This window comes from Eschrichtius robustus, chromosome 14, assembly GCF_028021215.1.
Source record: "Eschrichtius robustus isolate mEscRob2 chromosome 14, mEscRob2.pri, whole genome shotgun sequence".
Classification (NCBI taxonomy): domain Eukaryota; kingdom Metazoa; phylum Chordata; class Mammalia; order Artiodactyla; family Eschrichtiidae; genus Eschrichtius; species Eschrichtius robustus.
The window spans coordinates 71730531-71874709 of NC_090837.1; the positions used below are offsets into that span (position 1 = coordinate 71730531).

Here is a 144179-nt window from a genome sequence, read left to right on the forward strand (position 1 = left end):
AGCATCATGACTCACTTGTCATCCAAGCAGTGGTCCCTAAGATAGGAATGTCACACTCTGCAGGCAGCAACATCTCTGACCCAGTTGTCAGGGGTGGCTTCATGCATGGAAATGATCAGAATAAAAACTGACTTTAATTAAGCATGTGCAGTGTGCTAAAGTGCTGTTCTAAGGGTTTGGCAAGAGTTAAATCATTTCATCCTAACAACGACAAGATGATGTAGTGATACCATTATCCCCATTTTGCATATGAGAAAACTGAGGCAAATTGCCCAAGGTCTCATAAGAGACTAAGATCACATAGCTGACATAGTCACTGAGTCAGTATTTGAACCTCAGCAATCAGGCTCCAGAGCCTAAGCTGTGAAACTACCCGCCACCCTCCCCACCCCACCTCCCCCCACCCCAGCCCCCACCCCCCCCCACCCCAGCCCCCACCCCCCCCACCTCTCCCCCCACCCCACCCCACCCACCCCCGCCCAAACACAGACCTAATTACCAATGTCAGACACAGGTCTTAACTCTCCCCTTCTCACCCTGTTGGAGGTATACTTTTTGAAATAAACACTTCACACTCTCTCCTTACCCTTTTGTTGTGTAAATACCCCCGAATGTGGCAATGAATTAAGTCACTAATACCCTAAACCAAGGCTTCGCAAATTGTAATGAGCATACAAATTCCTTAGCAATCCTGCTGAAATGCAGGTTATCATTCAGCAGGTTTGTGGAGGAGCTGAGAGTCCACATTTCTGACGGGCTCACAGGTGCTTCTGCTGGGCCACGGAGGCACTTTGAGCAGCAAGGCTGCAGGCTATTCACCTGGTTGCTTCCCTCCACCAACAGAGACTTCCTCGCGAAGGCACACGCACAGGAAGCAGCTGGCAGGGCCAAAGCCATTTCTCTAACCTCAGGGCCGTGACCCAAACTAGCCCTCCTGCCACCCGTCAGTAGAGCCAACAGATTCCCAAGCTTCAAGTCTCAGGCACTGGGAGAACTGGGGAAGGTGCAGAGTCTTTGGGGCCGTGAGAAGCCCTTTGACTGAAATCTTTGCAGCAGCTGGCAGCAGCCAGCCACCACAGGAACAGAGTGCAGTATCTCTACATCCCTGGCAGGGGCGGTGATGAGTGTGCTGTAATCACTGAGGTCGGGAACAGTCAGCACCAATACCTCTCCCGCATCTCGAAGGGAAGGCTGCTGGCCAAGAGACACTGGCCCAGTGTGGCAGCTTCCACCTTCTTGACGGCGAGTTTGGGCAGAAGTTTAACCTTTCTGGTTCCATTATTTGACATGTAAAACGAGAGGATCACACTAGAGAATCTTTCAATCTCTTCTCTCCTTCCTATCCCAATCTATGAGTCTCTAAATGCCTGTACAGTAAATAAAAATTCAGCCAATTGTCTGCATGTCTAAATATTCTGACGTCTTGTTGCCAATGCCACACATCAGGATATCAGATGGAACCAGTTTCCTTTCCATCTGGAGGCTGAGTGCCATAAACACAGCTCTCCCATGAACCTGGGCATCCCATCCCCGTCCACATCTTGGGAAGCAGATGCAGGAGGTTGATTACCACAGCCAAGCCTGCTGCCAGAGACTGGAAGGTGGAGCCTAGTCCCCAGGGCTCTGCTTCACAGCCCAAACACACCAACCGTATTGTGCCTACCAGTTCTGAAGGCTTCACTCAGCCAAGAGAAACAGGCATTTTAGATCAGGAAGGGGCAGCACTTGACCCCTGACCTCCTCCATCTGGCTCTCTCTGACAAGGAGCCTAGTGAGGGGCAGGGGGCCCAGTGGATGTCTGGTCCACCAGAGCTGGGCTTGGATCCTCGCTCCCCCAGATCTCAAGCTCTGTGATCTCTAACGTCACTGTGAGTGTCATTCCTTATAAGACTAGGTGCAGAGTAGGTAGGCAATAAGGCGAAGCTATCCTTTCCTTCACGTGACTGTTGGTAATAAATCAGACACTCCCCAGATCTGTTCTTCAAACTGACAGAGTCCGAGGGTACCCCTGGAACCAGCATCATCAAACAACCAACGATCCAGGGTTCTAAACCAGCACTGTCTAATAGAAACATAACAGGAGCCATTGATGTGTGTTGCATACGTAATTTAAAAATTTTTACTAAAAACGGTTTAAAAATTTTAAGTGTATTACACTTTTTTAAAGTAACAGTTTTAATTAATTTTAATAATATATTTAATTGAGCCTAATATATCTAAACTAGTATCATCTCAACATGTAATTGACATTAAAACCTATTAATGAAAATTACCACATTCTTCTTTTGTACTAAGTCTTTGAAATTTGGTGTGTATTCTACATTTACGGCACATCTCAATTTGGACTAGCCGTATTTCAAGTGCTCAGTGGCCACATGTGGGCAGTGGTGACTTACCAGCGTGGATACAGAAGAACCGGGGGGCGCCATGTCAGGGGTAGCATTTAGCCTTCCCATCATCTCTGACACCACCCCCCAGCCATTCCAAATAATAATCCTATTAATAACAATAAAACCCTAAGACTAATGTTCTTAGACACAATGACTAGGCATTTCCTCAATCTTAGGTAAAAGGATTTTTAGAAAAGTTTGCTATTTTTATTTATCTCTAGGATTCCAGCTAAGGAAAAACTCTGGGCTTGCTCTTCACATGCAACTGGAAGGTATTAACACCTCACTCTCCCAGCCAGACTATTGCCCCTAAGCTCCTTCAATAAAAAATGTTTGAAACTATGACTGACCAGTGGAGAAGGCAAAAAAAGCACCTGCGGGAGTTCCTCACTGAAGTGTTCAGTGCTGTTTACTTTTTTAAAATGTTATTTAAATGAGGACCTCGAACACCAGAGCAGAGGGCACTGGTAGGATAGACTGCATGGCTGCAGGGTTTACAACAGTCAGGGCACTGGGGGCCGAGGGAAGGGTTCGTGAATACGAATGGCACAGATTATTTGCTACTAAACTACAGATTTGAGAAGCACCACAGTATAGATTCCAGCACAGGATACCAGGCTAGACGACTCAAGGATGCAGAGTATTAGGGGTCTTGCTATAGCGATGAGGGATTGAAGTATAAGACATATCACAGAATATTGGGCATTAGATACGAGACTCAAGGGAGCCAGGGCCTAGGGTGAAGGGAAAGCAGAGTTTGAACAACCCATGGCCTCCTCCAATCAGTTAGTGGCAGCCTCCAGCCTCGCCTCTCCCTCCCAGCCCTCCTCTCTCCCTCCCACACCCTCTGCAGCATTGCAGGCAGCGTCCTTGTTCAAGCTGCCTGACTCAGTCCTTGGGAGCCAGCATCAGACTGAGCCTGCTGCCCCCAGCAGATGCATTAAGGAGGTGTTTGCCACCCCAACAATCGTGAAGACAGTGCAGAAATGGGATCGTGGGGCCCGTGTTGCTCATGCTTCATGGAGGCCCTCCTGTTGAGCCGTGTAGATTACATCCAAGAAAAAGAAATCCACCCATCATCATGGACGGGGGGGTGGGGGGAAGTGGGGGGAGAGGCATGGGGGGAAGGAGGCCTCCCCCAGCTCACAAGGACCCTCTCCCTGCCAGCCCTCCTTTAAACTCCACCTATGCACCCAGTTGCCCTCTCCTGTCTCTCCATGGTAGCATGAGGCTAAATTAATTAATGTGGGTAAACCATGTGGAAATGTTTGGCTTGCCAAGCGCTCTCAGTGAGTTTGAAATACTATTGGAAGCAGTGGAAATTGGCACAGCTATCTGGAACAAAACTGATCTCGCCCCCAGGACTCCTGAGATTGAGTTTGGTTAATTGAGGCATATGCAGATAGAGCAGGATCTTCGTTAGAAACTTGTTGGATATATTTCAAACCCTTATTGGGGAGCAGGGAGATATTATTAAAATATTAAAAGAGATGGAAAGACAGCGAGGATGGGGATTCTCCTGTGATGTGATAGACCCACAGGGAATTGCCCAGGAGTTGACAAGAGAATGGGGGTACTTCTAAAGTGAGGTGCATTGGGCTGGGTTGATTTGGGTCTCTGAGAGCCAAGAATCAGTCCTGCCATTGCAGGGACGTGTACTTCGGCACACACACACACACACACACACACACACAAGGTGGGTAGGTACGTGCTTCCCTTCCCCAAACAGAGTCACCTTTGCTACTGGCTCCTCCATGGGGCTCCTGATAAAGGAGGCAGGGGAAGAGGCACCCTGGCCTGGGGAGTGACATGGCTGCAGGGAACCAAGAGGCCTTCCTCAGGTGAGGTGTGGGTTTGGTTCCCTCATAGCTGTTGTATTAGTCAGGGTCAACCAGAAGAACAGAACCAGTAGGAGATTAGGTAGATAGAGAGAGAGAGAGAGAGAGAGAGAGAGAGAGAGAGAGAGAGAGAGAGAGAGAGAGAGAGAGAGAGATAGATAGATGATAGATAGATAGATAGATAGACAGATAGACAGACAGACAGACTTATTTAAGGAACTGGCTTATGGCTTATGGGATTGTGGGGGCTGGCTTGGCGAGTCTAAAATCTATAGGGGACTCTCAGCTGCCTGCCCTCCTCACCAGTCAGCCCACCTCCTCTACTGTCAGACCCTCGACTTCCTCCTGAAGTCTCCCCTCCTCAAGTAGCTCCTAGTGCCCCTGTCCCCTGAGAATGGTCTTTGAGCTGTCTGCCAACCAATCCCATCCAAACCTCAAACAGGTCTCCAAGGTGGTTGCCTGCATGCCTCCTTCTTCATCACTTCTTACTTACATCACTTCTCAAGTGAGTTCCTGAACAGCCTCCTGGCTGCTCTCCCTGCCTCCAAGTCCATGTTACCCAGTGTATTTCTAAGCTATGCACAGGGCCAACCCGTTCTGTGCTAGGTCCCCTGCAGCTCCTGGTGAACCTGCACTCCTCCCCTGCCCACCCTTTGCTTCAAGCGTCCTGTGCTTTCGCGGTTTCTGGACGATCACACTCCATGCTCAACCCTGACGAGGGCCATGCTCTCCTCTGACCGTCGCCCAGGTCTTTGCCTCACCACCTCTTCCTCCCCATTGACGACTAGCTCAGAGCACAACGTTCCCTGGTGTGGGAAGCCCCTCTTCTGGGCTCCCTCATCACCCCTGCTTCCCTCTACCAGCGCTCATCACTCTGTGGCATAACTACCTGTCCGCCGCCTGCCCCTCCACAAACCAATGAGCATCGTACCTCTGCCCCCACCCCCCACCCAGCGCAGGTCCCAGCGTCCACCTGGCTCACAATGTGTGTTTCATCAATGTTGGCTGAATTAATGAACAAGATGTTTGCCAGTAAAATTACCCCAGTGCCCCTCTGTTTCATCGCCAGCTCTTCCAGCAGTGCTCCTCACTTTCTTCCTCTTCCCGTAGCTCCATCTGAAATTTATTGGGGTGGGGAAATGATATTTTTCTTCTCCCTCTCCCTTGCCCGTCAATTTGAGAACTGTTTTGAGCAATAATAGTGTCATGATAATGTATGGTGTAAAAAAGTTATGACTTGAAACCGTGGGGCCAGCTTCAGGAACTGAAAAAGCACAGAATGGCTGCCGCCAAGAGAGCGAGGTGGGCGGGGCGGGCACGGAGGCTGGACGCTGGTCTGAGGGGTGTGCTGTTCCCTCGAAGGCTGCCGGGAGCCTCAGCAGGATTCTCGCAGGGGAGGCACAGGCTCTAGTTATGTTTTAGAAATACTCTCCATTGGCAACATGTGGTTGGGGCAGGGAGACCAGCTACCCAACATTTGAAAAGGGTGAGGGATGGAACTAGGCAGGGGCCCCCATGAGACAAGGAAGAATCAGCAAGATTTGCGGTTCCAAATCTGGGATGAAAATAGAAAACCTGACCGTACAGGCAGGTGTTCAGACATTTTCAGAGTAAACTACTTTACAGTCCCAATCTTTTCTCCATTCATTCAACAAATATTATTTGAAATGTGATTTCTTGTAAGCCTAGAGATACAACAAGTAAGACACGTCCCTCCCTGGGCGGGGAGGGGGGAGGTGCTTTATCCCGATGGGAGGGACAAACAGTAAACAAACGGGGGATGTTAGAGCAGCAGGTGATAGTGAGTGTGTGGGGGAAAGTCCAGCTGGGGCTGCGATAGCAGAGAGGGAGCTGGAGGACGAATTTCTGAGGAGCCGTGACTAACCAGGGAGGGTATTCTAAGCAGGGGGAATGGCGCGTGCAAAGGTCCTGGAGTAGGAGCAGGTTCCACATGTTCGAGGCAGGCGAGGAGGTGACAGGAAGGAGGTGACGTCAAAAAAGTAGCCAGAGTCCAGGCCCTGGAGACCCAGTGGGCAGCAGAAGGACTCTGACCTGTGTCTGAGTGAGTTGGGCAGTTACCAAGGGCTCTTGAGTAGAAGCAGGGTCCCAGCTACATACTCAAAGGACCACTCAGGCTGCTCAGGCTGGACTGACGGAGAAAGTGGAGAGACTGGTCCTGGTCCAGAGGCTGCTCACATAACACCAGAGAGACATGACGGTGCCTTAGGCTCAGCCACCTAGCAATGAGCTGATGAGAAAAGCTGATTCCACATGTGATTTATAGGAGAAGCTAATAGGAATAGCTGGTGCACCTGGGTGTGGAGTGTGAGAGAAAGAAGGGCCTGAGCCTCTCTGGGCACCTTAGTCTGTTCAGGCCATATAACAAAATTGCATAGACTGGGTGGTCTGTAAACAACAAGCATCTATTTCTCACAGTTCTGGGGGTTAGAAGTCAAAGATGAAGGGATCAGCAGATTCGGGGTCTGGTGAGAGCTGGCTTCCTGGCTCCTAGATGGTCTTTGCACTGTGTCCTCACATGGAGGAAGGGACTAGGGAACCCTCTGGGGCCTCTCTTATAAGGGCACTAATCCCATCCATGAGGGCTTCACTCTCATGGCCTAGTCACCTCCCAAAGTCCCCATCTCCCAATTCCATCACATTGGGGGTTAGGTTTCAACACAGGAATTTGGGGGCAACTCAAAGATTCAGTCTACTGCCATGAGTGACAGTTGCTCTTACTGAGATGGGGGAGCCTAGAAAGCTGATCAGGTTTGAGGAGGTGCAGGCCAATCAACACACACCCAACCAGAGGTATGAAACACATCTTACATTTTACTACATGAAACTTTCTATAAATGGGCACCCACACTTTGACATAGCAGCTGTGACTAATACATACCCTGGAGACCCTCAAGTGCCTTCTGACCAGAACTGAGTTAGCAGGGGTTTGCTGCTCACTGTGTATTTGCTCGTGCAGCTTATCTCTATCGCTCTTTACCCATCATAACGTGTTACTCAGAGCCCCTCTTCCCAGTTTGAAATGATCTTTCTGCAGAGAGATAGACAAAAAGACATTTGAGACAAAAGAGTTTACTTATAAAGAGTGGTATGCGGAGGGGGCAGAACCTCATCACCATGGGGTGGGGCTGATTCAGGAGGCTGGGTCCCCCCACCCCCAAATTTCTCCCACGGCTATCTTGGTTGGTCTGTATCAGCAGGGCCACATTATGACTTGTGGGGGCCCTAGGCACTTGGCTTTCATAGGTCCCTTCTTCCATAAAAAAATATTAAAAATTATATTTTATGACTGCATTGGTAATGAGATAAATATAATGCAGGCTGGATTATGTACATTTTTTTCTTATGATTTTAAAAGAAATTAAAGCAGTTTTGTGGACCCTTAAAAGTACTGTGGGCTGTGCCTGCATGTGCGCAGAGGGGAAGTCGCCCTGTGTACTGGGCGGGTAGGAGGGTGGGTCTGGAAGAGCACTGGACATCAGGAGAGCCGGGCCCTCATCCTGACTTCTGAGCAATAAGCTGTAAGAGCTCTGATCAGTCCCTCCACCTCTCAAGGCCTCTGCCTCCCCAACTTTCCTAGGAGGGGTGGAACTTGACCATCTCTCAGCTGCCTACTAAGCAGTAACCTTCCAAGATTCTAACTAAAATGTGTAGACCACGAGCTTCATTTTTAACTTTCTGCTCCCAAAGGAAGGCTCTTACCCGCAACTACAATATTAAACTTGTTTTCCTTTTCTGGATCTCCTTCTCTCATCAAATCATGTGCTGGTGTGTGCAGCCACTGATTTCCAAAAAACAGCCATAAAACCATAATGAGTGTGGAGATACCAACATGAAAATGACAGAGAGAAAGCCATAAACATTCAAATAAATATATGAATATAAACAAGTCTATAAACCAAACCCTGGAGGTATTTTAAACACATAATGTAGTATTTGTATCTCTTACTTTGCGCAGCAGAACTTTCAAAGGAAATTCATTTAATTCTATTGCTCACACCCCTAACCCCTATCCAGGAGTAATCGTTAATAACCAGCGCAATTACCACCTCCCTCCTGATCAAGAGTTCATTTCAGAAGCTCGATCCTGAATTCATTATCATGCTGGAAATGAGCTGAATGGCAGTGGATGTGACCACATGATGAGCCCCTAGCTCTCCTTCCAACTGGGTTCAGTGAGATGCCTGCCACAGCCCTGGTCCCGACCTGCCCTGTCTGTTGCAAACGTAGTTACCTGTCAATACCTGGCCCGATTTAAAGAAGTGTGTCTGGAGTTAGGAAGAGAGCAGACAATTCTCTCTCTCATTGTGAGCTTGATGGGTGGAGGGACACCCCCCAGGGAGCATGACTGCAGCCCTCCTGCTGCAAAGGAGCAGAACCTGAGCTGGTCCGCACCTCCAGCCGGAAGTGGACAAGAGTGCGCTGAGCGCGCCTCCGCTGGGCGCTGGGCCCTGTCCCCAGCACTTTCAGGTGCCTGCTCATCTAACCCTCACCACAGCCCCGAGGCAGATTCAGGGCCAGATACAGAGCCTGTGGGGCTTCGTGCAAAATGAAAATATGGGGCCCTTGTTCAAAAAGCAGGAGAAATCTACGGTTAAACGTACTGAAATATAAAATTTTTTTATTCTTCCTTGGGTAATTTTCTCGCTCTCTCGCTCTCTCACTCTCTTGCTCCCTCTGCCTCTCTCAACTTGGGCTGTCATGGTGTCTTCATCTGCTACTTAATGTTGCACTGGCCAGGTGAGTGCGGACCCTCCCAGATACCAGGAGCCCCACCCTGCATCTCAGTGCAAAGACAGAAGGCCCACTGGCTGCCAGGTTCCCGTCCCCCAGCCCTCAGACAGACACACCTGCTCCAGCGTGGAGGAGTTGAGCCAGGTGTCTCCCCCTGTAAGGCTTCCACCCCAGCCCTTTGTGAACGGTGACCCCTCCCCCCGACAGGGAATGGCAACCTCTGTGCCTGGATTCACTTGGTACCAGGAATGGCCAAGATTCCTCAGGGTGCACCGCCCCACACCTGTGCCCAGGTGCCTGAACGCAACTTGTGCACAGAGGGCAGCAACCGTCCCCAGACTCGGGGCAAAGAGGGAGAGGCTAGGCAGGGCCCTGGGCACCTAGAGACGGGGGAGCAGGCGGGAGAGATCAGGGGAGGCAGCAGGAGGCAGGACTGAGTGTGAGTCGAGGATCCAAGCCTCCCCCACTCGTGACCCATTGTCCTATCAGACTGCACTCAAGGCAAATTTAAGATTTTGAATAATTGAAGGTATTTGAGCTATGAAGAATTTCAAGATGGCAATTATAGAGAATCAAACCCCAAGCCCAGGCCCTCTTAAGCTCAAAACCATATACAATTGCATTGGTCATGTGCCCATGAAGCCGACTCTGGGCAGAATAATACCACTGTCCTCATTGTGCCCAAGGGAGAACTCAGGCCCTTTAATCTGCCCAAAGTCATGATACTTTGGCAGGGGTGGGGGACACTGAGACTCAAACTCAGTCATCTGGCTCCAGAGCCTCATTCTTCACCATTTTCCTATGCTGTCCCTTTTTCCATCAAATCTGGCTGCCCCTGTGCAGTACAATACTACATGATCTTGCATAACAGGCAAAAGAGAGTGCACGCCCCAATCTGCACCGTCTTATTCAGTCAGCTACCCACTGGCTGTGTGACAATGGGCAGTTCCTTAGCCTCTATTAGCCCAACCTGCCACATGGGGGCGCTGTGGAAAAAACATGGAGTCCTAAAGGTCCATTTATATAGAAGCACCAGTGTCACCTAAAATATAGAAGTGGGAGAACCTGGCCAGAACCATTTCCTCCTTTCCCAGGCTTTTCCCCACCCCTTGCCAGGCAACTGACCCCAACCTTGAATGTCCAGAGAGGAGAGCATACACGCTTTGTAAATGTAACTGCTCTGTGGCCCCTCAGTGAGAAAGGGACAAGGTTAGGCCAATTCACCACTCAGGCCACTTAGGGCGGTAATATTTTCTGAGTCTGGGTACAAATGCTTTGATTTCATCGTCTAATTCCAGTGGGGATTTTTTCTCTATCTATTTAGTCCAATGGGCTAGCTCTCTCCATTAGTGATCCAGAAGGATGCCCCCAGCCCAGCTGACATCTGTACCACAGAGCAGATGTTTGCTGAATGAATGCCTTTGGAGGAAAAGTCTGCATGATGTTTTTCCTCAGATGCATTGATCAGACTGACCCATTAGTAAGCGCTGACTTGAGGAACACCAAATCTGTAGTATTGATACCAACCAGGGTTCTTGGCCTTCCCCAATCAATAGAAATTGACTAGAGGCCAGACAAGAAATTCAGGCAAGGCTTTATTGGGGCCCCTGCTGCAGCAGGGGGGAGCAAGAACAAGTAAGAGTTTCCCTTGCTCTCTCGCTCCCCAAGGGGCACCGAGCTTGTTCCTTGTATGGGGTAAGGGTAGGGGTGTGTCCAGAGGTCAGTCCAGAGGGGTGGCTTAGGTAGTTTGACCACCCCTTTGTGGTGTTGAGTGCAGGGGGCATGCACAGTATCCTGCTTTTGCTCCTGACCCCCAGCTTTTGCTCCCGGCTCTTCAGAAGTGGCAGTTGGTTTTTTTTTCCTTTGGTCTTTTTGTATCTTTTGGTCCAGAATTTACCGCAACTGCATATGCACAAAGTTATTTTGAGTCCCATATAGTTTCTTTATGTTTTGTTGCTCGAGGAGAGGTGTGTCCAGGTGCAAACACTGCAGCAAATGTTCCCGGGTCCCAGCCTGTCTCAGTATGATGAGACAAAGCCTTGGTGACCCTCAACCTCTGAGTCTTCTCTGCTGAACTAGAGGGACATGGGCTTTCTCAGACAAGGTCAGGAGCATTTCCTTTGGTCTCATCAAAGAAGCTGCTACTTTGGCAGCACTGTCTGAGAGATCTGAACGGTCAGAGCCTTTGGCATCGGCCACTGCGCTAACTCACTCTAGGTGAGGGTGTACATGGCCATACACGATACCCAAGGGTCTCCATCATTCTGGGATTCAGGGCCTGTTCCAGGAGTGCCAGTTCACTGCCAGATCAAGCCAAACGCATCCAGAAATTTGCCAGAACTTCAATTCTAAACTTCAGCCAAGAACGTTAATTCATGAACTACCCAAAAGCTGCCACATGAGCCATATGATGGTCAGGGGTTGTTGGGAACAAGAAACGAGGTAGCATGTGTAAAGTGCTCAGCACAGACCTGGTACACAGTACTTACTGAAATGCCAGTCTCCAATAGGAATGTAATCTCTCTCGGAGAGCGTTAGTGAGCAGACAGATTTGCCCCTCCTTCCTGGGGGGTATTAAAGGCTATTTATCTTAGAGAGGGACAGTATGAGGGCGTTAGACACTCTGATGAAGGAAGTAGGAGGGTGAAAAAAGTCATTTGAGGCAGGCTGAGGAGCGCGGATCACGAAAACTGAAAACTCATTTTACTGGTAAGCAACGCTTTTCCATGGTCTGGCTCTGGACACCCCAAGGACAGAGTTAGTGTGAGGTCTCTGGTGAAACATAGAAAACATCTACCCTCAGGTTCACTTCCAATGCTGCTACCCTCCCCAGAGACTTAAAACATGTAACTGTAACGGGGCACATAAGTTGGTCTTTCCTGGAGAAACTCAGGTCCTTACAGAGGTCAGAAGACACAAAAAAATCACTCAGGTCTTTCAAAGAATTCTCCTCTCAGCTTTTTGTTTCTTGAAGCCAAACAGCTTGTACTTCCTCCTTCTAAAACACAGACACTTGAGTGCTTTCTCCAGAGCAAAAATTGGTTGACACTCCCCGCTGATGAATTCAAACATTTTGACTGAACTCATTCAAATTCCTGTCAGTTTAGTCAATTGATGTCATATCAGATATCTGTCAGCATAACCAGCCAAGTCAATTATATACCTGGTCTTTTTAGTTAGTTAAACTTATGTCTAAAAACAAAAATAAAAAAATCAAGATAAAAATAACCTATCCATTTACTTAGAAACTGACTAATAACTTCTATCAAAAAAGTACATTTTTGTCAAACTACTTTGATTTTTTTCACTGAATCTACTAAATCAATCAGTTGTATGTGGCGGTGCATTATCGAACAGATGGGTCAGCTTGCTGAACAAGCAGGGAGGTGAACGTCAGAAATGAAATCTTCAAAACGTGCCATCAGGACGGCCACAATATCACGCTCAATCATCCACAATAACAGGGAGAAATGGGATCCTGCAAGAGGTTCGACAGGTAACCCCTAATCACAACAATTTTGTGCATTCAAGAGCATTTTTCTATTCTCCCAAGAAATTCCCCTTCCTGTCTCTTGTTTGTCCGTAGTTGATAAGAAAATGGTGTGATTGCCCAGAATCTGACTGTGCCTGGATTGCCCTTCAACAAACAAGCCAATGCAAGTTCACTGAACACTGGAAGTGGACTGTATTTATTGGGGCCCCTTGAAGGTTGTATTACACTGAATTAATTCTGAAAGATGTGATTCCTACCCAAGTCCAGAGGATTATGATAAATTCAGTGTTTGATACAGTCAATTTTAGACCTGAACTAAAGGGTTAAAATCAGGTTCTTTTTTTGTTACAAACGAAACCATTAAAGCTGGCTTTTGGTACTGTGCTTCTCTGACTTCACTCTCCTCCCACTCCCCAGCAGCTCCCGACCTCCTCCTACAACCCCTCCCAGGATGCTCAGAGCCCTAGTACTCTCCCAGAGCTCTCCCCGCAGGGGGAACCATTTAATAGACCAAGACACACTGAGGGATCTTGGACTCGCTGTGCTCTTTCCAGGGCTGCCTGTTTTTCGACAGAAGATACCTGAAGCGATCTGGGTTTAGCTCAGAAGAGTAAATCACTAATGACATACAGTCGTCCCTCCGTATATGCGGGGGATTGGCTCTTGGACCCCAGCGGATACCAAAATCTGCAGATGCTCAAGTCCCTTATATAAAATGGCATAGTACAGTCTGCCCTCTGTATCTGTGGACGCAGATCCCATGGTACGGAGAGCCAACAGTAATTTCAGATGCCAGGTAACTGGGCAGAGTCCAAGTGTCAGCAAACATGGTGTTAACAAAACCAGGTATAGTGAAGAGCCATCTTGCTTAGGGAATCAGAACATATCCACTCTCAAAAATATTCATACAGAATTAAGCGACCCACTTTTGTCTGATTCAAATTTTCCACTGGTCAGATTTTTCTCCTGGTCACAGACATTTCTACAATGAGAATAAGCTGATTATTTATTGTTAGTCACTCGCCACCTATAACTCACTTTTCCAATTTTCCTGTGTTGCCTATACAGTGCCACTTTGTCAATCCCTGCATTTTATTGTCTGTGTTCTGATGGCTGGGGTAAACAAATTACTTCAAGAATGGCTGTGGTGCAAAAAGGGCATTGCTTGCTGGGCTCTAAATGATGGACGGGTGTGTGATCCAGTTGGTCCTAATGTCAGCAAGCAATTCACCATCACAAGGGTGCAGGTTGCCATAACCCATCCTAGCAGGGACATAATTTTGTATTGTATATAGTAATTACCTTTTTTAATTCAAGTAAGTATGGGACAATATCCAGATCAAATGATTTTGCAGATGAAATATTCCAAATTTTCAAGTCTACTCCTTTAAAATACACTGTGAATACACTACACAGTAACAACTCCACTTTATAAATGCAATAAAAGCATCAATAACCAAGAAGTTCACATTCTTGCGTTAGGCCAGAGTTCATTAATTGGATCTAGGGCAGGTTCTTACAACACCTAGACCCTAGTCTATGAGCAGCTCAGTGGTCTCCAAATTTCTTTACTGCGCAATTCTACCATAAAAATATTTTTGAGCAGGCACCCCAAAATGTTTGTTTAATTATAATTTATACTCATGTACTTACAGCAGCCAATATGTCAAGGCACAATACACACTTAGGTGAGGGTCATCTTTAATGACAGTGAATGTAAATCCTTTTTAAAGTCGACTTCATTATTTTTATCTTTTTTTGGCCTAATTCTCATCTTGGCTAATTAGGTTGTCATTGCCTTTACTTCCTAATATGACTGATAATGAGTTTATAATCAGAACTGAGGAAGCAATAGCCCCACCACTTTTTTTTGTGATTTATTTGGGCTTATATTAGTCAATCTTTCTTTATAATCTGAAGTTTCTTTTTTAAATTATTTTATTTTTGGCTGCGTTGGGTCTTCGTTGCTGCGCGTGGGCTTTCTCTAGTTGCAGCAAGCAGGGGCTACTCAGTTGCGGTGCATGGGCTTCTCATTACAGTGGCTTCTCTTGTTGCGGAGCACGGGCTCTAGGCATGTGGGCTTCAGTAGCTGTGGCACACGGGCTCAGTAGTTGTGGCTCACAGGCTGTAGAGCGCAGGCTCAGTAGTTGTGGCGCACGGGCTTAGTTGCTCCGCAGCATGTGGGATCTTCACGGACCAGGGCTCGAACCTGCGTGCCCTACATTGGCAGGCGGATTCTTAACCCCTGTGCCACCAGGGAAGTCTTGAAGTTTCTTTACAGGAGTCTTATTAATTGACTGTCCATTTTGTGTAAATCCTTTTGCACCATGGGAGTTCCACTCTTTACCAGGATGATAATAATAAAATTAAGAATAATAATATAATATTAATAACAAATAAAAAGCACATATCCAGGAAGTCTGACTCCAGAGCCTGCATAGGTGACCTTGCAGTGCTGACCTTCACACATGGTACCCAATGTCCACATGTGACATGTGATGACTTGAAAAATGATCTGAGCCAAGACTCCTTATCTTAAGTTCACCTTAATTTTTAGATAAAAATATACATAGAAGTTCTAGTATTTTCTACTCACACCCCAGTGGACTGTCTCATGTACCCCTCAGGATGAACGTCCCACTTTGGGAACCACTGGCTCTAGTTCACCTTAAAATACAGCCTCTTCTGGAGAGAAGGGTGGAGATGCCTACTGAGACCAAATCAGACTTAATGTCCTGCCCAGGAGTTTTTGACAACCTAGGGGCACTGGGAAGCATTAAAGAGTCTTAAAGAAGAGGTGATATGACCTGATTTGCATTCTTACAAGATTATTCTGGATGCATCTAGAAGAATGGATTGTGGATCATGCACAGATATCAGGACTTGTAACAGGAGAAATGATAATGGTCTGAGTTAAGGTTGCAGCCTTTTAAATGGAGCAAAGTGGGCAGATTCATGAAATAGTTAAGATCTAGTTATTAATTAAACCTGCCCAAGGTTAAACAGCCGGTAGGCAGCAGAGCTAAATTTAGATCCCAGGTCTCCTCACTCCCAATACAGTGATTTTTCTTCTGATTTACCATGTCAGAGAACACCTGGTCCCTCTGTTTTATCCTCCCCCAGGGAGACAGGTGATCAGGAGCTGAGCTTGGACAGCAGCTTGCAGTTTCCAGCGGGGCGATGGAGGAAGGTAAAAGGAAAGGAAAAGCACTGCCTTCTCCAGATGTATTTATCTTTGCAGGATCCATGCGGGGCTCCATGAGAGTCTGTTTCCTGGGTATTGAATCCCATATTGAAATAACACACTTCCAGTGACAACAAACAGAAACTCCAAGAAACTGTTCATTCAAGTCTAGGCTTTAATGAAAAACATAACCCATCCTGCTGAAGGGTGGAAGGTGATAGAGAGGTACCAACTTGGGAGAAGGAGAAACAGGCTCTTTTACTCACTCTCACCATGGTGCCCTCATCTCTCCTCTTGGCTGTTTGAAATCCTTATTCCTTTATGCTAAAAATTTACCTCTTCCCCAAATTCCTTTCTTATTACCCCTTCTCAACTGTCCCCTGCTCTAATCTCTGAACACTGGATTTTTTCTCTGACATCTATCAGTCAGGGTTCAGTACAGGAAACAGAAAACCTTGCAGGTATTGTAAGCAGAAAGGGATTTAACACAGGTACTTAGGGGCTTACAAAATTTGGGGCAGAGTTGTAGGAGGGAGCTCTCTAGGTTGGGCCAGAAATTACTCCCGGACACTACAGAACTGATTTACCATAGGAGCTACTACCTCTGAGGCCACCACTGAAACTTGAGTTCAAGAACCACCACTGAATTCCAGGAATCAGGAAACCAGAATCACAAAGTCACTACAGCTACTGCCTCTCAAACCCCACAAAGCTGGCGGCTGAGCACTGAGTGGCAGAAAACATCATATGTCCATGACCTGACTTTCATCAGAAAACAACTAAAGTCTTCTGATTCACTTACACCTTCTAAATATTTCCTAAATGCCTCTAATTGACAAAACCTGATTTTCTTCTAAAGCTTAGCTTCAAGGGATGCTGAAAATTTTGACATTTAACTTTCCAGCCTCTTGGGTATAGTAAGGTACCCTAGAAGGAGGATTAGGCAATCCAAGCTACAGGTTCCACCATGGGAATTTTCCAAATAATACATCCTACGTCATTTTTACATGTCTAACCATCCTTCAGTCCCCAGAGGACGGAAATCATGTATTTCACATTCTTCAAGGCTACAGCCTTGCAAATGAGAGGCCCTTGCTAAGGACAGCCAAATAATTAAATGATGGAGTGCTTTAACTGTGTCAGTACTTTCTCAGTTTGCTTTCTGATTCTGTTCCTGCATTTAAGTGTTGTCTCTGCCTCCTTGAAGGTAATACTGGTGAGTACTTCTCAGGCATGTCCCCACAGAATGTGCCACAGGGCCGGGTATATACATTCCTCAAACACTGGGCTGATTATGTTTCACAGCCAATATTCACAGCCAAAAATATTCACAGTCAATATTTTTTTCCCAAAAGATATTTCTGCCCCATGATACTCAATCAATAGGAAACAACTTTCCTGCAAAAGTGTGAGGCAAACAGATCTTTTTATAGGTCCTGTCATCACATTTTGGCAGCAGACTACCTCCAAGTTGGTAAGCAAGTGCCCTCCACACTATTCTACAGGGTTGCTGTAAGGATTAAATAGGATAACATAGGGTAACAATACCTACCACACTGTAGGTGTTCAATAAATACTGGTTCCTTCCTTCTCCCCAAGAACCTTCATTTTTTCTATGAAATAATGCCTTTCAAGATTCCTGCTAAGAGACTGGCTAAAATCAGATCCTTGAAGATATATTGATGGCTAATGTATTCATTATCGATTGATGTGTAACAAATTGCCCAAAACTTAGCAGCTTAAAACAACAGTAAATATTTATTATCCTCAGAATGTCTTTGGCCAGGAATCCAGGAACAGCACAGCTGGGTCATTCTGGGTCATTCTGGGTCTATAATAAGACAGCAGTCAAGATGGCGACAGGGCTGCTGTCATCTGAAGGCTTGCCCAGGGCTGGAGGATCCACTCCGAAGGTGGCTCACTCACACAGCTGGTGAGCTGATGCTGGTTGTTGAGGAACTCCTAAGGCTGCTTGAGTGTCATCATGACGTGGCAGCAGTTTCCCCCAGAGCAAGTGAGCCAAGAGTGCAAGGCTGTCTTTTATAACCCAGCCTCAGAAGTCACAGACCATTATTTCTACAATGTCCCACTGGTTACACAGGTCAGTGCTGTGACTACCAGGAGGCAAGGAGCAATGAGGCCCACCTAATAATAGCCTAATATATTAGTTCTTTTTTCTCTGGATAGATAAATAGAGTTAGAGATAGAAGACAACTTTGAATTACAATTAAGGAATAAAATAAAGCAGTATAAACCTTGACAAAGCAAAAATAATAATGGTAATAAAATTAATAAAAATTGATAAAAGTATGGAAAACCAATTTCCTCATTTTTCTTAGTAAAGAGGTAATCAACACTACCTAAAAATGAAACATGGAATTTTTAAAAAGATACTGAATTCTTGATTTTTTTCCAAATAGTTTTTCTGTTTTCTTAGTCTTAAAGGGTTATAAAAATCAAAAATATTTCCTGTGATAAACACTTATCTGAAGTTAAGCAGTTTCTTTAGTTTCACTTTAATTCATTTTTCCTTTGTTAAGGTCAAATAAAATTAAATATAATACTTTTAACTTTAAAAAATATCTTGTAAAGCATGATCCTATTTCTAGAAAATTAGTTTTGTGTGTCCATTTCTCTTGTGAATATAAGCAAAGAGTTGTTTGGAAGGATAGATCCCCAATGTTTATGATGGTCTTTTCTGCATCTGGACAATGGAATACGTTTTTGCTCTCTTTCTGTACTCTTCAGTAGTTTACGCTTTCACAATGAATGTATATGATTTTATGAACATGATAAGTATAAACATGATTAAATTTTAATTTAATTACAATTAAATTAATTTTAATTTAATTCTTAAAAGAATATGATTATTGGGTGGGTTATATTGTCATATCATTTTTAATGTGTATTCCCAAAAATGTTTATATCTTAGAACCCCAGAAGCCCTTGAAGATGTTATTGATGGGTCATCAGTTTTTAGAAGGGTTTTCCTGACTCTTGTCTTAGTGAGTTAGAGTACAGAAATAATGCAGCCTAAGACAGTGGGTTCAGATCCCCAATGAGCCATTTGTCTTCTCCCAAATCTGTGATCCCCATCTGTACCCCTAATCAAAGCTAGACCCCTTGTAGAGGCAAATCACTGATCAAGGGGGTCTGTGAATCCTAGAATCCTGATTAAACCTCACTTCTTAGTTCACAGTTGGTTGCATGAGCTTTGTGCGTGAAGGAATTAGGAACATCACCAAAAAATGAATACAATCATTATATCGAAGGAAAGGCCCTAGGAGAAAAGGGCCTAGAAAATCTGGAAAACAAGAGAAACAGGTTACAAGATCCCTTAACACCCAATTCAAAGATCTCTTAAAAGCTGATGTTACGGAAATGATGATATTAAAAATATTACTACCAGCAGGCAAGTTTTTGGTTTCCATGACTTTTTCCACCCTTGGTCTATGATGGTTTCTCACCGAGCATTTTGAGTGGGACAATCCCTTGTCATATAGGCCTGTCCTACATATTGCAGGATCTTTAGCCTCCCCAGTCTTCCTCCCAAACATCCTAGTTATGTCCCTCAGTCCCTCAGGTCACCAAAAGGTGCTCCCTTGTTTTCACTTCCATAACCCACCCTCCCGCCATGGGAACCAGACAATCCCATCCCTGGGCACTTACAGGTTACCTTCTGGTTTCCATTAGGACAAGAAGGGCTCTTTCTTGCTCACTGTTGAATCTCCAGTGACTGGCCCATAGTAGGTGCTCAACAAATACTCTTGAATGAAAGAATAACATCCAATATAAGACCTGCTATGAAGAAATTTTTGGAAGATTAACATTTCTAAATATTTACATCAGCCAATCCCCTCTTTTAAAAATCCCTGGCAGTTGGAGTCTTTAGAATTTGTGGACAACCCCAGAACATGTGGGTGGATAGAGGTAGAAACTGACACTGGTTGACACCCACCACATGCCAGGCAGTGAGCTAGGCCCTCTGCATGTGGCCTTGCGAGGTAGTTACCAACATCCTGCTTCACAGTGAGGAGGGATCTGTGTCTGAGGTGGCACCGTGGTGAGTGGCAGAGCTGGAATTTGGCTGGACTCCAGAGTCCGTGTGTTTTTTGTTCCATCCCAGTGGGATTTGCTCATCAACACTCACCCTCCTTTCAGATGCTCAAGAGAAAACACATCTTCAGAGATTTCACAACAAGCTCAATTTACTTTCCAGTGATGTCCAGACAAATTCCATCTCTTCAGATTTTTGGCTGTTTAAATATAGCCAACTTAGCTCTCCCATTACCTCAGTCAAGCCTCAGGGAGTCAGAAGACAAGCAGCTCAGCAAATGCCTTCAGCCACTTCCAAATGCACACATTCCTTGACACCCAACTGATGCAGCCCCAAGTGGCTTCTTTGGGCATCTGAAGAAAGCTTGTTTTGTCAATCTGATTAGTCACATGGGAGGAGTGAGGGCGGGATGGAGCTGGAATTGTTAAACTCCTGTTTTCCTTTTTAGATAGCTGCCCCAGGGGCTATTTCTGAGTCCAGATGATATGCCAGGGTGACGAAAAAGAAGCTCCCCAATTCCTCTTCTCTATCCTTCACAGGATTCGTGGAAGAGGGGAGGAGGGGGAAGCCAAGCCAAGGGGTGTGGCAGCTTGAAGGCCGTTGCCCCATCAGAGCAGAGACAACTGGCTCAGGGGCTGCTGTCTGCCTGCCCCACCCCGTCCATCTCCTCCTCAGCCTGGTGTTACCCCCTTTCCTTTATTACCAGCACATCAGCGTCTACAGCGTCTACTGAGCTGTGACTTCATTTTCTCTTTTTTCCTCTCCTCAGTCCATCTTTTCTCCTTCTTCTTCTTCTTCTCCTCCTCCTCCTCCTCCTCCTCTTCTTCTCTTTCGTCTTCTTTCTTGTGTCTAGAATTCTCCAATCCTTCCACTTTTTCCTTCATTTCTGCCAATCCCAACTGTATTTCTCTTCTCACTACCTCCACAAAATGTCCCTTTCCACATCAGGTGGGTCTCTCTCTGTCCTCTCCTCTCTGAGAGTGCACACTAATCTCTTGATCGCTGAGGGTTTTCTCTGGTGCCCTCCTGCTGTGTTCATCCCCACTGAAGCTTCTGGCAAGGCTGCATGAGGCCGTCACAACTGAAGCCCCCTAACTTCCACTCACCCCAATGTGGGTCCAAGCTTCTGTTCTCTTCGGGGATGGGCAAATCAACAACCCGTCTGTGTCTCCTCTTTACTTTCTTGTATGGGCTTACAAGGCAAGGTGAGCATTGGCTTTCGATATTCCAACAACTGAATGAGCCTCCATTTCCATAGGCAGTACATGTTTATTTCTGAACTTGTGCAGCCCTTATAACTAGCTTCCTTGCGAGTAGGCCATTGCATATGACCCTGAGCAGGTTGCATGGGAAGCAGGGACTTAGCTTCTACAGGCCAAGGCACACACTGGAAAAGACTGGAGTGTTTGCTACATCCTTTCATCTGGAGATAGAGGATGTAATGACATTTAACTAAAGTCATAAATCTTTTGTTTTGATTTTGTTTTGCTGTTCTTAAATCTGTCTGGTTTTGCTTGTTTACTGAATGCTCTGACCACTAAGCAAAAGTTCTGAATTGAATGAAGATCTTTTCCAGGCCCTCTCCTACCACGCCCACAGCCCACCTCTGCCACCAGGTGAGACCCCTACATCTGTGCCACTCAGACCTGAAGGAGCAGACCTGGGGCTCTTGTTCAAATGCAGATTCTGCTTCTGCAGGTGGGGCTGAGCTCCTGAGTTTAGAACTGGAGCTGATGCTCATCACTCATCTTGAGCAGGTGGGAGCAGACTGTGTGCAAAACAAGAACAGACTTAGAGACCTAGGTCAGCACTTCCCCATCTGTGCTCCACGTCAGCATCCCTGGGGAGCTTTTAACCATCCCAGGCTGCAGCCCAGACTACTTAAGTCGGAATCTCTGGGTAAGGAGCCCAGGCAGCAGCATTTTTAAAGCTCCCTAGAAAGAGACGATGACCATGTGCTGTCAAGGTTTAGGACCTTTGCTCTCAGGGTTTAAAGGAAGAAACATTCACATCCGGCTGAAGGGAAAGGGGAGGTGCTTTGAAAACAATTCATCCCTACTCAGTTCCCACCAAACCAGATGAAAACAGTGGCTTGGGTTCATCATGTGCAGAAAATGGCTTATGTGACGCCAGTTTTGAAAACTGGGAGACTGGGGGAAAGCCAGCTCCTAAGCATGTTACAGCACACTGAGAAGCGCTGTCTAAAGCCACAGAGGATGGGGCAGGCGGGATGCTGCACTGGGAGAATCCAGTCCAGTCGCTCCTTCGGCTGGTGCTTAAGAATGACCTGAGATTGAACACCGGCCCATTAACTGCCTCCCCTCCCCCTCCCATGAGTACCCCTCACCCCATTCTAAACACCTCCACTCTGTCCACAGAGGCCTTCCATATTCACCTGACTCCATTTTAGCTGAATAAGAGGCTCCAAGGACAGTGCCTGATGGGATCTGTCCCAGTTTCTGCACCCTCCCAGGGACAGCCTGACTCCCCTCTCTAATCAGTGTCGCTTTCAGAAAGCAAACATCTGTACCAGGAAAAAAATTATCAAAGTTTGGTTGAAAAGAAAGGGCGTAGCTCAAGGGCCTTACGGACATGCCAAACAAAGCCTTTTGGAGAGGTCAAGTACAGAACTCTCTCCCTGCCACGGTGGCAGATGGGGCTACACACCATCCCGGTTACACACGCAAAGTCCCAGCTCACACTGTGGTCTAGTTCATGGAAGGAGGCACGTGTTTGTACACACTGCATCCAAAGACCAAAAACATAAACTATATACAGCCAGGCCCCTGGTATCTGCATGGGAGGAGAGAGTCACCCTCAGGGAAGAGTCCAGGACCCGTAGCAAGGGTGTCAGTGATGCGGAAAGAGCCCAGGTCCGAGCATTAGGAGGCAGGGTCAGCCCCAGCTCCTGTGTCAACCCCTATGTGACTTCAGGCAGCTAGCCTCACTTCCCTGGCCCTGTGAAGTGAGACGAATACACCATCCTACCTCACTCCACACATCATGGGATCGTTTGAGGAGACAAATGCAGTTATAGTAAGGAAAGTGCTTTGTAAAGTATGAAATACTATGCGCATGAAGGTTTAAAGCAGTGCAAAATTTGTAGTGTTCATAGTGTGTGCGCCTGTATGTGTGTGTGCAAGAGACATGTGTGTGTGAGTGTGTGTATGATTGTGTGCATGTCAGGGGGGACATGTACATGAGTGAATGTGTGGATGAGTGTCTGTGTGTGTGTGTGTGTGTGTGTGTGTGTGACTCTTGCACTGTAAAACAGATCCCAACCACCACATGGGTCAAAGGCAAGGTCAGAGCACCTCCGGGTGGTCGGGAAGTTACCGTAGTGATGACAGGGCCAAGCTGTGGGCAGGATCAGGGTGGATAATGGAGAACAACACACATGACACAGAATCAAGACTGAGGAGGCCATGGGGCCAGAGGAGACCTCCTGCCCAGGCCAGAGGCACATGCTCAGGCACAGGGGGCCCAGCCCTCAGGCAGAGCCGCAGGGGAGCGAGGACAGTTGCCACCTTCAGTGCTGCTTAACTTTTTCCCCAACTAGCCCCAACTTATGGAGGCACTTGACACATCATCCCCAGGTGGTCTGGGGACATGCCCGAAACAGCCAGCTACAGACTCGAAATGTCTGTCCAGAAATGTTTATTTTAAAAATTAAAATGTTTGCACGCTACTCTTTTATTAGCCATGTTTGCTTAAATATACAACAATTTCCCACCAAAAATGATTAGCATCTGGAGCAGTGTGCATATCCCGTCCAGAGGTAATGAGACACTCAGACCTGGAGCACCTGGGAAGATTTTTGAGCCATGGCATGACCAAGTAGTGTTTTAAGATAATATATCCATCACCAGTGGGGAGGTGGAAAGGGATGTGAGCTGGCCTGGACAGGGGAGGGCCTGGCCCAGAGGGAGAGAATAGACTGATGTAGACAAAGGCCCTCGAAGGGAACTCTGACGGCCTGGTAATTGCTGCAGTTGGGATGGTGAGGCAGGGGCTCAGTACATAGCACATGGAAGGGTCATCCCACTTGAAAAGTGTCAGCTGAGAAGGATGTGGTACGTGCCTCTGAATGTCCTTCCAAACACAAGCTAGTATCTAAGGCAGAGATCAAAGGTCTGGTCTCTTACCTCCGCCTTACATAGACTCCTGAGACTTTCAGCTGAGGGCCCTGGTTAAATTCCCAGCTACAGGTCCCAGCCCTGGCCCTGAAGCAGAGGCCAGAAAGATACAGCCCCCGGCACGCTGGCCACCAGCCGTCTAATCCCAGACAGTCTGCTGATGGCCCAGAGGAGTTTTGCTGCCTCCTGACTCCCGTCCCACCCGCCCGACCTTCTGGCCCCAGTGAGTCAGGCTCCTCTGAGCCCAAATCAAACTCATTGGGCTGGAGCTGCCAAGAAAAGCTCTGAGCCACTCCTAACAAGAGGCAGCACTTGGCCAACCTCTTATACAACTGACCCTGAGAAAGGCACCTCTCACCTAGGCCCAGTGGCATGCCAGGCCCCTTCCTCTCTTCCCCAGCCTATCTGTCTATTGACCAGGCCTCTCCCTGGCCTCCCTGGGGATGATCCACCAGCCCATGGGCCTCTTCTGTCCCCATTCCAGCATCCACTGAGCCCTGCACAGCTGATTTCCCCCTTTCAGCAGCTGTCCCCCAAGCTCAGGGATCAGCAGAACCCCTGGCCTAGGGACCCAGCCTGACTCAGCAAGGTCCTTCAGAGCGAAGTCCCTGCCTTTGATCCTGCTGTCACTGTGATCGGTAGCAAGACGGCAGAGAGTCTGGGGGCCTTGTCTGCTGAGCCAAATCAAAGGAAGCTCAAGGGGTCTTCCCTAGAGAAAGGAAGGTTTGGACTCAATCTCTGAAGTGCTCTTATGTGGCGCAAGGAGTGCGAACATCCTGTGCCAGCATGATAGACAGAACCAGAGCCCGCGATGGGTAGAACTCAGGGGTTTGATGTCAGCTCCACAGACCCAAGGGTTTCCAGTAATCAGAGCTGTTCACAGTGAGAACAGACTGCCTCATGGGGTTGTGGGACCCCAGCCAACAGTCAGAGGCACTAAAAAATGGACCTTCAAAGTTTGAGAGAGGCAAAGGATATCCCTTTCCGTCCTACGGTTGTAGAAATTTATGGAAACTCTCCCTTTCCATAATTGTATCAATTGTAAAGTCTTGGGCAAAATTAATCAATTCAATAAATATTTTGGAAAACCTACTAATCACTTTTCCTTCTCCAGAACACTGCAACCTCAGTAACTCAGTTGTGTGGAAGATGACATAAATGAGGCCATTTTAGATTCACCCCCCATGACAAGGTCACCGGCAGACTTAAACCCAACAAGCCACAGGGAGAGGGAGCTTCAACTGTGCACTGATTCACACCAGAAACTCAAGAAACCCCTCAAAAAAAAAAAAAAAAAAAAAAAGAAACCCCTCAATCACAGGCCCTTTCCTCTCATAACTGCAAGAATATGCCAGGGAGGGTGCAGCTTCTCTCCACTGGGCAGAGGCATGTTTTTACATTGCTACTGGAAGCAGTCTTTTAGAGAAAAGAGTTAGAAGAAGAATTTCAAAATTAGTACAGTAGAGTGGAAGCCACGCTTTCTGATGTTGGGAGGTGAACTGGGGTCCAAGTATATGGACTGAGAACTCACAGTCTGGCTTCTAACACCCAGCTTCGCCTTTGTTGCTGGCTGACTCTGGCTCCAGCAGGCCCACAACTGGGATTTCCTGGCACAAAACAGGTGTGTATTTTTTCAGGCATTTCCTTGGCTAGAGTGTTCGCCTCCCTCTTGCCTGCTCAGCCAAGTCCTAACATGAAAGCCTGGGCTGCTCTCCCTGAGGCTGGGAGGTTGGGGAACTGCCCTGTGCTTCGACAGCAGCCCCTGCGTCCCCCCAACCCTGCCCCACTTTCCTTCCACACTGACAGTCTGCTGCCTCTCTCCCTGCCTCTCTACCGCCCAAGCGGCAGCTCCGTGCCCCCTGGGGTAGCCTAAGGGCACACAGTAGGTATTCAACAGGGAGCTTCTTCAAAGAGGAGGGAGGGCCCAGTCTGTCCGGGGAGCCCCTTGCAGAACATTGAGGCCTGGCTTTTTGGAGAGATAGGAGGCTGATCCAAACAGCCATTTCTGTCCACATTTCTGAGGGAGAAGAGGAGGTGCGGGCAGCCAAGGAGAGCGTTCTCACGCCAAGCAGATAATTATGTGTTCTTGGAAGCAGGTTTAATGGACTGGCTCAGAACTGAGCTGGGAATGGGCTCTGAGGCCTGCCGCCTTCTGACGGGACGTGGCTCGGGCAGCGATTTCACCGTCCAGTTTTAACAAGTGGCCAACGCCTTATGGAAACTTTTGAAAGGCGTTCTGTTTCAGACCAGCCAGCTTGCACTTCATCTGGTTGCTTTATCCATCTTTCCCTTCAATTTGGGAGCACACGAAAGGAGGAAAATAAAAATCACTGAGCACCTACTGTGTGCCAAGAACCAAGTCAGCAGTTTCACTGTCCTAAGAACCCGTTAAAGAGGGAGAGACAGAGGCCCATGCAACACCTCCTGGCAGAGAAAAGAGTGAAACTGGGCATCTCAGCTTCCACAGCCTTTGCTCTTTCCAAACAGTGACCTCCTCTTTACAAGGCCATTTTTGCTGCACGTCTCGCCCCTACCCCAAAGCCAAAATTCCCCCATTTGAGCAGGATAAACATTCCCATGGCAAAGGAACGCTGTGTTCCCCAGAGGAGATGCAATCACGTTGTTCCTGCCGAGGTTATGTGGGCTTATGAAATAGGACACTGGGCTGAGGGCCTGGCCCCGGGCTGGAGGGCTGCCCGCCTCCCCCGCCTCCCCCAGCTGTGCCCTGCAAGGCAGTTGGAGTAATAGAAGGAGCCCAGGGTGGGAAACTGGGTCTAATCTTGACTCTGCAGCAAACTGCTGGTTTCCCTGGGTCTCTGCTCCTTGTAGCCATCCCAAGGCAGCAAGTTTGCTTCAGAAAGTTCAGAGAGTTACATCCACGTGAGAAACAACTCTTGTTTTGCTTTCCTGGGCCTTGATTTCTCCATCGGTAATTGGGAATATTATCTGCATACAGGAGGGACTCAAAGGAAGAGAAGATGGAGCCTTTTTGGAGACACTCTGGAGAGTACTTCCATTGTGCAAGCATTCATTCTTTCCATAATTATTAAACAAATATTGAGGGTTTATTATGTGTCAGGCTTTCTGCTGAGCAATGCAAATACAGAAATCAACAAGGTAACAGGCCCTGTTCTTAAAGGGCTCATAATATATACACACATTTTTCATCAAAAAAATATATAAATGTTTGAAGTCCCATAGTTAGAAAACAATTCCTACTCCTGTATTCCTGAGCCACATCACTATGATTTTTATCATATTTCCTTGATTATATAATATACATCTTTCTCATATTTTAACATTTCTTAAATCAGGGTGCAACCTGCAATTTTAATTGGCAGCATTTTCTTCTTTCTTGGTTATACACAAAACAATGATATATCTTACAGTTGATAACATCTTAGATTCAATGAAATATATTTGGGGAAAAAACTTATTTTTCAACTGGATTTTTAATGTAATTCACAGCCGCTAAATTTAATACACGATTTTTCCAGAACATTTCTAGTTCATTCAGATATGTAGTGTCATGCAGATCGTGTGTCTAGATATCTCACTGCCCCTCACGTTTTCAACTAGGTGACTTGGAAGGAATCATACCAACAGGCCGGGATGCTGTATCACCTCTTGGCCACCAGAGGGAGAGAGTGTATTGGGAAGGAACAGATTCTCAGGCTTGCGGGCTTTCCCTCTCCTAAACCTTTCCAGGGTGCCCCCTCCAGGGCAGTCTGAAACTCACTGAAACGCCACCTGCAAGGTCAGAATAGAGGAAAGGCCCTCTTTCAGACCCATGGCAGAACGAGAAAGAGGAGTTTGTTGGATCTGAATGATGTTTGCTGACCCACGCTAAAAATCAGCCATGGTTTAAATGAGCTCTTCCTGGGAATGACGACAGGTGCTAGACACAGCAGAGTTTTGCCTCAAAGTGCAGAGCTGGTGGGCAGCCCCACACCTTCTTAAACCATTCAACACCTGAGACCCACGGTGATTTGTAAAGTTCCCCCACTCTAGCAGTTACCTGTAGCTTTCCACCCTTCCTTCCCCCTTTTCTTCCTTCCCTCCTTCTCCTTCACTTAACTACTTATTTATCGAATACCTACTATGTGCCAGGCTCTATGCTAGGAGCTGGGATACAACAGTATAAGGAAAAATACTGGGTCCCATGAGAACATGTGACAGGAGACCATCAGGGAAGGCATCACTGATAGGTGATAATTGACACAAAGGGAAAAGTAGGAGTCACCCAGGTAAATAGTGAGGGAGAAGCCTCCCAGGCAGATGGACCAGCATTTGCAGAGACCCTGAGGTAGAAAGTGCTAGAAGGAGGCCAGTGTGGATCCCAGAGATGAGGGGCAGGAGAAGCACAGGGCAGGCTAAAGCATAGACGAACTCGGTGATGCAGAGCCTTGAGCACCATGTTAAAGATGTGGCTTTCCCTCTGTAGCCATTGAAGGGATTTAATCAGGAAACAGGCATGAGTAGACTTGAGTGTTAATATGACAACTCTGACTGCCTGTGGAGCACGGCTTGGAGGAGAAATCTGAGAAGAGGTAGAGGTGATCATTTGAGAGTTATTGGAGAAGTGACAAGAAGTAATGACAACTAAGTGGTGATACTGTACATCAAGGTGTATTTTAGAGATACAACTACTGGATTTGGAGAGTGGAAGAGAAGGAAGCATGAAGTTTGACTCCTGAGTTGTCTGAAGGAGCAGCTTGGAAGGGGGAGGGGACTTTTCCTGGGATGGGCCCCTTTGAGGGAGGAGGACAGGACTTGGGAAGGTAACATTATGGGTTGTCTCAGTGTATTAAGTTTAAGCTGCTTCTGGAACATCTACATGCAAGTATGAAGTAAAGAATTAAATCTATGAATCTAGTGCTCAAAACTGGACTAGAAATGTTAGATTTGGGAGTTACAGGTATGTAGATGGAAGGTTAACCCATGGCAGCACGGATCAGTGAGGAAAACTCTAGCTCATACTGAGATGAGACTGTGTGCAGATCCAAAACCACCTCCCAAATAAGCAATAAAGTCAAAGTCAAGGAGGACGTAATTGAGCTGGAGGAGGCCGAAGAAGAATGGCTGAGACAGGAAGAGGTGAAGTACAGAACTACCAGGGGGCAGCAGGACTAAACTGGAAACTAAGGATGCTGGGCACAGGTTGTTTTAAAACCAAGTCCTGGCATAAGTCCTGGCCCAGTGGTGAAAGGAAAAGGAGCCCCACATGGAGGGACCGGTGCACATAGCCTCCAAGAGATCATACCAGAGCTGCTTACTGCTCCTGGGGAAGGGAAGGGGGGAGGAGCTGGAAAGGGCACTGAGGGCAGAGGGGAGAGAGGGAGCACTGCAGGCCAACTGTCAGCAATATAAGCTGCACAGCAACTAAGAAAACAAATTTCTCTTAGACCCCCATTTGGTTGGAAGACCCAGATCCACATGTATGTATCAAGGGGAAAATATATGTACAACTAATTACCACAATAAGAGAGTACAATGGATGATATGAAAGGTAGAGAAAAAATATTTTAGTGATCAGAAAAAAAAAAAGAGATCTAGTCTAACTGGGTGGTCAAGGAAATCTGCACAGAAGAAATGGACTTTCTTCTGGACTTGGAAGAATGGGGGGATTTTGAAAGGTACAGGTCACGTGGGTTGAGGAATGGCTTCAGACCCCTCTGGTAGCCCTAGAGACTGGAGGAGTAGGTCCCTTGTGTCAGGACAGACCTCAGTCCTACTGGGACCTCCATCCAGCCTTGGTCAAGTCCCTGAGGCCCCATCCTGACTCACCTGTTCTTTCCCTTTCCTTTCACCAGTCGCATGATCCATGAGTGGCCACCGCATGGAAGAGATGTCTGACACTCACACTCACAGCAGTCCTCTCCTGGCAGAGCCTCCTTCCAGCAGACACAAACTCTATGAGTCAGAGTTTACCAGCCCTAGCTGGCCCTCAAGCCCCCAGGATACACACCCGGCCCTGCCCCTCCTGGAAATGCCTGAAGAAAAGGTGAGGAACGTCCCACCCAGGGTGTTTCCCAGGTGGGTGGTGGGAGGAAGAGTGTAGAAAGATGCTGCTCTCCCAGCACATGTGACCTAATGCCCATGGAGGTGAGGAGATTCTGCCCCCCATACGTGCTCACACCCACAATCAGCCCTACTTGGCCTTAGATGGAAAATGTGGCTCTGTGTGTGACATGATTTTAAGGACAAGTAGAGAATGCACACACACACATACCATTCTTCCAACCAGTCCCCAAAATCTTTCCCCTTACACCTGCTCCCTTGAATTACTCTACTATCTCCAAAAGGAAGCCCTCATTCAAACACAGGCCTTTAGCACTCCTTGGACCCAGCAGCACCGAGGCAGCCTGGCTAGCTACAGATTCAGTGGAAGAGGACCCAAGACTGCTTAGGTTTTTTAATGAGATGTAATTCAGGTACCGTAAAATTCACGCCTTTAAAGTATACTTACACTGTTTTTTAGCATATTTACAAAGCTGTGCAAACATCATCATTATCTAATTCCAGAATATTTTTATCACCTCAAAAAGAAAATCCATACTCATTAGCAGTCAGTCTTCATTCCATCCTCCCCCCAACCCCTGGCAACCACCAATCTACTTTCGGTCCCTATGGATTTGCCTATTCTGTACCTTTCATATAAATGGAATCATATAATATGTGGCCTTTTATGGTTGGTTTCATTCATTTAGCGTAATGTTTTTGGGTTCTTTCAGTAGATCATTCCTTTTTATGGCCAAATAATATTTCATTGTACGAATATACTGTATTTTATTTATCCATCAGCTGATGGACATTTGGGTTGTTTCTGCTTTGAGGCTGTATAAGTAGTAATCCTACTATAAGCATCTGTGTAGAAGTTTTTGTGTGGACACGTTTCTATTTTTCTTGGGTATATACCTAGAAGTGGTATTTCTCGGTCATATGGTAAATCTATGTTTAACATTTTAACGAACTGCCAAACTGTTTTCCAAAGTGGCTGCATTAGTGTATATTCTCACCAGCAATGTGCACATCGTGCCACTACACCTCCTCACCAAAATGTGTTGTTGTCTTTTTTGTTACAGCCTAGGTGAATGTGAAGTGGCATCTCATTGTGATTTTGATTAGCATTTCCCTAATGGCAAATGATGTCAAACATCCTTTCATGTGCTTACTGGCCACTTGTATATCTTCTTTGGAAAAATGTCTTTTCAAACCTTTTGCCCATTTTTTAAATTGGGTTATTGGTCTTTTTATTGTGGAGTTGTAATCATTCTTTTTATATTCTGGATATTAGACCCTTTCCAGATATATAATTTGCAAATAATTTCTCCCACTCTGTAGGTTTTCTTTTCACTTTCTTGATAGTGTCCTTAGAAGCAGAGTTTTTAATTCTGATTAAGTCCAATTTATCTATTTTTTCTTTGATTGCTTATGCTTTTGGTGTCATATGCAAGAAACCATTTTCTTATCCAAGGTCACAAAGATTTACTCCAATGTTTTAATCTAAGGGTTTTATAGTTTTAGCTCTTACATGTAAGTCTTTTATCCATTTTGAGTTCCTTTCTGTATATGATATTAAGTAGGGGTCCAATTTTAATATTTTACCAAGTGGATATCCACTTGTCCCAGAATCATTTGTTAAAAAGATTATCCTTCCTCCACTGAATTGTCTTGATATTCCTATCACCAATCAATTGACCATAAATGTATGGGTTTGTTTCTGGACTCTCATTTCTATTGAACTGATTTATATGTTTATCCTTATGGCAATACCGCACCACCTTGATCACTGTAGCTTTGTAGTAAGTTTTGAAATCAGAAAGTATGAGTTCTCCAACTTTGTTCTTCTTTTTCAAGATTGTTGTATCTATTCTGAGATCCTTAAATTTCCATATGAATTTTAGGATCCAACTTTCAATTTCTGAAAAAAAATAAAGATAAAAAGGCAACTGGCATTTTGATAGGGATTGTGTTAAATCTATACATCAATTTGGAGAGTATTGTCATCTTAACAATATTAAGTCTTCCAGTCCTTGGACATAGGTTATCTTTCCTTTTATTGAGTCTTTAATTTCTTTCAATGATGTTTTGTAGTTTTTAAGTGTACAGTCTTGCACCTCTTTTGTTAAATTCATTCCAAAATATTTGATTCTTTTTCATGCTGCATAAATAGAATTGTTTTCTTAATCTTATTTTTCAATTGTTCATTGCCAATGTATAGAAATAAATTTGTTTTTGTATATTGATTGTCTATCCTGCAAACTTGCTGAACTCATTCATTATCTCTAATAGTTTTTTTGTAGATTCCTTAAGGATTTTATGTATAAAAGCTTGTTTCATCTTCAAATAGAGATAGTTTAAATTCTTTCTTTCCAATATGGTTCCCTTTTGTCTGTTTTTTTCTTACCTAATTCCTCTGGCTAGAACTTCCAGTACAGTGTTGAATAGTAGTGACAAGAGCACACATCTTTCTCTTGTTCCTGATCTTAGAGGGAAAGCATCCAGTCTTTCACCATTAAGTTTGATATTAGCTGTGGGTTTTTATTATTAGGTTGAGGAACTTCCTTTCTATTCCTAGTCTGTTGATTGTTTTTTATCAGGAAAGGTTGCTTAATTTTTCAAATGGTTTTTCTGTGTTTATCAAGATAATCATGTGAGTTTTTTCTTTATTCTATTAAACAATCTGTTGATAGTTTTTATAGGTTGAAACAGCCTCAAATTCTTAGAATTCTCTTTTGGTCATAATCTTTTTTATATCCTGCTTGGATTTGTTTTGCTAGTATTTTGTTAAGGATTTTTGCATCTATATTCATAAAGCATATTGGCCTATAGTTTTCTTTCTTGTGATTACTTTGTCTGGTTTTGATATCAGGATAATAGTAGCCTCATAGAATGTGTTAAGAAGTGTTCCCTTCTCTTCTACTCTTTAGAAGATATTGGTATTAATTCTTTAAACATTTGGTGCAATTCACAAGTGAAGCCACCGGGACTTGGGGTTTTGTGAGAAATTTTGGTTTGGTTTGGTTTGGTTTTTAACTAATTCAGTTGCTTTAATTTGTTATGAGTCAATTCAGATTTTCTATTTCTTCCTGAGTCAGTTTTGGTAGTTTGTGGCTTTCTAGGAATTTATACAGTTCATCTAGGTTATCTAATTTGTTAGCATACAATTATTAATTTCTTTATAATCCACTTCCTTATAATCCTTTCTTTTTCTTTAAGGTTGGTAGTAATGTACCCTCTTTCATTTCTGATTCTGGTTATTTCAATCTGCTCTTTGTTTTCTTTGTCAAACTAGTTAAAAGTTTGTCAATTTTGATCTTTCCAAAGAACCAACTTTTCCTTCCTTCTATTTGTTTTGGGTTTAATTCGCTGTTATTTTTCTAGTTTCTTAAAGTGAAAGGTTAGGTTGTTGAGATATTTCTTCTTTTTTAACATAGGTATTTATAATTACAAATTTCACTCTACTCACTGATTTAGCTGCATCCCATAAGTTTTGGTGTGTTGTGGTTTTGTTTTCATTCATCTCAATGAATGCAATATTTTCCAATTTCTCTTCTGATTTCCTCTCTGATCCATGTATTATTTAGGAGTGTGTTGTTTAATTACCACATATTTTCCAAATATCCTTCTATGTTTGATTTCTAATTTCACTCCATTGTGACCACAGAACATATTGTGAATGATTTCAATCCCTTTACTGATATTTTTATCAGTAAAAATGTTTTACTTATTTTATGGCCTAGCATGGTCTATATTGGAGAAGGTTCCATGTGCACTACACAAGGTATATTCTGCTATTGTTGGGTGAAGTGTTCTATAGATATGTATTAGGTCTAGTTAGTTTATAGTGTTGTTCAAGTTTTCTATTTCCTTGATCTTCTGTCTAATTATTCTATCCATTTTTTCAAGTGGAGTATAGAAGTCTCCAATTATTATTATTGAGTTGACTTTTCCTCCCTTCAATTCTGCCAACTTCTGCTTCATGTATTTTGGGGCTTTGTTAGACATGTAAGTGTTTATAATTCTTATATCTTCTTCATAGATTGATCCTTTTATCATTAAAATTGTCTTTCTTACTCTCTAGTAACAATTTTTGTCTCAGCAAAAGGTCTATTTTGCTGATCTTAGTATAGTCACTCCAGCCTTTTTTTTTTTTTTTGGTAACGGTTTGCACAATATATCTTTTTCCATACTTACAATCTATTTACATATTTGAATATAAATTGTGTCTCTTGTAGACAAGATATAGTTGTATAACTTTTTAAATTCCGTTCTGCCAATTTCTGTCTTTTAATTGAAGTGTGAATCCATTTATATTTAATTTAGTTACTGATAAGGTAGGATTTATGCCTGCCGTTTTGCAATTTGTTTTCTATGTCTTTTTTCTGTTTCTCTATTATTTCACTACGCCATCTTTTGTCTTAAACAGATATTTTCTAGTGTATCATTTTAATTCTTCTGTCATTGTTTTCTATATGTTTCTAGTTATTTTCTGAGTAGTTGCCCTGGGTATTACAATTAAACATCTTAATTTATAACAATCTAGCTTGGATTAAAACCAACTTAATTACAATATTATCCAAAAGCTGTGTTCCTATGTAGCTCTATCCCCACCTCCTTTGTGCTGTTACTGTCATACAAATTACATCTTTATACATTGTATGCCCACCAACACAGACTTACAATTGTTTTATGAAGTTGTCTTTACATCAGAAGGGGAAAAAGAGAATTACCAAAAATACATTTATACCGTCTATTATATTTACCTATGTAGTTACCTTTACCAATGCTCTTTATTTCTTCTTGAGATACTAGTGTCCTTCTTAGTGTCCTTTCATATCAGCCTGAAGGACTCATTTTAATATTTCTCATAGGCAGGTCTACTAGCAATAAATTCTCTCAGTTTTCATTTCCCTCAGAATGTGTTAATTTCTCCTTCATTTTTAAAAAACTGTTTTGCTGAATATAGAATTCTTGATTGACAGTCTTTCTTTCAGCACTTTCAATATGTCATTCCACTGCCTTCTGACCTCCATGGTTTCTGAAATTGGATGTTAATTCTATTGAGGATTTCTTGTATGTAATGACTTGATTCACTCTTGCTGCTTTCAAGAGTCTATACAAAATTACTCTTGTCTTTGACTTTTAATAGTTTATGATATGTCTAGGTGAAGATCTCTTTGAGTTTATCCTACTGGAAGTTTGTTGAACTACTTGGATGTGTCTATTACTGATTTTCATCAAATTTGGGAAGTTTTCAAATATTCCTGCCCCTTTCTCTTTCCTTCCCTTCTGGAATGCCCATTATGCATATGGTGGTACACTTGATGGGTCCCACAGGTCTCTGAGGCTATGTTCATTTTTCATCTTTCTGTTTTCTTTCTGTTCCTCAGATTGGATAATCTCAATTGACTTGCCTTTAGGTTTTCTGATTCTTTCTTCTGAGTGCTCCAAGCTGCTGTTGAGCTCCTCTAGCAAATTTTTCATTTCCATTTTTATACCTTTCAACTTCAGGATTTCTATTTGTTTCTTTTTTATAATTTCCTGTTTATTGATAATCTCTATTTAGTGAGATTGTTCTCATATTTCTCATACTCTCCTTTAGTTTTTAAACATGGTTTTCTTTTGTTCCCTGATGATATTTTAAGGTGATTTTAAATCTTTGTTTCATAAGTCTGGCCTTCCTCAGGGACAGTTCCTATTGATTGCTTTATTTCCCTTGTCTCATACTTTCTTGTTTCTTTGCATGTCTCATAATTGTTTGTTAAAAAACTGGATGTCTTAAATAATGTGACAACTCTGGAAATCAGATTCTTCCCTCTCCCCAGGGTTTGTCGTTGCTGGCTTGTTTGTTTAATGGCTTTTCTGGACTAGTTCTGGAAAGTCTTTATTCTTTTGTCATTTGTAGCCACTGAAATCTCTGTTCAGTCAGCTTAAAGTTTAGCTAATTATTGGACAGAGATTTCCTTAAATGTCTGGGATCAGTAAGCTTCTCAGTCTTTGCCAAGGAGAGCTGTCTGTGTGTTGGGGCATCTTCAACACTCACCTAGGCAGTTTTCAACTCCACCTAGCCTTTAATTTCTGCTTGCATAGAGATTCAAACTCAGCCAGAGGTGAGAGCTTAGGGCATTCTCAGGTCTTTCTTGAGCATACACACTATCCTGGGCGTGTGCAAGCCCTACACATGCATGAGGTGTTCTAGATTCACAGCAATATGCCCAAGCCTTTTAAAGCTCCCTTTGGACATCTCATTCCCCAGTTTTTCCTTTTAAGCTTTCTGATTAGCTTCTTGTTTTCCTCAACTGTTATCCACCGCCTCCGGCACATTTTTTTCCAGTGTTCTCATTGCCTTAATGGAGGAGAGAATTTGAGGTCCTCACTTCACCATTTCTACTGACATCTTCAGGACATTTAAGTTTTGATGCAGTGATGAGGTTAGAGAAATCTGTAGACCATCAGTATACAATAGTAACATAATATGAGCCACACATGTAAGTTTAAATTTATATTAACTACATTTTAAAAAGTAAAAAGAAAAAGAAGCAGGTGAAATTTATTTTTATTTTATTTTTTATTGAAGTATAGTTGATTTACAATGTTGTGTTAGTTTCAGATATACAGCACAGTGATTCTGTTATATATATAGCTATATATATATATTATTGTTCAGTTTTATATATATATATATATGTTCTTTTTCAGATTCTTTTCCATTATAGGTTATTACAAAATATTGAGTATAGTTCTCTGTGCTATATAGTAGGTCCTTGTTGGTTATCTATTTTATATATAGTAATGTATATATGTTAATCCAAACTAACCATCCCTCCCCCCACTTCCCCCTTGGTAACCATAAGTCTTTTTTGTAAGTCTGTGAGTCTATTTCTGTTTTGTATATAAGTTCCTTTGCATTATTTTTTCTTTAGATTCCACATATGAGCAATATCATATATTTGTCTTCCTCTGACTGACTTACCTCATCTAGTATGATAATGTCAAGGTCCATCCATGTTGCTGCAAATGACATTATTTCATTCTTTCTTATGGCTGAGTAATATTCCATTGTATAAATATACCACATCTTCTTTGTCTATTCATCTGTTGATGGACACTTAGGTTGCTTCCATGTCTTGTCTATTGTAAATTGTGCTGCAATGAACATTGGGGTGCATGTATCTTTTTGAATTATGTTTTTCCCCGTATATATGCCTAGGATTGGGATTGAAGGATCATATGGTAGTTCTGTTTTTAGTTTTTTCAGGAACCTCCATACTATTCTCCACAGTGGCTGCACCAATTTACATTCCCACCAACAGTGTAGGACGGCTCCCTTTTCTTGACACCCTCTCCAGCATTTATTATTTGTAGACTTTTTGATGATGGCCATTCTGACTGGTGTGAGGTGATATCTCATTGTAGTTTTCATTTGCATTTCTCTTATAATTAGTGATGTTGAGCATCTTTTATGTGCCTTTTGGCTATCTGTATTAATCAGGTGAAATTAATTTTAATAATATATTTTATTTAGCCTAATATATATGAATACATATATTATTATTTTAATATTTAATCAATATAAAGTATCACTGAGATCTTTTACACATTCTTTTTTCGTACTAAACCTTCAAAACCTACTTCGAGCACATCTCAGTTCAGATCAGCCACATTTTAAGTGCCAAGAGCCACATGGATACTATATCGGAAAGCACAGTTTTAGAGCAGGAGTCCTGACCCAGGCATCCATAGACAAGATTGACGGGGATATGAACTTGGATGGAAAAAATAATTTATCTTTATTTTCACTAACCTCCAATGAACTTTAGCATTTACTTCAATTATAAATATAAGCAAAGAACAACAGCCGTATTAGTAGTACCTGAGATTTTTGTCATTGTCACATGATTGGGTTCCCCCAGAAAGCTGACTCTGAGATGGAGAGTTGGATGTAAGAAGTTTACTGGGGTGTGTTCTTGGGGTCAGTACTTGTAAAGACGTAAAGGCAGCAGAATTAGGCAGAAGTTGGGCTGTGATGCAGTCACAATAAAGGCCTCAGGTGAGCCTACGGTGAGTTCTGGAGCTAGAATGGCCCTATAGAGTTGTCATCCCACATAGTCACTCATCAATACTTTAACTTATAATTGGTATTGGATCTGCTGCTCCTATATGCATAGCAGGTTTTTTTTTTTAATACTGTGATAACTGCATTTCAATATAATTGGTTTTCGTTGCAATCTTATTTATTTTATTCATTTACAAACATTCTGGAAGGAAGTCCACAGGCCTACCAAACTGCCAAAAGGGATCCATGGCAAAAAAAGTTAAGAACCCTGCTATGAGGAACGTGTAGAAGTCCTGGGAAGAGCAGGCCTGCGTGGGGCACTCTAGACAGCATTGCACAATGGACATTTATTTGTCTCATGATCCTCTATCTTTATCAAAAAATCTGACAATCTTCCCTACCCCCAAATGCCCCTGCTCTCAAAAAGCTATATTATTTGATGTTTTGTCATGGCTTCTCCTTAAAGGATCTTCGATCATCCAGCGAAGAAAGCCACATTGTGAAGATTGAAAAACCCAATGAAAAGGGTAGAAGAATAGAAAGTGGGGCAGCCCCTCAGGACTCTTCGGGCCAAGGGGGCATCAGCCTCTTTCAAGCTGTGGGTTACCTCACAGGCGAGATGAAGGAATGCAGGAGCTGGCTGAAAGGTAGGCCAATGCCCAGGGCAGAAGCAGCCAGGCCAGGCCAGGGAGCCAGCCCTCCCTCTGGCTTGGACTGAGGAAGCTGCTCCCGCACTCACCCATGGCAGGGCCCCCACATTTGAGGTGCTCCAGCTCAGGGCTGGCTCTGGGTGGCTGTAACGTATCCTACTACCTGAATTCCCATGGTTTCAGAATTCAGTGCATTCCACTGATTTTAGTTCTTTGCAAATTCTTCACTCCTACATGGAATAGATATAGGACAACCACATTAGCAACGTAGAAGCCATTTTCAAACAAACTGAATGGTCATTCCTTCACTTATTCCACAGCCATTTTTTATGTGCCAAGAAAATATTGGTCTCACCCTCCCCAATGTTCCAGATTCTTCCCTTTTAACATCATTCTTCTCCTAGTTTCCCTAAACTAAATGTTGCAACAAATATCCCTACCATACCCTCCCCCACCTGCCCCCCACTTGTATATGTTGTCCTGGAAACCAAACCAGAGAATGAGACAGAATGCATGTCAATACTCAATGTCAATACATAACTCAACGCTGATTTCACACCTGAGCTAAAATCATTTCTTTCCCAGCTTTTTTTTCTCCAGACTATATTCTTTGCTGCTCAGATACCAGCCCTCAACTGAGTCATACAGCTCTACACAAAAAGAGTTTCCTTCCCTCCCCACCTCTTCCTCTGGACCAATAAATTTCCCTTGGAATGTTCCTGGGGCTTCCTTACCAACCAAGCCGATGGCTGGAATAGCGTTAAATTGGTCTCAGCATGGTGCCTCAGTCTGTATGGCAAAACTGACACCACTGTGGACTGATTGTCAGGCCACGCAGAGATTCGGGCTGGGCGCCAGGTTGAATGAGGGAAAGTGTCCTGGCTAGTGCATCCCTGTCTGCCTTGGTTGCCTCGCCAGCCAGTGGTCCAGCAGGGAAGCACAAGCTGAACCCTGCTGATGACTCTGCCTGTCTCTTTCAGATAAGCCCCTGGCCTTCCAGTTCACAGACTGGATTCTGAGGGGGGCCGCTCAGGTGATGTTTGTCAACAACCCTCTCAGCGGACTCATCATCTTCATAGGGCTCCTGATCCAGAATCCCTGGTGGACAATTGCTGGGGGTCTGGGGACAGTGGTGTCAACTTTAACTGCCCTTGTCTTGAGCCAGGACAGGTGAGTTCCTCACTCTGAGGGTCTTGGGTTCTTGGGATAGACAGGTGGAGAAGTGTTTACTTGAGTGACCTTATCCTAGTATCAGCCAACCACAGTCTCCTGAGTATCGGCTTTAAACATGTCACTGGAGTTCTTTACACAGTTAAACTTCTCCTAAGTTCACAGCAAGTGACAGTACCAGGCTCCATCTGACTGTAGAGACTTCTGGAAACACTCCCTCGAAGGCAGGTGCAGAGGAACACTTAAGCTGCTCCTCCTTCATGGAGCCTACAATCTAGTTGAGGGAGATGAGACTAACAGACAAGAAATGTCTCAGAATAATACAAGACAGTGTATACTGGAAAGCTCAGAGAAGGCAGACCTCATTAAGTGTTGGGAAGCTTAGAGAGGGCAGCCTTGAGCTAGTAACATTGATGTGGGAGAGAGGAAGGCGAGAGGAGAGGGCAGTGAGGGGGTGGGGAGGTGGCATGGAGAAGGGAACAACAGGAGCTGAGAGGGGGCAGGTTGGGGGGAGGGCAGCTCTGCACCAGTGGCCACAAAGCCCAGTAATAACAACAAGTGCATTTTAGAGAATGGGACCATTTCCTCAGACTTTGCCGTATGTTATTCCAATGGTTCCCAAACTTTCCTGATGGCCAGAAACACCTGGAGTGATTGTTAAGAAATGTAGTTTCTCAGCACCGCCCCAGTCCCCCTCCCTCCCAGAGATATTCCCATTCAGTGGATCTGGAGGTGGGCGGTGTTTTGAACAAGATTCTCCTGGGTACTTCTGATGATCAGAGAGGTCTGGGAATGCCCATAGTCTCAGTTTTTTTTTTAATTTGGCGGTCACCAATTCATTTGTAGATCATGAATTTTTAAAAACAGGATTTTTTAAAATTAAAATAATAGAATAAAATAAAACAGATTAGAGTAATCCATATGTAGTAAAGGTAAATATTATTTTGTGAAATTTTTGTTTCAGTCATGTTGGGTGTGGGGTGGGGGGGTGAGAGAGAGAGAGAAAGAGAGAGAGAGAGAGAAACTGGGCCATACTATAAAATATGAACACATTCCTTCCTTACCATGGGGTACTGTCAAAAATATTGAAAAGCACTGTTGTGCCTTGTTACCTGTGATTCTTCCCGCCACTTCACAAGGCAGACAGTGAAGGTAAGAGGGTCCACATTTTGCAAGTGAGAGAAAGAAGGCCAGGAGGAGTAAGGCGCTCACGGAAGGAGCCACAGCCAGTTGATGGCAGGGTTCTGGCTGGGACACGTGGCCTGTGTCTTCTAGGCTGGAGGTCAGTGCTCTCCCTGGCACGTGGACAGAGTGGGCAGCAGAGCCGGGGGGCCCTGGTGACCCCAGAGCCTGGGGAGTGCTCCGAGTTGCTTGTGTTATGACCAACGCTGCACTCCTCCAGCCTCCCTGACATTCCAGCTCCACCAAGGCACAGGCGTGGGTGGAATTGTCTCCCATGAGAAGTGTCAGTGCCCCTCTAAGGTGGCCTTGGGGGACCACGCCAATTCTAGCTGGGAGGCCATACGAGATCAGATGAATAAGAGGCTGAATTCTTTGGGGTGTAGGTCTATTAGGTGACAGAAGAAATGGGCTCCAGCCAGGATTTGTGTCTCTGTTTCAAGCAGTGGGTTCCCTATTCCTTGCTGCCACTCACCTACAGCCTCACGGACAGCTGGCATAGAAATAGCCTCCGACAGGATCAGCTCTTGTCCTACTGTTCCATCACTATTCGCCAAAACTCCCCTGAGGTGAACTCCATCCAGCCCACCTACAGGAAACCCGTGCTTGGGGAAGAATCATTATTTTCAAGTGTGTTTGCATTTTCTCTATATTTTCTCATTTCTGTTCCATGTTAGAATTTCCACCTTCAAGAAGCCTGTGTCCCTTCCTGTTCTGACAGTCTAATTCGCCAACTTCTCTCCTGACCATAATCCACTGGAAAACTTGCCAAGCCATTCAAAGAGTTGCTCCATGGACTCTTTTTTTTGCTCCCAGTTCTATGAAGGAAACACACACATTCCCTGCCTAACCTTCCCAAATATCCTGATTAAGAATCTAAGACAAGTGTGCATTAGCTAAAAACCCAATCCCTCAGCTTGGTTTCCAAAGCCTTCTCTGACGGGCCTCACCCAACCTACCACGTAGCATCACACTCTTCCCAACTGAGCACTTTTGCTTCAGCCTAACTAATCCTACCCTTCCTGCAAATCCCTCCTCCTCCAGGGAGCCACCCCTGACTACCCCAGTGCTCTCTGAACCCTCCTTTCTCTCTGAAAAACCACAGAACTTACCCCCATACTATCTTGGATCATTCTCTGCTTTCTGAGTCTTCTCTCCCTGGCTATGTTCAGAACAGGAAGTCCATCTCAGATGTTCCATATTCTACCACGGTGCCTGGAAAAGATTCCAGCCTCATTGCTGGTAGGTCAGTGCCATGTTCTACATCATAGGCTCAAAGCTCTAGGCACCCTACATGACATGTGTACACGCACATCCTTCTGAGGAGCCCCAATTTCACCACTGTCCCCAGTGAACCACTGATGCAGCTGCATATCCTAGTCATAACCTCTACCAACCCCCTCCACCATCCCTACTCGCCTACCCCCAGAGGCCCTACCTCTTCTCCTTGTCCACCACTCCTGCTTCCCCCCACCCCCACTCCCCAGCCCTTACTTCTACTACCCCACCCCCACTAGCCCAAGACAGCCCTTTACCACTGCAGCCTCAAGCTCAGCAACATGATGCTGCAGTGTCCTTCTGGAACATGGTCCTAATGAAGGTCTTTTGGGCATTGAGGTTGAACCTAATTTTATATCTTTGATGGTCAGGGCAGGGATGGGGATATGAGGCAATGGGTCTCCTTTTGACAATCAAGCCAGAAGCCACCAGCGTTTTGACAGAGAAGGGTTCTGGGAGGGGACTCCCTACGGGGAGGGGCAGCTATGGAGGCAGCCCGTAGATGTCTCCCTAATTTTATCTCCCCTGGATTCCCTCATTTTATCCCTGCTATTCCTATACACCCAGCCACTGGGGCTGAGGTTCTCCCCCAGTATGGGTCATCAGTCTCTGCTCAGTTTGCCTGAAGCAACTGGTATTAAAACTAAAAATGTACTAAATTCTAACATGGAACAGAAATGAGAAAATATAGAGAAAATGCAAACACACTTAAAAATAATGATTCTTCCCCAAGCACGGGTTTCTCAGGTAGTTATTCTAGTCCTGAGGAGATTCTGAACTCCAGTGGTCTTCCCTGCCGCCCCGTTCTTTCTCAGCCCCCTGCCTGCCCCCAGCTGCCCCATATCTTCCTGGCCTTGGAGCAGCTAAAGACCCAGCTGTCCCATGTCCCATACAAGTGTCCCCACACAAGTGCCCCATGTTCAGCTTTTCTTGTTGGAAACTGTCTAGAGATGCTCTCCCACCCTCTCCCCTGCTCCCACTCCCTTAATCTAGCTGAGCTGATCTCCTGGTCACTCCAGAGCTGAAGGTTCCCCTATTCCACACCTAAGCTGTGGCCTCTGCCAGCCAGGAGCCTCCTCTGGCTAGAGCTCCCTTCCTCCACCATAGGGCACCACACTTCCAGGTGCCTCCGCCTCCAAAACGGTCAGTATCTGTGGTAGGATTTAACACACACTCACATCCATTCATCGACTGCTTGCCTAGAATGCTCCGCTCTGTGCACCAGACACTGTTGACTGTTGTTGACACTGACATCAGATAAGCTTTGACCTCAGGCAACTTTCAGTGGAGGGCAGGGCAGACCACAGCACACAAAGCTTATTCTCTGCAGGGGCCTTGCAATGTGATTTGTCCAGGCCCGTCCCTCACCCCATTCCCCTCTCCCCTTACCCAGCAGAGCAATGGGAAAGGTCAAGGGCAGTGTTTATTTGGATCAGGAAGAGAAGTTTAGGTGCATACAGGCATCTCTGATGAAGCAGAAGGAGACTCAAGCTTGGATTCTATGGTGCCTCTGGGCCCTCCTGCTGTGCCGCGGGGAAGGACATGGGCATCACAGCGGACTCGGCTTGTGCACTCTGGGGCCAACTTCAGAGACAGGGAAAGCGGCCAGATTCAGACAATTACAGTGTCACACAATGCAGTCAGAACACACTCTCTCCTCCTCCCTGCCTCCCTCCTTCCTCCTCCTGTCCTGTCTCTTTCACACACACACACACACACACACACACACACCCCTTCCCCATGACGCACCTCAGGTTTCTCTTAGATTTCCCTCTATATCAAGCAGTCTAAACTCCCCTGAGAAGCAAAGGGGAGCTTAGACACAGACAAAGTGCATTATTTAATTCTAGATCAGCAAGGGTAATCAAGGTGTGTGTGTGTGTGTGTGTGTGTGTGTGTATGTGATCTAGAAATGTGCCGGCAGCTGTGTGACTACCCTATATTCATTGACTAAGCTGACTTTTTTCTGTGAGCACCAGGAGGAACAGACCCAGTAAGTGCCAACAAATTCACACTGTACCTCTGTTTTCAACCCCAGGTCTGCCATCGCCTCGGGTCTCCATGGGTACAATGGGATGCTGGTGGGAATGCTGATAGCTGTGTTCTCTGAGAAGTTAGACTATTACTGGTGGCTTCTGCTTCCTGTGACCTTCACAGCCATGTCCTGGTGAGGCACCTCCTTCTTTCCGCTCTCAGACCTACAGGGCCCCAAGGTGCTGTGTCTGACACTGTTGTGGGGCCCAGTGTCTTCATAGTCAACCTGGTTTGTCTTTGTCTCGCAAGAGTCCATGAGTTGAGTTGCAACACAAGAGGATCATTTTGAGTTTGGAATAACACGGACCTTTCAAAGAGCAAACACTACATTTTTTTTACTGTGCTGATAACCTCCTCTGAATGATAGGCTTAGTAATAAAGGCTGACATTTATTGAGTATTTTCTACATGCCAGGCACAGTGCTAGGCAAGGGAGGACTATTACTGTCCCCAATTTACAGAAGGGAAGGCTAAGGCATGCAGAGGCTATGCAACCTGCCCCAGATGATGAACCGAGAGTCTGCACTATTCAACTCCAGCCTACATGGGAATCGTCTACCCCATGGCCTAACCAAGACCCAAAAGCTGAAACTCACTTGTGATAGAATCAGAGAGCTTTCTTGAAACAAAATGTCTATATTTAAAGCATAGAATCTTTGAACAAGAAGCATCAGTTGAGGTCTTGCTGTGCATTTGCCTCATTTTTCAGAAGGAATAAAAAAGTCAAGATGAAGGGTGTTAGGAACAAATAGGCCTTTTACACATGTAATGCTCAGTTCACTTGAACCTACAGTGAGTCTATAGCATCAAAGGGTCTGGTCGCACCCTCTGTAACATGGTGGCAGGAAGCCTGAGGGGAGCCCATGTCCCCCCAACCCCTGAACTCTACCACTCTCTGACATGCCGACTGATTTTTAATATCTTTCTTTGGTTTCAAAGTCTGGAGTTACTAAAACCAGTTAGTTTAATTTAGTTTAAGTGCTGTTCCATTACTTTTTAGGAGTGTTTGCAAATAAATTACTACATTAAGCATTCTGGGCAATTTACGTTTCTTCTTAGGATTTCTTCGTTAATCTATCAGGACAAAATGCTAACACAGTCATTTCTGTGGGGATTTCCTTAATGTCCCCCACACGCCACGCCTGAGGAAGAGGAGAACGTGTCTTCATTTGCATACATTTGGTTTATAACTACATAGATTAAGCCCCTCAGACACAGTGCACTGGGTGGCAGTGTATCTACTGTGCCCCCATCCCCACCCTCACTTCCCAACTTAAAGTGAAAAAAAAAGAAAAGAAACACTGGGCCCCTACGCTGGCTGAGCTCTGTGCTACTACCCAGGCACTTCACAAATCCACTCATGCAATCCTGGGAATCCAGTCCACAGCGTAGGTACTAAGTAGTGCTGGAGTTATCCAACAAACAAACATTTGCTGAGGGCCTTCTATGTGCAGAGACTATTCTAGATGTCAGGGAGAGCTGTGAGCAAGAGAAAGTCTCTGTCCTCTGGGAGCTGACATTCTTCCTGGCAAAGATAGAAATAAACTCATCAATTGTTCAGTAAAAAGATCATTTCAAGATGTGATAAGTGCTTTGAGGAAAGCAAAATGGGGCAAACGGGACAAAGAATGATCCCAGACTTGGGTGGTCAGGGAAGGCCACTTTGAAGAGGAGACATTTGAACTGTCACCTAAATAAGAAAGTACCTGTCATCTGAAGATCTGGGTGAAGTATATTGCAGGCAGAACCAGTGGCATATGCAGACACCAACTGGAGAAGTATGATGTGTTCAAGAAACAAGACCAGAGGGGCTGAAGCTCAGTGAATAAAGGAGGGGTGGCAGGAGGTGAGGGCAGAAGTAGATGATGGCCAAGGCCCATACACCTTGTGGATCTAGTAAGCCTTTCTTTTAATTGAAGTATAGTTGCTGTACAACGTTATATAAGTTATAGGTGTACAATATAGTGATTCACAATTTTTAAAGGTTATGCTCCATTTTTAGTTATTATAAGATTGGTTATACTCCCTGTGTTGTACAATATATCCTTGTAGCTTATATTGTACCTAATAGTTTGTACCTCTCCAGCAAGCCTTTTGATTTTTTTTTAATTTTTATTTATTTATTTATTTATTTATGGCTGTGTTGGGTCTTTGTTTCTGTGCAAGGGCTTTCTCTAGTTGCGGCAAGTGGGGGCCACTCTTCATCGCAGTGCGCGGGCCTCTCATTATTGCGGCCTCTCTTGTTGCGGAGCACAGGCTCCAGACGCGCAGGCTCAGTAACTGTGGCTCATGGGCCTAGTTGCTCCACGGCATGTGGGATCTTCCCAGACTAGGGCTCGAACCCGTGTCCCCTGCATTGGCAGGCAGATTCTCAACCACTGCGCCACCAGGGAAGCCCAGCCTTTTGATTTTTACAACTGTGATGAGAAGCAGTTAAAGGGTTTTAAGCAGAGGAGTGATAGGATGTGGTTTAAATTTAAACAAATCACTCTGCTGGCAGTGTGGAGAATGGATTTTAGCTGGACCAGGAGAGGATACTAGAAGCATAGTTAGGAGTCTGCTGCCATAACCCACAGAGGACAGGAGTGCTTTGACCAGGGCGATGTCCATGAAGGTGAAGAGAAGTGGTTGGGCTTGGGGTATATTTTAAGGAAGGTAGAGGCAACAGGACTTTCTGAGAGGCTGTGGAGTTTGGGGGTGGGGATGAAGGAAGACTCGGTGCACTCCTATAATTTGCCTGAGCACCTGGGTTGATGGAGGAGACAGAAAGAAAAACCAGTTGATGGTGGGGGACAGGACACAAATCAAGAGTTCTGTTTGGACATACTAAACTTCAGCCTTCTGAGTAGACATGCTGAGAAAGAAATTGGATGTGCAAATCTGGACCTTAGTGATCTGGTTAAGATTAAGAAGGCAGAAGCATATAGAAGATATTTCATCCTTGAAACTAAAGGTTATCATCCAGGAAGAGAGGATTCAAAAAGAGAAGATCCAAGACAGAGCTGTAGGATCTTCCAATATTTAGATGCCTGGCAGAAGAGCGGAAGAATCACTGAAGGGGACTTGAGAAGGAGCAGCTAGAGAAGCAACTAAGTGCAGTGTCGTGGTAGCCCTGATAGAGAGTGTTTCTATCCAGGCGGAGGATCCAACTGTCAAATGAAAGGGGCAGAGAATGACCACGGCAAGAGAGATGTCATCGGTGAACCGGACAAAAGCCATTTCTGTGGTGTGGGGAGAACATCCACCTGATTGGGGTGGGTTTAGGAAAGAATGGGAGTAGAAAAATTGGGGACAACAAAGATAGACTAGTTTTGAGGAATAGTGTTGTGCAGGGGGCAGAGAAAAGGGGCAATATTTGGAGCAGAAATCAGAAAGGGGGAGGATTTTTAAGGTAGAAGGTACTAGAACGCATTATGTATTTATGAGAGTGACCTGGAGAAAAAGGAGAGGTTGAAGCTGCAGGAGAGAAAGGAGAGAATTGCAAGAACGAAGTCTTTGAGAGACTGGATCCCAAAGTACAAGGAAAAGAATTGGCCTGATAAGGGAGCAAGGACACTTCCATTATATGAAAAAGGCAGAGAGGCAGAGTACGTGGGAAAAAAGCAGTCGGAGTATGAATCTTATGGTCGGGAAAATGAAGCATTTCTCATCTTGTCATTTCTGTTTTCTTAATGGAGTAAAGGAAGGTGGTTAGCTGAAACTAAAGGGAAGCAGAAAGTGAAGAATGGAGGAGAAAGGAGAAAATGCAAAATTGTTGTCTCAGCAAGTTGGAGAGTTAATTTGCTAGGGACGTATAGTAGGGGTTTCAGGCAGTCTTCAATGCCCATTTGAGATTCATCGTCCTTAATTAAAAGTGAGCCAATCAACCGCATCACATGAGTTCAAGTTTTGTCCTGCAGCTCACTGCCTGTGGGAGATGTAGAGTGTCGGGTGCCAGGTGGATGGCCCTTTCAGAGGAAACTGAGGCTAAGGAAGGTTAATATCCTAACGCAGCTCACTCAGCCTGTAAGTGTAGGAGTTAGGATTTGCACCTTGCTCCATCTTTCTCCAGAATCCACTCTCTCCCCAGGGAAGACACCAAGAAGACAGAGGACACAATCAGCTGAAGGTTTCATTTTCACACGGTGGCTCCCAGCATAATTCCAAGTACTTCAGCTGAATTGCTATATTCGTAGCAGCCTCCTCTTAGAAGGTTATTTCAAGCATATATTCTAAATGTTATCACAGCCCAGGATACATCGTGATGTACATTGTAATGATCCAAAGGCAATACATGACATTTTGTAAGGATTAGATTTTGTTTAGTTTTCTTGGTTTAAGAAATAAGGAAATATATAAATTATCTTATAACATTTTCTATTGAAAACAAGTTATAAGACTTTCAAATTTTGTTTCCCAAAGATGTAGACTTATATCGAACACCTTATTTCCAGTCCCAGGTAAATGGACCACTCAAGTCTCAAGGGAGCCAGGAATGGCTGTGCCAAGGAGAGGGGACAGTGAGTGGTCCAGTGACCAGAGCTGACTAGACAGTATAAGCTGAAGGATGAGCGCAGCAATTAATCCTTTGTCCCTTCCATCTCCAGCCCTGTCTTTTCTAGTGCCTTGAGTTCCGTCTTCAGCAAGTGGGACCTCCCGGTCTTCACACTGCCCTTCAACATCGCAGTGACCCTGTACTTGGCGGCCACGGGCCACTACAACCTCTTCTTCCCCACGACGCTGGTGGAGCCCGTGTCTTCAGTGCCAAACATCACCTGGTCAGAGATTGAGATGTCTTTGGTAAGTCACCAGTGGCAGGTGTGTGGGGCCCTGTTTCCACTGCAGACCATCTCACTCACCACTTTGTGGATTACTCAGGCTCTCATCTTCTCTAGATGCACCTCCAGCAGATGTTGGGTCTTAGCAGAGAGGAGGACAGGAAACGGTCGCTGCCACCTCCATATGTTCTTTCAATGAACCCCTACTGGAGACCTTATTTGTATTAGGCACTTTATCAGACACTGGGAATACATGGAGAATAAAACAACATCCCTGACATTGTGACGCCTACACTCTGCGCAGGGAAACAGATAATAAACAAGTTTACAGATAAAGGTTAAGTTGACAATACAGAATGGTGGGATTAAGGGGAAAATATTAAATAAAACAGATAGTTGGGTGAAGGGTCAGGACACTAAAATAATGTTTAAAATTAAGATTTTAAAGATATTATCAATAGAAGATGGTGTTAAATTTTTGTGTATTTTCCATATCAGCGGTTCTCAAGCAGGAGTGATTTTTGCCCTCCTGGGGAGGGCAAATGACTGCAGAAATGTTATAATTATCAAGACTGGGGAGAAAGGGTGCCACTGGCATCTAGTGGGTAGAGGCGAGGGATGCTGCTAGATATCCCACAATGCACAGGTCAGCCCCCGCCCCACAGCAAAGAATTAACCAGCCCAAAATGTCAGTGATTCCAAAGTTGAGAAACCCTGCTTTATATTCTATTGCACATGTACATATTCATTTACTCTACTGATCTCTAGACGTCAGAGATCAAGGGATATAATAAAAACCTAACATAAGATTAAATATATAGAATTGTAAAATTTTGCCCTTGTTAATGAATATAGAGATAGCTAACAGCTTACACTAAAGCAAGTTTATTATGTATCAGACACTGTTCCAAGCCCTTAGCTTACTAACTCATTTAACCCTCATCATAACCCAATACTGTTAAGTACTATCATCATCCCCTTTTACAGATGGGAAAACCAAGGCACAGAGAGGGTTAGATCCTTGAGGTCAAACTGTAGCTAGTGCCTCAAATATTGTTCACAAAATCTGATTTCTGAGCCCTCCCCACCCAACCAAGTCCTTTGTCTAGATGTGCTTAAACCTCTTTGTGGCCCTGGTGCCAGGCAAACACCAGGTGGGGTGGATAGCACAGGTCCTGCAGCATCAGCCAAACTCTGAGCCTGAACCTGTCAGAAAAGGAAAGGTTCCTCTGCCCCTCATGGCAAACGCTGCTGCCAACAATGCCAAACCTTTTTCAAGTTTTTGTCTTTTTAAAAGCTTTACCTGAGGCTGAGGTTAGAGTGGGGTCAGAGGCAGGATTAGGGTCTAAATTCAAGACAATGGAAAAGACAGAGCCCTGCATTTAAGCAAAAGCCCACCTTCTCAAATGGAAAACTGCTGGGGTCAGAGCAGGGATGAAACTAACTTTGAATCATCAATGATCAGCCATCTGGCGACTAGACACACAGCCTCAGGGGCACAACCCGCTATCCCTGAGCCCTACAGGTGAGGCTGGTCTGAGTGACAGCCACAGGGACATGTGGCACTGCCAGAGAGAAAGGGCCACCAAGCCCCCCACCCACCCTGCACGGTGAGGCTGTACTGTCCTGTGCTGAGGGGACCAGAGTGGAGACAGCCACACAGAAGAGGTACCTCTTGTTCATCTTCAAAACAAACAGTTAAAAAGTGGTAGGAGCCAAATCCAGATACCCTGAGGCCCAAGCTCACCCTCTGAACTCCCCACCACCACCACTCTGACCACTGGCTCCTTTTCTTCTGCACATCCAGATCTGAGTTTTGAAGAATCAATGCCATTTCCCTCTTTCTCTTCAAAACAATGAGGGGAGTGACTTCTGTTTTGTTTAACCAGCTTGTTGTTGTTACACAAGGATTATCCGGAGTACATAGGAGGCCGGTCCTTAGTAAATTTCCACCGCACACCTGACTGCACTTCGCACCAGGGTATTGGCTGTGGCCCGGAGCGCAGCTTTGAGGGACCAGGGCCACCATTCACCAGGCTGAAATTTGGAACCTGGCAGAGCTTCATTCTAAACCCAGGCTTCACTCCAAAGCAGCTTGCCCCCTCATTCTTCTCATTCTTGCCTGCTTGGGCTTTAAATCTGGGTTCCCAGTTGGGAAGGTGGGAGTCGGATTCCCCGCAGCATCCTGCATTCCTCAGATGTAGGGAAGTCATGGAATATTTACTGAGTAGATTTCCAACCTGTTCCCACTCTGAAGCTGAGGTCCCTGGACTGGTACAAAGGGTTTTCAGGGTTTCTTTAAATAAGACGGGGCCCCCACCCTATGATTCCTTGCAGAAGTCTATAGACTCTGGCTCAAACAGTGCTTGGTGATTAAAAGGCCACCCATTCAGAGACAAGAAAGGACATAGTTTAAAAGCTCTCTGGGACTCCTCAAATTCTCTAAAGAAATCAGACTGACTCCAGAATTAAGTCAAGTTGTTAAAAAGAACAAAATTTCATCAAAGGGAGAAATGCAATGCACTCCCAACATCTGCAGTAGATTGTCTGTAGCTAATCCATTGGTCCCCAAGCTCTGTTGTACATTAGAGTCACCAGAGGCCCCAGCCATGCCTCCCGACCCGCCACACCAGTTAAAACAGAATGTCTGGGGATGCGCCAGACATGAACATTTTTTAAAAAGATCTTTAGGTGATTCCAATGTACACAAAGTTTGGAAACCACTGAGCTAATCAACACATATTTATTAAGCACCTATTATGGGCCCAGGTAAAGGAGCCCTGTCCTCAAAAGGGTCGTGTGAGCTGGTAATGGAGAAAGGAGTTGGCAGAATATTAAAGCTGGAAGACAGTCTGCTAAGACAGCCTCCTCATCTTATGGAGGAGGCCACCAGAGCTCAGATGAGGAGGCGACATGCCAGCGGCTACACAATGACCTCCTGCAGAGCCCCCTAAAAGCTAGAGCTCTCGACTCCCAAGCCAGTCCTCTCCCTGCCCTGTCAATCTCCCTCCTTTCCTTTTTGCCCTCAAAGAACTTTTTGCCAAAGTGTGGGTGGTTCAGCTAGGGCAAAAAAAGGCTATCTGACATCATTGCCAAATCAATCATCTCCAATTGCAGCACCACCCAATGACTCTCAGGCCCAGGGATTTGGGGCTCTGTGCTGTTCTCCAGATGTTCCTCGCGCTACCTTTCTGCAATGCTAAGTGCTCCTCCAGAGCAGGGGAAGTGGCTTCTCCTCCTTCCCAGGGTCCCACCATCCCCCAGGTAGCACTGAATGTGAGGCAGCTACCAGTAGACTAGGGGTCAAGCTCAGAGGCTCTAGCCTGGGCTTGGCCACCATGAGCTGGGTGACCTTTGGTCAAATCATTCATCAAAATGGCCTAGAATATTTCCAAAATTCCTGGAGTGTTTCTAGAATTTCAGAAGGTCTAGAGGAAATCCCCTAGTGCCTGAAACCCCCAATGGCAATCCAGGGAGGTATCCTCTGGTCCCCTCAAAGCAAAAGCCATGTGTCCCTCAGAAGCACCTGTGTCCGGCCTCTGTGTTGGGGGACCTGCCCGGCTTTGCATGAGGGATGCTCAGATGCCTGCCAGGTGGTGGAGTGAGGAGTTATTTGTTCCAGTTTGTGCCCTCCCATGTTCTCCCCCACACTGGAGGGCACAGCCATCCTTCCGTTCCGCCCCATTACCCACCCAGGAATGGCTCACTCCTGGCCCTAGGGCCTGGTCCTTGCATTATCAGCCCACGCTCCAGTGACCTGGATTCTGTTGACTTTGCAGCTGCTACAAGCCATCCCCGTCGGGGTCGGACAGGTGTATGGCTGCGACAATCCCTGGACAGGTGGCGTGTTCCTGGTGGCCCTGTTCATCTGCTCGCCACTCATCTGCTTGCATGCAGCCATTGGCTCAATCGTGGGAATGCTAGCAGGTAGGACAGGGCCCCCTCTCTGCAGGGATCATTTTCCTGGGGTCATTTTTCCCCAGCACACAGCAAATTGTCTAGACTTATCTTCACTGGAGTTTTTAAACACTGTCAGCGCTTGAGAATTATTTTTCCGTTTCTCGAGTCTCCAAAGGGAGCAGATTGCAGTAGCAGGATGTGTGGAGAGATGCAAAGGGACTGAGACATGTTGGCCTGTAAACTGAGCCCCTGGGAGCTGAGGGGTGGGAGGAGGAGGGTAAGCCGGTGAGGGTGGGGGCCAGTAACAGGCCAAGCAGAGGTATAAATGATCCAGCCCTTCAAAATTTTGACTAGGCTAAAAGGAAAACTTTTCTCAGAAATTGAATTGCCATTTGACAAATGTCATTTAATTTCTATATATGTGTCTATATACACATTTATATGTGTAACTGCAGACAGTAGAGTCAGAAATAGATGTCAGGCGCTTTAAGAATAGGAGCCTGTTGACTTATCGCAATATTTTTCAAAAACTTCTTGGAAGCACAACTTCAAAAAAAATTGTTTTATTTGGAAATAATTTCAAACTTATCAAAAATTATGAAAATAAAAATAGTCCAAGAGGCACCCACAAATTCTTTACCCAGATCACATGCTGTTCACATCCTACCCCTTTTGCTGTCTCATTTCTCTATCTGTATATATAGATATAGCTATATCTGTATATACATAATGTTTCTCAACCAGTTGAAGCAGAACTTTTTCAATTGAAATCTTTCTTGCTAAAAATGCAGCTGCTCTGGCCAAAGGAGTGGGGAGGGCCTGGAGTCCCACCTCCTTGGCTTACCCTCGCCACAGAAGTAGTCATACCTCTGAGTGAAATCTTTGAAAGACAGTGGAAACCACTGCTCTCCTCCCATTGTTGGTGTCCTAAGACCAGACACTATTTGTAGAGGCTCCTCTGATGAGTAGGGGTAGCAGGTGTGGGGGGAACGACGGAAGAGAGGCCACCTGAGACCTGGCACCAGCGTGGGGTGATCTTTGTGCTGTGACCCTGAATCAGCCAGAAATGCAACACCTTGTCCCACAGCCCTGACTGTGGCCACGCCCTTCAAGACTATCTGCCTGGGCCTCTGGAGCTACAACTGCGTCCTCTCCTGCATCGCCATCGGTGGCATGTTCTACGCCCTTACCTGGCAGACCCACCTGCTGGCCCTCATCTGCGGTGGGTATCTGGGAAAGCTGGTGACCAAGTCACTCTGCTGTTCCTTGCCCTCCCCACTCCCCTGGTTATGTGACATCCATGGTGGCCGCTAATCAGTACTGAGCAGTAGTGATGGAAGGACTGTGGCTGGGGTCCTATCACTAGAGGGTTTAATGGTAGGGTCCCTAACAGCTGGGGGATTTGAGGCTCCTCCACTGTCAGATGGAGTCACCACCACTATTACTGCTACTATATGTACACAGTGTTATAAATTTCACGAGGAAATCCCACATACGTTTCCTCGTGTGCTAGTGGCAGCGTTCCTGCCTTGAACCTTCATTCAACCACTATTTGTAAGGCACCACTAAGTTCTAGGCCCTTGGCTAGGCATGGAAAATACAGAGGTGACCACATCCTCATGAAGCCATGGTCTAGCAGAGGAGAAATAATTGCACAATTATTCAGGCTAAGATATCTAAAAAGACTGTTGGAAAGATCCAGTGAGATGATGTATGTACCTGGGAGCACTGAGGTCCCAGAAAATGATAACATAGCACTAAGGAAGGTTGATTTCCATAGAGTAAACAGAGAAGAGAAGAGAAATGGGCCATGGTCATTACACTTGCACCCCAGCACCATGCTCTGTAAAGGGCAGAATATCATCTAGAAGAGCTTTTCTTGTTTTTTCCCCACTTACGTGTGGAGACTGTAAATGACTTCCATGTCTCTTGTATCCTCCTCAGCATCCAGCACAAGGCTGGGCTTGGAGACAGTGGGCTCTGTAAATATTCACCAAGTCAAAAGTGCCAGGTATTTTGAGGCTCAGACTGTAACTGTCTTTGTCCTTCAGAGGAGTGGCAGATTCCTGTGACTGGAACCATCTGGGAAGGCTTCAGGAGGAGGCTGGGGTTTATCTCAACACTTTCAGGGTGGGATTTAGATAAGCAAAGATGGGGGAAAAGGTGTTCTGGACAGAGAAACAGAGCAAAGGTACAGCGGTAGAAGGAGCTTGTCCAGAGGCACCAGGGGTATGGATGAGCTCCCCTAACTGTCCAACTACTCTCATCCTATGGGTGAACCCAGATGCCTGGCTCAGGGACCCAATAAGGTCCAGCCATGGTGGGACTTGATTAATGTCCAACAGCATCACAGCAGCTCAGAATCTTGGACAGGAGGGACTTTATCCAAAGCTCACATAGTCTGACCACTCACCCCCCAGACAGATAATCATCCAGCCATCCAGCCTGTGCTAGAGCATCACCAAGGTCAGTGTGGACTAGTGAAAGATGCCTGTTGACCCCTGACTCTATGCAAGGCCACCATGGAAGTGGGGAGGGGATAAAGGGGAATGTAAGCTTTAATCTCTATCCTCAGAGAACACACAGCCTGATGGGAGATGGGTCACATCTACCTGCAAAGATAACTAATAATGTCAGGCAAACATGCCAGATGTCAGGGTATGGTGCAAACACCAAAGCTGCTGGAGCCAGAGTGGAGCCCTGCTCTTGGGGAGGGCTGGGGGCGGGCCCTGGAAAGCTGACTCCCGATGGTCCTTGTTTTTCCACAGCCCTGTTCTGTGCATACATGGGAGCAGCCCTCTCCAACATAATGTCAGTGGTAAGTTTGGGGTCTCCTGACACTACCCTAAAGTGCCCCTCCCCAGCCAGGGCTTCAGGACATTTGGAGTCTTGTGATTGTGTTCTGGTAGCTAGCACTCCATACAACACCCTTGTCAAGGTTTATCCAGGGTTTGTGCAGAGAAGGACTGGCAATAGCATACAGTTGCCTCTGAGGGTGTGTGTGTGTGTGTGTGTGTGTGTGAAGGAAAGAGTATTGTAACCAGCAGTGGAGAACATGGATGGACAGATGGAGGTACTTATGTTTGGCCGGATATGGGAGATCATCCCTGGGGGATTTTCAGCTCCATTATTAAAAGATTCCGATTGTGCCCAAAGGTACCAACACCTCAAATTAAAACCAACTACTCTGATATGATAAATCCAGAAACCAATGCCCCATCCTCAACCCCTACCGCATCCTTCTCCCCCAAGGTCTCTGGAACCTAGGAACATTTTCAGATCCCAGTGTTTTTGATTTCAGGTTGGTGTGCCACCAGGCACCTGGCCCTTCTGCCTCTCGGCACTCACCTTCCTGCTCCTGATGACCAACAACCCGGCCATCTACAAGCTCCCACTCAGCAAAGTCACCTATCCAGAGGCCAACCGCATCTACTACCTGACAGTGAAAAGCAGTGAAGAAGAGAAGTCCCTCAGTGGTGATTAGCCAAGTTACAGGCAGAAATGCTCTTTGCCTGGACCTGGGTCTGCTCCCTGTAATCTCAACTCTGGGTCAATCAGCTGCTGCACTCACTTTCTTTGCTTCCCTTTGTACCTGCGTGGAACCAAACACACCTGTAACTCCCTTTCCCTGGTGCTGATTTTCTCTTCCTGCCCAAATCACCTTAACTAACCATTGTGCATCGTTAGAAGAAGTTGGTGATGAGCTTGCTGGCACTAGTAGTAAGGCATGTGTTTTCAATGTCATTGGCTTAAAACAAAACCATTCTTTGTATTTAGTCTTTTGGAAAGGTGATTAAGAGATGATCTTCTTGGCATGTTTAACTAAATAATAGATGCTGTGAAACTGAACTTGCTGAGTGGTTCCTGAGTGGGTGAAAATTCGGGGGATGCAGGCACCACGGTGCACGGAGCTAATGGCTGATGGGCACATACAGCTTTACATTAAAGAGAGGAATTTCACACAGGTAGTTTTAAAGTAAAAACAGGGACAGCTAGGGCACTGAAAGTGTCTAAATAGGGATTCTTGAATGTTCAGGGGTCAAAGTAAAGGACAAGAGGGTATTCCGTAACAGGAAGGAATCAATAAGTTAGAATCCTGTATGACTCATGATGAAGGATAAACATTTCTCAGTGTAGGTCAAGCCAGCAACTTTGAGCAGGGAATTCAGTTGAGGAAAGTACCTGAGCTCAGTATGTGAGAGGCTGGGGAAATTTATTTCATTTTCCTGTCTGCTTGTGGGTGTTGGAAGCTTTATGAGATTTATGATACTTTAAACAAATGGTTAGCCTTGAGTAGAAGACCAAAAATTATCCATGAATTTCATAATTTGCCCTCCCAATTATAGGCATTAGCTTACATTCAATCTTTATTTATATATAGATCAGGGGTTGTCAACTTTTTCCCAGAAAGTGTCAAATAGTAAATATTTTTGGCTCTGGAGGCTATACAGTCTCTTACAAACACTCAACTCTGTCATTGTAGAGCAAAGCAGTCTTAGACAACATGTAAATGAATGATGGTAGCTGTGTTCCAATAAGACTTTATTAAGCAAGCAGCTAGATTTGGCCCACAAGCCATAGTTGGCTAGTCCCTGATGTAGATGATCAATATAACAATGCTTAGGAGCTGGAGATCCACATATAACAGTTAGGAGCTGGTGGGAAGTGGGCAGACCCAAAGGACACCACCATGTTCCTTACACCAGATAAAGCCACAAGGCATTTACATGCTGGGTGATGGTGTGAAGATTCTTAGGAAATGGAGGGCACTCAAGAAACAGAGATCAGTGTGACCAGAAGCAGGAAAACCTGCCCTGAGGCTCTTTCAGAGACTGACAGGCCCAGTGATGAGCACTAAGAGGCGTAGTTTTACACCAGGATTTCCTTCCACACACACGTCTGGGAACCACCCCTAAGGCTCACCCTCTCCGGCCCCTCGCTCTGTTTCCCCTCTGCCAGCAGGTGCACCACGATGAGAGGAAGAAGAAAACTCAGGCCCTTCAGTGCAGGGGTTTCTAGGCAGGAAGAGGAGGGGGGCTCTGGAATCTCAAGGTTAGAAGGGAGCATGCAGGCCAGGTTGTCCCACCATCCTGTGATGAGTGAACCCCTCCATATGGAGGATGAAGGCTTCTGGGGCTCAATCACCCAAAACGGAGGGAGACACCCCACCCCCACCCCGGCTATTCTAACAAGAGATAGAACCAGAAACCCTATTCGTTCATTATGGGCAAATTGTCGTAGGAAATCCCCTCTTCTCTCTGTTAAGCCCTTGAGAATCTCCACCCAAAGCACTGGATCTGATGGGAACAGTCCTTTAACCGTGCTTTCTATTGGATTTTCAGGAGAGGAAAACTATTTGGATATGAAAAATGCTTTCAGCTCAACTGGACAAGATTATCTCTCCCCCTCCCTTCTCTCCCCACACCACTTCATAGTTTGTCATTTACAAGGTACCACTTTGGTCACTGGTATCTGGGTTGTTTTTCCCTCCCAATTTCCCCCTTTAACCCCCACAGGAATTAAAATTTAACTGTAATACAAGCTGCCAAACTCATTTGGAAGAAAATGGATAAAAGCTAAGTTATTCAAAAAAAGGAAAAAGTATGTCCAACAAGTCTGGAAAAGCCACAGGACCCCAGAAACTCTATAATGCACTGTGATCAAGATGGCCAGGTATATATATACAAATAGAAAAACACATTATCTGTTAGTGTGATGTAAGAAAGAACCACCGGGGCCAAGTATTATTAATCACTGAATTCTCTTGCCAAGAGAAGTTGTACAGGAGTGATAAAATGTTTTAGAAAATATATATTTTGGGGCTAAGAGGCCGAAAATTGATGGTAATTTTTCAAATTTGTTCAAACAATCTCCTTCCAGAGGCAGAACAAATCTCATTAAGCCAGGCTGGTGGGCAGAAGCGGCATCTCTCTCTCTCTCTTTCTCTCTCTCTCTCTCTTGAGTATGGATGAGGGTGGGGCAGAAGTGAAAATCCCCACTCCTCTAAAAAAAACTCTGCCCAGTGCAGGGCACTCTTCCCACAGGCCATAGACAGATGCCCAGATGTTCTCTGAAGTAGCCCCAATAGCCTTTCGGGACCTGAAACCTAGCTGCCTGGAGTGATCTTGTCCCACCTTCACCAGAGCTTCGCCAACTACTGTCCCTTTGAATGAGTATGTCATGAGCCCTAACCTTACAGATTCTCACCACCAACATGGGGTTGCTTGGGAGCAGGCCCCCAGGAGGGAAGGAGAAGGGCTTCAGGGAGCACATCATAGCTGTTTTCCTACTATCACCCCAAACTACCAGCAGCAGCCCTTGGGTATACAAATGATAGTTGAACATAAGTATTTATGGATGAACAGAAATAAGCAGTCATTAAAGAGAGTAGGAATGTATGTGTGGGGTTGGGGAGGAGGGGGCTTTAGAGGAGGCACTGTCTTAAACTCTCTTTCCCCAACATACCCCTTTCTCCCTCTCTCCACTGTCTCTTCCCTCTGACCTGGCCATCTCACCCTCCCATTTTCATCTTCTCTCCTACAACACTGATGAGTTCTACTATCACTGTGAAATAGTTTTGTTCTATTTTTAAAACAAAAAATTCTATTTTTTGTTCTATTTTTGTGCTGTATTTTTAAATAGTCTTAAATCATCTCTCCTGTCTCTTCTATGATAATTGAAATAATAAAATTTTTTACTTCTTCTTGGTCAAACTTGGGAGTTTGCTAGGAAATAATCCATTTTCTTTAATTGTAAAATTTTGTTGCCATACTATTACTCATAATATTCTCATGATAATTTCTATCTCTCCTGTTATCTGTTGCTTTGTCTCCTTTTTCACTTCTAATCTTATGTAATTTTGTTCTCTTTTGCTTAATCAGGCTTGTGAGGGGTTCATCCATTTTATTGGTTTTTTCAAAGAAACAGTTTAGAATTTATTTGTCCTTTTCTACTCATTTTGGGGTTTTTTTTCCTATGTCTTTTTCCTGTTTTCTCATGGTTTATTTAAATGGTTTTTTTCCTAATGTTTTAAAATTCATATAAAGTTCCTTTATTTTAGATATTTCTCTTTTAACAGCAAAGGCATTTTAAGGCTATTAATTTCCCTCTGGGTACAGCTTTAGCTGTGTACTGTAGGTTTTGGAATAAAGTATTCTACTTTCATCAGTTTTAAACAGTTCATAACTTTACTTTTTATTTCTCTTTGATGCAAGGATTATTTAAGAATGTGTTTTTTAATTTCTAGCACTTTAAACTTTTTGATATTTTTTAACTTCTTATATCTAGTTTTATTGGATTATGAGCAAAGAATAAGGTTTGTTCAATCTCTATTTTAAAATGTTATGCATTTTTCTGTGTGGCCAAGTATTTGATTGATTTTGGACATACAAAATGCAATTTTTGATTTGAAGGAAATACATATTAAATTCATTTATTAATTTCATCATTCAACTCTTCTATGCACTTATTTATTTTTTGTCTATGAATCTTAATTCTGAAGTGTTAATTAAAATTTAACTATAATTGTATAGTTTTATTAAACTCTCCTTGTATTTCTGAAATATTTGTCTCATATATTTAGCAGCTACACTGTTTGGTGCCTATGGACTATGACTGTCATTGTTTCTTCTTAAATTTTATCTTTTACTATTACAAAGTACCCATTTTTATACTCATTAGTGCCTTTAACCAAATTCCAACTAAGCTGACATTTATGTTGCCATACTTACTTTCTTTCTGTTTTTTTTTTTTCTAGTATTTTCTTATCCCTTTATTTTAACCTTTATCATTTCCTTTTAACTTTATCATTTTCTTTTAACTGTATTTCTGACTTCATTCACTCATTTATTCAGAAGATATTGTATGGGGAACTATTAATATGTTACTCAGGCCCCCTTGACAACAAACCAGGAAAGAATCAGACCAGTTCCTTCCTTCAAGGAATTCATTTTATGGGGATTTGCCTGACCAGGTGATTAGTCTCACCTGAGGTAAAGGTGAGGATGTCACCACAGACTACCTGTGCCACATAAGGTCACAGCACCAGTTTCATGATTTTGAGTGAATTATCTTGTCGGGTTAGTCTTCTGTTTAGGAAAAGTATCAAGCATGATGTTAAGGGTTTCAGGAAATTTTCTATGCCTCTTCTCCTCTTGTCCTCTATCTTGCCATTACCTGCTGCCCAAACATTCCCAGCCATCCCTTCAGTTCAAGTCTTTGAACCTGTTAAAATGTAAACAGTCCTGGGAAGGTAACACAGTAAGCATGATCAATCACTTGCATCTTAGTTTGAAGGAGTCATTTCTGAGAATGGGTTGGATGAAAAAGGAGGGGAGAGTACAAAGGAAAAAATGGGTGGCACATTCTGAGAGCATCTTTGGCAAGGGAGGGCATGCTGACATGGGGCCAGGCTGGGTGAATGAGGTCTGGAGGCCCCTTTGTTTCATCAGGAATGATGATGAAACTGTCATATTCGGCTTGGAGAAGAAACGTCTGGGGCCATGACTGTCCGTAGTATGAGGTAACACATGTGGAAAAAGAAGTCAGTTTACTCAACAGTACTTCAGAGCATGGAATAAGGACCACTACGTGGTAGTGATAAGCAAGCAGATATTGAATCAGTGGAGAGGGGTGCTTTTTCACAGTGGAAGTTGCCTGAAAAATGGTTGTCCTGTGAGACCCTGAGCTCAGGAACAGGGCTGGGGGCCTGTTGGAGATGCTTGCTTTGGGTGGGGGTAGACCAGATGACCACTGCAGCCTCTCTTCCAACTCCAAGTTTCAGTGATTCTATAGCCCTGAGTTCCTACAGAAGAATAAGGAGGAGGTATCATTAAGGTGGCAAAAAGGTAAGAACATGGAGATAAATATAGCAAAAATATACCATTGCTGCCTTTATAGCTTTTCCTAGAGCTTGACTAGTTATCATTTGGTCAGTCTACGAAAATGCTCAATATGGCTGCTTATGTGAATGCAAACTGAGGGGGCAGCATCACTCAACTGTGCCTTGTCCTTGACTTTCTCCTCTTCATCACTCTCCCCTCTCCAGGGATTCTTCTTCTGGTCAACCCTCTAAGATCTTCCCATCAAAAAACTTAATCTTCCTGGCCTGCATCTGTGGCTACATCAAACCTGTGTGTCCCAGTTTGTCTGCGCTTCCTGTATGAGTCTGAGCTTTGTCTCCTCAGGTCATAAAGGCTGTGAGGGTCTGGGGAGAACTATTACCTAAAACCAGCTAGGAGCTGGCAGTTTCAATGTGGGTATGATTTCCACTCAGTAAACCACAGTGTCACCTGACAACTTGAAAAGGTATTCACTTTTTAATGTGAGATTTTTCAACTTGCCTGGCTTTCCCTGCCTCTTGCCATTCAGAGAAGATAGAAGAATCCATAGAGAACACTTCTGTCCCTAATGGAACTATAATTCCAAGGCCCCAAGGAGGGAGGCAGGGGGCATTGCTAGGTAAGTCCTTATTCTCTGTGAACTGATAACTAGGAGTTGCCAGCCCCTCCTACAGCTGCACAGGCTGCTGGAACAGAATGAAGTAAAGGAAGTAACTCTCCGGGGAACTTCTAGCTCGGCTTTCATTTATTCCACAGGAACTCTAGGCTTTTCCCCTGGAGGAATCTGACCTCCCCACGTTTGGCTCCTGGAGGCCAATGCAGGCTCCTCCCGCTACGAAGTTGGAAATGCAGAGTTGAAGCCATGAGCATTGCGAAGAAGACTTAGTTCTGAAGTAAATTCTGATGACCAAGCCCTCCAGGAGATAATCTGTACACATAGATTATCTTGGGGATACCCCAGAATCTGAGCTGTGGCCTCTGGTAGGACCCTCAGGGGACAAGAGTCCACCTCAGTCTTCTGCTTTCCAGGAGGACTCGACTGCCTCTCCCTAATCTAGTGTGCGTGACAGATACTCACCACACTTCTGAGTACACAGCTCCATTTGGCTCATGGAACATGTGAGAATTTCCTGGATGGCTCCTCCCTCCCAGGTGATCATTTCTTGTCTTTTCAAACTGGTTACATGTTGTACGTGGGTAGCATCTCCCTGTCACTTTTAGATGCTTAGGGGCTGGAGTGAACACACCACAGGAAGTTCAGGAGCCTTCAAGGAGAGGCTAGAGCAAGAGGTCAAGAGATGGACCTCCAGAGCTGAGCCAAGAGACCAGCCAGCTGGGGGGACAAGGAAGGTGTCCTCAGCAGACCGCCATGGGCCTTGAACTTGCAACACCAAAGGAAGGCCCCCTGTGCAGGAAGCTGACCTCTTGTCAGTTCCCCACCCCTCCCTGGAATGTGGGTCCCTCCGGGGCTCCTCCCCCACTCTTTTGTTTGCTTTCCTTCTTCATAAGGCCCTCCGTGATCAGGACCCCTTCTCTGCAGTTCCAAAACACCTGGCCTGGTGAGAAGGGGGCCTTTGACGTCAGTGGGGAGTTTGTCTACTCAGGTGTAGCTAATATCCTCAGTGTGAGGTTCTGTTTCTGAACTTGGGTAGCCACCTCACACCCTGTCACTGAGGGGGGTTGGGGGTATACATGTGCAGGGGTGGGGGTGGGTATACAGTTGATGCTTGACCCATCATACTCACAAAGCCAAACAAAACATGTTTGGATTGGGCCTCATCCCCAGACTCCAGCCCACCAGAGCCCCGCCCCCCCAAAGGCCTCATGGGACTTGGGAGGGCCGCTTCCCTAATATATAGAGCTCAGAGTCCTTTCTGGATGAGGGGGTTAGGTCGTGCCCTTCTTGCTCTGAGACAGCCCCCAGGACCCAGTCAGAAGGAGGAAAGGTCTAAAAATTTCCACAAAACCGGAAAGACAGCATCTAGTATCTAGGCTGTGCAGAAATATCCATCAAGACGCTGATGGCAATACTGTTCCCCAGCCTGTGCCCTGCCTGTGGGGGGAGGAGTTAAGGGGGTTCCTTGAGGTGGGAAAGCAAATTGGCACCCTGAGGAGACAACACTTAGGTAATTGCTTTAAAGGCAAATACTGGAGCAAGAATTCTAAGGAGAGGAGTAACTGGGAGGTGATGCCTGAGGGAGGACAGGGAAGCTATTATCAGGCAGTCCAGGCTCTGGCCCTTTAAAGGAAACCTGCCTGATCAAACCAGTTTGGGGGAACCATGGTAGCCAAGCCAGTCTTCCCAGGGGAGTTTAGGAAGGTCGGAGAGTGAGCAAGCTGCAGGAAGAACGTTGTCTTTCCTCTCCCTCTTCCTCCATGGTACCCTTCCTCAAGTGGAAGGCATGCACAAGGCATAGGGTTAGGAAACGCAAAGGGAATTTACAGAAAGCCAGTAAGAGGATGAGCTGCGGGCTCTGGGAACTGAAGGGGTTCGGCTTTAGGGAGAAGTCCAGCGCCTGAGTTGAGGACCAGAGACGCCGCCCAATTGGAAAGAAGCTTCTTCCCAAATCCTGGTGGTCTAGATTCCTCCAGCCCTGTGCAGAAAATCAAAAAGAGCTCAGGTAAGAGGTCCTGGGGGAGAGAAATGAATCAGATAGAGCCCTAGCCAACAGGACCATCTATCTGACTTTTCAAAGGAAGAGAAAAAAGATAGGCCAATCTTTTTCCATTCCTTTCTTCTGCTGAGCTGCAGGAGGGCAACCCTGGGGTGGGGGACCTTATTAAGAACTCCAGAGAGAGTTCAGATCCTGGAAGCTTGAAGCTGGAAGGGCTCTTAAATAGTTATAGTTCAAACCCTTTACTTTTAGATGGGGAAACCATGGCTTGTCCAGGAACCTGTCCAGCTGATAAATGAGCCTGGACAAATGCCCAGGTGTTCTAACTCACAACCCTGAGCTCTTCTTGCTCATCTGGTGATGGATCCAGGTTACCCATCAGCCCTCAAATCCCCTTACCACCTACCTGCCCACTGGATGAGCCTTCATATTATTTATCATCCTTTCCACAACTCTGTAACCCACAGCTCTGACATCAGTGTGCTTCCCAGGACAGCCCTGTGTTGAGCTGACTGTGGGATGCTAATGAGGTAGATCTGAAAACCTTCTTCCCAGGAGTCCTTCCTTACCTGCTGCTTCCAGGGTGGAGACACCTGGTCCAGGCTCCTTGGTCTCTCTCCTCAGGTCCTGTACCCCTTCCACAGACAAGCCAATAGAACTAGAACATCTCAGGAACCGCAAATATCTTAACATCCCAGCTTAACAGCCCATCTCCTCAATGGCCCTCTCTTACATGGCCATCTTAGATTAGTTTAGACATGTTGTGTGTAGCTACAGAGAGTGGATGTAGAAACATCCAGAAGGAAACAGATAGTCATGCCATGAGGAACAACATTCCAGGAAATTGAAGTTATCTGATCAGAGAATGGGATCTCCTCAAAAACTGGCCCCAAAGGATATGAGACTTGGTGAACTTGCTGAAGTTAGGCCATCCTGTGAGTCTTGGAAAGCCCATGGCCGGGCCTCTGCCTGCTTTCACGTACCCCTTCTCTCAGACTTGTATAGCATCCACACCCTCATTTAAGGTTAGAGGGGAAAAATAAGTTTACTCTCAAGTGCCAACTGTGACTAACTGCTATTGGTTGTCTGGAGCTTTGTGTTAAGAAGGATTCTGAGGCTGTATTGAAACTTATAGGGAAAGAGTGCTATGATCAGTTAGTTATGTTTGCCATTGGTAATGCAAAGAAAGGGTGGCAGGGAAGAGGATGTGGGGAAAGGGTGTATGGAAACATTGCCACAAGAGAAGAAGCTGGTATACAATGGCCCAGAATTTCCTTGGGCTTTCATTGGATGTCACAAATGCAATGGTACACAGGTGGGTTCTTTTTATTTGTTTTTGGTGACTTTTGTTACTCCTTTTAGGATATGATATACTTCATAATTTTTTTTTAAATAAAAAAGTCACAAGTCCATTGATATCATTTGCGAAGGCTCCAACTATCTGTAAAACACCTACACTACATGAGAAAAGAATCAAAACCAGGACGTCAAAAATCTAGCTCCATGACTAATTAGCTGTGTAGCCTCAAGGAAGCTGCTTCTCTTTGGGCCTCAGTTTTTTTCTGCTAATGCCTAGACCTAAAGTTCACTTGGTTATCAAGGACTGATAATTTCAAGTAGTTTCATTTGATTGGAAAATTTTCATGTGCATTGTTAACTATAAAAGTCCACCATGGCCCTAACTCCAAAATATGGATCTAGGGTACCTTCTGCAAATAATGGAATGATCCATGTGGCCAAATAAGCCAAGGATGGCTTCATGGAGGAAGTAGAACATAAAGCAGACATTGAAGGGTGGATAGAAACTAGGCAAGAAGAGGCACAGAGGGCCAGAGATGAGGCACAGAGGGCCAGAGATGAGGCCAGAATGCCAAGGCAGGGTGTGTGTTGGGCAGGGAAGGATGAGCAGGATGATGAAATCAGCTGTATTGTGGAATACCTGGAAAGCATGGCAGAGGAGTTTGAGCATTATTATACTCTTGGCAATAGGGAGCCATGTAGATTGTTGAGTAACAGAGTCTTGTTATGTTATGGTCTAACAGTTGAAGCACAGAATGGATTGAAAGGAGGGAAACTGAAAATGTAGACAGGTAATTCTGAGGTGTGAGCTCGGTGTAAATAGGGGAAGGAGAGTGAAAACTCACTCTAAAGGAAGGTCAGTCAGGTGTTACCCCAGTGACAGAATGGGCACTCTGACCTTTGCACTCTCTTCAGCCTCATTCATGAGGTTGTCATAAGGCATCATGAGGTTAAATGAAGGACCAACTCATATATACTAATTAATGTCTTCATGGCATGAGACAGAGACACCAAAGTCCCCCCAGTACTCCAAGCCTTCATTTCCTCCTCTATGAGGGGGTGGGTACTGGGGGGGGCACTGTATGAGAGGGCTGGACTGGATAATCTCTAAAGCCTTTTCCAATTCTAACATTCGATGCCTCTGATAGTTTATAGAATGATCTTTGAAAATGTCAACTAAACACAACTTCACAGAAAAAGATAGCACCTCATTTACCACCCACAGGTATCTATATCACACACACACATACACACACACAGAGTAGCCTTGAAAATTACACATCACAGTGCAAAGCTCAACTTCCACATGGGGAAACATATGCCCAAATTGCGGCCAAAGTGTTACCCTGTAGAACTGGGTGTAGGAAAAAATCAAATTATATACTACTGTCACTTCAAAAAATCCTTCTGGCATAGTAGCTAGGAAATTGCCTCATGGTGTGTGGTTGTGTCTGCCACAGTAAGTTGGAGGAATAAGAGACCCAGCGATCTGGGGAGGGATGACAAAAGGGTCTTGATAGTAGGTTCCAGATCCTCTATATGTTGGGCATTGCTAGTGATAGATGGACAGTATTGGTCCACCTCCAGGAGACAGGAAAACCTGTTCAAAACCTGAGAAAGACAGCTTGTAGAAGGAGTATAGGTAAAGGCTTGAGTAAAGGTTGATTTTAGTAAAATAGACTAGATCATTTTTCCTCTTCTGAAAGATGTCATATATGGTTTGGGTTTGGTTTTTCCCCTCAAAGAAATTGCAGTAAGTTTCAAACTTGTATTTGACAGGTGGGCTCTTCTGTAAAATGTTTTTTACCCATGATATTTGAACGGATGGCATTTTCTGTATGTTAGCAGTCAGTAGAGGTGTGGGTACTATGGGATACTACTCTCCAGAAAAAAAAAAAAAAAAAAAAAGTGCTTCTGAACAAATCATTATGGCTCATGACTATTCTTTCCTTCTCTGAGTCAATGGGAGGAAAGCATCACTGGACTCTTGCCTGTTAAAACACAGGATGGTGGCAATCCTCAAGGGCAGGGACCGTGCCCCTGAAATGGTCCTGAACAGACCCAGTGTGAAACTACACACATTGGGACACTTAAAAGGCTTGTTAGAGGAGGGAGCAGCAGTTCCTACACCAGATGGGAAAGCCGAGGAGTTACTCAGCTGCTAAGGTTTACCTGCAGGTTCTCAAGGACAGAGCTTCTCAGCACATATGTAGCTGAGCCAAGAGAGCAAAGCCCTTGGTCCTCGAAGCAGACAGAGGGGGGCTGGTGTGGCCAGAGTCCTCAGGCCCAGGCCGTAAACATCATCATCTGTTTTCTGCACCATGCCATACAGTATTATTTTTATGTGTGCCATGATGCTGGGGGGCGGGGGGAAGGGGAAGCTGGAAAGAACTCCCCAGAGTGAGTTATTGTCAAAAAAATAATTTGTTCTTGGGCTTCAGAACACCCAGCTACCCTCTTCCAAGAAGCTTTGGGGTTTTCAACCACCTGGTGTAATCTCTTGTTAACCAAAACAAATCACATCAAGCAAGATCTCTGTCTTCAGTGGCCTGTTTTATTCTCTCTCATTAACTGGGTTCTTCTATCCACTCATGAAGGATTTCTGGGTTTCTGGTTGGTTGGTCATAGATGGCCAATCACTTTATCACATCTATATACTTCCCTTCTTTTCTCCAGGTACTGCTGGAGATAATCAGCTCTTGCCCTGAAACTTCTAAATCCCTACACAACTCAGCTATTTCCATTGTTAACCTATGAAAGACTCACTTTTATTTCAATATTTATCAAGCATTTAACATTTACAATGAGATATATTATTTTTTTAATAGTTCATACCCCAAAATAGCCAAAGGTTATTCATTTTACTATTCAGAAATTAAAATGCGTAGGAAAATTATCCCTCATTAATGCATTCAACAAATACTTCTGAGTGCCTACAATAGGCCAGGCTCATGCTAGGTGCTGGAAGTGCCAAGATAAACCTCTGTAACCCAGGCTGTCAAGGATCCCACCGTCCTGTGAAGGTGACAGACAGGAACACGAGGTAGGAGTGGGTGATGGTAGGTATAAAATGCCAGGCCTGCCCTGACTTAAGGACCCACCCTGCCCAGAGCACAAACTGTTCCAGAGACATGGCCTCCCTGAGGAGATACTGATATGAGCGCTGCAAAATTATTTTCCCCAACATTTTGCAAGCATTAATTTCATCTTCACAACAATATGAGAACGAAATATCAGGTACCCTCCGAAATATCTGTCATCATTCTATAGGTTGGGTTTGCAAGGTCAGCTCTATGGGGTCTGTATATCTCCATCTGAGCGCCGTGCTTGCAATGAGGGAAACTGTCGATGAAATTACATGACTTGCAAAATGCCGTGCAGAATGAGCGATGCTGGTTCCTGGCCAGTGTTATCGTTGTTTTCTTTTTTTCCCACCACACCAATGGAACATTTATTTCTAGAGCATTTGCTAGATGTGTTCATGATATTTTTGAAATTGCCCTGAGAATCTGTCCCAAAGGTAGTGGTAAGTTGCTATCACCTTAGCTTTAAGTATTTTCAGAGCCTCGGGAAATGTGTTACTTTCTCTCCAGTCTTCCTTGTGGCATCCTTCCCACCTGTCACCCTCACCGCTTGGCCGGCACATCTGGAGGGGCCATCGCCCTCCCTGGGTGGTTGGTCTGCAGCTCAGCACTCCCGTCCTGCCCACAGGAGGTCCAGGAGCAACCCTATGTCAGACCACATTTGGGGCTACCTCCCCAATAACCCCAAATAAGAAAAAAAAATGTGTTCAAGGAAAAGAAAGATACTCTTCATTTTTGTTTCTGTGGCTGGGACATCGATTCTAGGAACAAGTAGTACTGTGGACCCTGCCCCACTTTGCTGGGCTCTGAGCAAGCAGCACAATCTAAGTGCTGAAAGCGAAGGGCCAGGGCAGGAAAGGGGAGCCAGGTCTTCTGCGGCCATCTGTAGAGCAGCGAACTGGGAGTCTGGAGACCTGGGTGCAGCTCCTGGCTGTGCCATGATTAATAAACTATGTGACTTGGGTGGGGCGAGGTGATCTCTCTGGACATGGGAAGTAGACTGTGATCTTGAAGATCCATGCAATTCTGAACCTATGATGCTAAGGTCAAAATATTGCTCTGCGCAGGGCGTGGCTGGGGTGGCTGACCCTTGGCACGTGAGGAATGAGAAGCCCTGGGCCGGCAGAGGTGCCCTTCCAGCCTGGGAGGTGTACGCTGTGGACTGGCTATGGGAGAATGCCCTGCTTTGCCAGATGATGCAATAATACCCCCTCGGTCCTCACCCCCCTGCACAGAACCTATCTGCAGAGGTGCCCTAGGGCACGCTGACATTCCACGTGTGTCTTAAGCACAGGGTCAAGGGGGCTTCTCCAGCCTCTGGAGTTATGGCTCCATGGTGACCCACGGGCAGGGTGATGAGTGAAACAGGGGCTTTTTTCCCATCCCGAGCCTAGAGGGAAGGGACACGGTCACATGTGTGACCTTTCAATCTGAGAGTATAGACAGGATACCTTCCTTGCTCACACATGTCCCGCATACTCCAGTTGTTGGTCCTGCTATATTCTCAGCTTTGCTAAAGTTGTTTCTACATGAGCAGTGTGAACTAGACCAGTTTTTTCAAACTTTAATGTGCACACAAGTCAGTTGGAGATCTCGTTTTAAAAAAAAAAAAAAAAACTTATTCCAATTCAGTGGGTCTGAGATGGGACCTGAGAGTCTGCATTTCTAACAAGCTCCCTTGGATGTCCGTGAAGCTGGTCCACAAACCAGACTCTGAGCAGCAAAGATGCAGAGAAAAGGACTGAGGGCTGAGAGCCACGTGGCTCACTGTTTGTAGGATGCTTCAGAAATCATCTGAGCCTCAATTTTCCATCTTTTGGTGATAACAATGCCCAAGTGAGTTAACTTATAAAAGTGTGCAAATGTAGTAACAGTGTGAAAGCTCTCCACTATTCCAGGCAGCCACTTGATCGTCTAACTCTAGACTTCACTGGAACCACAAGCAGAAAGTGTGAAAAGTGTCTATCTCGGGACCACCACGAACTCCAATTAGTCAGTGTGGGCCAGGCGTAGTAGGGTTTGGGGCACGCATCATAACAAGCCATCAGGTGACCTGACACTGTCAATTCTCAGACCCAATTTGAGAAACCCTGTCCCAAGTGATAAGCTACTCTGTTCTCCACAAGGGTAGAAATGTTTCTTGCAGCTGATTGCAGCTTCTTAGCTCCCCACAGAGCAAACCAATGTGCACAGAAATCGCCTGGGGAATCTTGTTGAACTGTAGATTCTGATTCCATCAGTCTGGGTGGAAACTGAGATTCTGCATTTCTAACAAGCTCCCAGAGGAGGCTGGTGCTGCTGGTCCAGGGACCACACTTTGAGTAACAAGACCCTAGATGAGAGGTTCTCAGCCCAAACTGCACATTAGGGCCACCTCCTAAAACATCCTGGGCATTAAAAACTCCGATTTTTAAAAGTGGTCTGGGGTAGGGGTCAGGCATTTTTTTAAGCACCCAGGTGATTCTGATGTGCAGTGAGCACTGAGGACCTACACACACAAACTCCCTACCGCAGGCGGAGGCCAGGGCACCGGCTGAAGGACGGGAACGGGCAGTCGGCTCGGGTCCACCAACCATGCCAGTCCGAGGCCGAGTGAAGGAGGTCTTAGAGCAGTGCCTTACTGGGGAAACAAGGCAGGCTGGCCCGTCCGTATCTTGACACTGATAGGTGTCTGGGATGCAGTTTCTGTGAGGAAAGGAAGTGGAAGTTTCATCGGGAAGAATGGAAAAGAGGGATTTTTCCGCAGATGCTGGTGCAATCACTACTGCAGCTCAGACCACACTGCTCCTCTGGCTCTGCACATGATTTCCCTGCACTCTCTGCTTGCCTCTCGGGGGGTGGCCCAGGGTGGGGCACTGACCTGTCTTGTTTTGCCCCCGGCCAGGCAGCGCTGGGGGGCAGCCGCCCACGACGAGCCCAAAGGCAGATGAGGGCTCGGAGGCTGTGCACCCCAAGCCCAGGAACGTGTTCCACATCGAGTGGTCATTCATTCGCAGGAGGAGCAAAGGTGTGCGCTTCCCACCCCCACCCCCGACCCCGCTTCCGGGTCCTTGATCTGCTCACCTCTAAAATGGGGACCATGGCAACACCTCCATCACAGGGCAGTGGGGATAGCCACAAGGGTGAGGTTCAGTCTCATCACCCCCGACCTCTGACCACAGCCACGGGTTCCAGGGTCTAGACGCCCAGGGTCGGGGAGACTGGAGCCACGACAAGCAGCTGACTCTGTCAGTCTAGGCCAGGGGGTTGCAAACTTCACTGCACATTGGAACGACCTGCATCTCATTCCCGGAAGTGCTAATCCAATTCACCCAGGAAGCAGCCTGGGTGGCAGAAGGAGCTTTTAAAGCTCTCCATGAGGGAGTTTCCTGGTGGCCTAATGGTTAGGATTCGGCCCGTTCACTGCAGAGGCCTGGGTTTGATCCCTGGTCAGGGAACCATCCCATATGCCGTGCAGCACAGCCAAAATACAAAAAATAAAATAAAAATAAATAAAACTTTGCACTTTTAAAATGACCCCCAAAAAAGCTCTCCATGAGATTCTAATGTGCTGCCAAGTCACAACCCCTGATCCTGATGCTGCTGGTCTTGATGCTGATGCTGGTCCTGATGCTGATGCTGGTCCTGATGCTGATGCTGGTCCTGATGCTAGACAGTGGTGATGTCTAGACAAGGGAACAGATGGAGAGCCCTAGAGGGGAGGGGCTCCCAAAGGCCAAGAGGAGGGTCCAGAGGGCAGCCAAAGCGGGGAAGCCAGAAACTTGAATTTGGACGCTGAGGACATGTTGTCTCAAACAGGGAAGAGCTGGCAGCGGGGGAGGGGTGTGGGGTCAAGTGGGGGTCTCCCCAGTCAGATGCATGGTGGGAGCAGCGTCATGAAGACCCAGGGCAGAGGGGCAATCTAACTTTGCCCTCCAGAGAAGGGAGGCGACTTGCCCAGGGTCACACAGCTGGTGAGGGCATGGCAGGGATAAAACTGATTCCCGGGTTAGTGTCCTTTTACAGTATCACATGCTTCCCAGAAGCATATGACTTTCTTGCCCCAGTTTGTTTGAGCCTCCTTGTTTTATACCCAAAGTAGCCAGCCAGAGAAATGGCCTGGGGTGGTCTGGGAAAAACCTCATACACTGGGGAGAGGGCACTGAATTAAATCAAGGACCCCTTTAGCCCAGGAGTTTGTGTTTGACAGAGGCCCCAGGGCATCCTCAGGAAGAAAGCATAGTTTGCCTCAAAAAGTTAACAATCTCCCTGCAAACATATTCTTAGGATAGTGGTTGGGGGCTGGGGTGAAAGAGGGCCTAGCAGAGAGCCCCACGCAAAGGAGCCTGGGAGGCGGGTTAGCGGAAGCTGCTGAAGAGCTGGCGCTTCGGACAGAAGCAGAGAATCCATCAGGATATCAAACACACTAGGCTCAGAGTCTAAAGTCATCCTCTTTGCTTCCTACGCTTCCTTTCAAACTTCCTTAATTTGTTTCTCTTGCATAGTGTAACTTCCCAACCACACTGGTATTTGCAGTCCCTGCTCCTTCAGATGGGGGAGCACAGAGCCATTGATGTATCTCTTCTAGTGTTTAGGTGCCCTGAAATCTCACGAATGCAGACTGAATGGCCAATTGTCTGAAGATACAGGGCATTCTGAGCCCAGACAGCCATTCTCACACTTGACCACAAGAGGGCACCAGAGCATAAACAGCAAAACTTCCAAGGGCCTTCTTTCATGATACTTAAAACCTTTCTGAAATTACTCACCTTTACAAATAAATTATCTTGTAATAATGAAAAATACATTCAAAGCCACTTAATAACAGTTTTCTAGAATTACAAGGACATGCCAAAATCTGTTTCAAGTGACAACATGGATATCACTTGTCTTAATCCAACAAGAAGCTGCTGCTAAAATACTTAAAATTCTAAGACATACATCCTAAAAATACCAAAACAGCTGAGGTCATCCAGCTGGAAAGAGCTGTAGTAGAATTTGAACACAGACCTCGTATGGTTCAGGCAGCTTAATGCTTTACGGGCAATAATGCCTCATAAATACCAATCTTCGTGTTCATGTGGGAAAAGAACCCTGGGTTCAGGGCTCACAGACAGCTTTGTTTCCTCACCTAAAAAACAGGGGAGTTGAACAAGATCAGAGCCTCTTAACTAAAAGTCAGCTGAGTCTCTGAATTCCCTAAATTCTTGTAAAATGCCCAATTTACATGAAGATGTGCATTTTTTCCCCGAAGAGCTTACCCGATTGGGTGTGTGCAGTAGCAGAGGAGGGGGTCCTCCTGCCCCAGGCGCAGAGGCTGGGGCATCCTCAGTGGGGTAGAAAGTGCTGAGTATTCCAACTTGAGCCTTGCAGGAAATTTGCCGCTAAGGTGCCAGGGTAGGGGTCCTAACGGATGATGTTCTCCCTGCCAACTCCAGTATTTGGAAAAGGTGAACACCAGGAAAGGCGCACCAAAGACCCTTCTCCCCACCAATACCGGAAGCCCACGGTCGAGTTGCTGGTGAGTAAAGAGTGGCCCGAACCAGGGGCAGCACCCACATCACCGAGTCCGCAGCAAGGTAGAGAGCTGAGGTCCAGAAAAGGCGTCCTCTGATTTAGGCAAACTTTTCTTGAGTTCATATTTCCAGAAGCATAATTATGTGGGATAAAGATGTCTACTTTTCAGTTTACGTTATAAAGTTTCATGTTTCTTTTATTTTAATTATTTCTTATCCATCTTCCTCTGAATCCAGCATTCAAGCATTTAGGAAATAAGCTGGTGCCAATTTTCAAAACAGAGCATTTACTTGTTTAATTTTATGGACAGTTAAATTTTAAAGACTAGACATGCTGGGGTGGGAGGGGATACTTTCTTCTGGAAAGAGTATGGTACAGTAGAAGTAATATTTGTTTTAAAAAAAGAATCTAAAAATCTGTGGGTAAATCTAAATTCTATCATTTGACCTTGACCTTTACAAATGAGAACCTCTTCATCCATGCCTGAGACCTCATCCATAGAATGAGGATAAATATATTGTCTTGTTATACTGCAGTCATGGGGGATTGGTTCCAGGACCCCCGATGGGTACCAAAATCTGTGGATGCTCAAATCCTTTACATAAAATGGCATAGTATTTGCATATAACCTACGCACATCCTCTGGAATACTTTAAATCATCTCTAGATTACTTACAATACCTAATACAATGTAAATGCTATGTAAATAGTTGTAAGTACAATGTAAATGCTATGTAAAAAGTTGCCAGTGCACAGCAAATTCAAGTTTTGCTTTATGGAACTTTCTGGAAATTTTTTTTTGAATATTTTTAACCTGAAGTTAGCTGAATCCACGGATGATACAGATGGCTGACTGTGCAAGGCTGTTGCCCATATTAAATGAGGTAAAAGATCAAACAAAACAAAAGATATTCTGGTCTACAGAAACTAAAATGATTAAATAGCAATTTCACTAAATACCAAGTGAAGATCTTAGCTTGTCCCCAAGCAAGCAAGTCACTCCTCAGTGTGAGAGGCTCAGAATGTGGGAGCTTCTTGCCCGTCTCTTGTCCCTGGACAGGATCTGGACACCATGGAGAAGAGCTCCGAGATAAAGGTGGAAACAGGGATCTCCAGGACTTCCTGGATTCAGAGTTCCCTGGCTGCCAGCGGGAAGAGGGTCCGCAAAGCCCTCGGGTACATCACAGGAGAGATGAAGGAGTGTGGAGAGGGACTTAAAGGTAAAGGTTCCGTGAGAGCAGCCCCTGCTCCTAACCCTAAAAACGTCCCCTCTGGTCATCCCCCAGGAAACATGCTGCACAGATCTCTGTAGATGAGACTGAGTCCCACTTCCATGGATAGGATAGGATAGGATAGGATAGGATAGGATAGGATAGGATAGGATAGGATAGGATAGGATAGGGTAGGATAAGATAGAGTAGGATAGGGTAGGGTAGGGTAGGAGTTTCACTCTTATGACAGACACGCAGTCTCTCAGGATGTAAGTGCCAATACATGTAGGTGTGCAAGCTCTCAGTTCTGAACATAACAGTCATGTGCTTTCAAATATCCCCTCAGAATGTCACATTGTACACAACATTGCAAAGCAACGATACTCCAATAAAAATTTTTTTAAAAAAAGAATGTCACATTGTAGGACTGGGATTCTAGAGCCAGCATTCTAGAAAAATGCGTGCCCTAGAGATGGATCATGGGAGAGCCATGTCTACGATTCCAATAGGTTCCCGTTAGCAATCCTCCAGACCTCAGGCCATGGGTTTGATGCCTGCTGGGCTGCAAGAGTTTTCTTTCTGGATCCCGCCTCTTGAAAATTCACGCCACTCTCACGGGGGCACAGGTCGCACAGGGTACCCACTGCCTGAATGACAACCTAAAGACCACAGCCAGCTCTCAGTGGGTCTGAAGGGTTTTCTGGGCAGTCAGATGCCCCCTCAGGTTCTTGGTTTACCCTCCTCTGTGGCAGGTGACAGCAGGGAGCTGAACCCACCTTGGATGCCCAGCTTCCCTCACCCCCTCGCCCTCTGGGGCCTAGCCTAGAGCTGTAACACCTGAGCCTTGACTGACTCCTTGACTGGTTCCATTTCAGACAAATCCCCAGTGTTCCAGTTCCTCGACTGGGTCCTCCGGGGCACATCCCAGGTGATGTTTGTGAACAACCCCCTCAGTGGCATCCTCATCGTCCTCGGCCTCTTCGTCCAGAACCCCTGGTGGGCCATCTCGGGCTGCCTGGGCACCGTGGTGTCCACCCTGACAGCCCTCAGCCTGAGTCAGGACAAGTAAGTCCCAGGAAACCCAGGGTCCAGGCCTGAGACCAGAGGTAGCTCCTCGTGGGGACATTCACCAGCCTCCCATCCTCACCGCCTGGCTCCCGGCTCAGAAACCCCTCAAAATAGGGTCACTAATAACTCAAAACAACCATTCCCTGGTTCCTTTTAACAACCACACATTGTCTAGGGGACTGTGGAGGGTTGATGGTTTGAAGGTGTGTGTGGTCAGGCTTCAGCTGAGAAAAGCCTGACTCAGAAGGAAAATCAAGAAGGCAGTGCCCTGTGTCAGGCCTCGGGGAACCCCTCCTTCACCAGCCCTCCCCCCCAGGTCCGCCATCGCAGCCGGACTTCACGGCTACAACGGGGTGCTGGTGGGGCTGCTGATGGCTGTGTTCTCGGACAAAGGCGACTATTACTGGTGGCTTCTACTCCCCGTCATCGTGATGTCCGTGTCTTGGTAAGTTTGCTTCTGAGGCTGTGGGTGTAGATCAAGGGCTGCCAGCCTTTCTACCCCAACTCCGTGACTGTCTGTCTAAACTGGAGTTTAAAGCAGCATTTCCTTAGCTTGCACATCAGAAACAGCCGCTAGAAATAATTACTGACGTTATACAGCAACAGCACCACTGTGCTAGGTGATCTGTACACAGTATCTCGTTACATACCCTCATTTACTCTTCATTTTTGTAAGATCTAAGAGCCCCTGGTCCTATCCCGGCAGAGCACAGGGAAGAGAACTGAGGCCCACAGAGGTCAAGAGCCATACTACGGGGCCCTGTCAGTGTCTGGAAATCTCCTCGTCCCTCCTGCTCCCCCAGTGCTGCCCTGTCCTTGGGCACCCTGACCAGACGGGGACAACCTCCCAGTGTGGGCTGCAGGCCCAGCCCTGCCCAGAGCCCTCAGACGGCCAGGCTCCAGGTCCTCCCTCACCTGCAGAAACCACAGGGCACCCCGGCCAGGAGTGCTCTCAGTTCCTCAACAAACATGTGTTGAATGATTGAATGAATGTGGTTCCCCTCACCACCAGCCCCTTCTGCAGCCGGTGCTCTCTCCTCATGCCTGCGGAGGGAGCCATGTGGTTCTTCAGGGAAGCTCTGGGACTCCCTGCCTTAGGACCTCCCCTGAAAGCCCTCCTTCTGAAGTTGAGTCTGACATCCACCCTGTTGCTGTGCAGGGGCAGAGGAAGGAGGTCCAGGGGAGGAGCTGCCCAGGGCCAGTCAGGCTGGGAGAGGGAGCCAGCCAGCTGCTTTTCCCTGGGAAGGCACAGGGGGCCCCCTAAACCCACTCAGTCTAGTGTCAGGGCCAGGGGGCATCTTGAACAGCATCTCCTGTGCTTCTGCCCTCAGCCCCATCCTCTCCAGTGCCCTGGGCACCATCTTCAGCAAGTGGGACCTCCCGGTCTTCACGCTGCCCTTCAACATCGCAGTGACCCTGTACCTGGCAGCCACGGGCCACTACAACCTCTTCTTCCCCACGAAGCTGCTGCAGCCCTCCTCCTCCATGCCCAATATCACCTGGTCGGAGGTCCAAGTGCCCTTGGTAGGTATCGTGGAAGGTGGAAGGGCAGCGTCTGTCCAAACTCAGTGTTAAAGTGGCATTTACTTATTTTGCATGTCAGAAACATCCATGAGTAACAACTGTTACCAATTATACAGTGCGAGACACTGTACCTCAATATCTCATTAGCCACCAGCTTTTTCTTTCCTCTTTTTAAGAGCTAAAAAGGCCATTTTTGGCCTCACACTGTCCTCTCATAGCACAGGCGGAGAGACTAAGGCCAGGTTAAGAGACTGCCTGAGGTCACATGGTTAATTAGTGAGGAGCAAAGTCAAGACTAGAACTCCCGCCTCCTGACTCCTAGACTTAGGTTCTTTTATCTTTTTTTTTTTTAAAGCCTTTTTGATGCTTCACTCCAGTCTCAATCCAAGCGACTCTGTGTATTTTTCTTCTCATTCAATGTCGCTGAATCGTTGAAGATGTGCACATCACACACACTGCCATCTGTTGGCTCGACCAGTCTCTGCTCCAGCCTGGGGAGCTGGTTCCCCTTGCTCTCTGGGGCATCCTCACACTTTAAAGCACAGGTGTTGCTCCACTAAGAAATATCTATATAACAGAGATTTTTAAGCTTTTTGCAAATATTCTGTATATACTGCTGGCCGCTGGAAGTCTGCCAAACTAAATAAGAAGCTACTCTAAAAGCGCTAAGTCAGCCTGGAGAACTATGCCCATCAGCCTTCTTTTCTAACTGGGCACATTTTCTCTGAGGTCCCCCTACTCTCTGTTACACTAAATGACTTCATAGACTAGAGTTCACTCAGAACTTTGTTATTGGCAATTCATCATCTAACCACAAAGCCACCTGGGCTTGTTGAAGGGAATTTGTGTCAGAAATAATGGTGCCTAGTTTCTCTGAACAGTTCAAGGAGACAGCAGCATGGCGGGGCAGAAAAAGCCCTGCATTTGTCCAAGACGCATTATCTAGGAAGAGACGTATTCACATTAGCTCCATCCTTGTTGATGTGTGTGTGTGTGTGTGTGTGTGTGTGTGTGTGTACCTTCATGAGCCAAAGGTGAGAAAAGGTACTGTTAGCAGTTCAGCCCCTCAGGCTTCCCTTTCACGATATTCAACCAGTCAGTATCTTTTGAAGTCAGAATTGCTCTAATTGGCGTGCTATGGGGAAATGATGGTAGAAAAGGCAAGTTTAAGATATTTTGCATCCTCCAAACCACATTTTCAATTGAAAAGATAACTAGGAATTTTGTAAAAATGAAAAAAATGGAAAATACTGTACAAATGCTTTAGAACCCCCAAATTTCCAGGAAAGACAAATTCAATGTTTGGTGGTTATTCTTTAAGAAATACCTTTCTGGCCAATTTTGAATGGATTATGGTAACAGTGAGTATGTTTTGTCATTTTGACAATTATAACTAGAGCCTTGAGTTTTGGGGAAACAAGTGGTAGATGTCAGAGAGAAGGTCTAAACCTCCCAATGATTTTGAGGCCCCACAAGCTCCTCTGCTCTTTGGCGAGGGGAGAGCCTGCTGGAGGGTGCAACTGGCTGGGGACCAGAGGACCCAGCACCACTGCCTCTGCACAAAACTCTCTGCCTGTCCCGCCATCCCCCATGGCGACGCCGGAGCCCAGTCCTGTTCTCTGTCCTGGGATAACGGGGGACGGAGCCCAGAGGGTTGCCCACTAGACTACCCTGCAGGCCTGTCCCTGCACACTCTCGTGTGGGGCGAGGGCCCTGGAGCTATAGGACCTCCCTCCCCTGCACCCCAGGAGGAGTCCTCAGACGACTTGGGCTGAGGGAAGAACTGCCAATCTCAGTCGCTGGGGAAGCCCATGTGCCCTGGATCCTTTTCCCAAACTCCAGAGTACGTGTGCAAGTGCCCACCCAACATTGGACCCTGGCCTTCCTTTCTCATTCACACACAGGTCCGCTACCTGAGACACACGGCGGCCTAACATGTCAGGCTGCTCCTCCATCAGCCACGTGACAGGTTTATCAATAAAACCCACAGATGCCAGGATACCACCTGCTCAGGGGCTGCTCTGTGGATACGAGTCCAGATGCTCGCCCAGACGACTGCACAAATGTGACCACAGCCCAGACATGCTGTTCTTGGAAACAAAAAGGACCGTTTTTCCATCTAATATTTAACCTTCTAGTCATGTTTTTAGCTTAAAAAAAAAATGTTACAAGAGTTTTTCAACCCCAACTTCGGTCAGACATCTATACATTTCTAATGAAAAGCACCCTCATTTGAAGTATTCAGTTTCTCTTCACTGAGAGTTTAGTGCCTTACACTCATGTTTCTAAATAAAGGAAATGATGTTTTAACCCCTTACTGTTCTAAGAACTTAAGATTAAAACAATAAATCTTGTGTTCCTTTTAGAGTGAACCTATTTGAAAATATCTTGGAAAACTATTGCAAAATATTAGTGTGGAGGGTTTGGCCCCAAATCTTTTCCAGCCCAGCTTCAAGTTGTCTCTTTTGCCTCCATAATTGCATGTGCTCTTGCTGGACCTGCAGCTTTTGAGAGCCATCCCTGTTGGAATCGGCCAAGTGTACGGCTGCGATAACCCCTGGACTGGAGGCATTTTCCTCATAGCTTTGTTCATATCGTCACCTCTTATTTGCTTGCATGCTGCAATCGGATCCGCCATGGGGATGTTAGCAGGTTAGTGTCATTATTAATTAATGAGCCCCTTATTAATGGGCCATAAGGATGTTGTATCTGGGGCCTGCTCCAAAGAAAATGGTGCCATGCGTCTTCAGTGCTCCACCGGCTTATTCCTATAAACTCTCCCTCCTTCCATTACACCCGTCTTTCTATTTTGGGTGCCGGTGCCCTCCTGCTCCCCTGAGCAAAAGCTGTCCTCAGGAAAGGCTCTGGTGTTAGTCATTTCCACCTCAGTATAAATTAAAAGCTGGGGAGGAGTTGCTTCCAGGCATGTTTATATTTTAAGTCTTAACTCTAATCACGATAAGAAGCATTTGTCCTCCATTAGAGAACATTAAGGTTCCATTAACCCGCCTTTTTCTGGCAGGGAAGGGGCCTGCTCTGGACTGCTCACTCAGACTTCAGATCATTACTGAAAAGGGTCTCTTGTACCCATACCAGCTTAACCACTGATACGCATGTGACTAAGGCCATTTGTTTCCTTTAGATGTTTTTTCACTGAATAGTCAGAAGTCCTTTTTATACATACTTTGGTGTCTATAACTGGTCTGGGTTGAGGACTGTGGAGGGCTTTGGGGCTGGTGGGTGGGCCCACGTGACCCGCACAGCACTCAGCCTGTCTTCTCCCCCAGCCCTCACTCTCGCGACACCCTTTGACTCCATCTACTTCGGGCTGTGTGGCTTCAACAGCACGCTGGCCTGCATCGCCATAGGAGGCATGTTCTACGTCATCACCTGGCAGACGCACCTCCTCGCCGTCGCCTGCGGTGGGTACTGCCAGCGGGATTCCCTTTCCACCTCAGATGATGCCGGTGTCTATGCCCACAGGGAAACCGCCCTGCGGAAATTCTGCTGGTCCTCCAAAGATAAATGGGAGGATGTGTTTGCTTTATAAAAGGGTTTTTATTTTAAACTGTTTTGAATGGTCATTTAGTGATTAGTGCATTGAAAACTATTTTCACTGAACACAAAGTGTTCAGCCACATGGAGACAGAGTTTTCAGATGGAGGTTGTTCGGTTGTTGCCCGTGGGCTGTCTGCTGTGATTGCTGCTTTCCGTGCTGGTGATTGGAACTTACCGACAGAGCAAGTCTTATGCAAATTAATCTTTATATGTGGAATTGGGCAGTTTACATCAGATACAGCAGCTAACCTTACGCGCCCAAACATTAACCTTCAAATAATGCTTGTAGGAATGCTGAAGAGTGTGGTCAGGGCACTCAGTAACCCTCTGATAAAGCTTTGCTGTTGTTAATATCCTAGGGACCATTGGGATGCTTTTAGTGGAGAAAGTGAGAGTTCAGAAGCAAAGCCCAATTACTGTGGCCCGTTTTCACGGAAACTCAACTCTCACCAGCACTTGGGTCTTCCCAGTGGCCAGCCTAGTGGTACCCTCCACACACAAAGCCCAGAAGATGAGGCAGTAGGTGTATTTGGTCTTCCTCAAGCTTAAAGAATGCTGTTCCTCCCTGGAAACCCATATTACGTTAATAACTTGTGATGAAATATCACAGCAGGGAGTTCTGGGATTCACGTGCCTTGGCTGTATAGTAAAATGTTCATTTACGGTTTATGCTCCTAAATGTTCCTTTGCTAGAATGCAAGGTGGTAGGACCCAGGAGAACTGTAACAGCTAAATTCTGGTCGTTTTTAACAAAGTTCATCTGCTGTCTTAGTTGTGCCAGAATTTGCATGGAATTTAAAACTTTTCAAAGCTGCCAACAATGGAAACATAACTCGATTTTTTTTAACCTGAGAGATAGCATTTGTGGCATAAAATGTATGGGGAGAGAATATGTAAACTCGAGGCACTCTTAGTCACCTGACTATTTCTTGGTTCTTTTGCAGCTCTGTTTGCAGCCTACCTGGGTGCTGCCCTGGCTAACGTATTATCTGTGGTGAGTCAACATGGGCTAGGAATGTGCATTGCACCCTCCCCTGTATTCTCTCAGCTCCCCAAACCCCTCCTCCAGGAACCCCTTCCCAATCCATCCCTCATGTCTCAAATCACGCTTCCCTCCACAGCCACAGACAGAAAGAGCTGCGCCTCAAAAGTGTTAATGTCAACACTGGTCAATCAGATCCTGTGGGCCAGTGGGCCAGTGGGGCTCCATATAGAAGGACAGTCTGAAGAGCATTATCTTGTAAATCAGACTCATTTCTTGTAAATTCCTTGTAAATCAAACTCCTCTACAACTAGTTTTAAATCTTCATATATAATTTTTTTCCTGTGTTTCTAGATCATCTACTCAAGTAGCTTGTGGGCCAGTGTACATCTTTGTTCGCCCCATAGCAACTACCAGGGAGTCAGGAGTCATGAGGCAAGGCTTCCAGGAGGACAAGGAGCCAAGCCCGAGAGAAGCCAGAGCTGGCGGCTGAGGGCCTGTGCAGCAGTCTGAGAACCCTTCTTTGTCTGAGCCCCAGTGCAGGTGGTGTGTGAGGTCGGGGGAGCCACATGGCCAGCCCAGTCCCCAACACACACAGGAGGGACACTGGCCCCATCGCAGAGCGCACAGGGCTCAGCCTACAGTCGATGCCTCCCCCTCCATAAAGGTTCAAGGCACAGCTCACATAGGCAACCAGGAAAAGTCCTGGTGGTCCAGCAGGTGAAGGTGGAGATGGGCATTCCACTAACCCCTGTTTAAATCCCTCCTCCATCGTCAGTGAAATTGGGTGGTTTGGACAGAGCATAGGAAGGAATTTTTTAAGCAATAGAATTGGACTTCCCTAATACCACCCTGTGTCCCCCAGTAGACTAAGTCCCTCTTCTGGGCCCCATCACACTTTGTGTATGTATCTGCTACAACACTTGACAACATTGTGACAAGTCTAGTACACACCAGTCCTCTTCCACCTTCAGTCCTTGTGCTCCTTCTGAACAGGGGCCTGGTTGTATTCTTATCTTTATCTCTAGTACCTATTATAGTGCCCAGCTCATAGTAGGTGCTCAAGAAATGCGGAATGAATGAAACCCTAAGGTAGTGAGTCCCCACCATGGGATACATTAGAGCTGGGGCTAGATAGCCGACCATCAGAAACAGGATGGAGCCTGGCCTCTGAGGCTCCTGTCTGCCCCAGGCTTTCCCACCTCTTCTTGCCCCCATCCTTTCACCCAACTGTCCATCCAGTAAATACGTGTCATGTGCCTTCCTTGGACAAGGTACTAGAAGGGATGCAAACGGGACACTTTGGTTCCTGATCATAGGAATTTACAGGGTAACTGGCCCCTTCATCTTGTGCAGAGAAGTTACAGGTTATATCACTCTACCTAGACATTTTTCAAAACAAAATCATGTTTATTTTCTGTGTGCCTACTATGTTTAAGACACTGTACTGCCCACTCTCAGGGATACAAAAAAAGTGCAGGCTATTAATTCACTCTGAAGGAATTTCCAGTCTCCTTGAGGAACAGGATATAAAAATGTTGAATGACATTTATGAGACCGTTCAAGCCTCCACAGAAGAGGGCACTTAGGAGCCGCACAATTTTGCTTTCTAATTGGCTCCTGCATGTGCAGCCCCGTTATCTTCAACAGCACTGCCCTCTGCTTGACAACAATGACCACAAACTGAGGACCATTTACTGAGCACTTAGTATGCATTAGGCACCAACTCTGAGTAGATATCTTTATCCCTATTTTGCTGTTGAGGAAATAGTTGTCAGAAAGAGGAAATGGCTCCAACAAGGTAACCAGAGCTGAGATTTGGATTTGGGTCTGTGGAACTCCCAGCCCACATCCTTCCCACTGTAGGACTTGAAGGAGATGCTTTCCAAAACACCCTATGCAGTCTTAGCAGGGCTTTGGTAAGACTCACGGAGTGGAATTCTTCAGTCATGGGTGTTCCTTAAGGCTACAGTTCTGGTACCAGGCTGTCATTGCTCCTCCTTAAGTCCCACCCGACAGGGCCATCTTTGAACACACACCAACTGGCATCACTCCTTCAATGGTACTCCTTGAGGCTTTTACTGCTTATGATAAAAGGATGTTTGGGGGAGAAGGGGCATTGATTTGATCTGCTTCATAGTTGAATTTGTAGGCTCTTTGCTAACAAGCTATCCAGGTTATCTCAAATGAAGAGTGGGGAGGGGTATTTAAAAGCCTCAGGGCATCTTAAGGAATAAAAAACAGGGGAACATCATGGGAAAGGCTGTTGGGAATGGGAGAGCCCTTGAGAAGAGAGGTAGCTTCTCCTGATCTCCAGCTCCCTGGGACTAGGATGTGACATCTCTGCCTCTCTCCATATGTCTGTTCTGTTTCTGTGTCTCTCTGCGATGGGTTTCTTCTGCTGCACAGAGGCCCCCAAATATCCACCCAACACTGGTTGGCTCTCTAGTTTTTTCAGATCGAGTCTTTGGACACAGTCTCTGTATCTCTTAGCTCAAATTCTCAAGACAGGGATTCTATTCCCAGGTAACCTGCCTATGGGAAGCTGCATTTGGGTCAGGTGCTTATCTCTAGTGCAAGCAGATGTGACCAACGAGAAAAAGATTTTGAACAAAAAATGGCTGCCGATGCTGTTCCTTCAACAGGGGCTTTGGGAGAAGGTGGGGAATGGCCACAAGTCCTAGAGTGAGAGGTAGAGCCTGGCCAGACACCCAAGACAAAATATGGCTTCTATATAAAGGCATATTATAAGAGGGTTCCAATGGCTGCATTTTGAAGAATATGTGTTCCCTGTTACAATGCAGACTGACCCCAATGGCATGATTTGATTTATGTTGGTCATGAATTAAGTATTATTCTGCTCAGTGCCCACAAAGCCTCCCCTCCTCCACCCAGGACCCTAGGTGATTGTGAAGGGCTGATGAGACGAGCACAGGCATCTGATGTAACCAAGGCTTCTCTTGTGATCCCCCTCCCCCCAGTTTGGATTACCACCCTGCACCTGGCCCTTCTGCCTCTCGGCACTCACCTTCCTGCTCCTGACGACCAATAACCCGGCCATCTACAAGCTCCCACTCAGCAAAGTCACCTATCCAGAGGCCAATCGAATCTACTACCTGTCCCAGGAGAAAAACAGAAGAGCATCAACCATCACAAAGTACCAGGCCTACGATGTGTCCTAAGTTGCCCTTTCCAAAACATGTCACTGTAAATTCAGCCTTCAGCAGGCTGTCCAGGTCCCCAGGCTGAAGGCCACTTAAATTCTCCTTCTGATTGTTCTGTGATTCTGCCCCCAAGCAAGCCTATACCCCAGTTATTCCCAAGAACAGGGAAATAAGTGTGCAGTCCCTATTCAGGAAGTTCTCTGTTCTAAGATGCACAATACTTATCAAAAACATGGTTAATTTAGACCTTATACCTATAGCTCACTCCATAAGAGCTCCCTTTGTGGGGAATTTTCTCTCTTTTGCAAAATAAGCCACACCCCTAAAGAGAACTCACCAGGAAGGGGACAGAGATGGGTGGCACTGTTAGCCAACTCAGTCATTTAATGCAGTGATGTAGTGTCAGGAAATCAGTCTACAAGGCAAAAGGGCAGGTCTGCCCCCAGCTCTGCCATGAGTGAACTCCAACCACTTGGGTGGGTCCATCCCCCCTCTCAGCCTCAATTTCTTGTTGGTTTCATGACAAGGAGGGGCCCTACAGTCCTTTCCACCTCAGGAGTATTGATTCTTCTCTTTCCTATAAACTGACAAAATCAGCATGACCAATAAATAATTACTTTAAGTAAAAGATGAAAGGGCTATCTGGAGAAGAGGCAGGACAATTTTAATGTTGTATGGAGATTTATTCTTGAGTCATTAGATGTTCTCCAGACTTGGGATTAGGAACCTAAGTTCACTGGAAATGCCAACATGCCTTCCTTTACGTAACAAATATTACTAGAAATGTCATCAGATGAAAATTGATCTTTTTCAACATTTAAATCATATTTTAAACAAATGTGTTTCCTTTTGTAATATTCATAAGCATACTCTCATTAAATGTTTAAGGTTGCAAGTTGGTGTCAGGGTTTTCTTAAAATGGGGCTCACCTACATTGTCCACACTGTGCTCATTTGAGGGGTTTTCCACGATCAAGGATGTGTTTGAAAAGAGATGAGGATGAATAGATAAAATGCATCCTTACCTCTTACCACAGAATCACTTGCCACCCATTCTGTCTTAACACTGAAAAAGAAACAGCTATGTATTCACTGTAATGACTGTATTACATAAAGTCTGAAACAATAAAAGATACCTCTTCCAAAAAAAAAAACAGAGAGAGAGGAGGGTGGGTTGAAAGTTATCAGAAGAAGGTTTGATTTGCTTACAAAGGGAATTATACAGAAATGACCATGGTCATTGTTTTCTGTTTCAGTTGACGTGCAAGTTGTTGCAACCCATCTCATTTCTTAGGGGATAGTCTTGCACCCTAAAATTACTAATCCAGCCCTTCTTGAATGGCCAGTAACTCTTGTTATTTAGTTGCTCTGGTTATAGCATTGAGCTCCTAAAACACAGGGTCCCTTTGTGGGAAGCCACGTGGCTCAGCCTTCCCACCCCTCCCCCAAAAGACAGGGATGAACCACTTATAGTGCCTCAGTGCCCACCCCCTGCACCCTTCCAGGTTAGCATTGTGGGGTGATGACATAAGGCGGGAGATGAGGGAAGGAAACAAGGGGGAGCGGACAAACTATAAATCCATCATTTAGCAAAAGCTGGTGTCTACGTTTATATTTTCTTTCCTCTGTCAGCCCTGAGATCCCAGCCCTCTTCCATCAGCCCAAGAATACTTGGCTGCCTATTTCTCTTCCAGATTATATCTAGCTAATTATGGCTTCTCCAGAAAAACAGAACACTTCTCGCTGGAAACAAATGCCCCACATAGGAAATGGGAACAAGTCACACTCCAGAGGCTACCTCTGAGTTTGTGATCACACCTTGAGGCCAAGAAGGTCTCAGGCTCTATTTTTATGACCAGTGAGTTATGGCTGTCTGAGGATCAAGCATCCGAGAATTTCACCAGAAAGCTGTTTATGCTCACAGCTCACTCAGCTGCCCCAGAACCTCTAAGTGATGACATAGGACAATTAAAATACCACTTTTCATGCATTTTCCACCAAAGTGTTATAATCTGGTTTTATTAAGAGCAGGAAACCCTCCACATGCATGCCATTCTGATTATCGACCATTAACAAATCCATTCAGCTGTTCTAAGTATTTCAATATCCTCACCTATAAAGCAAGTTGAGTTGGCCCAGGATACCAAGCAAGGTGGAAATAGATGGGATAAAAGAATTTGATTTACAAAATGTATGACGTCTAGAGGCTACCAAAGTAGTTCTTCTCCTCCAGCCCTTCAATTCCATGTCAGCAGTGGAGAGGGGAGACAGCTCCAACCAGCTCCTGAAAGCTGGTTACTCAAGTGAGCATATCCCTCCGGTGCCACACTTAGTGACATCACCTTGGTAGCTGGAAATCGGAGAGGGTGGGAGTATTTACACCCCAGAAATTACAAATCTGAGCTTTGTTTTCCCGGATGGCCAGCTCCCCAGCACACCACTGACACGTTTGGTGAGAAGGAACTAATGTAGGCTTCCTAACCAGAGACTCCAAGACTAGGGCCAAAATATTCAATCCAGCGATGCTACATGGATGCCACTCTACATACAGGAGGCATCTGAGAGAATAACAAAAGTGTTCTCAAGCATAAGATTTACCCACAGAAGCCTGTACTGAAAACACTCTGAGTGGAAGCATCCAAATAAGGAGAAAAATAAAACCAGGAAATGCTGCAAAGGACACAAGAAGTGTAAGGTGATAAAATATGTTTATTGTTTATTAGGACCAAAGGGGAAAAACAGAAGAAATAGACCTAGAACTGGAATATCAAATGATGGTGGCAGGGTGGGTGGGGGAAGAGACAGGAGAGCCTATTAGAGTACTTAGCTTGTACAAAAATTCGTACGTTTACCAGGTTCACAGGGAGGGATAAACATGGGTGATAAGGGCAACCACCATGAGAACAAAATCATAATTATAAATTTTAAACCAGAGGAAAATTCTCTTTGCAATGGAAAGCAAAAAAGGAGTAAAATATTATAGAAAGTCTCCCCTTCCAAAAAAAAATAACAAGCACAAAAAAATAAGCAGAAGGTAGAAATTAGTCATAATATGACAGTAATTGACCAAAAAAAGTTAACTATTAAATTCACCACTGAAAGACATAGACTCTCAGGCTGCATTTTTTTAAAGACTGAACAATTTGCTATTTACAATAAACACATTTAAAACAGAAGGACATAAATGTTTGAATACGAGAGGATGAAATAAGATATACTAAACAAATCCGGACCGAAAGAAAGCTAGGTTATCAACCATAATACCTTGAAAAGTGAAATTAAAGGCCAAAAATAAAGGACAAAGAATGATGTAAAGGGAACAATAAGCCAAGAGCACACACTCATCATCAACACTTGTGACTTAAACAATCAGTCTCAAAATACATCAAGCAACAAATGACTGAACTGCAGGGGGAAACAAACAAATTAATAATTGTAGCTAAGATTTTACCAAAACCTCAGAAACAGATATATCAAGAGAACAAAAAGTGAGCAGAGATATCAGGGCTATGAACAATACAATTAATAAGTGTGAGCTCTTATGTACATGTAGGATTCCAAACCCTCCCACTCAACACCCCCCAAAAAATGTGTTCTCAAATAGAGAACAGATGTTCTTTTAAGGCACTCATGGAGCAAGCTTGGGGTCCTCATGAGATGCTGGTGGGAAATTGAACACTGTTGCCATTTGGAGAGCAGGTCCTCAGAATTCAGTCATGTTGAGTATCTACACACCTTGTGGCCCAGAAATTCCTGGCCAGAGTATAAACAGTTCCAGGTGGGGCTGTTCACCACAGCCTTGGTTGCATTGCAGAGAGCTGGAGAGAGGGCAGAGGCCGAGTGGGGTGCTGCACACCAGGGAGCCAGCACAGCAGGTAGAAGGCCAGAACCACACGTAGAGCCGTGAGGATAGATCTTAAAAACATAGTGCTGGCATAAAGGGGAAAATGACATTTATAATCATACCCATTTATAAATTTAAAATGCATGCACACAAAACAATACATATTTTGCAAGCATGCAAACAAAAAAAGAGGTACACTGGAATGTGAGAGAGAAAAGAGAATGGAGTATAACAATGAAAAGACATACAGACCTTCATACATTCAAGAGAGGGGCCTTGCACAGACCAAGAAGATAATATGGAGGGACTAAGCCACATGATTAACTCAATTCTCTGTCAGAAGAAATTATAAAAGGGGTGAGGCATAGTGTGTGCTCTGCTCAACCCTGTCAGAGCCTCAGAGTGAACCCAGAATTGGGCGGGGTCAACCTGCAAAGCCTGAGAGCATCCCATTTACCTCCACTAGCATATGGAAGCATTCTGACCACAATACAAACTGAGATAGATAGATAGATAGATAGATAGATAGATAGATAGATAGAGAGATAGATAGATAGATAGACAGATAGATAGATAGATAATAGATAGATAATAGATGATAGATAAATAGATAGATACATAAATACATAGATACATAGATACATAGATGATAGATGACAGAGAGATGACAGATAGATAGATAGATAGACAATAGATACATAGATAGATGATAGATAAGAGAGATGATAGAGAATAGATAGACAGATGATAGATAGATGGGTAGATAGATAGATGGATAGATACATAGATGATAGATAGATGACACATAGATAGATGATAGATGATAGATAGATAGATAATAGATGATAGACAGATACATGATAGATAGATAGATGATAGATAAATAGATACATAAATACATAGATACATAGATACATAGATGATAGATGACAGATAGATGACAGATAGATAGATAATAGATACATAGATGATAGATAAGAGAGATGATAGATAGATAGATGATAGAGAGATGATAGATGTTAGATAGACAGATAGATAGATAGATAGATATAGATAGATAGATAGATAGATAGATAGATAGATAGATAGATAATAGATAGATAGGTGATAGATAGATAATAGATAGATAGATGATAGAGAGATGATAGATGGATAGATAGATAATAGATACATAGATAGATAGATGATAGATAGATAGATAGACAATAGATAGATGATAGATAGATAGATATAGATATGAAGATTTTGCACTTTGCCTCCAAATTAGTTGAACATATTTTAACCCCTAAAAGAACAATAGTAAAGAACGTATGTTTTATTTCTTCTTTTAGAATGTTTTAGAATCTCTGATGAAATGTAGAAATAAGAGGAAATTTTTGTCGCTGTTGAGATTGCAGAAAGGTGGGAAAGAACATTTCCAAAAATGAAAGATGTAGGAATTGAGGATATAAACTGAGTTCAGAAAGATCATGAACCTATGAGAAAGATAATAAATTCACAACACCTCCTACAGTCATCATACCTAGCTGGTGAGTCAGGAGGTAGGTGTGAAGAGGTCCCAGCTGTGAATTCAGATGAGCCTGGTTTGGAATCCAGTCCTTACAGGCTGGGAGGTTATCTCAGAGCCTGCAGCTCATTGTCTACGAAATGAGGGCTGTACCTGCCTCAAAGCAGTGTTCATGTGAAGGCTACTTAAGAACCCCTGGGGTCAAGATGGTGGTGTGGGAAGACGTGGAGTTTGCATATCCCCACAACTAGGGCACCTGCCAGACGCTGGTGGGGCACCACGACACCCAGGGAGATGGGATGAACCCCCGAGTGACAGAGTAGAACGTTGGGGGGAGTGAGGGGGAGGAGAAGTGAAGACCAGACAAGACTTGTGCCCCTGAGTGGTGGCTGGAAGAGGGGAGGGGTTCCCATGCCTGGAGGGACCCACAGGGGCCTGGGACCCTCAGACGGACAGGGGAGAGCACAGCTAACATTTCCCCTGCCCAATTGGGCCCCCGGAAGCCTGCTGGGCTCCCGGGACTGGTCCTCTGCCTTCCAAGGCCAGAGGCACTCCTGGGCCCCTCTTGCTGAACTGAGACTAAGCCCCACACCCTACCCCCTCCAGGGCCGCCTTTTCGGGCAATGTGGGTATGAAACATAGGCTCCGCCCCCCACGTAAACCCCACCCATGCCTAAGCTCCACACCCCACCGACCAGACCTTCTCTGGCTTTTTTTTTTTACTTCAACAACTACTTGCAAATATAATAAAATGCTTAAGAGTAACTATTTTATTTTTTTTAATTTGAATTTTATTTTATTTTTTTATACAGCAGCTTCTTATTAGTTACCTATTTTATACGCATTAGTGTATATATGTCTATCCCAATCTCCGAATTCATCCCACCAACAACAACACACCCCCAGCTTTCTTCCTTTGGTGTCCATACATTTGTGCTCTGCATCTCTGTCTCTATTTCTGCCTTGCAAACTGGTTCATCTGTACCATTTTTCTAGATTCCGAATATATGCATTAATATACAATATTTGTTTTTCTCTTTCTGGTTACTTCACTCTCTATGACAGTCTCTAGGTCCATCCACATCTCTACAAATAACCCAATTTCGTTCCTTTTTATGGCTAAGTAATATTCCATTGTATATATGTACCACATCAGCTTTATCCATTCATCTGTCGATGGGCATTGAGGTTGCTTCTATGACCTGGCTATTGTAAATAGTGTTACAATGAACATTGGGGTGCAAGTGTCTTTTTCAATTATGCTTTTCACTGGGTATATGCCCAGTAGTGGGATTGCTGGGTCATATGTAATTCTATTTTCAGTTTCTTAAGGAACCTCCATACTGTTCTCCATAGTGGCTGTATTGATTTACATTCCCACCAACAGTGCAAGAGGGTTCCCTTTTCTCCACACCCTCTCTGGCATTTGTTGTTTGTAGATTTTCTGATGCTGCCCATTCTAACCGGTGTGAGGTGATACCTCACTGTAGTTTTGATTTGCATTTCTCTAATAATTAGTGATGTTGAGCAGTTTTTCATGTGCCTCTTGGCCATCTGTATGCCTCCTTTGGAGAAATGTCTATTTAGGTCTTCTGCCCATTTTTTGATTGGCTTGTTTGTTTTTCTAATATTGAGCTGCATGAGCTGTTTATATATTTTGGAGATTAATCCTTTGTCCGTTGATTCGTTTGCAAATATTTTCTCGCATTCTGAGGGTTGTATTTTCATCTTGTTTATAGTTTCCTTTGCTGTGCAAAAGCTCTTAAGTTTCATTAGGTACCATTTGTTTCTTTTTTTTTTTTATTTCCATTATTCTGGGAGGTGGGTCAAAAAAGATCTTGCTGTGATTTATGTCAAAGAATGTTCTGCCTACGTTTTCCTCTAAGAGTTTTATAGTGTCCAGTCTTATATTTAGGTCTTTAATCCATTTTGAGTTCATTTTTGTGTATGGTGTTAGGAGGTGTTCTAATTTCCTTCTTTTACATGTAGCTGTCCAGTTTTCCCAGCACCACTTATTGAAGAGACTGTCTTTTCTCCATTGTATATCCTTGCCTCCTTTGTCATAGAATAGTTGACTATAGGTGCATGGGTTTATCTCTGCACTTTCTATCTTGTTACATTGCTCTATATTTCTGTTTTTGTGCCACTACCATATTGTCTTGATTACTGTATCTTTGTAGTATAATCTGAAATCAGGGAGTCTGATTCCTCCAGCTCCATTTTTTTCCCTCAAGACTGCTTTGGCTATTCAGGGTCTTTTGTGTTTCCATACAAATTTTAAGATTTTTTGTTCTAGTTCTGTAAAAAAATGCCACTGGTAATTTGATAGGGATTGCATTGAATCTGTAGATTACTTTGGGTAGTATAGTCATTTTCAAAATATTGATTCTTCCAATCCAAGAACATGGTATATCTCTCCATCTGTTTGTGTCATCTTTGATTTCTTTCATCAGTGTCTTATAGTTTTCTGAGTACAAGTCTTTTACCTTCTTAGGTAGGTTTATTCGTAGGTATTTTCTTCTTTTTGTTGAAATGGTGAATGGGATTGTTTCCTTAATTTCTCTTTCTGATCTTTCGTTCTTAGTGTATAGAATGCAAGAGACTTCTGTGCATTAATTTTGTATCCTGCAACTTGACCAAATTCACTGATTAGCTCTAGTAGTTCTTTGGTGGCATCTTTAGGATTATCTATGCATAGTATCATGTCATCTGCAAACAGTGACAGATTTACTTCTTTTCCAATTTGGATTCCATTTATTTCTTCTTATTCTCTGACTGCCATGGCTAGGACTTCCAAAACTATGTTGAATAATAGTGGTGACAGTGGACATCCTTGTCTTCTTCCTGTTCTTAGAGGAAATGCTTACAGTTTTTCACCATTGAGAATGATGTTTGCTGTGGGTTTGTCATATATGGCCTTTATTATGTTGAGGTAGGTTCCCTCTATGCCCACTTTCTGGAGAGTTTTTATCATAAACCGGTGTTGAACTTTGTCAAAAGCTTTTTCTGCATCTATTGTGACGATCATATGGTTTTTATTCTTCAATTTGTTAATATGGTGTATCACAATGATTGATTTGCGCATACTGAAGAATCCTTGCATCCCTGGGATAAATCCCACTTGATCGTGATGTATGATCCTTTTAATGTGTTGTTGGATTCTATTTGCTAGTATTTTGTTGAGGATTTTTGCATCTATATTCACCAGTGATATTGGTCTGTAATTTTCTTTTTTTGTAGTATCTTTGTCTGGTTTTGGTATCAGGGTGATGGTGGCGTCGTAGAATGAGTTTTGGAGTGTTCCTTCCTCTGCAATTTTTTGGAAGAGTTTGAGAAGGATGGATGTTAGCTTTGCTCTAAATGTTTGATTGAATTCACCAGTGAAGCCATCGGGTCCTGGACTTTTGTTTGTTGGAAGATTTTTCATCACACTTTCAATTTCATTACTCGTAATTGGTCTGTTCATATTTTCTATTTCTTCCTGGTTCAGTCTTGGAAGATTATACCTTTCTAAGAATTTGTCCATTTCTTCCAGGTTGTCCATTTTATTGGCATAGAGTTGCTTGTTGTAGTCTCTTATGATGCTTTGTATTTCTGCGGTGTCCGTTGTAACGTCTCCTTTTTCATTTCTGATTTTATTGATTTGAGTCCTCTCCGTCTTTTTCTTGATGAGTCTGGCTAAAGGTTTATCAATTTTGTTTATCTTCTTTAAAAAACAGCTTTTAGGACTTCCTTAGTGGTGCAGTGGTTAAGAATCCGCCTGCCAATGCATGGGACACAGGTTCGAGCCCTGGTCTGGGAAGATCACACATGCCATGGAGCAACTAAGCCCATGTGCCACAACTACTGAGCCTGTGCACTAGAGCCCAAAAGCCACAACTACCGAGTCCACGCACCACAACTACTGAAGCCCACACGCCTAGAGCCCATGCTCCACAACAAGAGAAGCCACCACAATGAGAAGCCCTCGCACTGCAACGAAGAGTAGCTCCTGTTCGCCACAACTAGAGAAAGACCACGAGCAGCAATGAAGACCCAACGTAGCCAAAAGTAAATAAATAAAATAAATTTTTTTAAAGAAACAGCTTTTAGTTTTATTGATATTTGCTATTGTTTTCTTTGTTTCTATTTCATTTATTTCTGCTCTGTTCTTTATGATTTCTTTCCTTCTACTCACTTTGGGTTTTGTTTATTCTTATTTCTCTGGTTCCTCTACGTGTAAGGTTTTATTGTTTATTTGAGATTTTCCTTGTTTCTTGAGGTAGGATTGTATCGCTATAATCTTTTCTCTTAGAACTGCTATTTTCTGCCTCCCATAGGTTTTAGATCATCGCGTTTTCGTTGTCATTTGTCTCCAGGTATTTTTTTATTTCCTCTTTGATTTCTTCAGTGATCTCTTGGTTACTGAGTAATGTATTGTCTAGTCTCCATGTGTTTCTATTTTTACGTTTTTTTTCCCTGTAACTGATTTCTAATCTCATAGAGTTGTGGTCGGAAAAGATGCTTGATATGATTCCAATTTTCTTAAATTTACCGAGACTTGATTTGTGACCCAAGATATGATCTATCCTGAAGAATGTTCCATGTGCACTTGAGAAGAAAGTGTAATCTGCTCTTTTTGAATGGAATGTCCTATAAATATCAATTAAATCTATCTGGTCTATTGTGTTATTTAAAGCTTGTGCTTCCTTGTTAATTTTCTGTTTGGATGATCTGTCCATTGGTGTAAGTGAGGTGTTAAAGTCCCCCACTATTATTGTGTTACTGTCGATTTCCTCTTTTAAAGCTCTTAGCATTTGCCTTATGTATTGAGGTGCTCCTATTTTGGGTGCATATATATTTATAATTGTTATATATTCTTCCTGGATTGATCCCTTGATCATTATGTAGTGTCCTTCCTTGTACCTTGTAACATACTTTATTTTAAAGTCCATTTTATCTGATATGAGTATTGATACTCCAGCTTTCTTCTGATTTCCATTTGCATGGAATATCTTTTTCCATCCCCTCACTTTCAATCTGTATGTGTCCCTAGATCTGAAGTGGGTCTCTTGTAGACAGCATATATATGGGTTTTGTTTTTGTATCCATTCAGCAAGCTTGTGTCTTTTGGTTGGAGCATTTAATCCATTCACATTTAAGGTAATTATCAATATGTTTGTTCCTATTACCATTTTCTTAATTGTTTTGGGTTTGTTTTTGTAGGTCCTTTTCTTCTCTTGTGTTTCCCACTAGAGAATTCCTTTAGTATTTGTTGTAGAGCTGGTTTGGTGGTGCTGAATTCTCTTAGCTTTTGCTTGTCTGTAAAGCTTTTGATTTCTCCATTGAATCTGAATGAGATCTTTGCTGGGTAGTGTAATTTTGGTTGTAGGTCAGCACTTTAAATATATTGTGCCACTCCCTTCTGGCTTGTAGAGTTTCTGCTGAGAAATCAGCTGTTAACCTTATGGGAGTTCCTTTGTATGTTATTTGTCATTTTTCCCTTGTTGCTTTTAATAATTTTTCTTTGTCTTTAATTTTTGTCAATTTGATTACTATGTGTCTCTGTGTGTTTCTTCTTGGGTTTATCCTGCCTGGATTCTCTGCACTTCCTGGACTTGGGTGGCTATTTCCTTTCCCATGTTAGGGAAGTTTTCAACTACAATCTCTTCAAATATTTTCTCGGGTCCTTTCTCTCTCTCTTCTCCTTCTGGGACCCCAAAATGCTAATGTTCGTGCATTTAATGTTGTTCCAGAGGTCTCTCAGTCTGTATTCATTTCTTTTCTTTCTTTTTTCTTTATTCTGTTCCATGTCAGTGAATTCTACCATTCTGTTTTCCAGGTCAGTTATCTGTTCTTCTGCCTCAGTTATTCTGCTACTGATTGCTTCTAGTATATTTTTCATTTCAGTTATTGTATTGTTCATCTCTGTTTGTTTGTTCTTTAATTCTTCTAGGTCTTTGCTAAACATTTCTTTCATCTTCTTGATCTTTGCCTTCATTCTTTTTCCGAGGTCCTGGATCACCTTCACCCTCATTATCCTGAATTCTTTTTCTGGAAGGCTGCCTATCTCCACTTTATTTAGTTGTTTTTCTGCGGTTTTATCTTGTTCCTTCATCTGGTACGTAGTCCTCTGCCGTTTCATTTTGTCTGTCTTTCTGTGAATGTGGTTTTTGTTCCACAGGCTGCAGGATTGTAGTTTTCTTACTTCTGCTGTCTGCCCTCTGGTGGATGAGGCTATCTAAGAGGCTTGTGCAAGCTTCCTGTTGGGAGGGACTGGTGGTGGGTACAGCTGGATGTTGCTCTGGTGGGCAGAGCTCAGTAAAACTTTAATCCACTTGTCTGCTGATGGGTGGGGCTGAGTTCCCTCCCTGTTGGTTGTTTGGCCTGAAGCAACCCAGCACTGGAGCCTACAGGCCCTTTAGTGAGGCTAATGGCAGACTCCAGGAGGGTTCACACCAAGGAGTACTTCCCAGAACTTGTGCTGCCAGTGTCCTTGTCCCCACAGTGAGCCACAGCCAGCCCCTACCTCTGCAGGAGAACCTCCAGCAGTAGCAGGTAGGCCTGGTTCAGTCTCCTATGGGGTCACTGCTCCTTCCCCGTGGGTCCTGATGCGCACACTACTTTGTGTGTGCCCTCCAAGAGTGGAGTCTCTGTTTCACCCAGTCCTGTCAAAGTCCTGCAATCAAATCCCGCTAGCCTTCAAAGTTGATTTTCTGGGAATTCCCCCTCCCGTTGCTGGACCCCAAGGTTGGGAAGCCTGATGTGGGGCTCAGAACCTTCACTCAAGTGGGTGGGCTTCTGTGGTATAATTGTTCTCAAGTTTGTGAGTCACCTACCCAGCAGTTATGGGATTTGATTTTATTGTGATGGCACCCTTCCTACCATCTCATTGCAGCTTCTCCTTTGTCTTTAGATGTGGGATATCTTTTTTGGTTAGCTCCACTAGCTTCCTGTAGATGACTGTTCAGCAGTTAGTTGTGATTCCAGTGCTCTTGCAAGAGGGAGTGAGTGCATGTCATTCTACTCCACCATCTTGAACGAATCTCATTTCATTCTTTCTTATGGCTGAGTAATAGACCATTGTATATATGTACCACATCTTCTTTATCCATTCACCCATTGATATACATTTAGGTTGATTCCATACCTTGACTATTGTAAATAGCGCTGCAGTGAACATTGGGGTGCATGCATCCTTTCAAACCATGGTTTTCTCCAGATATATGCCCAGGAGTGGGATTGCTGGATCATATGGTAACCCCAGTTTTAGTTTTTTAAGGAACTTCCATATTGTTCTCCATAGTGGCTATACCAACTTACATTCCCAAAAACAGTGTAGAGGGTTCCTTTTTCTCCACATCTTCTCCAGCATTTATTGTTTGTAGATTTTTTGACAATGGCCATTCTGACTGGTGTGATATGATATTTCCTTGTAGTTTTGATCTGCATTTCTCTAATAATTAGCAATGTTGAGCATTTTTTCATGTGCCTCTTGCCCATATGTGTGTCTCCTTTTGAGAAATGTCTAGTTAGGTCTTCTATCTATTTTTTGATTGGGTGGTTTTTTTGATATTGAGCTGCCTGAGTTGTTTGTAAATTTTGGAGATTAATCCCTGTGGGTCTCATCATTTGCAAGTATTTTATCCCATCCTGTGTGCTGTCTTTTTGTCTTGTTTATGGTTTCCTTTGTTGTGCAAAAGCTTTTGGGTTTAATTAGATCCCATTTGTTTATTTTTGTTTTTATTTCCATTACTCTAAGAGGTGGATTGAAAAATATATTGCTGTGATTTATATCAAAGAGTGTTCTGCCTATGTTTTTTGTTAAGAGTTTTATAGTATCTGGTCTTACATTTAGGTCTTTATTCCATTTTGAGTTTATTTTTCTGTATGGTGTTAAAGAATGTTCTAATTTCATTCCTTTACATGTAGCTGTCCATTTTTCCCAGCACAATTTATTGACGAGATTGTCTTTTCTCCAGTGTATGTTCTTGCCTCCTTTGTCATAGATTAATTTATCATAGGCATGTGAGTTTATTTCTGGACTTTCTATCCTGTTCCATTGTTCTATATTTCTCTTTTTGTGCCAGTACCTTACTGTTTTGATAACTGTACTTTGTAGTATAGTCTGCAGTCAGGGAGCCTGATTCCTCCAGCTCCGTTTTCTTTCTCAAGATTGTTTTGGCTATTCGGGGTCTTTTGTTTTTCCATACATTGCAAAATTTTTTGTTCTAATTCTGTGAAAAATGACATTGGTAATTGGATAGGGATTGCATTGAATCTGTAGATTGTCTTGGGTAGTATAGTCATTTTGACAATATTGATTCTTCCAGTCTAAGAACATGGTACATCTTTTCATCTGTTTGTGTCATCTTCAATTTTTTTCATCAGCATCTTATAGTTTTCAGAGTACAGGCATTTTGCCTCCTTATGTAGGTTTATTCCTAGGTATTTTATTCTTTTTGATGCAGTAGTAAATGGGATTGTTTCTTGAATTTCTCTTTCTGATCTTTCAATGTTAGAGCATAGGAATGCAACAGATTTCTGCGTATTAATTTTGTATCCTACAACTTTGCAAAATTCATTGATAAGCTCTGTTAATTTTCTTGTAGCATCTTTAGGAATTTCTGTGTATAGTATCATGTCATCTGCAAACAGTGATGGTTTTACTTCTTCTTTTCCAATTTGGATTCCTTTTATTTCTTTTTTGTCTCTGACTGCTGTGGCTAGGACTTCCATAACTATGTTGAATAAAAGTGGCAAGAGTGGACATCCTTGTCTTGTTCTTGATCTTAAAGGAAATGCTTTCAGCTTTTCACAGTTGAGTATGATGTTAGCTGTAGCTTTGTCATATATGGCCTTTATTATTTTGAGGTATGTTCCCTCTATGCCCACTTTCTGGAGAGTTTGTATCATAAATGGGTGTTAAATTTTGTCAAAAGTGTTTTTCTCCATCTATTGAAATCATCATATATGGTTTTTATTCTTCAATTTGTTAATGTGGTGTATCATAGTGACTGATTTGTGGATATTGAAAAATCCTTGCATCCCTGGGATAAATCCCACTTGATCATGGTGTATGATCCTTTTAATGTATCGTTAGATTCGGTTTGCCAGTATTTTGTTGAGGATTTTTGACTTTATGTTCATCAGTGATATTGGTTTGTAATTTCCGTTTTTTTGTGGTATCTTTGTCTGGTTTTTGTACCACGGTGATGGCGGCCTCATAGAATGAGTTTAAGAGTGTTCATTACTCTTAAATTTTTTGGAAGCATTTCAGAAGGGTAGGTGTTTTCTCTAAATGTTTGATAGAATTCACCTGTGAAGCCATCTGGTCCTGGATTTTTGTTTGTTGGAAGTTTCTTTTTTTTTTTTTTAATGGAGATTTTTTTCTTTATTGAGAAACTTAAGACTTGGGTACATCAAATAAAACTAGTTTCTGGGGGGAAAAAAGCAAAACTCACAATAGAAAAACAAAAGTTAACACTGTTTGGGCCATATCAGAGCCCAGAGAATATATTCTTTTAATTGAAAAATTCTAGGTGCTTCATAATTGACCTTTTGATACAAAATGACCTATTAAATTTGCAATTTGTGGTTCTTGGTGTTGAGGTCCATAGGACAAGCTAGGATGTCTTCAAACCTTGAGCTGAATTCCATGAGGGTTTATTTGGCTTTTGAATTGGTTTGTCCTTGTCTAAGAGGTAGCAGCAGCAACAACGCCCACCTTCTGGGCAGCTTCTTCCTTGGCATGGTGAGCCTGTAGGACCGCCACAGCTTCATCCACCTTGGAGCGGAGAGACTCGGGAGACTCCAGCATGTGTAGTAGCTCCGAGTTGTCAATCTCCAGCAGCATCCCTGTAATCTTCCCAGCCAGGTTTGAGTGCATCGTCTGGATGAGCAGGAACAAACGTCACCCAGCATCTGTTTCTGTTCCTGGGGGGGTGCTGCGGCCAGTATGGAGGGGGTCAGTGGCTCCTGCCCCTGCACGTGGACCGCAGGCTGGGGTGCCTGCAGGGGCTGGATGGCAGGGTGAGGGCTGCGGACACTGGAGGCGTATTTGTAAGGTGCAACAGCCCGAGGAGCAGCGGCAGCAACAGTGGCACGAGACGCTAGGTTCTGCACAGCTGTGGGAACACCTCCAGACTGGCAGCTGTCAGTCGGCCCTTGCTGGGCGGCACCAGCCCCACCAAAGTCCATAGCCAAGCGGTCTGGGCACTCAGACCCGACTCTCTGAGCGGTAGTAGAGAGACCAGAGCATTACCAGTTGGAGCCAGGTGGCGAAGAGCTGGACGAGGCCCAGACTGGCGTATAGCACTTGGCATTCCTTGGAAGCCTTGAGGTCTCCCACCTTGCTGCCAGCGTGGATTAGGCCTCATCTGTGTTAACTGGTTAGGTGTATAATATGGAGGTCTTCCCTGAGCCTGTGGAACTGCTGGCACAAAGTAGCCCCCAGCTGCAGGCTGGAACTGATTTAAGATGGCATTGGCGGGGAGCACTCTCATCCCGGCCACCCGCTGCATATACTTGTTGGTCAGGTGAGCCTTTCTCTCTTCCTTTCTCTGGGCCAGGGCGACATACAGTGGCTTGGAGCCCATGATGCGTCCGTTCATCTCCGTGACTGCTTTGGTTGCCTCTTCAGGGGATGGGAAGCAGACAAAGCCAAACCCTTTGCTTCTCCCATCCTCCAGCATCACCTTAGCACTGGTGATTGATCCAAAAGGAGAAAACTCTTTCCTTAACTTCTCATCATCAATGGTGTCATCCAAGTTCTTAATGTAGAGGTTCACCCCCTGATACCAACTAATTCTCTCCTGTTTCAGTTGTTCAAATTTTCACTTTAACTCGGCCTGCCGTTCTACTTTCTTCTGTGCACGGCCGACGAAAATGACTTTCCCACTTATTTCTTTTCCATTCATCTCCTCCACGGCCTTATTGGCATCCTTGTGTTTTTCGTAACTCACAAAGCCAAAGCCTTTGGATTTCCCACTGGGATCTCTCATCACCTTGACACTTAGAGTCTTACCAAACTGGCTGAATAGCTCTTTCAGACTCTCATCATCCACCTCTTCCCCAAAGTTTTTGGTATAAACATTGGTGAATTCCTTAGCTTTGGCTCCAAGCTCAGCTTCCCGCTCTTTTCGAGACTTGAATCTGCCCACAAACACTTTGCGGTCATTGAGGAGCATGCCATTCATCTTCTCGATGGCCTTGTTAGCAGCCTCCTGGGTCTCGAAGTGGACAAAGGCATAACCCTTAGAGCCGTTCTCATCACACACCACCTTGCAGGACAGAATGTTTCCAAAAGCAGAAAAAGTATCATAAAGTGCCTTGTTATCTATAGATTTGTCCAGGTTCTTGATGAAGACATTTCCCATGCCAGAATTTCTCAAAGAGGGATCCCTCTGAGACCACATGATACGGATTGGCTTTCCCTTAATCACATCAAAGTTCATGGTATTCAAGGCCCGCTCAGCGTCAGCCAGCTGCTGGAAGTTGACGTAGGCATAACCCAGGGAGCGGCGGGTGATCATGTCGTGGCAGACCCGGATGGACAGCACAGGCCCCGCAGGACTGAACTTTTCGTACAGCATGGCCTCGGTGACGTCCGAGTGCAGGTCACCCACGTACAGGCAGGCCATGGGGTAGCTGCTGGCCGCAGCGTTCATCTCCCCAGCCCCCAGCACCCCGAGCCCCGCCAGGAGGACTTCTTAGCGGGGTCCACACAGGACAAAGGGGGCTCCGCTCCGAGCCGTGGCTCACAGGTGGCAGCGAAGCTCAGAGACGCTGGAGTCGGCTCCAAGGGCTGGAGAGGAGTGCGGGGACGGCTCAGACGAGGCTGCCCAACTGCAGACAAAAGGCTCTCAAAAACAATATGGCCCTCCCTCCCTGGGAGTTTGTTAATTTTCTGCTGTCCTGGTCTGGAAACTCCCAATTTCAAAAAATGAAAACAATGAAAACGGGGACTGTCCTCCAAATTACAAAAATTCTTCCCGAGGCAACCCAGTAGTGCCCACGGCGGCCTCCAGAACGTGCGTTTCTGTATAAATATAGACCTCGGGCTCCCGGCGGTTTAAGATTACAGCAGCCCGGGGAAGAGGGAAACCAAATATTTGTCGGTGCCGACTCGGCAAGCCCCGGGCAGCCGGAGCGCGCAGCCGCCTCCCACGCCGGGCTGGCGAAGGGCAGCGCAGACACGTGGAGCGTGGAGGCCGGCAAGTGGGGGGGCGAGGGCAGCGGCCGTGGGATTGCCACGCGGCGCAGCCTGGCAGCGGGCGGAGGAGCGTGGACGCGGGCGCGCGAGTGGCTCACCACCGGACCGATGGACGGGGACCGACGGATGCCCAGGTGCGGCGGCGGCGGCAACGTCGGGCAGGCCAGAAGCATGCAAAAGTGACTTCCCCACGGGTTCTCTGAGGAGGATTCGCTCTTTTTTTTTCTTTCTTTCTTTCTTTTTAAGATTTTAAAGCGTTTTCGGGTTTTTTTAAATCTTTTTCTGTTTTTTTTCCTTCAGGCTGCTAGGCCTGAAAGTGGCGGAGGCTGTGGCGACCCAGGGCGGAGAGCTGTTGGAAGTTTCTTAATCACTGTTTCAATTTCAGTATTTGTGACTGGACTGTTCATATTTTCTATTTCTTCCTGGTTCAGTTTTGGAAGGTTGTACCTTTCTAAGAATTTGTCCATTTCTTCTAGGTTGTCCATTTTATTGACATAGAGTTGCTTGTAGTAGTCTCTAATGATCCTTTGTATTTCTGTGGTATCAGTTGTAACTTACCCTTTTTCATTTTTAATTTTATTGATTTGAGCCCTCTCCCTTTTATTCTTGATGAGTCTGGCTAAAGGTTTAGCAATTTTGTTTACCTTTTCAAAGAACCAGCTTTTATTATCATTGATCTTTTCTATTTTTTGGTCTCTATTTCATTTATTTCTGCTTTGATCTTTTTGATTTCTTTCCTTCTACTAACTTTGGGTTTTGTTTGTTCTTCTTTCTCTAGTTGCTTTTGCTGTAAAGTTAGGTTGTTTATTTGAGATTTTTCTTGTTTCCTGATGTAAGATTGTATTGCTATAAAGTTTACTCTTAGAACGTTTTTTGCTGCATCCCATAGGTTTTGGATGATCGTGTTTTGTTTTCCTTTGTCTCTAGTTATTTTTTGATTTCCTCTTTGATTTCTTCAGTGATCCATTGGCTGTTCAGTAGCAAAAGATTTAGCCTCCTCATGTTTGTGTTTTTTTACAGATTTTTTCTTGTAGTTGCTTTCTAATCTCATAACATTGTTGTTGGAAAAGATGCTTGATATGATTTCAATTTTCTTAAATTTGCTGAGGCTCACTTTGTGGCCCAGCATGTGATCAATCCTGGAGAATATTCCGTGTGCACTTGAAAAGAACGTGTGTTCTGCTGCTTTTGATGGAATGCTCTATAAATATAAATTAAGTCCCTCTGGTCTAATGTGTCATTTAAGGCCTGTGTTTCCTTATTGAATTTCTGTCTGGATGATCTGTCCATTGATGAAAGTGGGGTGTTAAAGTCCCCCAGTCTTATTGTTACTGTCAATTTCTTTTTATGGCTGTTAATATTTGCCTTATGTATTGAGGTGCTCCTATGATGGGTGCATATATATTTACAATTGCTATATCTTCTCCTTGGATTGATCCCTTGATCATTATGTAGTGATCTTTGTCTCTTGTAACAGTCTTGATTTTAAAGTTTATTTTGTCTGATATGAGTATTGCTACTCAAGCTTTCTTTTGATTTCCATTTGCATGGAATAGCTTTTTCCATCCCCTCATTTTCAGTCTGTATGTGTTGCTAGATCTGATGTGGGTTTCTTGTAGACAGCACATATACGGGTCTTTTTTTTTGTATCCATTCAGTCAGTCTATGTCTTTTGGTTGAAGCATTTAATCCATTTACATTTAAGGCAATTTTCAATATGTATCTTCTTATTGCCATTTTGTTAATTGTTTTGGATTTGTTTCTGTAGGTCTTTTTTCTCCCCTTCCTCTTTTGTTCTATTCTCTTGTGATTTGATGACTAACTTTAGTGTTGTGTTTGGATTCCTTTTTCTTTTTTATGTATATCTATTGTAGATTTTCAGTTTTCAGTTATCATGAGGTTTTGATATAGCAGTCTGTATATAAATAAGATTGTTTCAAGTTGCTGATCTTTTAATTTCAAATGCATTTCCAATATCCTGCATTTGTACTCTTCTCTTCTCACGATTACTGGTTTTGATATCATATTTATGTGTGGTTGATTCCCTACATTTACTGTAGGTTTGCCTTTATGGATGAGTTTTTCCATTCGTAATTTTCTTGTTTCTAGTGGTGGCCTTTTCTTTTCCACCTAGAGAATTTCCTTTAGCATTTGTTGCAAAGCTGGTCTGGTGGTGCTGAATTCTTTTAGCTTTTGCTTGTCTGTAAATCTTTTTATCTTTCCATCAAATCTGAAAGAGAGCCTTGTTAGGTAGAGTATTCTTGGTTGTATGTTCTTCCCTTTCATCACTTTAAATATACCATGCCACTCCCTTCTGGCTTGCAGAGTTCCTGCTGAAAAATCAGCTGATAACCTTATGGGAATTCCCTTGTACGTTATCTGTTGCTTTTTCCTTGTTGCTTTTAATATTTTGTCTTTGTCTTTAATTTTTGTCAGTTTATAACTATGTGTCTCAGCATGTTCCTCCTTGGGTTTATCCTACCTGGGACTCTCTGTGCTTCCTGGACTTGAGTAACTGCTTTCTTTCCCACGTTAGGGAAGTTTTCAGCTATTATCTCTTCAAATATTTTCTGAGGTCCTTTCTCTCTCTCTTCTCCTTCTGGGACCCCTTTAGTGGAAATGTTGGTGCATTTAATATTGTCTCAGAGATCTCTTAGACTATCCTCTTTTTTTCATTCTTTTTTCTTTATTCTGTTCCATGGCAGTGATTTCCACCATTCTGTCTTCCAGCTCACTTATCCATTCTTCTGCCTCTTTTATTCTGCTACTGATTCCTTCTAGTGTATTTTTCATTTCAGTTATTGTATTGTTCATCTCTCTTTGTTTGTTCTTTAGAACTTCTAGTTCTTTGTTATACATTTCTTGTATCTTCTCTGTCTGTGCCTCCATTCTTTTTCTGAAATCTTGGATCATCTTTACTATCATTACTCTGAATTCTTTTTACTCTGAATTCTTCTCCACTTCACTTAGTTGTTCTTCCAGGATTTTATCTTGTTCCTTCATCTGAGACATATTCTTCTGCCATCTCACTTTGTCTACTTTTCTGTGATTGCAGTTTCTGTTCCACAGGCTTCAAGGTTTTAGTTCTTCTTGTTTCTGCTGTCTGTCTCCTGGTGGATGAAGCTGGTCTAAGAGGCTTGTGCAGGCTTCCTGGTGGGAGGGACTGGTCCTTTACACTGGTGGGTGCAGCCAGGTCTTGTCCCTCTGGTGAGCAGGGCCGTGTCAAGGGGTGTGTTTAGTGGGCAGCTGTGGGATCAGGAAGACCTTATGCAGCCTGTCTGCTGATTGGTGGGGCTGTGTTCTCACCCTGTTCGTTGTTTGGCCTGAGGCATCCCAACACTGGAGCCTACTGGCTCTTGGGTAGGGTCAGGTCTTGGTGAGAAAATGGCAGCCTCCAAGAGGGCTCATGCCAATGAGTACTCCCCAGAAGTACTCCCACCAGTGTCTTTGTCCCCAAAGTGAGCCACAGCCACACCCCACCTCTGCAGAAAACCCTCCAATACCAGCAGGTAGGTCTGGCAGGCTTCTATGTGGTCACTGCTTTTTCCTCTTGTTCCTGGTGTTCAGGAGACCTTGTATGCACCCTCCCAGAGTGGAGTTTCTGTTTCCCCCAGTCCTGTGGAATTCCTACAATCAAACCCCACTGGCCTTCAAAGCTGGACATTCTGGGGGCTTCTCCTCCTGAGGCCAGACCCCCAGGTTGGGGAGACTGACATGGGGCTCAGAACTTTCACTCCTGTGGGAGAACCTCTGTGATATAATTATTTTCCTGTTTATGGGTTGCCCACATGGGATTTGATTTTCATCATGAATGCACTCTTCCTACCATCTTGTTGTGGCTTCTCCTTTGTGGATGTAGGATATGTTTTCTGGTAGATTCCAGTGTTTTTTTAATTGATGGTTGCTCAGCAGTTAGCTGTGATTTTAGTGTTTTCATGAGAGGAGGTGAGCTCACGTCCTTCTACTCCACCATCTTGTCTCCACCACCCTTAGGAACATATTTTTTTAAACTTTATGTCCTTATTATCATTTCAGCTCAGGCAGGCAGCAGCTCTTGTTAAAGGTGACAAGATAGACTAGAAACTCAATTTTAAAATAAATATTCCTTTTCATACATAATTCTCAAGGACTTTCCACTGCCTCTATGGAAGAGGAAACTTATAGGATTTATTATAACACCTTTATTGAGATATAATTCACAAATCATCCAATTCACCCACTGAAAGCGTATAGTATCCACAGAATTGTGCAAGCATCACCACCATCAATTTCAGAACATTTTCATCACCCCAAAAAGAAACTCTATACTCATTGGCAGTCATTCCCCATTTCTGCCCAGCCTCTCGAGCCCTAGGTCAACACTTATCTGCTCTCTGTCTCTATAGATTTGCCTATACTGGATGTTTCACATATATGGAACAATAGAATATATGATCCTTTGTGATTGGTTTCTTTTACTTAGCATAAGTAAGGTTTTCAAGGTCATCACACTGTAGCAGGGATCAGTACTTCCTTCCTTTTATGGCTGAATATATTCCATTGTTTTGTTATACCACTTTTTGTTTATCCATTCATCAGTTTAAAAATATTTGGGTTGTTTCTATTTTTGGCTGTTATGAATTATGCTGTTATGTACATTCATGCACAAATTTTTGTGTGATTTAATTTCATTTTGATACATCCATAAGAGAGGAATTACTTAGGTATATGGTAACTATTTGTTTACCATTTTGAGGGACTGTCAGACTATTTTCTAAAATGGCTGCACCATTTTACATTTTCACCAACAGGAATGTATTAGAGTTCCAATTTCCTCCACTTGCTCCATAGTTAGTTATATTATCTGTCTTTAATTGTAGCTATCCTAGTGAGTGTGAAGTGGTATCCCATTATGATTTTGATTTGCATTTTCTTGAGGACTAATAATGTTGAACGTCTTTTCATGTTCTTAATGGCCATTTGAATTATCTTCTTTGATGATATATCTGTTCATATCTTTTGCTTATTTTTAAAATTAGGTTGCCTTTTTATTATTGACATGTAAGTGTTCTTTATATATTCTAAATACAAGTACCTTATGAGATATATGACTGGCAAATATCTTCTACCACTCTATGAGTTGTCTTTTCACTTTCTTGATGGTGTCCTTTGAAACCCCAAAGCTTTTAATTTTGATGAATTCCAATTTGTTTTTTTTCTTTTGTTGCTTGTGCTTTTGGTGTCATATCTAAGAAACCATTGCCAAATCCAAGGTCGTGAAAACTCTTCTTCTAAGAGTTTGACAGTTTTAGCCCTTATATTTAGGTCTCTGATCCATTTTGAGCTAATTTTGGTATGCGGTGTGAGGTAGGATTCTCAGTATTTTACAGGTGAGTATCTACTTGTCTCAGCACCATTTATTAAAGGCTACTCTTTCCCACTTATTGGAGTTTTCTTTCAGAACTCAGAAAAATCATTAATTTACATTCCTATTATTCTAGGGTAGTATTTCCCAAGCTGGTCTATTGAGAACTTTAATAAACATGTTACTAGAAAAAAGGAAAAAAGTCACATGATCCAACAAGTTCCAGGTACATTAAGCTAAATAAAATTAAACATCTCCCTTTACTCTAGGCTTCTCAAAGACTTTAGTGCCAGCATGCTTTGATGGATCTCTCACCCTTACTTTATCAGTGAAGGCTTTTTATGTGGCTGCATATTAACATCTCTAGAAGCACACTTCCAGAGCACTCCCTAACACCATACACAAAAATAAACTCAAAATGGATTGAAACCCTAAATGTAAGGCCAGACACTATAAAACTCTTAGAGGAAAACATAGGCAGAACACTCTTTGACATAGTGTTCACAGCAAGATCTTTTTTGACCCACCTCCTGGAGTAATTAGAATAAAAACAAAAATAAGCAAATGGGATGTAATTAAACTTAAAAGCTTTCACACAGCAAAGGAAACCATAAACAAGACAAAAAGACAACCCTCAGAATGGGAGAAAATATTTGCAAAGGAAGCAACTGACAAAGGATTAATCTCCAAAATATACAAACAGCTCATGCAGCTCAATATCAAAAAAACAAGCCAATCCAAAAATGGGCAGAACACCTAAATAGACATTTCTCCAAAGAAGACATACAGATGGCCAACAAACACATGAAAAAATACTCAACATCACTAATTTATTAGAGAAATGCAAATCAAAACTACAATGAGATATCACCTCACACCAGTCAGAATGGCCATCATCAAAAAATCTACAAACAATAAATGCTGGAGAGGGTGTGGAGAAAAGGGAACCCTCTTGCACTGTTGGTGGGAAAGTAAATTGATACAACCACTGTGGAGAACAGTATGGATGTTCCTTTAAAAGCTAAAAATAGAACTGCCATGTGACCCAGCAATCCCACTCCTGGGTATATGCCCAGAGAAAATCATAATTCAAAAAGACACATGCACCCCAATGTTCATTGCAGCACTATTTACAATAACCAGGACATGGAAACAACCTAAAAGTCCATCAACAAAGGAATGGATAAAGAAGATGTGGTACATATATACAATGGAATATTACTCAGCCATAAAAAGGAATGAAATTTGGTCATTTGTAGAGATGTGGATGGACCTAGAGACTGTCATACAGAGTGAAGTAAGTCAGAAAGAGAAAAATAAATATTGTATATTAACACATATATTTGGAATCCGAAAAAATTGGTATAGATGATCTTATTTACAAAGCAGAAATAGAAACACAGATTTAGAGAACAAACGAGAACAAATATATGGATACCAAGGGGGAAGGTGGGGTGGGATGAATTGGAAGATTGGGATTGACATATATACACTATTGATACTATGTATAAAATAGATAACTAATGATAACCTACTGTATAGCACATGGAACTCTACTCAGTGCTCTGTGGTTACCTAAATGGGAAGGAAATTCAAAAAAGAGGGGATATATGCATACATATAGCTGATTCACTTTGCTGTACAGTAGAAACTAACACAACATTGTAAAGCAATTATACTCCAATAAATTTTTTTTAAAAAAAAGAGAAATTAACAGGGTGAATGGCCTCCCAGAATGATCCCTTGCAGCTTATCATTGACACATAAATAAATTCTGGTCAGCAGGGGGGGGAAAAAAAGAAAAAAAAAAAAAAAGAAGACACACACTTCCAAGAAACTCAAGTTTGGGTTCCACTCTTTTAATAAACTTATTCATTTGAATGCTCTTAAAATATTTTAACTTTTTGAGAGTTAAGCCACCAGCGTGGTTGGGGGTTGTTTCGTAGAGTTGTTTCTTTTATCTTTAACCAGGTGATAGCAGAAATAAGACAGTAACCTGTGAATTCCTCTGGATCTTTTTGGTAACTGGTTTAGGATGCCTATTTTTGGTTTACTAGTGAGGTATCAATTTTTTAAACTAAATATTAAGCAGCGTGGGTTTTTTGAAAGTGTGGTACAAGAACCATCTGCATCAGAATCACCTGGATGTGGTTTTAAAATGCAGATTTCTTTCAGATCTAATAATCAGAAACTCTCAAGCTGGAGCCCAGATGCTGCGCTCTCAGGCTTTCTGTTGATTCCTGTGCACACCAAAGCTTGAGAACTACTGCTCAACCTTGGATCAATGGAGAGAGCCAAGTAGTCTGTAGCAAGATGGGGGGTGGGGGTGGGGGAGGGTGGGCAGAGGCTGACAGGTAAGTAGGACCAGGATGGCTCTTCCTGTACTTCTTCCTTCCCCTTCCCCATTTCCACTGCCCACTTTGTGCCCTTTTGCATGTATATGTGCATGTATCCTGTGTACATATGTCATCACTGAACTCAGGCACACAAAACACTCCTTGGTTTCTGATACCTTCATGTTGTCACCAGAGGACGCCAGAGCATCTCCGAAAGCCACGCAAGTCTTGTCTTCCTCCTCGCTCTCCTTTTGCACTACAAGCTCTCCAGCCAGAGTCCAATCTCCCAATCTCAGGTCTGTCCCCCACCTCACTGATTCCTAAAAGGATATCACATCACACAAGAGTGCACAGCTGCTTTTTAAAAACCTCTTATTAGTTGTGAGGCCCTGAGGAATTTGCCTAATGCCTCTAAGCCCAAGTTTCTCATCTTAAGGAAAAATACAAACCTGTTATTGTAGTTCTTTTAACAGTTAATTGAGATAATAAAGGTAATGCTCCTTGATCAGCTCCTGGATATTATTATTCTACCATAGGCAGTGATTTGCACTGCTAGAAAACCAGAAAACTTGAATTGCAAAAACAGTTTTAAAAATTGTATTATCAACAAATTATCAACAAATCCAAGTTCTGTCTTGGCTGTCTTTCATCCCTATATTCAGAAGCTTTTCTGCCTCTTTGATAATTTTTGGTCTGGACCTTATCATTTTGCTTGCAGCACAGTTCATGACACCAGTGGTGAGCAGGAGTGCAGGTTAGCAAAGCAGAGCCTCCATTACCACCAAGGGGCTCGGCTCCAGGCTCCCCACTCACAGAGTTCTTCCCTAGGCCATGCTAGGTAGTAAAACATAGGTGTCATCTAAGTGTTGTTCCCTAATTAATTGTGCTATAATTAGCATTATGATAGTTCATTTTGTGGAGGCAGTTATTGCAATAGGTACTCTAGTGGTGGAGGTGGAAGTGAAGAGAGTAGTGGAGGTGGAGGTGGTGAAGAAGGTAGAGGTGATGGTGAAGTTGGTGGTTGTGGAGCTGCTGAAGTTGGTGATGGAGAGAGGGTGGTGGTGGTAGAAGCGGCTGTGGGCTCTCCTACTTAGCAGTCTTCAGAGATTCCACCTGAAGGATAAATCTCAAACTCCTGAGCTTAACAGACAAAGCGCTTCACGAGCCAGCTGCTGCTTACTTCTTTAGCCTCACTTCTCACCAACCACACACACACACACACAGACACACACACATTCACTAAGCTCTTCTACATTAGAATATGTTATGAGCCTCAGACCCAATGCACCTTAATTTTATTCTGTCTTTGTACTATTCTTGTCATCCCATTCTTCCCACCAAAAACACTCCTATTCAGCCTTCAATACCCAGTTCAAATGTCATTGGCATCTTTTATGAGGGGTTCCCTGACTCTCAAGGCAAAGTTGTTTCCTTCCTTGACACGCTCGTTGTATTTTGTGCATACCTCCAGTCTAACATTTTTGATCTGGCTTGTAACAGGCTGATGGGGTCTCCTTGCCCACCAGAGGTAACCTTAAAATGACCTCTCCAAGGACCCCTTTAGACTGATCCAAGACCTCTGACCCAGTGCCCTCAGGCTGAGGCAGCAGGCACTCCATTACAGTCTTGAATGCCTACTATGAAGTCAAGTGGCAGAGCTCAGAAAACCTGTAACAAATCCATTTTTAACATATATCCAGAAGAGTGAAAAAGTCATAAGTGAACATAAATAAATTTCCAGTTAATGAACACACTCATGTAACCAGCACCAGGTCAAGAAACAGTATCACCAGCATCCAGAAGCCCTTCCACAATTGTACTGTAAAATGCAATTAACTCTTGGGACTTCCCTGGTGGCACAGTGGTTTAGAATCTGCCTGCCAACGCAGGGGACACAGGTTTATGCCCTGGTCCGGGAAGATCCTACATGCCGCAGAGCAACTAAGCCCATGCGCCACAACTACTGAGCCTGAGCTCTAGAGCCTGTGAGCCATAACTACTGAGCCTGCATGCCACAACTACTGAAGACCGTGAGCCTAGACCCCATGCTCCACAACAAGAGAAGCCACCGCAATGAGAAGCCCATGCACTGCAAGGAAGAGTAGCCGCCGCTCGCCGCAGCTAGAGAAAGCCCACATGCAGCAACGAAGACCCAACGTAGACAAAAATAAATAAAATAAAATAAACAAATAAATAAAATGCAATTAACTCTTGAAACTTATGATTTTTTAAATGAGCTATCAAATTCAAATATGCAAGTAGTTACTAGCTTTTCAAAGACATTTTAGAAATTACAGAAAACAAATGTCCCTGAGGAAGTCACTCAGAGGATCTGGAGACACTGTGTTCCTTTCCAGAGCAACACCCAAGCCCTTAGCCAACCTGGGCCGCACAGTGGTTGCTTCCGACCCTGGGAGCTGAGCCAGAATCAGGGGAGGCAGGTACACTATCTAATTAGTGAAACCACTTGAAACACAAGGTCATGTTGACTATCAGGACATTCCAGGTAGAGGTTAATGGAAGTGAGATGGAGAACAACTACTATTTGTTTTCTCTCTGCCAGAGGCTTCCCGGTTGCTACCCCAGCTGTACCACTGAGGGGGGGGTCCCCATCTTAAAGACAAGGAGACTGAGCAGAGCGCACAGGACTTGCCCCACATCTTCATATTATCATGTTCAGGAGCCCCAGAACCAGAATTTCCATCCTTCTGACTCTCAAGAACATCTTTCTAGGAGGAACAGCCTAGCAAAGGTATGGGGTGGAAATGAAGACCATTAGTCCTGGGGCACTTCTACACTGAGGAACTGACACACCCTTCTGACATCCCATTGAGGACCAATGAGAGTTAGTGATGGAGGGGTGAGTAGCACCCCACTACAGAGGGAGGGTCCTAAAAACTGGTAGAGGAGCTTGATGGAGGGCTTCTCCCACTCACCCCCAACCAGCTACTTTGCCACTCCTGCCATCCCATGTGTAATGGTTAAGAATTCATGGTGGGGACTTTGGGGCGTGTGTGTGTGTTTGTGTGTATGTGTGTATCTTGATATGTATTTTTCTTCTGCATTTCTGCAGATGCCTTGATGTTTTATGTGGGTGTGTTTGGTAGTCCCTACTGCCCTGGTATTTTCCATTAGAGGAAATGTACTGGCTCTGTTATGGACATATTGCCTTGGCCCCCAGCACCACACAGGTGTTTGCGATGGCACCCTGACCTTCTGACCTACCGTGCTTACAGGGAAAGCACCAGCCCAGGAGCCCACATGAGGTGGTGGGACAACAAGCCTGTGTCACCTCTCTTTGTGTGCACGGATTCCAGCACATTCCTCCTTTATCTCAAGAGGCCCCTGTATTCCAAGGAGGAGAACCAGACAGCGCATTGCCTACTCTCTCTCAGGCTAACCTCCAAGGCCCTTCTGTGGGGCCTGCCCACCTGCCCAGGTGCCTTGATGCCCTCTGCTGTTGGCCGCAGGGACAAAGGCATCACATGTCTTGCAGGTGGACGGCTGGGCTGGCGCCTCACTCCGCCCTCACCAGCGTGGACCATTCCCCTTGCCAGCCAGCCCTCTGTTTCTTCAGCTTTTAGGGGAAGATGATGGCACCTGAAGGGATGAAGGAACATCTTTCCTCCACCCCATCAAAATATAAATCCCAAAAGACAGAAATCAGGGCTCACAGAGCAAAGCAGAGGGTCTTAGTGGAGGGAAGTGCTGAATAGGCTTCTGATAAATGGCCCTGCTCACTCCTCACCCTCTTTCCTCCTTCTAACGGGAACTACTGCTCTTCTAGCTGACTGCTGTTCTAACTGCTCCCCTACTGTCCCAAAAACATGTCCACACTCTCATCTTCCTGTCTCTTCTGAGTAAACAGCCCCCAAATTAAATGTCTCCAGGCCTGGATTCTTGCCCAGACCAGAGTTCCCCATCTCCAACTGCATCCTGGGCATTTCCTCCTGCCTGTCCAGACATCTCAAACTCATTGTCACCAAATGGGCTTTTAATTGTCTTTACTTTATACTGTCATTTCAAAAACTTTTATTAAAGTGTAATAATAGATATTAAAGGGCAGATATCATAAGTATACAGATTGATGACTTTTCACAAACTAACACAGCCAGGTAGCCAGCAATGGGTCAAGACACAGAACATTGTCAGCACCCCAGAAGTTCCCCTTGTGCCCCCTTCCAATGGTGATTGATACCCTGACTTCTCTCAGCTTAACCTGTTTTTGAACTTTGTGTAAATAGAATCACACAGTCTGTACTGTTTTGTGCCTGGCTTCTTTTGTTCAACATTGTGAGATGCATTCATAGCATTGCATGGAGTTGTAGGTCATTCATTCTCTTTCTGTGCAAATAAATCATTATCCACTCTACTGTTGATGGACAATTGACTTGTTTCCCTTTTTTGGCTGTTAGGAGTAGTGCTGTGTTGAACTTTGTGGTGCTTGTCTTTCGACGTGATCATGTATACACATTTCTTTCATGCATGTTCCTAGAAAGGAATTTTTGGACTGTGGGTGTGCAGCTATCCACTCCCATAGATGCTGCCAGGCAGTTTTCTAAGGTGGCTGTGTCCATGTGTGTCTCCTCTGGCACCATGTGTGAGTTCTGGTTGCTCCACTCCCTTATGCTTAATGCCATTTTTGATTCATCCATCCTTCGCCTCAAGCCTATCTCTTTTTCCTCCCAGATTATCTCACATTTGCAGGCTTTCTCCCTTGGCACTGCTGCAGGGACCGTGAACTTGTGCTGAGCTTTCCCAGGATCCGTCCCTCCGTACTCCCCCTACATGCTGCTCTCATCTTCTTGCTGTTCTGTCCACAGAACTTCAATCGCTCCTGATCTTCAATTATTTTAGAGCTGTATCTGTTTATTTGTCTGGTTGTTGACACCTTGCATACCTAGCCGATGACCAAGCAGAGCCCACCTTTCCTTCCGGCCTCAGTGCTGCCTCCCTCATGTCCTTCTCCAGTGCCTCATCCCTCTCTGACATCAGCTTCTTTGGTAGGAAAACTGTCTCCTTTGTTAGCAGTTCTACAAGAAACCTCCAAGCTGGAGAGTTACTACTGGCAGAGCCTTTGAGAGACTGTTCCAACACCCTCGTTTCCAGAGCATCCCCAAGAAACTTAAGAAAAAGAACTTAAGATAAAAAGCCTAGTGACTTGACATGACTTTCTTAAAGTGACAGCTATCACTTCTTATTTGCTGGTAACCTTTATTTGATCTGAAAGCAGGCAGAGCTTTGGATATTAACTGGGTGCAGAGGAGAGGGGGTAACAAATAGAAATTGCAAGTTGGCTCTGCTTTTAAAAGTGCTTCTCAGTGAGAGAAACGCCCTTATCAGCTACTGTTATCAAGCATCTGCCACATTTAAGGAGGTTTTTGACCAGTAGAAAGTTTCATTATAGAAATACATGCATGGGAAATAGAAAGCAGGCAAATTTTGCTTACTCCTCCCAAATTTTAAGAAGGCAAATAAAACTGAGTGTTCAATGTTTGCTTACAGTATGTTATTGTTATTACTTGAATGTATACTTTACACAAGGGACCCCAATACACTCTAGTTAATATTGCCCATATTTAAAGCTTTGAGCATAATTTTGCTATTTAAATGGTCACAGAGGTTCATAATTCCATCTTTTCTTTCATAATGTAGTATTTTTCTTACCTATACTTTCTTTGATGCTGAGTCCTTCGGTAGGGACCCAGTGCCTGGTTAGTGTATTGTACCACAAGGAAGCAAATGTCAGAGTGCCCATCAATTCAGATGACTTATGCAAACATGAAGGAACATTGCTTTCCTTGTGGACATGAGTGGGGTGGGTTCATGGCCTGTGATTCACAGCACACACTCTCCAGTGCAATCATGAGGCTGTTCACAACCCACAAGTATGCCATGCTTCCCTCAGCTGACACTAAGTTTTTTCCTGAAAGGCTGTTCCCTCTTTTCCTGCCTTCACTAAGTGCTACTCAAATGTTAAGGGGCTTGGACTTCCCTGGTGGCGCAGTGGTTAATAATCTTCCTGCCAGTGCAGGGGACACGGGTTCAATCCCTGGCCCGGGAAGATCCCACAGGCCACAGAGCAACTAAGCTCATGCGCCACAACTACTGAGCCTGCACTCTAAAGCCCAAGAGCCACAACTACTGAGCCCACGTGCCACAACTACTGAAGCGTGTGCACCTAGAGCCAGTGCTCTGCAACAAGAGAAACCACAACAATGAGAAGCCTGTGCACCACAACAAAGAGTAGCCCCCACTTGCCACAACTAGAGAAAGCCCACACACAGCAGCAAAGATAAATATAAATGCAGCCAAAAATATAAATAAATAAATTTATTTTTTTTTAAATGTTAAGGGCCTTATGAGGCCCATATCCAATGCAGCCAAAAATATAAATAAATAAATAGATTTATTTTTTTTTAAATGTTAAGGTCCTTATGAGGCCCATATCTTCCTTAAAACTCCCTCTGCTTACTCCAGACACCACTGATATTACCCAAACTCTTTTAGCCCTAATCTGTGTCTGCTTACAGTTTAGCACTTAATTGTACATCATCACATATCATTTTAGAGAGCCTTAAAATCTGCCAGTTCTCGATTAAACTTGACAGGCATTCTGTCCCTCCCTGGAAGACTGCATGATGGGCTCCCTCATAGGCCAATGATATTACAGCCCCCTTCTGTGCTAAGGAAAAAGTACTATTCTGCCCATAGAATGACCAGTAATCAGACACAGCCTTGACCCTGACACTAATGTTCCCTTGTGTCTTGCTGCTGCACCAGGATTTGAGAACTACACTTCACACCATGCCCTAGGGTCCCGAGGACTTACCTTGATCCACAGTAGGATGGGAAACCGGGGATGAACAAATGATGGTTAAGTGGAGGGGCAGTGCCTCAGAGCATGGCCTATAGCCTGAGAGAAGATGCTGAGCCCTAGGACAGCTGGAAGGAAGTGAACTGGCCAAGACATCATGAATTTATAGCCTAGGACCTAGGATGTAATGGGAGGAGGAGCCAGCCATAACCCACACCCAATCTTTGGAGAGCCCAGGCTTCCTGGGTTTGGACTGAGCCAGGTTTTGGCAGCTGGGGTTGGAACTGTCTTGTACCATCCACATTGATCTCCACCAAGAAGGCCCTGAAGATGCAGCTTCCTGTCTGCTTATCCACCTTCAGGATGACTCAGGTGCTTCAAGAACTGGCCAGTCTACACACCTGGAGCCAGAGCTTGGTCCTCCCCAGTTTTAGGAAAGTCTTAGAGGAAAATCAAAGCCTCTAATCACAGAGGTTGACCTGAAAACTAGAGTGCTGGGTGCTTGGTGCCTTAGGTTGATTGGCTTGTGGCAGGAGAATGTGAGCAAGGGCCACCTGTGTGTGTCCAGGTGGCAGGGGCTCTGCCCCGTGAGCTACGTGTTCCAGTCATAATGCTGTACCCTGCTCTGAGGACTGTATTTGGGACAGATCTACACCGACCCCTTTGCCACACCAGAGACGCACACGCCCTTCTCAGTACAGTACTGTGCAAGAACTTGCTTTACCCTTCAAGTCCCCAGAGTCACAGAGTCATTCACCCACTCATTCACCTATGTGCTCAACAAATAGCTTACGAGGATCTCTGTGAGCCAGACACAGAGCCCGGAACTGGAGCCACAGCATGAACAAGACCAGCCCAACTCTGCCCAGGAAGCTTGCAGTCCAGTGGGCAAATTCAATGAAACAAATACTCACAAAACAATGTAATTACGAACAACGGTCAACACTGTGAGAGAAAAGAGAAACACTCTTGGAGGTGCGTCCAGTGGTTCCAGCCCTGCCCTGAAGTGTCACCTTCCCTCAGACAGTGAGTCTTCATGGGGTAACATGTGTGGTGTGAAAGGTGTATTTAACATACCTACTGTTGTAATGTAGGCTGTAAAAAGTACAATTCCACACAGGGATTTTTGCCTTTTGGCCAAAGGAGTTGTATACCAGAGTGGGATGGGGGGAAATCACTGAAGGGGCCCTAGTGTAAAAAGGTCAAGGCATCCAAGATGGAGGATCGAGGGATGGGGGCCACCAAGGAAAATGCTAGGAAAGATCCCCAGACCATGGGGCCAGGGGCTGCTCCTGCAGTGCAGGGAGAATCAGTCCTGTGAGTGGGCAGGATGCCAAGGCCTCTGGCTGGACACAGGAGCAGGAGCAGTCCAGTTATGCGTGCATGCTTCACCATCCTGTGACCTGTGACAATCTGTCATGGTGACTGGGAGCTGTGAGGCACTCACTGAGCCCATGTGAAGCAATTAGCACCAGGCAGAGGGTGGGACCTGACAGAGTGGCTTGATGGAGTCTGATGGGATTGAAGAGGCTTCACCTAGAGCCCTGTCTTCTAGCAGCATGGCCCAGCGTGTGACAACATGCTCCCGCTGCCAGCTGGAATGCAACCATGACTCACTTGGGCTCACCATGGCATCTCCAACCAAGACATTGGACTCTGTAAGCTGTCACCACTCCAGGAGCTTGAGTCCATCCCTTTTCACTTAGTCCCAAGGACAGGGAGGCTTGCGAGTGGCGCTTCCCAAACTTTACTGTGCATGCAAATCACCTGGGGACCTGGTTAAAATGCAGATTCTGATTATGCAGTTCTGGGTGAGGTGGAGATTCCTTGATTCTAAACAAGTTCCCAGGGAATCACACTTTGAAGACTTGAGAACCTTAATAAGAGTGAATGAAAGTGAACGTTCCCCTCTCCTTCATGAGTGAGTATGGTCAGATCTACCACCTATTACTCACTCAGCAAGTATTTGTTGAGCCTGAGAACTGGGATAATGATGACACCACTGGCAGAAGTAAAGAAGTCAGAGGTAGGAACTATTTTAGGGGGAAATAATAATAAAGGTTACCTTTGCTTGAATGCCTGTCATGTGCCATGATCTTGTTTTATCTGTATGTTTGGCAAGGTAGGTATTAGTAATCTCTATTAATTTCATAATGGAATTAAGACTTGGAAAGGTGAAGTAATTTCCCCTAGGGTGTTATATCTGGCTGAAATTTGAACCTGATCTGTCAAACTCCAAAACCCATCTGATCCCACAATGACACGCTTCCTCGTTTTGGAAAGTAAGGAATTAGAATTAGATTCAGTCCAGTGGTTCCCAACCTTGCCTTCATGTTAGAATCATCAAGAGACTTTAAAGCTGCCCCGCCTCAAACCAATGACATCAGACTCTCTAGGAGAAGGAGCCACTATCAACATTTTTAAAAGCCCTTTGGGTAATTCCAACGGGCAGACAAGACTGAGAATCACTGAGTTAGTCCAACTCCTCTTCTCTTCTAATAAGTCAGGCAGTTGAGAAGTGATGGATGAAGTGCCAATCTTGTCAGAAGTAGCACCTCTCAATTCCTACTCCAGGACTCTTTCCAATAAACCAGCTAAACAAAAATTATGTAGTGGGATGAAGTAGAGTGGGAGGGGAAGTAGGATGGAGGTGCTTGCCAAAGACATATACAGAGAGAAGAACAGAGAATTTCAGTGAACAAGAGGCATTTCACATTTAAGAGCTGAGGGGAAGATTCAGAAAGATAGAAAAGCTCACCAAACAGAAATCTTTGAAGTTAGAACAACATCAAGTTCATCCATGAGTCCTGCTTTACTTAGCATACATTAGACGATGGATGAGTGAATGGATGGAACAAGAAGGACAGGGTGGGTCCAATGGATAAGAAAGTCTAGAAGTCAAGTTGAGTAGAGAAATGGGAGCCACACTGGAATTGAGGAAAGGGATAATGATGGGAGAAAGGACTTTACCTGGGATGAAGCGACTAATGTAAGTGTGAAGGGTCACTATCAGGAAACCATGTTTGGAGATTTTATTTTTCGGAATTGGATTATTTTTTATGATAGGATGAAATGCACAAGTGGAAAAATAAGTGGAGCAATGTGTTTGAAGCAAAAGAGGCTTGAGGCTCTTCTAGGGATTTCAGTGCTTCATCTCTTGCCATAATCAAGGTAAAAGGCTGAGTTTTCCCACCACCTCCACAAATAGAAATCTCGGATTCTACACTGAGGAAAGCTCTGGGTCCTCCACCTGCCCCCAAGTCTGCCTTTAGGTAACTTTTTTCTCCCTTCAAGGCTGTAATGGATATTAATTTAAAGCTAGTTTCTCCTTGTAAGTTGTTGGGCATGAGAAGCTATTGAGAAATTTGTTGTCAGATTTACATGGCAGCTGACTCTTTCTGAGATCTGTAAACCCCAGATTCTGCAAAAATGTGAGCCAGGAGGAGCCAAAAATCTAAATGATGCTGTGTATTAAGAGTCCACATGGGGATATTGTTATGCTCATCACTTATCAGTATGTTTCTTTAAATTTCTTACTGGATTTGCCCCCTCACTCAACAGTGTTTAACTCATCATCAATGTCATATCTGAGTTCAATCATGAGCCCACAGACCCTTGTCTTCAAAGATGGCATCCCTTGAGCTGTGTCCTAAGCATTCTTCTGTAAGGAGGAAGGACTTTTCCTCATCCATCCACTCTCCCGGGCCCACTCTGTGACCTCAGCTGACACATGGGTATGGCTGGCCAGTGCCTTTGGGGGCCAGAGAGCTTAGGTAACCTACTCAGGACTCTCATAAACCTACTCATAAATTCTGTGACTTCACTCACATCAGCACATCCCAACCACCAAGGCCACCTGCATAATTAAATATTAGCTCTCTATTCAAATATGTCCCTTGATCCAGGTATTGGGAGAAAATAAACAACAACCTGTGCTGAGAGAGAAAAGACTGTAGGCAGGGGAAGTGGATAAAGCAGTGGAAAATCTGTCCTTCCCTGTCTGTACCCTACTTCTTCCCATATTAATATTTCTCCCAGTCCCAGAGTTACCCCTTAATTGGGAGAAGGCACCACTAGCTCCTAGAAGCTGAGTTCTAACCTGGCTTCTTCCATTTAGAAACAAAGTGAAACAAAGACATTTCTCCAACTAAGGATAACAACAGGGAATTCCTTGACTGTCCAGTGGTTAGAACTCCATGCTTTCACTGCCAGGGGCCTAGGTTCAGGCCCTGGTCTAGGAAATAAGATCCTGCAAACCGCATAGTTCAGCCAAAAAAAAAAAAAAAAAAGGATAAAAACAGTGTTGAGAATTGCTATGTTTTATTTTTTTTTAAAAGTGTTCATGATTAATTATGAATGCTTCTAGTTCTATCATTATTTTTGCATCATAATATTAAGTAATAAATTAATTTTTTTTTTCAAATAACTATCTTCAGAGGATAATGGTGCTATAATGCTCAGCTGAATTTTTTAAGTTCTAATAAGAACGGTTGCATCAAAAAATATATAAGTCCTTCTCCACTGGGTTTACTTTTTTCTTTTAATACAGCACGTTCTTATTACTTATCTACTTTATACATATTAGTGTATATATGTCAGTCCTAATCTCCCAGTTCATTCCACCACCACCACTATCACACCCCCCGCTTTCCCCCATTGGTGTCCATACATTTGTTCTCTACATCTGTGTATCTATTCCTGCCTTCCAAACTGGTTCATTTGTACTATTTTTCTAGATTCCACGTATATGCGTTATTATATGATATTTATTTTTCTCTTTCTGACTTACTTCACTCTGTATGACAGGCTCTAGATCCATCCACATCTCTACAAATGACCCAATATCGTTCCTTTTTATGACTAAGTAATATTCCACTGTATATATGTACCACATCATCTTTATCCATGCGTCTGTCGATGGGCATTGAGGTTGCTTCCATGTCTTGGTTATTGTAAATAGCGCTGCAATGAACATCGGGGTGCATGTGTCTTTTTGAATTATGGTTTTCTCTGGGTATATGTCCAGTAGTGGGATTACTGGGTCATAAGTAATTCTATTTTCAGTTTTTTAAAGAACCTCCATACTGTTCTCCATAGTGGCTGTATCAATTTACATTCCCACCAACAGTGCAAGAGGGTTCCCTTTTCTCCACACCCTCTCCAGCGTTTGTGTTTGTAGATTTTCTGATGCTGCCCATTCTAACCAGTGTGAGGTGATACCTCATTGTAGTTTTGATTTGCATTTCTATAATAATTCGTGATGTTGAGCAGCTTTTCACATACCTCTTGGCCATCTATATGTCTTCTTTGGAGAAATGTCTATTTAAGTCTTCTGCCCATTTTTTGATTGGCTTGTTTGTTTTTCTAATATTGAGCTGCATGAGCTGTTTATATATTTTGGAGATTAATCCTTTGTCCGTTGATTCGTTTGCAAATATTTTCTCCCATTCTGAGGGTTGTCTTTTCGTCTTTATAGTTTCCTTTGCTGTGCAAAAGCTTTTAAGATTCATTAAGTCCCATTTGTTTATTTTTCTTTTTCTTTCCATTACTCAAGGAGGTGGGTCAAAAAAGATCTTGCTGTGATTTATGTCAAAGAGTGTTCTGCCTAGGTTTTCCTCTAAGAGTTTTATAGTGTCCAGTCTTATATTTAGGTCTTTAATCCATTTTGAGTTCATTTTTGTGTATGGTGTTAAGGAGTGTTCTAATTTCATTCTTTTACATGTAGATGTCCAGTTTTCACAACACCACTTATTGAAGAGACTGTCTTTTCTCCATTGTATACCCTTGCCTCCTTCGTCATAGGTTAGTTGACCATAGGTGCGTGGGTTTATCTCTGCACTTTCTATCCTGTTCCATTTATCTATATTTCTGTTTTTGTGCCACTACCATATTGTCTTGATTACTGTAGCTTTGTAGTATAGTCTGAAATCAGGGAGTCTGATTCCTCCAGCTTTGTTTTTGTCCCTCAAGATTGCTTTGGCTATTCGGGGTCTTTTGTGTCTCCATACAAATTTTAAGATTTTTTGTTCTAGTTCTGTAAAAAATGCCACTAGTAATTCGATGGACATTGCATTGAATCTGTAGATTGCTTTGGGTAGTATAGTCATTTTGACAATATTGATTCTTCCAATCCAAGAACATGGTACATCTCTTCATCTGTTTGTGACATCTTGCTTTACTTCATCAGTGTCTTCTAGCTTTCTGAATACAGGTCTTTTACCTCCTTAGGTAGGTTTATTCCTAGGTATTTTACTCTTTTTGTTGAAATGGTGAATGGGATTGTTTCTTTAATTTCTCTTTCTGATCTTTCATTGTTAGTGTATAGGAATGCAAGAGACTTCTGTGCATTACTGTTGTATCCTGCAACTTTACAAAATTCATTGATTAGCTCTAGTAGTTCTCTGGTGACATCTTTAGGATTATCTATGTATAGTATCATGTCATCCACAAAAAGTGACAGTTTTACTTCTTCTTTTCCAATTTGTATTCCTTTTATTTCTTTTTCTTCTCTGATTGCTGTGGCTAGGACTTCCAAAACTATGTTGAATAATAGTGGTGAGAGTGGATATCCTTGTCTTGTTCCTGATCTTAGAGGAAATGTCTTCAGTTTTTCACCATTGAGAATGATGTTTGCTATGGGTTTGTCATGTATGACCTTTATTATGTTGAGGTAGGTTCTCTCTATGCACACTTTCTGGAGAGTTTTTATCATAAATGGGTGTTGAACTTTGTCAAAAGCTTTTTCTGCATCTATTGAGATGATCATATGGTTTTTATCTTTCAATTTGTTAATATGGTGTATCACATTGATTGATTTGCATATATTGAAAAATCCTTGCATCCCTGGGATAAATCTCACTTGATCATGATGTATGATCCTTTTAATGTGTTGTTGGATTCTGTTTGCTAGTATTTTGTTCAGGATTTTTACGTCTATATTCATCAGTGATATTGGTCTGTAATTTTCTTATTTTTGCAGTATCTTTTTCTGGCTTTGGTACCAGGGTGATGGTGGCCTCATAGAATGAGTTTGGGAGTATTCCTTTCTCTGCAATTTTTTGGAAGAGTTTGAGAAGGCTGGGTGTTAGCTCTTCTCTAAACGTTTGACAGAATTCACCTGTGAAGGCATATGGTCCTGGACTTTTGTTTGTTGGAAGATTTTTCATCACACTTTCAATTTCATTACTTGTGATTGGTCTGTTTGTATTTTCTATTTCTTCCTGGTTCAGTCTGGTAAGGTTATACCTTTCTAAGAATTTGTCCGTTTCTTCCAGGTTGTCCATTTTATTGGCATAGAGTTGCTTGTAGTAGTCTCTTATGTTGCTTTGTATTTCTGTGGTGTGTGTTGTAACGTCTCCTTTTTCATTTCTAATTTTATTGATTTGAGTCCTCTCCCTCTTTTTCTTGATGACTCTAGCTAAAGGTTTATCAGTTCTGTTTATCTTCTCAAATAACGAGCTTTTAGGTTTATTGATCTTTGCTATTGTTTTCTTTGTTTCTATTTCATTTATTTCTGCTCTGATCTTTATGATTTCTTTCCTTCTACTCACTTTGGGTTTTGTTCTTCTTTCTCTAGTTCCTTTGTAGTATCTTTTTCTGGCTTTGGTATCAGGATGATGGTGGCCTCATAGAATGAGTTTGGGAGGGTTTCTTCCTCTGCAAATTTTTTGGAAGAGTTTGAGAAGGATGGGTGTTAGCTCTTCTCTAAATGTTTGATAGAATTCACCTGTGAAGCCATCTGGTCCTGCACTTTAGTGTGTTGGAAGCTTTTTAATCACAGTTTCAATTTCATTACTTGTGACTGGTCTGTTCATATTTTCTCTTTCTTCCTGGTTCAGTCTTGGAAGGTTATACCTTTCTAAGAATTTGTCCATTTCTTACAGGTTGTCCATTTTATTGGCATAGAGTTGCTTGTAGTGGTCTCTTAGGATGCTTTGTATTTCTGCAGTGTCTGTTGTAACTTCTCTTTTTCATTTCTAATTTTATTGATTTGAGTTCTCTCCTTCTTTTCCTTGATGAGTCTAGCTAATGGTTTATCAATTTTGTTTATGTTCTCAAAGAACCAGCTTTTAGTTTTATTGATCTTTGCTATTGTTTTCTTTGTTTCTATTTCATTTATTTCTGCTCTGATCTTTATGATTTCTTTCCTTCTGCTAACTTTGGGTTTTGTTTGTTCTTCTTTCTCTAGTTCCTTTAGGTGTAAGGTTAGATTGTTTATTTGATATTTTTCTTGTTTCTTCAGGTAGGATTTTATTGCTTTAAACTTCCTTCTTAGAACTGCTTTTGCTGCATCCCATAGGTTTTGGATCGTCGTGTTTTCATTGTCATTTGTCTCTAGGTATTCTTTGATTTTCTCTTTGATTTCTTCAGTGATCTCTTAGCTGCTTATTGTTTAGCCTCCATGTGTTTGTGGTTTTTACATTATTTTCCCTGTAAATTGTTTCTAATCTCATAGCATTGTAGTTGGAAAAGTCGCTTCATATGATTACAATTTTCTTAAATTTACCAAGGCTTGATTTGTGACCCAGGATGTGATCTATCCTGGAGAATATTCTGTGTGCACTTGAGAAGATATTGTAATCTGCTGGTTTTGGATGGAATGTCTTATGAATATCAATTATGTCTATCTTGTTTATTGTGTCATTTAAAGCTTGTGTTTCCTTATTAATTTTCTGTCTGGATGATATGTCCATTTGTGTAAGTGAGGTGTTAAAATCCTCCACTATTTTTGTGTTACTGTCGATGTCCTCTTTTATAGCTGTTAGCATTTGCCTTATGTATTGAGGTGCTCCTATGTTGGGTGCATATATATTTATAATTGTTATATATTCTTCCTGGATTGATCCCTTGATCATTATGCAGTGTCCTTCCTTGTACCTTGTAACATACTTTATTTTAAAGTCTATTTTATCTGATATGAGTATTGATACTCCAGCTTTCTTTTGATTTCCATTTGCATAGAATATTTTTTTCCATCCCCTCACTTTCAATCTGTATGTGTCCCCAGGTCTGAAGTGGGTCTCTTGTAGACAGCATATATATGGGTTTTGTTTTTGTATCCATTCAGCAAGCTTGTGTCTTTTGTTTGGAGCATTTAATCCATTCACATTTAAGGTAATTATCGATATGTCTGTTCCTATTACCATTTTCTTAATTATTTTGGTCTTGCTTTTGTAGGTCCTTTTCTTCTCTTGTGTTTCCCACTCAGAGAAATTCCTTTAGCATTTGTTGTAGAGCTGGTTTGGTGATGCTGAATTCTCTTAGCTTTTGTTTGTCTGTAAAGCTTTTGATTTCTCTGTCGAATCTGAATGAGATCCCTGTCGGGTAGGGTAATCTTGGTTGTAGGTTCTTCCCTTTCATCACTTTAAATATATCATGCCACTCCCTTCTGGCTTGTAGAGTTTCTGCTGAGAAACCAGCTGTTAACCTTATGGGAGTTCTCTTGTATGTTATTTGTCATTTTTCCCTTGTTGCTTTTAATAGTTTTTCTTTGTCTTTAATTTTTGTCAATTTGATTACTATGTGTCTCAGCTTGTTCTCCTTGGGTTTATCCCGCCTGGGACTCTCTGCGCTTCCTAGACTTGGGTGGCTATTTCCTTTTCCATGTTAGGGAAGTTTTCAACTATAATCTCTTCAAATATTTTCTCGGGTCCTTTCTCTCTCTCTTCTCCTTCTGGGACCCCAAAATGCTAATGTTGGTACATTTAATGTTGTCCCAGAGGTCTCTCAGGGTGTCTTCATTTCTTTTCATTCTTTTTTCTTTATTCTGTTCTGTTGCAATGAATTTCACCATTCTGTCTTCCAGGTCACTTCTGCCTCAGTTATTCTGCTACTGATTGGTTCTGGTGTATTTTTCATTTCAGTTATTGTATTGTTCATCTCTGTTTGTTTGTTCTTTAACTCTTCTAGGTGTTTGCTCTTTAATTCTTCTAGGTCTTTGTTAAACATTTCTTGCATCTTCTCGATCTTTGCCTCCATTCTTTTTTCCGAGGTCCTGGATCATCTTCACTATCATTATTCTGAATTCTTTTTCTGGAAGGTTGCCTATCTCCACTTCATTTAGTTGTTTTTCTGGGGTTTTATCTTGTTTCTTCATCTGGTACACAGTCCTCTGCCTTTTCATTTTGTCTATCTCTCTGTGAATGTGGTTTTCATTCCACAGGCTGCAGGATTGTAGTTCTTCTTGCTTCTGCTGTCTGCCCTCTAGTGGATGAGGCTATCTAAGAGGTTTGTTCAAGCTTCCTGATGAGAGGGACTGGTGGTGGGTACAGCTGAGTGTTGGTCTTTTGGGCAGAGCTCAGTAAAACTTTAATCCACTTGCTGATATGTTCCCTCCCTGTTGGTTGTTTGGCCTGAGGCAACCTAGCACTGGAGCCTACAGGCCCTTTGGTGAGGCTAATGGTGGGCTCCAGGATGGCTCATGCCAAGGAGTACTTCCCAGAACTTCTGCTGCCTGTGTCCTTGTGAGCCACAACTGTCCCCGGTCTCTGCAGGAGACCCTCCAACACTAGCAGGTAGGCCTGGTTCAGTCTCCTATGGGGTCCCTGCTCCCTCCCCCTGGGTCCTGATGAGCACACTACTTTGTGTGTGCCCTCCAAGAATGGAGTCTCTGTTTCCCCCAGTCCTGTCGAAGTCCTGCAATCAAATCCTGCTAGCCTTCAAAGTCTGATTCTCTGGGAATTCCTCCTCCCATTGCCAGATCCCAAAGTTGGGAACCCTGACATGGGGCTCAGAACCTTCACTCCAGTGGGTGGACTTCTGTGGTATAATTGTTCTCCAGTTTGTGAGTCACCCACCCAGCAGTTATGGGATTAGGTTTTATTGTGGTTGCGCCCCTCCTACCATCTCATTGTGGTTCTCCTTTGTCTTTGGATGTGGAGTATTTTTTTGGTGAGTTCCAGTGTCTTCGTGTCGATTTTTCAGCAGTTAGTTGTGATTCTGGTGCTCTCACAGAGGGAGTGAGTGCCCGTCCTTCTACTCCACGATCTTGAACCAATATCCAGGTGCATATTTTTATAGACCCGGGTTTAATTTTGGTTTTGAATAAAACATGGAATCAAGTTTATTCTTTAAGAATAGGATGCAATATCAGAGCTGCATGGGAATTCTCTTCCATGTCTGTCATAATATCCCCACACAACTGCATTTCCTTAGCCAATGTTATTATAGGATTACTAAGGCTCTGTTATAAATCTGTGGCCAGTTGAATCATAATAGCTCAATTTACCAACTCAAGAAGTTGAGGGTGCAGTGTACTCCAGCTTTAAGCCTATTGACCAAACAGGTAGTTGAATAATGTCCTCTCAAGGTCCCTCTGCCTTTGGTCCCCACCCCAGCCTTGGCAGGTGCCGACAGTAGAAAAAGAAGAGGTAAGGGGAATGGGAGGAGGAGTGAGAGCCAAGAGACTCCGAATCCTTCTGTAAATCTTGGCAGCCAATTGGTGTGAGGCAGGGGGATGATAATAGGGAGCATTTCTGATCTTTAAATCAGGCGGAGCTGGCAACACTGTACAGTCAGCAGACATTAAGCCTCTAGTTGGGGCAACTGTGAGGAGGCTGAGCCAGCTGCCACTTCCTTAGCTCCAGAAAGCAACCTTAGTTTAACATATCTACCCTGGCCTTTGTAGCTTCTTGGCTGCATTAATGCCAGCTCTCTCCAAGAGGCTCCCTAGTGAGTAACCCCGATTCCTGTGCCTGGCTAGGAGAGGGTCTCAGCCCATCCTACTCAACCTCCAGTGGCTGATGTGTTTGCCAAGAGCCTGTAACCCTTGGCCAGCCCACTGGCTCAGAGAGCCTCATTTGCAATGCTTGTGTTAGGCCATCCCCCTTCTCTTCCTGGCCCAATTATAAAATAAAGCTAGACTTCCTAAGTTTAGGAATATTACAGGTAAACAGGGCCATGCCAGTCCCCAACATTCATTTTCCTCTACGCTCCAATCTCTTCTTTCAACCTAGTCTAAAGAGATTATAAAAAATCTCCTCCTACCCTTTTCCCTATTGTCTCTCATTGGGAAATTATTATTTTTTAATCCTGAAGAAACAAAAGCACCAGCAGGACCATTGCTAGCCAGTATGGCCCTTTCATTCAAAGGCACCCCAGCACCCCTTTCATCAAGACATTTTAGCACCATCAATAAGAGTTTTATTGCAATAAATACATAAGTGTCTAGGATGTTAAAGCTGCCCCTTTAGCCATGGTGCATTTTTGCAGTGCACACCCTTAGGTACTGGCTGAGGACACCAGATACCTACATGATGGGCCTGAAACTCGCCTGAGTTTAATTTAAGAGCTGGAAAGAAGGTGATGCATGGAAAGAAGGAATCTGATAGAAGTCATAGGTAGGGATGGAGATTTCTCACCCTTCTGCTGTGTGCAGAAGGACAAACAACCAGATACTCAATGGGGCTGAATAATTGCACAAGTGCATTTAAGAGCTAAAAATGTAGGTACCTCAGTGCTTCCTACCATCTCCCATCCCCATGCTCCCCTGGCCAAGTGGAGAGATGTGTGCACTTAGTGCCTGCCTGCCTCTTGGCTCCACAGCTAGGGAATGCCTACCACAAAGGGTACTCAGAGTGGCATTCTGGGCCAATGGGGATTTTGGCCCTCATCTGGAGCCTCTTTGTCTGACTGTTTACCAAACCAAACACTGTGGTCCCAGAACACAGTGCAGAGGGACACTCTGTATTCCATGTGTGTTATTTGCTTCTCTCTGTGGGGGGGGTGGGAGAATAGGAGAAGAAGTCTGAGGCTGCTTTTCCTTTAGTGCTCTCTCTCTCATTTAGAAAAGCCCTGCTTAGGATGCAGAATAGCCCTCTGCTTGTTCCTCTCCTGCAGAATTCCTGAGTGTGGACACTGTCCTGTTATGCTGTGGTGCAAATTATTTATAAAGTTAAATTGCCTATAGGTACATCAATATCAAGCAGCAACCAAAATGAAATAATGCTGGGATAATTTCTGAGTCAAACAATACATATTTTAAAATACCTACAAATGGGGGCTTCCCTGGTGGCGCAGTGGTTGAGAATCCTCTTGCCAATGCAGGGGACATGGGTTCAATTCCTGGCCCGGGAAGATCCCACATACTGCGGAGCAACTAAGCCCGTGCACCACAGCTACTGAGCTTACGCTCTAGAGCCCACGAGTCACAACTACTGAGGCTGCGTGCCACAACTACTGAAACCCACGCACCTGGAGCCCATGCTCCCCAACAAGAGAAGCCACGACAATGAGAAGCCTGCGCACCGCAACGAAGAGTAGCCCCCACTCACTGCAACTAGAGAAAGCCTGCACACAGCAACGAAGACCCAACACAGCCAAAGATAAAAACAAATAAATAAATTATAAAAAAAAAAACTCATAAAAAAAAACCTACAAATGCAAGACATTGTAGGAAAAATATTTAAATCACATCATTATCCATAGTTTTTTTCTCCTTTCTTCCCCATTTATTTATCTAGTCCTTACTTCCTCTCACATATATTTTTATGAACTTCCTCAAAACTTTTCTGGAAAGAAAGAGATCTGTTATCAATATAAAGAACTATTAGTATCCTCCAGCCCAGGTGGGACTGCACATCATAAAGTAGTTTTTTAGATAAGAGACAATAGCAGAGCTGTCGCAGGGTCCAGGGGGATAACCACTTGTCCAGTGAGAAACATGGACATAATTGCTCTCAGTTCCCAGGAGCATAGTGTGGACGGGCGGAGGAAGAAAGCTGGGTGTGGATGCTTGTGCAAAGTGGGTGGGGAGAGAGGAGAGAAAGAACTTTCTAGGGGCAGAAACTCTATGGAGAAAGTCAGAGGAGGGAAACCTCCTCATATGTTCATTGTGATTGAGGCAGAAAGAGGGTGAGAGATGAGTTCCAAGAACCAGGAGAGGGAGGCACCTCCACCATGAGGAGGTCTGGGGGTGACTCGGGAAGGAAAACGATGTCGGTACTCAAACTCTCAATAAATGATACCAGGAGGGGCTGAAAAAATGTCATTGAATTGTGTAATTAGAGCTGTTTAAAAGCACCTAAGAACCTATGTATGCACTTGTTATTGGGTGCCCAATTATCCCTCTAATGTCCAGCTCAGGGTTCTCTCCAAAGCCACAGCCACTGGGCAAGGGCAGACCCTGGCACCTTGGGGTCTTGCAGTGTGAGAACTTGACTCCCACCTACCCACTTCAGGGTTCTTCCACGCTCATAACTACACACCTTTGGATGTCAGAGCCAAGAAGGCTTTTCCCCTGGTTCAGGCAGGGAAGAGGGACCCTTTCAGGAATCCTCAAGGACAAACTAACCCAGATTGAGAAGAGCAGACATCCGAATGGTGACACCTCCATGTGTCAGGTACAGAGATTTACATACATGGTTACAAAACTTCATCACAACCTTACAAAGGAAGTCAACTTACCCAGCATTACAGTGAGAAATCTGAGGTCCAGAGAGAGTAACATATCTCAGGTCACACAACTAGTAAGGGACAAAGCCAGGATTCAAACTCAGGTCTGCCTGACTTGGAATCCCACGTGCTTTGCACTACTTTATGTAAACCATATAGCACGGCTCTATCTTGTAATCAGCAACTTAAGGTGTGCCTTTACAAAGATTAGGGAAGAGGGCAGGGAGGGAGGGTGGGGAGGAAGTTGTTCTGCAAGAAGACTTGAGACTCAGTACACACCCTCCACCCCTGAGCAGCCCACTCAGGCCACTGAGGCAGAAGGCTGCTTGGGTACCATGTGGAGGTGGCTTTAGGATGAGGTCTAGAGATACACGTTGATGGCTGAGCTCATTGAGTTAATTAATGAATTAATGAAAGGCAAACAATGGGCAGAAGTTGGAAATACTGGATGATGCTAGAGTACATACAAGTACAAACCTCAGTGTTAGACTTTGGGCAAGTTATTTAAATTCTGTGAGCCTGTTTCCTCCTCTGCAAAAAGGGGATAATGGCATTCACCTCAGAGGATTTTAGTGATGGTTAAATGACTAATGCATACAAAGTGCTTAGCCCCAAAGTGCAGTGCCCAGCACATAGAGTGAATGCCCAACCATTTGTGCAATTCTAATCATTATCATTACTATCACTATTACTATTATTATTACCACGAGGGATCGTAGCCCATTTGCATAAGGAACTCATGGAAACACTAGTGTGATTCCTTTCATTCCTATACCAGGCCCTCAGACTATCCTCTTGTGATTCATTTTTCTCCTTCAGGGTAACCTGAGGAATTTATTTTCTTCTTATTTTACCAGGAAGAAAATGTTGAAGGGAGATTTGCCTGAACCTCAAAATTCTGGTCATAAACCTGGACCTATGGTCTCCCTCCCAGGCCCCAGACACACATACCCTGAGCCGCAGGGGACACTTGGAGGGAGGGAATCCCCCCGACATGGAGCCCTGTGGTTTGGCTGGTGTCCAGGGGGTGGAGCCAGAGAGTTGCTGGCCGCCTCCCTGATGAGGACTATCAGCTCATCCAGGTGGGTGGGAGGCCCCGCTGACACCTGCACAGCTTTCTGTGTGTTTTATTGTTTTTTAAAATTCTGTGCTCATAGACGTGAACCAGAGTACACGTGATTTCTGCCATCACAGAACAAGCCACAAAAATGAAATTTAAGAAAAATGGGGAAGAAAGGGATTTCTCACTTGAATTTTAGATTCCTCTGCTATGGAGTGTTTGCCTCCTGACTTTTAAAGGCAGCAGTTTGTCCTGGGATTCTCACCTGGAAAGGGGAACAATTCCAGGGAAACATTTATATTTTTGTTTTCCTCCTCACTGGAGACAAGGGCAGGTTGGTTTCCAGAAAACAACTCGTGGACCCCGGTTCTCCCCCACGCTCGCACCACACCCTGCAGAGCTTTGCTGGATTCCTACACCTGTGCAGAAGCCACATCAAGTCTGAGAGAACGTTCCACCCTGGGAGCCGATACTTAGCTCCAGAGTCTACTGTGTAGCAACGTGTCTCTCGGTTTTTAGTTTGACATTCGTTGATCCTTTTCAGTTACAAATCTTCCCCAGAATATCTCAGGGTGAGGGTAGGCGCTAGAGGAAACAGCACGGGGAAGACAACAATGAGCTTGAGCAGGATTGCTGCTGGACAAAGACCTGGGAACCCGCAGAAACGATGGCAAAGCTGCTGGCACCCAATCAAGAACAGAGACAGACAGACAGAAGGCACAGGACAGGGGGCCAGTTGCTTGGCAGTACTTTGGCCCTGGTGCCTGAAGTGGGAGGAGAAAAAAAGAAGCACAGATATGCAGAGTGGGTTCTGAGTATCAAAGTGCTGGGTGCCTCCCCCAGCACCCTCCTCCTAAGCACCTCCCTTTTAATAGAGCCCAGCAGGGCTTTATCAGCCAGTGCCTTCTGCCCAGGAAGCCAGCTGCAGTGTGAGTACTCTCCTCATCTCTGTTCATTTCTAACTGTTCCTTGTCGGGAGGTTGTCTTCTTAGACCTCTCTAATTTTTGCTCTTTTTCGCTTTTCTTTTTTTAATGGAGAAATATGTTCAGATGATTGAAACTGAGTAAAAGCAGCAAAGACAGAGTTCTGGTATACTAGAAAGCCATTTACCCAAACCATGGGCTTCTTCCTGGACGCTTGCAAGCAGCGTCTTGGTTCATGGTTTCTACAGCAGGGTGGATCAGCACGGAGTTCTGTGTGGAAGAGGGTTTCAGCAAGGAGTCCACTTGAGGTGCTAAAGGACTCTGAGCTCACCGATGCTCTACAGGAGTTTCAGGCTGTGTTTTTGAAACAAGTAAAATTGGAGATGTATCAATACGACTCAAAAAAAAGAAGTGGGTACTGGGAATGGCCCTTTCCAACTATGGTTTTATGTGCTGTCGTGCTGGAGGGAGGGCACTGGAACACCCATTGGGAGAATGAGTCAGTCCCACTACAGGCACGAATTTGGCAGCTTCTTTGCAGCTACCCTTTCTGATGTGGAATTCAGACCTCAAGGCTTCTAGGGGAGTGTGTTCTGAGGAGAGAAGTGTTTTAATCAGGAGACAGGATAGCTGACAGCATTTTCTTTGTTTCTGGTTAGAGCTTTAGAGAAACCTGAGCACCTCTCACTGCTTAGAATCAAAAACTAACTAAAATAAAGATTACTGTAAGAATCAGATAAATGTCAGTGCTGAAAATTCTCTTATTTATGATAGAGCATGAATGTTTATATGCTTTCTTCTATATCTATATCCAAAACTTTGTATTATTTTTAAAAGTGATACTTGAGGCATAGAAAATTAACAACATTCAGGGCTCTCTAATTGTACAAATTTCTAACATATGCTGACAATAGAATGAGTTGTACTTCCTGTAATAAAACAAGGAATGTCGTTTAACTGAAATCTTGATATTTCAGAATGATGAGTACTGCTTTGTTGTACTAGTGATCTGGGTTATGAAAAGTGCTTTCTGCCTCCTGCTGTAAACTCACCGGGTGCAGCTTCCAGAATATTCTTGGGATGTTAACTTCAGCACATATAGGCCTTGTTGTAGATATATCAGCGATACAGGAGAGTGAGGCTTACTTTGAGGCACGGTGAGATGTTTGTTTGTCAGAAGAGTCACTGCTTCGGGCAAGGGCATGAGGTGAAACCAGGCGTAGCAGAGCTCTTTGCTGCTGTTCGACACCCCCTCCCCAGGGTTATGTCAGGGAGGCCACGAAGACAGGCTGTGTCTACTGTGTCACTGAACCCTAACACCCCTTGCATCCCGGCATTCAGAAGCTGCCCCTTCACTGTGTGTTGACTTGAATAGAATCTTGGGGGCATCAATGTGTGTGGCTCCAGCCTGGAAGACGAAGAGCCACCAGGGCTTACCTATTCCCTAAGGCGGACCCTGCTGAGTGAACGTGGATGGTCCCCACTCTGGACCCCAGTTTTCTCTTCTATAAAATGAAGCCTCGAATTATATGCTCTCTCAACTTTTTCTCTCTCTCTCTTGGCTAAGGAAATATCATTGTTGAGCTCAAGGATGTCATTCTCCAAGACGTGGTGATTTTGGTGGTGGGGAAATGTGAAAGGGGAATGTGACAGTCCTACCTGTCCCTTTCTTTCCTTTTTATTTCATTCATTCTTTCTTTTTTTTAAAACTGTGTATAAGATGAGTGCCTTACAGTTGGGTTTCTGGATGTTGTTCTTTATCAAACAAAAATATACATAATGCAACCCACTGGTCAGGTATTAACCAGATTGTTTAACCATGGATAAACATACACATACACATACACAGTTTTTTCCTAAGACATGTCAGTAATATTTTCCACGGTTGTGGATTTTTCTGAGTCACTCTAGTAGAGTGTAAATTTTCAGATTTCAAACCAAGCCAGTAGAAGAAAGTAAAAATTAAATAAAAGAGGAAGAAAAAAAATAAAGAAATACCACACATATGACTTTCCTGGGACCTCTGAAGGAAGAATACTATCCTTGGATGTGATGGAACTTTTTAAAAAAAAAAAAAAGGAAACAAAAAGTTGCCACACTTGTTGAATTCAACTAAGAATTGTTTATTATAAACAAGGCGATGTCCAATTTTTAACAGTTCCTATTCAGATACAAGGGGGAAAAAATGCCATTTAGCAGTTTCTTAGACTGGGCTTTTGCTATGCATACAAAGTGTGGCTAGCATCTCATCACAGAAAGTAGAACCCATACCAGGCCTTCTCCTTCTCACATTTGTAAAGATCAAGGCGGAGGGAAATTGTGGCATTGGCTTTGACCCCCAAGATGGAGCCCTAACAGTTTGCCTGAAGTGATTCAGAGCCTGAAGCCCACCCCTCCTTCTGGAACAGGCTTCAGATCTGTCAGCTTCCTGTTAGTGGAGAAACGCAGCAGAACAAAATCTATGCATAGGTCTCTGTGCAGGATGGTTTGCCATTTTTTTTCTTTTGTTTCAAGGGAAGTAAAACGAACATTCAGTGTCTGCAGTCAGCTCATCGTCTCTTTTTGCTGATGGAGCTCTTGCTTATGGAGAAGTCGGCCTTCTCTGTTAAGGTCTCCTCTCCCCAGGAACTCCCTGGGAGAGCTCCTGCCTCTCTCTACCTTGCATTTCACATCACAGCCAGGGCACGAATCCTGCTGATTCATCTATTTTTGCCCTTTGTCATGTATGGAAAGAAAGGAAGGATGAATGGACGGTCTTTGATTGGCGCCGCTGGTGACGCCCCTCCTGGTCCTCTTTGGAGGGACCCTTTTGGGAAAAAAGCTCGTGAGGCAGCGCACAGAGGCTTCCCCTGGCTAAGCTTGGCCCTGGCCCATGGGCCACCAGAACAAGTATGCTACCTTTGTGCAGTTTCTGTCTCTGTGACTCTGCTGTGTCTTTTCTGAACAGAGCCTGGGAAGTGGGTCCTCATGCTCTGCTGAGCAGTGCAGCTTGGGCTGAGCCAGATGCACAGGGGTCTTGGTCAAGAAAGTCACAAGACACTCATCTGGGGTTGGATGCTGGACCTTTGTGCTGCAGAGTTTTGACAACCATGGAAAAGCTAGGAAAAAGTAGTCTGGTATTTTTAACTTATGCTCCTCCTATTTTATAGAGTTTCTTCCTTGTATTTTCTGGTCCTGTCTTTTTAGTTGAAATTCAATAACCTACTTAGATTTGAGAAGTTTGAGCATCAGTTTAAGTTCCTGCTTTATCGCCTTGCATTGCCTTTCCAATTAGGATGTGTGGATTCTTAAAGTTCCCTAAAGAAATGTAAACAGTCTAGCATGATAAAATTCTAGGGTGAACCACAACCTTTAAGTTGCTGGTTTCTCATAACCAATTCTCACGCCTAAGTTCTGGAGCAATTAGTCAAGGTTCCCAGGGCTCCAGAGTATTCAGGAGTTCAGAATAAATGGTTCCCGGGGGGTTCGGCCACAGCAGCAACTGTCTGCTCAACTCATGAGAAGACCCCTCTCTCTAGGACATGGCAACGGCACAACCTACCCCAATATGTGGATACTGGAAAGACAAAGCACAGCAAGTCTTCTATATGTTGGGCTGTGTATTCAGATAAATGATTCAATCTTTATGCAACTTCTGGTGGCTAGGCAGGGAACTCTGGCCAGTCAGGTTCTCAGTCATGTCTGGCCAGTTAGAATATCAGGTTTCATATCTGTATCTCCAAAATCTCTGAGGGGATGATGTATTTAAAACCCTCTAAAATAAATAAATAAATGCTGGAAATTTTGAGAACATGAATTTGTTCACCCTGGAATAACCCATATACCTAATTGTTTCTGTACTTGATGGAAAATGTCCACTTTAATGTTTTCATTCAGTGCTGCCTCTGTAGGGCCAGATCTACTCAGTTACAGAAACTCAAGGCAATTTCTTGTCATTGCCTGGACTGGAGCCTGATGCCTCTCATAAGATGCATGGCTTTGAGAATGGGGTCACTGTCGCTGAGGAAAGGGCTTGCCAAGCAATATTTTCAGTTATGATGTTTAAAGAGGGAGATAAATAAAAATAAATGATAGTCATCACTTAGTTTATGAAATAAAATCCAATTTTTCACAATTGCTAATAATTCAAACAGTTTTCCTTGTTTAACTTTGGGGCCAGCTGAGCTCCATATAGACTTAGTTTTGGTTCCTGACCTCCAGCAGTTTTCAGTTTAAGAATTTCTTAATGCAAATGTTCATTGGAAGTCTCACAAATGCTGGTTTCTATCACTATTTTGCCAAGACAAAATGACCTTGGTCGAGAATGCATTGCATAAACAGCTTCTACTTTGTGGAATGGTTGGCCATTGTTCAAAAGCAGAATGGTTAGTTGGGCAATGAAATAATACAACTGAAGTGAAATTGTGACTCAATAAAAAATGTTACGTTGATTTCTGTACTGGGATTAATAGAAGCCAAAACTAAAATCTGAATTGCAAAAAATAAAAATTTAAAAAGCCATAACTTTTATTATCTGTTAATAGCCGTTTGTTGGCTATGGTAAATGGAACAACAATGGGACCAAAAATAGCCACGAGAACCCCTTATTCACAGCCTGGCCACAGAGAGAAGACGAGCTGGTTTAACTGAACGAGTTTTGGGTATTTCCTTGGTCATGTCTTACTTGCCTGTGGCTTCCACATTCCACACTTGTGCCTTCTCGGGTCTGATGGTTTTGGTGTTCCCCTACTTCACACTGGCCTGGCTGTGCTCCTTGCTTTTCTTGCAAACTCAAGGTAGTTTTGCCATGGTCTTTCTCCCTTTGCCTGCTTCTGGGATGACATCATTGGTATTCTTTTATATCTACCATCGGCACCATAAAACCTTCATTTTTGTCTACAGGGTACCATATTCTGTTGATGCTGGTGCTTTCCTATTAACACTTATCATGAGGTGAAGAGTCTCATAGTGAGCCCCAGTCACGGTTATACTGTTAGTATTTCCCCGAGGCATGCTGTATGCCCTGTACATTCTTACAGCATACAATTCTTAGATTGTAGTTTTTTGGTTTTCAACAGCTTGGTCCGCCTCCACCTTTCCCATTTTCTACACCTTTGTGGAATATTATTTTTCCAGTCTTTAAACATTTAAATAACAAATTCCAAAAATAAAGAATATCTGAGGCAGTTGCCTGATGTGATGACATAGTCAAGCAATCTTTGACTTGGAGAGTGAGTATGAGACGGTTTTCTTAGGCTGTGCTAACACACACAAACTGTTTTGTAAACATTTCTTCTCTTTCAAACTTTTAAAAACAAAACTCTTTTTTGTAAAATAAAAATTTAATTTAAAATGGCTGCTTGTCTTGGAAAGTAGCTGATTGGTCTGTAACCTGAAATCTGGCTCCTTTCATTGGCAGCAAGAAGCTTAAGTACTTATCTTAGCTATTTCTATATCATTATCTGACTCCTTATGTTGAAATTAACTATTTTTCAGTCTTTCCCACTAGACTGAGCTCTTTGAGTGTAGGATATAGGTGCTCAATAAATATTTGTTGAGCTAGAAACTGAACCTTATGAAATTAAAGACCAGAACCTTTTTTCATGGTGGCATTGAAAACAGTGATGACAAAAATAGTATGGGGTTTGGGTCTTGGTAATAATCCCCGTGACAACATTTCAAGAGGAAAATGGTGCTTTCTTAGTTCCATGGGATGTCATGGTCCAAATGAAGTGCCTTTAAACTCATCCTCTGTGGCTACTGTGACCAGGTCCCACACTGGCCAGTCCAAAGTGTTCTGCATTAGGGTGTTTATGAGCTCTGTTCTTTCCTTAAGGAGCCAGAGGAAGAGCTATCCATGGAGGACAGCCCCACTGTGGTTAAACTGGACCAGGGTGGAAATCAGGGTCCGCCAGTTCGCAAGAGAAGATGCCTCCCCAAGGCACTTGGCTACATAACTGGTGATATGAAAGAATTTGCCAACTGGCTTAAAGGTATTTACGCTTCCATCCCTTGGAGCAGTGGCTTTGGGGGAAAATGGTTTGCTGGTTCTTCTAGTCATATCTTTAGTTATACTCCCCTACCTTCTATCTATCTCTTTCCTCTCCCTTTTTTAACTTTTTATCTTCTAACCGGCAAACTTCTTCAAATTTTTTTTAATGGAGATAGTGGTCAGGGCCACAGTCCGGTTCATATCAGAGGAAGGCACCTGGTTCCTCCTTATAATTTCGGTACTTAAAAACTGAAATTTTACTATTGGTAATTCATTCCTTTGGCGTATGAATCTGAACCTCTAAGCGTGGTAAATAAGTGCATTCGATGTTTTCTGGAACTGAGGTTCTAGTAGGAGCAGTTGGATTGAGAGGAAAGAAACTGGTTGCTTTCAGGGATCTGAAGGTCACTAAGGGGAAAGGGTTCAGAGAAAAAGCTTCAAGGAATATCAAAAATTAGCTTCACCTTCATGAGAGGGGATTTTGCTTAGGGTGGGCCCTGGACTTGGGAAGGAGCCCCATTTGCCTCGTTGTTTCCTTAGCTCTGCCCGTCTCATCTCTTCCAGACAAACCCCAGGCGCTCCAGTTCGTCGACTGGGTCCTTCGGGGCATATCCCAAGTGGTGTTTGTCAGCAACCCCATCAGCGGAATCCTGATCCTGGTGGGACTCCTGGTCCAGAACCCCTGGTGGGCGCTCAGTGGCTGTGTGGGAACTGTGGTCTCCACCCTGACAGCCCTGTTGCTCGGTCAGGACAGGTAGGCGCGTCCCTCCAAACCTCCGCTTGTTGCTTCTTAGAACACAGGAGCCAACCAGGGACTGTGGGCAACAGTGATAAAGCCCCACCCTCCCCAGGAGAATCAACCTTTACTCCACAGAATGCTTTATATGTGCCTTTAGTCAGAGGTCAGGAAATCATTTATAGCCTCTTATTCGTGGTACCTGAATAAGCGGCCAGTCTGAATGATGCCAGATCCTCCTGGCACTACATGGTAACCAGAACAAAGCTATAAGTAGTTCTCAGGGTAGGGTCCAAAGGGATCTGCTTTAACGATTGATCAATTATTTATCATCAGCATTTTGTTTATTCGCAAAAAATGAATATGGGTGCAGGAAAAGTTTTAGTGGCTTAAAAATCCCACTAATCCCATTATATCTTATTTCCATGCTTAGTTTAGTAAATTCATTCTTCATGGACAGTGCAAAGATTAGCTCAGCTTCCAGAGAGACAAACTGACATAAATTCCAAGTAAGCAAGTTCTGACTTAAGTAATGTTAGCGTGTCTTCGGAGCTATGTGTTAGGCTAAAAATAGCGTGTACTTTATAAACTATCTGCCACTGAAGAATTGATGAGCTGATTCCTACCATGGGAGGAGACGGCTCCTGCCTGACCAGTTCCTTCAGGGAGACTGCTGGTCTTCTAGCTGTCCAGGATCCATGCATCATCCCCAGTGGATGGTCATTTTACAGCTAAGCTCCTGTAACACTTACTGTAAACTGCCTAAGGGGCTTCTCGGGGAGAGAGTCAGAAAATGCTCCACTTTCCCATCAGGTCCAAGGAGGCTACTTGTTCTCTGTGGAGGGTGATTTTGTACCTTCGGTCAAATTCTGTTCTAATGCACATCAAGAAACAGTCTGTCCAGTTTGGAGGTGTGGTCCAGGATTGTATCATATCAAATCTTCTTCATTGTTTTGCCCCAGTAGAAGTAGACCCATTTTCCTTATCAAGTATGGTTTAAAACAAGGGTCCCCAACACCCCCTGTTAGGAACCGGACCACACAGCAGGAGGTGGGTGGCGGGCTAGCAAGCAAAGCTTCATCTGCCGCTCCGCATCGCCTGAACCATCCCCCCAACCCAGTCCGTGGAAAAATTGCCTTCCATGAAACCGGTCCCTGGTGCCAAAAACGTTGGGGACCACTGGTTTAAAAGACAAGCCATATTTACATGTGCTAGTTTTCAGATCTCTTTTACTCTCCTCAGTCCTAAAGGGCACATTAAAAAGGTAATCCTCTGCTTTAAGTGAATACGCATCTTCCTGTTGCTGAAACTATGGCATTCCACAACATGTAGGCATTGCAGTTAATTTTTTTTGATCAAACTCAAGCCTTAAATCTGAAAGTCAGTTGTTGAGAGGACAAGCCTTGCATAGCTCTCCACTGCCATCAGGTATGGCCTCAATTATCATTTCCTGGGTTAAACCAATACAAGTCACATCACCTGCCACATATCCTGAAGGATTATTTAAGGGAGACAAAGGGCTTTTGAGCACGGAGTCTCACCTCTAATACTCTTGCCCAGATGAATATCACCCTGCTGTTGAACTGGTGCCTCCTGCTCCAGGGACAAACAGGCCGGGAGAAGCTTTCACACCATCCTGTACTGCCCTGTAGCGTGACTCATTGCTACATCACCTCCCTCTCAGGCCCTGTGTTCAACCTCACCCACCCACTTCACCATCTGCACACCCGTGACTCCTACAGACTTCATCCTTGAATGCTGGGTACCTTCAAGGTGCCAACTCTCAGAGCCCTGGGGGGCCTGGCTTGTCAGCTCTGGGGCTTATTCTATAGAAATCATTCCATTTCTCACTTGGAGCTTCTTGTCCCCAAATATGAAATGGGAACCATTTTGGCCAGGAGTAGATACTTACCCAGGACAACATTTAGAAGTGAGGTTAAATGCTGGGAAGCAAAAAGGACCCAAGAAAGAATTAGGTGCTAAATATGCACATAATTAAATGGAGTAATTTGCCAAGTAAAAGTAATTGTTTTTCTTTGCAATAACTTGGAAATGTGTATCTGGAGACAACAAAATGGAAGCACAGGAAGATGAAAATATATGCTAAGTTGGAAGATTTGTGTTTATAAGATAAAAGACACCATGGAAGTAAATTTACCTTTTAAGAATCTTACATCTCTCACCAAGAAAATCAAGCTTAGGAAACAGTTTCACATCAAAGCTCTATTCAAGTCAGAGGTCCTAATGATTTAAAAGAAATAATAACTTTTGGAACGAAAGGGTAAAAGGAAGCAGAATAGGTTGGATTGCTGATTTCCCTTTCCTCCCCTAGATGCTGGAATTCTATCTTTAGCTATGATACCTCTATAGGGGTTGTTCTATGTGCACATTTGCATTTTATCTATGTATATTTTACTTTTTCATGCTTTTATTAGTATTTGGCGTCTACAGACTTTGCAATAAAATCCTAAATATAATCTCATTTTCAAATGTAAATATTATCTGGAATTTACAAGTGTCATTTATGTGCACCTCCAGCCAACATCCTCCTGGAAGGTGTCCAAGCTGTGCCTTTTGCCCACAGGTCCGCCATTGCAGCAGGGCTCCAGGGCTACAATGCCACCCTGGTGGGAATCCTCATGGCTGTCTTTTCAGACAAGGGAAACTATTTCTGGTGGCTGTTATTCCCTGTATCTGCTATGTCCATGACTTGGTAAGTTGTACCTGGTTTTGGAAATGCCTTTTTGAAAAAATGTATAGGGGGAGGAGGCAATGGGGGAAGTTATTATTTAGGGAGTATAGAGTTTCTGTTTTGCAAAATGAAAAATGTTCTGTGAATGGATGGCGGTAATAGTTGTATGACAATGTGAATGTACTTAATGCTGCTAAACTGAATGCTTTAAAATGGTTAAAATGGTTTAAATTTAAACAAATTTTATGTTATGTATATAACACAATTTTTAGAAAAATATATTTTTAAATTTAGTTTCAGGATATGTCTATTGGAAACATTCAAACACACCGATGCGTGTGGCCTCCACACACACCTCACAACCACCCCCCAACAAGATTCTGATGTAATTGGTCTGGGGTATTTCCAGGGCATTGGGAGTTTTGAAGGCTCCCAGGAGGTTCTAAAGTACAACCAAAGTTGAGAACCACTCCCCACATCAGTGGTCCTCAAACATGCACACTATCGGGATCACCTGCCAGGCCTGTTAAAACACGGACTGCTGCTCCCTCCCCCACGCTTCCTGATTCAGCCCATCTGGGGCAGGGCCTCAGAATCTGCATCTCTAACAACTTCCCAGATGATGCTGATGTGGCTGATCCAGGGA

The 144179-nt window shown here is 44.2% G+C and overlaps 2 protein-coding genes and 1 pseudogene across 2 annotated transcripts in view; 2 read left to right on the plus strand and 1 right to left on the minus strand.

Annotated features, from left to right (window-relative positions):
• Positions 1–29674: 29674 nt before the first annotated feature.
• Positions 29675–85737, plus strand: SLC14A2 (solute carrier family 14 member 2). Its single transcript, XM_068562289.1, has 19 exons — positions 29675–29854; positions 38379–38559; positions 39543–39732; positions 44228–44356; positions 48809–49001; positions 52759–52906; positions 53967–54101; positions 55648–55697; positions 56181–56355; positions 71601–71723; positions 74134–74216; positions 75273–75432; positions 76299–76488; positions 76808–76936; positions 77823–78015; positions 80520–80667; positions 81303–81437; positions 82518–82567; positions 85537–85737. The coding sequence occupies exons 1-19, from the start codon at positions 29675–29677 to the stop codon at positions 85735–85737; spliced, it is 2793 nt and encodes a 930-aa protein (XP_068418390.1).
• Positions 85738–100495: 14758 nt separating this feature from the next.
• Positions 100496–102751, minus strand: LOC137776882 (polyadenylate-binding protein 4 pseudogene; annotated as a pseudogene).
• Positions 102752–136876: 34125 nt separating this feature from the next.
• Positions 136877–144179, plus strand: part of SLC14A1 (solute carrier family 14 member 1 (Kidd blood group)) — an 18890-nt gene continuing 11587 nt past the window's right edge. The window contains exons 1-4 of the mRNA XM_068562777.1: positions 136877–137023; positions 139950–140106; positions 140670–140859; positions 143426–143554. Coding sequence (XP_068418878.1) covers positions 136877–137023; positions 139950–140106; positions 140670–140859; positions 143426–143554 — 623 coding nt within the window. The remainder of the gene's footprint in view (positions 137024–139949; positions 140107–140669; positions 140860–143425; positions 143555–144179) is intronic.

Bases quoted from the DNA above. Each gene is read 5' to 3' on its own strand.
- SLC14A2 (XM_068562289.1), top strand. From the start codon at position 29,675: ATGAGTGGCCACCGCATGGAAGAGATGTCTGACACTCACACTCACAGC. The intron at 55,698-56,180 runs GTAAGTTTGGGG...TTTTGATTTCAG, and splicing joins TCTCCAACATAATGTCAGTG to GTTGGTGTGCCACCAGGCAC. The intron at 76,937-77,822 runs GTAAGTTTGCTT...TTCTGCCCTCAG, and splicing joins ATCGTGATGTCCGTGTCTTG to CCCCATCCTCTCCAGTGCCC.